Consider the following 138,547-nt stretch of genomic DNA (forward strand, 5'->3'; position numbering starts at 1 on the left):
GCATGTTTGGAATCATAACAGCTGAAATCAATAATATATCAGTATTCTGATATTAACCTGTGGGCCGCATTAAGTGCAAGTTGGGGGCCGCATGTGGCCCCCGGGCCGCCAGTTGCTCATGTACGATGTATGGGCCGTCAAGGCCAGAAAGTAGTTTTTTGCCACTCAGTAAGCTTCCAAAAAATGTGTTTGTTGACCACAAAGCAACACATAGGCCCATACTAGGACAGTTTTTTCCTGTACCCAGTTCTTTGTGATGGCTCTTTTTACTTGCTGCCAATCTTATCTTATCTTAACCCATTTAGACCTGGAAAGAATCTGTGTCATTTTTAGATTTCTTTGGCTATTCAAAAATAGCAGATATACAAGCTCATGAGCTTGTATATCTGCTATTTTTGAAAAATCATGAAAATGTGTGCAAATCTTTGAATCTATATATATATTTTTTTTTTAAAGCAAACATTTGTAACTTAAATCTTTGCTTCTGGGAAATTTTACAAATGTTTTCTAAATCCTAACAGTATTCTGAAAAACATATGTTTCTATGTCAGTGGTTCTCAAACTCTTCCAGGTCAAGGACCAACCAAAATGTATTTTTGGGTGTAAATGTATTTTGCCGCGGACCCCCATCTCAACAATATGTTGTTCCAGGGACCCCACCGAGGCACAGATCGGGAGTTAAAAATGTTCGTCTTAACTCATTGAGTGCTATTCACGTGTTTTACCGCTATGGTGCAACGTGCCAATCACGTGTTTCACGTGTTTTAGAAAAAATAGTAAAAAACTAAACAACTTTTTTTTTGGGGGGATTTTTTTTTTCAGAACCCAAGATATCATTATCTGAAAGTTTCCACGATAAAAATAGATAAATAGCAGATCTACAAGCTCATAGCGCGGCACTCGGTGCCGCGCTATGAGCTTGTAGATCTGCTATTTTTGAATAGCCCAAAGAAATCGAAAAAATGACACATCAGATGCAGTTCCTTCTTAAATGTTAAAATGACAGAGATGTGTTCCGGGTGTTAATGGGTTATAATAAGGAAGAAGAACGTGAAAGCCAGAGGAGAGCAGAAGGTGTTCGGCACGCCGGACCTGGACGAGCCGGCCAGCTCTACGTGCTGCTCGGGCTGCGGCGCCGTGCTGCACTGCAGCGACCAGCACACGGCCGGGTACATGCCCTCAGAGAAGTTCAAGCCCCTGGCGCAGGAGGAGGGCGGCCTGAGGAACGCCGTGTGCCAACGCTGCTACCTCCTCACCCACCACCAGAAGGCGCTGGAGGTCAAGATGTCTAAAGAGGACTACAGGTTAGAGCTGTTTTTTTTCGATGCCCGTATCGGACAGTGGTGTAAAATAACTTAAGTACATTTACTCAAGTACTGCACTTTTTTTAGTATAATTTTGAAGTATTTTTTCTTTACTGGAGTATTTCCAGTTTTCAGTACTTTTACTTCTACTCCACTACATCTCAGAGGCAAATATTGTACTTTTACTCCACTACAATTATTTGAAAACTTTAGTAACTTTTTAGACACTAACCACTTCAGCCCTATACAGGCTATTTGAAAATAGCCGATCTACAAGCTCACAATCGCGACGCATTGTGAGCTTGAAGATCGGCCATTTTCAAATGATTGTTTTATACATCTAGACCCCCCCCCCCCCCCTCAAGAACCAATGTCACAGATTTGTTTAACCCATTCAATCCAGGAAACACATACTGTGTCATTTTAGATTTTTAGCTATAGCCCTACAACCATTATTTTATACTTTGGCTATTAAAAAATAGCAGATATACAAGCTCATAGTTGTAAAATGTGTGCAAATCTTTGAATATACCTATACTTTTTTAAACTACATTTTTAACTCAAATCTTTTCTTCTGGGGTTAGGGTACAGAGACACCTGGAACAAAACTCTTTCTTGTCAGTACACAAAGATTTTCACAGATTTAATTTCTTTTTGAAAATGGCAGATCTACAAGCTCACCGCGCTATGAGCTTGTATATCTGCTATTTTTGAACAGCCAAAGTATAAAAATAATGGGTTAAATTACACACTGGTATGGGTTCGTTACACGGTAGTTATGGGTATCGTCAGAATCGGTATCGCAGGAAGGCAAAAATGTTAGAGGTGGTGCCATGGTTTTGCACTTTTTCTGTTTTTCATGTGTCTATGAGGTTGATAGAACTTCATTAAGCCCCCTGGTGGTGTTTTTATGGTGTTTTATGTCTTCTCTGACTATTTTGAGTTTCTACCTGGAGGCTGAAACCTTGAGGGTCAAACGTGCCAATAGAGAAACAGCCCTTTAGTGACATAGTAAAAACATACCCTCCTCCTCATTATCATAACACAACAGGTGTGGGCATGAGGAGGAGGAGGGACTAGGACAGGTGGGTGGTGCTAAGGTGGTGGAGGAGGTGCTAAGGTGAGAACCAGGTATACTTAATGAACTGGAGGCGTGTCCACATAAAAACATAATTTTAACACTTTCTGTACACTTTTTTGAAAAGAATCTTCTTCCTAGTATAACCATAATACCTGATGATTATGATTTAGGGGGGGGGGGAATCACTGAAAATCACAGCACCCCGTCTTTAATCGGTACGTCTCTCTAACTACAGGAACGTGGTCAGTGGGATCAAGTCCCACAAAGCTCTGGTCCTGTTGATCGTGGACCTCCTGGACCTCCCGGACTCCATCGTGCCGGACCTGCTGGCTCTGGTGGGCGGGAACAAACACGTGGTGGTCCTGGGGAACAAGGTGGACCTGCTGCCCGGCGACGCCCCCAACTATCTGCAGAGGATCCGGCGCCAGCTGACCCAGTACTGCAGCCAGGCCGGGCTGGGAGACAACGTGAAAGGTATACATTCAACATGATGATATTCAGCACATTAAAGGTTTCATGACGTTCAGTTTTACCACACATTAAAAGTCTTTGTCATGGTCCTTCAAACGTGTATAAAAAGTTTAAACAAAAAATTCCACTCCAGTGATCCATGGCAGGTGTTTTTCTCTCACATTTCTAAAGCCTTTTCAACTGCAATGAAAAAATAAATCTTTGCCTGCGGGTGTCGCTGTTGAGGGATTTTGCCTGTCAATCATCGCCTCTGCTCCGCCCCCCCCCCCCCCCAAAGGAAAGGATAGGGGAGGGGAGGGGCTAGGAGGAGAGTGGGCGGGATTAATCGGCTGTGACCTCACTGCCGAAGGGCCAAGCTCAGATTACTTTTCAGCCTAATTATTCAGAAAACCCCAGACCACAGACAATCCACTGAATGTTCAAAGTTCAGATTTTTTGGGTGTAATTGAGGTCATAAAACCCCCCAAAAAACATAAAAAACTAGAAAATGTGCTCCTCGGAGCACAAGTCTCCGCCGGCAGACCCGTGCTATTTTAATCAAATGAAATCACTTACCCTATCTTTAACCATAGTTCTCTAGGAATGTTCTAATTCTTACTTAAAATAGAACATGTTACTATATCATAGCAATTATATTATCATAACAATAACTAATGAGATACAGTAGGGTAAAAGATATATCTTTTAGTTAAACAAAAAGTTCTTTGTTAAAAGGTGAATGTTAAAGTAATTTATGTACCCCTGAGATGAGGAACAATGTCAGAGACATTGATGTTGGTTGTCAACATGACTCTGGCCCCAACTGCTACAGACACGACCTCCCGTAAGCCTCCTGTATGCGATGGGTTGCTTGATAGTGTAACATTAACTAGTCCTGTCTTACAATCTTTTTGTGAATCAATTGCGGTGATGTTGGATATTTCTGTTGGCAAAATGGCAACTTTATTAGCTTTTCGCCATTGTGTGAATCTGTGGCTGCATTTGTTCTGAAGACATGCAATGCGTCACTTGGGTATGAGGGATCTGTTTTAGAGACGATTCTGGTGTGTAGCAGTGCAATGTCTTCTGCACAGCATGTGTTTGTACGAACTCTCATAAGCAGTTCTGCAAAGGGTTGGTCATCTTTCTGGCGCATTGTTTCTGTTAGTTCAAATAGTTGGAAGTTTTCTTTCCACAATGAACCATGTAGTCTGACATAGGCATCAGAAGGGGTATCGAATACTTGTTTTGCCATGACTGGTGGTAGTTGGTACAGGTCACCGACTGCGAGGATACTGACATTGCCAAAACGGGACTCTGAGCTGTGTATGCCTGTGATGTCTTGAAGGCGTTTGTGAATGTGATGTAGAAGATCTGCACCCACCATGGAAACTTCGTCAATGATTAGCAGTTTTAGCTTCCCCAGCCGTGAGCGCAATGTATTTAATGCGTCCTGTTGTTAAAGTTGCATTGTGTGATCTCAGCCTCTCCTGTCTAAGCTATTTATATATTTATATTACATATTGTGATGTCACGTGAAACTGACCAATGTTAGGTGTTCTCAGAGGGACACACACACGCACGGACGGGTGATTTGTACTGGAAGGTACTGTTCCAATCAAGACTGATTGATCCTGTCTTACCTCACTTCAAAAATCATAAATGGCTTTTTGAAGTGACACACCTATTTATAGGATTTTATTTCGTCATGCGTCCCTCTAGCCAATCAAAAGCATTGGTGTCAACATATTGTCACGTGTCACGTGGAGCTTGACCAATGTTAGCTTGGCTAGGGGCCAAGCTAACACACGGCGGGACGAAGCGAAAACATACTCTCCGCCTCCGGCGGAGACAATAAAAAAAAGTGAAAATGAATGTCATAGAACCTTTAAGACCTGAAGGCGATTCTACAAATATCTTTACTAATGTCTTCTAAATCCCAACAGTTTTCTGAAAAACGTATGTTTCTATATCAGTGGTTCTCAAACTTTTTCATGTCAAGGACCCCCAAAATGATATCTATTTGACCACGGACCCCCATCTCAAAACATTTTGTTCCAGGGACCCCCAGAAGCAAAGATTTGAGTTACAAATGTTTGCTTTAAAAGAATATGTATTCAAAGATTTGCACACATTTTCACGATTTTTTAAAAATAGCCAAAGTGTAAAATAATGCTTTTTTTTTAAGCTCAAATCAAAAAGTGACACAGATGCGTTCCAGGTCTTAATGGCTTAACACATTACCCGCCAAGATATTAAACATCCTTTTTTGGGAGGTGTAGCCGCCCCTATAAGTGGGGTTGGGACACCTCATTAGCTGTATTGTGATTGGCTCATTAGTACACCCCTAGCTGTACTGTGATTGGCTGACTCTATTGGCTGACTCTATTCAGCACTGTGATTGGCTAGCGAGACACATGATGACATTAATAACCTATAAATAGGATTATGCACTTCCAAAAATCTTTTATTTTTTCGAAGTGAGCTTCCATTACTATGATGACCACTGTGATGACCACACCGCCCACTTCACACTGGGTGTGATTTTTTTATCCCCTTGCCAGCATAATTACCTTAAATCTGTGGACTATGGCCCGTTGAAAACGGGTGGTTTTCATCACAAAAAAAAGAAACTGAGTTTTGTCTCTCACAGTGTTTTTCTAAAAATCCCATAGTTGGGGTAGACGGATGTCTGTATTTTTTTTGGATTGACGTCTACTGAGTGACGAGGGATCATTCCAAAGCTGTGTTAGGGCGCCCCTTGTGGAATACACTACTGTGCAGGCCATGTGTTAAACACTACTCCAGGGGGGGTCTTCAACAGGCGGTCCGAGACCCCTAGGGCGGGTCCTCGGAGTTACTACAGGGGAGCCAACAAATCTTTGTGTGAGAGGAACTTTTTTAATTTTTTTAACATTAAAGGAGTAGTTCACCCAAAACATTACTTATTTTCTATCAATTGCACACCCCATGAAGACTTGAATCCATGGATTTATTTGTGTTTTTGTCGCATTCCTAAGCTAATAATTTGATTCCTGTCTCCTACCTGCTAATGTATCCGGTAGGAGACACAAAGTAGATTCTTTGTGTCTCCTACCGGAAATACACCCGGGCATCAAATTATTGGCTCAGGAATGCGACAAAAAACAAAATAAATCCATGTATTCAAGGCTTCATGGGGTGTGCAATTGATAGAAAATAAATCATTTTTTGGGTGAACTCCTCCTTTAACCACCTTAGCATCCTTCCCTATTCCCTACTTCCCTAAATCTACAAGCTTGCGATTGTGAACTTGTAGATCGGCTATTTTCGGCACAGAGGTTTGGGGTAGAGCAGGGTTAGTATGAGGTGTTAAGGTCCTTACACACCGGGGCGATTTTTTTCATGCGAATAATACGTTTTTTTTAAAAACCTTATAAAGTCAATGCAAGCTTCCACACCAGTTTCGCGGAGCGAAAAAAGCGTCTTTTAATTATTCGGAACGAGTCCGAATTTTGCGTATATTCGCATATTCGCCGGTGTGTAACCGCCTTTAGTATGAGGGATTTTTTTTGGCGTTTGTAGATCCGGTCTGGTCGAGTGGATATGGAATTATTTACTTTCATGCATGCTGGAATTGATGAAATACAGCCCGGAATTGACATGGATTCATTCATCCAATCCAAAACAACATCATTCTGAAATAATTCTGGCAATTCTGGCACTCAATGAGTTAACTCATTGAGTGCCAGAATTGCCAGAATTATTTCAGAATGATGTTGTCCCAGTGCCAGAGTTTTTTGCCAAGTAAAAAAAAAGTGCTTAGGAAGCGAGATACAGCCTTTTTCAGTTCTAAGTTAAACAAGGAGTGGATGGAGCTGCAAATCTTCAGATGATGATACTCATGAAGTTCTGAACATGTTTTTCAAAAAAAATTAAAAAGAAAAAAAGAAAATTACTATTTTTTCAAAAACACGTGAAACACGTGATTGGCACGTTGCGCCATAGCGGTAAAAACACGTGAAACACGTTAATGGCACTCAATGAGTTAAGGTCGTGACAGATGATAAGTGGTCCACGCGCATGTTACCGCTCGGATCAGCGGGGATCGCGCCGCGATCATTGTTGTTCTGTCCTCCTGCGCTGTGCGGGAAAAAAAAAAAACCCCACCACAATCCAGCTCTTGCCGCCTGCGCGCGTGTGAACAAACGAGCACGCGCGCGAAAGTTTCGCGGGACCGTGCCCCGCTCGCCTCACCGCCCCTCAACCTCTCCGCGCGTCCCAAATAATCGCCCGCCTCTCATTGAAAATGAATTACATAGGCGCGTTGGCCGCTTGCCGTCTGAAAGGACCCTTAAAGGCATATTTCACTTTCAAAAAAACTTTTGGTGATTTTATCATCTACTCAAGCTTTTGTGAGCCCCCCAGACAGTTTTTAAGTTGCTTGATTCATTATTTAGATATTTGATATTCATTTTATCAGACACGCCCCCTTCCTATACAAACCCATTGTAACTTCAAACTCCATTTTAACCATGTTAGATTCATCAAAAACACCTGTCCTTGGTTCTGGTGACTCACCCTGCCCTCCTAATGCGTGAGGGGGCCGTGTTTTTCCGAGAATTGTTATCATTTATTTTATTTAATTTTTTTATTGTATTTAATTTTTTTCATTTTCCAAAAAAATATATAAAAAATAAATGAAAAAAGTAATTGAAAAAACACGGCCCCCTCGCGTATTAGGAGGGCAGGGTGAGTCACCAGAACCAAGGACAGGTGTTTTTGATGAATCTAACATGTTAAAAATGGAGTTTGAAGTTACAATGGGTTTGTATAGGAAGGGGGCGTGTCTGATAAAATGAATATCTAATATCTAAATATTGAATCAAACAACTTAAAAACTGTCTGTGGTGTTCACAAAAGCCTGAGTAGACGATAAAATCACCAAAAGTTTTTTTGAAAGTGAAATATCCCTTTAAGGTCTCTCTCCAGTGTGCACACGCTGATGTCTCCTTAGATTACCCGACTCATTGAAACTCTTGTGACACCGTTTACAATGGTAAGGTTTCTCCCCAGTGTGGAGACGCTGGTGTTTGCTCAGATTACCTGACTGACTGAAGCTCTTGTCACACTGTTGACAGTGGAAAGGCTTTTCTCCAGTATGGACACGCAAGTGTTTCTTCAGATAAGCGACGTCACTGAAACTCATGTGACACCGTTTACAGTAGAAAGGTCTTTCTCCAGTGTGGAGACGCTGGTGTTTGCTCAGGTTACCTGACTCACTGAAACTCATGTGACACTGTTTACAGTAGAAAGGTTTTTCTACAGTATGGACACGCTGGTGTCTCTCCAGACAACCGATGCCACTGAAAGTCTTGCCACACTGTTCACAGTGGAAAGGTTTTTCTCCAGTGTGGACACGCTGATGTCTCCTTAGACTACCCGACTCATTGAAACTATTGTTACACTGTTTACAACGGTACGGTTTCTCTCCAGTATGGATACGCAGGTGTTTATTCAGATTACTGATGTCATTGAACCTCTTGTCGCACACTTTACAGACGAAAGGTTTTTCTCCTGTATGGATACGCTGGTGTTGTTTCAATTCACCTGACTGACTGAAACCCTTGCTACACCGTTCACAGCGGTAAGGTCTTTCTTCTGCATGGATACCCTGGTGTCTCTTCAAGCCACCTGACCGACTGAAACTCTTGTCACACAGTTCACAGTGGAAAGACTTCTCTCCGTCGTGGACACGCTGGTGTTGGTTCAGGTGACCCGGCTCATTGAAACTCTTGCCACACTCTTTGCAGCGATACGGTCTCTCCCCCGTGTGGAGACGCTGGTGTGACTTCAGCTGATCTAAACGTCGGAAGCTCTTGTCACACGGTTTACAGATGTGGATTTTCTTTCCCGCGTAGGTCGGTCGATGTGTCTTTACTTCCCCTGCGTGACTCAAAGTCCCGGTGAGCCCTCGATGAGATCTTTGTTGTTCGTTTGTGTCTTCTTGTCCCTGGCTGGTCACAGAGCTAGGCGGGACTTGTCCGTTCATCGTTTGACAGTAGAGGTCACAGTGGCTGCTCTTCATGTCTTGACTGTGGAACACCTGAGACACGAAGGCTTATGATGACCACTAAAGAACAGAAGACAGGAGCTGAAAGAGTTGGCCTTATAATTCTCAATCCTCTCTGCCACCATCTCTGTTCTGTTCTCTCTATTGCCGCTCACTCTTTGACCTCTATGTTCTTCTATATCTCTTTAGATCTGTCGCTCCTGGTCACAGGTAAAAAAGTAGATCCCTAAAAGCATCGTTACTCTTTATATAGGCTGAGCATAGGTCTGGTCTAATGTCATACACAAGACAAACCGTTGCCATTCATGCACGCATAGCAACCACAGTTTGTGCAGGTGCCACTGCATCCATGGTTGCCAGATCTGCTTATAATTTCCCCGCAAGATTTTATTTGAAAATAGACGATCTACAAGCTCACAACGCGTCGCATCGCGACGCGTTGTGAGCTTGTAGATCTGCTATTTTCAAATAGCTGATGTATATGTTAAAGTGCTCATGTGGCCCATAGTCACTTCTTTTGGGCTGTTTTTCCTAGACCTGGTTGCTTGTTTCTCTCACAGAATCTGGCAACACTGACTGCATCTCACCTGAAGGGCCGAAGAGAAAGATTCGTAATATGTGGTTCTCAAAGAGGGTTTCGGGGACCCCCAAGGGTCATCGAGGGGGTTCCAGTGGGTCCCAGCAAAATGAGGAACAGTTTACACACTTAAAACCTTATTTTATACTTATGGCGGGCACCGGGTCATATTGACATGCCTATATATGGGCATATATGGGGCTTGTTTATGGTTATGTCTGAGTCAGAGTGACGTGGCCGTGTTCCTCCATAATATAGGATGAGGACCAATGTGTCTCTGCCAGGCCGTGTGGAACGCTGTAATCTATGGCGTCTCTATGATGTATGACGTTTCATCTGACCACCATTTATTTCCATCCATTACATAATTCAAGTTAAAGTAATACAATGCAGGTCCACAAATAACGATTTTTAGCAGCCTCTGCTGGTCATTACCGTCACTGCAGGTCGTTCGTTTATTCCTGCGTTACCCAGAATTCCATTTGCTGTGTTTTCTTTTGCTGTTGTTTTTCGATCTTCAAATCCTACAATCTCTTAAAAACAGCGTGAGATTCCTTTTTGTTATTAGCGCGGTAGTTCCTGGCCAAACAGGAAACCGGTGCGGTAGTTCCTGGCCAAACAGGAAACCGGTGTGGTAGTTCCTGGCCAAAGTCATTTTCGCAGGAATGACTACCCTAGCCACCGTTTCAATCAGCCTGATCGCCAGAGAATTAGTATACATTGCACGGATCCAGTGCACGTCATTCCGTGCATAGTCGCCTAGAAACCCCGAAATTCCGTGCATATGTACGGCGAGTCCCACGGTGGGCGTAACCAGTCGCAACCCGGAAAAACCCGGAAGCAGAGCAGTCCCCACAACAAAATTTACGATTCTGTGCGATTCTTCAGTGAGAATAAAGTGGATGGCATGTGATCAGAAGTCTCTTGTTTCACAAAATGATATTGAAAAAACAGCCTCATTGTATATATACATACAATAAGTTTCAATTTGTCTGTGTATTTGGCATGGTTCAGATCAGATGATCCATTTACTGAATCCCAGTCTGCACAAACTCACAAAGGCTACTTTGTTGACTTTTATACAAACGTTGAGTTAAGATTTGTGAGTGGAGTCTCTCTGCAACCGAAGGTCACATTGTTTGTTGTTGCTTTCTCGGAAATGTACACTTGCAGCCTGCTGTGACGAACTCACCTGGAAAGGGTAAACGCCATCGTTGCGGCTCATACTGTCCTCCATCCAAGCTTTGTGGTTGAAACCGGAGTTGTTTCTGGGGTATTTCTGAGAGGGGACCTGAGGAACAGTTTCACACATGAGTTTCTGCATATTAACTAGCTGTATTGAGTCAATGCTAATACTATGGCCTACTGGGATTATTTGTCCAGTCTAAATGAGAAATGACAATCTCGTTTACCTGGTTGTTCGGGAAGGACTTCTTCAGTGGGGAAATGGAATTCAGTGCGGCCACGCCTCCATTGAGCCCCCTGCGGAACTCCCGAACACCTTGTGTGCCTCCCCAGCCACCGTAGCCCCCGCCAGGGCTCCAGGAAGTGGATGTCGGGGTGGAGGGGCTCTGGTAACTTCCCCAGGGCGACGGGGGCTTGCTCTGGGCAGGAGCCAGGTGGGGCAGCTGGGTGAAGGCTCCAGAGCGATGGGGGTGTTGGGGGAACGAAGGCTGGGGAGGGTGAGGGCTGGCGGGGGAGCGTCGGTGTTGCGGCGGGATCCCTTGGTTGTGTGGGTGGTAGTGTTGCGGGTGAGGAGGAGGAGGGTGGTGCTGGGAGACCGGTCCTATCTGTGGGGAGAAACTGCCTGCCCCTGCCCCAAAACCAGGCCCGGCGTGGTGGGAGAAGTTCTGGAACAGCAGAGGGGGCCCGTTGGTGTTGGAGCCGGCGGGGCCGAAGAAGCCTCCGACGTCCTCCCCCACCACTGGGGACGGGTTAGACGGCACCGCTGGGGACCAGTTGTTGAAGCTGGTCAAGGAGGAGGAGGAAGAAGTGGACTGAGCACAGCTGGTACCCATGCCCAGGCTGTCCTGGTAGTCAAAGCCGCCCAACACTGGAGATTCCATCCTCAGCTTCTCCTTCCCACTACTGCTCTCCAGGGAGCCCTTCTCCAGGGAGCCGTCGTCGGGCAGTGACCCCTCGAGCTCCCCGAGGCCTCCGGCGGCCTCCTGCTGACCCTGGGAGAGGGCCTGAGGCTGGGCCTGGGCCGGGGACTTCTCCTGCATGTCCTGGAGGTCCAAGGCCTTGGACTTGTCTGAATCCAGGATCTCATCTTGCATGTTAGTGTGTTGGGCTACGGCGGGGAACAGCCACGCACTGCCGCCATTGGTGGAGCAGGTGTTGTTTATGAAGGATGGGGGGCTGGGGGGGTTGGGGGGCTGGGGTTGGAGGTGAGGAGGGATCCGTACGGGGAAAGCAGACTTGTTGCCACTGCTGTTCTTCACCAGGACTCCAAACCCGTAGTCCCCCATTTATGAAACCCAGTAAATCCTCACGTGACTTGTCTTTTACTGTCTTCTTTTATTCTGAAAAGTAGGTAAAGAGGACAGCAAGGAGGGGTAGGGGAGGGAGGGAGGGTAGGAGAAAATATAAAAAGGGCTGTTACAGCATAATATGATTTGGCCTAAAAAAAAACAAAGCTTTACCAATTTGCAATGACTTTGCAAAGGCTGCACCCATACAGCCTGGTTGGGTCTTGTGATGGAATCAATTAGATTAAATCATTGATTCGCTTTTAGCCGTATACGTGGGAGGCCTAGTAACGTTAAGATACGTTTTTTACACAACGGTAAAGGGGGAAAAAAACACCACCCAACCCAACCTTAGCCAGCAAGGCAGCAGCTAGCTAACAACCTGGGCTAGTCAGTAAAGCCGACGTCTCTCCAAAGGTCGTTCTGCTGCGACTAGCACTAAAGCTAACAGCTGCTCCGCCAACCTTCTCCTTTCCATGTGTCCTATTAAATCACACGACACACATTGCAATGGTCATTTTTAAAGCCCCCCCCCGCGTGCACGTACGTGTGCGCGGACACCTACCGTGTGGAAATCTAGGCTTTTTTTCCTGCAATGACCTCCTCGTACTGCTGCCGACCATTTAAATAGTAGGAAAATGCTGATGACGTCTGTTCAGAATCTAGGGTAGTTCCCTCACTAGAGAGAGGACTAGGCCGGTGGATCGGATCACCACCACCAACCAGACTGCAGCAGATCAGATAGATCTACCACCACTACACCACCCCGGAATGGATCTGCAAACCATCTGCTATGGGGGGGGGGGGGGGAGCGATCAAACGTTAATGTTACTCAAAAATTATAACGGGGATGACGCGAACATTATTATTAACGATCGGCGTACGACGACAGAGGGGGGGGGGGGGGTGACTGACTGACGGAGGAATTCTTTACTACAAACCCCGGTGTGGATGAGATCTATAAGTTGATCTAATATATGACGTATCTATGGTAGATCCGGGTGGATCTGGAGTTGTGAAATGGTGCATGGGGCTCTTTAAACGACCTCGTCAGTTCGGTGTCCTGTGCTGTATGTTCAATGTCACACAGCACTGACGATCCTTGTCATCATCATTGATAACTCACATAACTCAAACGGCGCTGAGTAGGCACAAGGGAATGTCGCAACGTTCGGGACGGCAACTCGCTCGCTTTAGCTCGCTCGGTGGCCCCTTACGTGGCGACAATTCCTTTGAGACTGCGCGCCTCCGAAATGGTTTTGTCACAAAGGGAGAGATGTACATATGCACGGAATTTCTGGGTTTCTAGGCGACTATGCACGGAATGACGTGCACTGGATCCGTGCAATGTATACTAGTTCTCTGGCGATCGGGTCGGTTTCAATAGAAAAGGCTTTCGGGGGTGAAATTCATGGAGTGGGTGTTGTGAAACATTTGCCACTCACAAAAGATATACAATTTAACTTTAGTTTAGTTGAAAAAGTTACCTAGTATTACTTTAAAGTCTTCAAAAATATGAAACATGAAGAAAAAAACACTTCTGAGTGCCTTCCAGATCCTTAACTCATCCAGTGCCATTGACATGTTTCTTCCCCAAAGGCCCTCTCGGTGCCAATGAATTGTTTGACGTGTTTTTTTGTTTTATAGTGGTTTTATAAAAGATGGCGCTGTTCTCTGTCACCCCTAGAGATCACTTTCACTTTCTACTCAGAAGGATCGGGAAACAACGTCATCCCAAGATTTCCGCCTCCGTCCGCCTCCGCTTTTACATGGGAACGGCTCTAGCTTGAGTTGCCTTTTTTTTTTGCCCCTGGTTTTGGCGAGACATGTTATTTTCAACGTGCTGGCTGCTGGAAGAGAAGGGAACGTCGTGGTTGTAATGTTTGTTCTGTGGGCGAGGCACACGGACACAGGGTGTGTTTACCAACGGCCCGGATGAGCCATAATAACGGATCAAAATATTCTGTGGCCGTGCATTTTTATTATAATCAGTCATGAGACTTCCTTTGTGCTTTATCCCATTAACTCATTCAGTGCCCGGCTTATTTATGGCAGTTTGGCTCTGAGTGCCACAGCCAAAATTCATTGTAAAAAAAAAAGTGCTTAGGAGCCGAGATACAGCCTTTTTCAGTAAGAAGTTAAACAAAGAGTGAATGGAGCAGAACATTTTCAAATCATGATATCTTGGGTTCTGAACATTTTTTTCCATTTTTTTTGACGTCTTAGACGTCCAGTGGCACTCAGGGCTTATGTTAAAACGGACGTCTTAGACGTCCAGTGGCACTGAATGAGTTAAGACCTGGAACGCATCTGTGTCACTTTAGATTTCCTGGCTATTTTTGAAAAATCTTGAAAACCTTTTTTTTTTTTTTTTAACTGTTAGGATTTAGAAATGTTTTAAGAATAGCCTCAGGTCTTAATGGGTTATTCCATGTGCCCCGCCCCCGCCTTCCCTTTTTTTAAAAAAAAGACGTCCACCTGATCAGCGCCAAGACGGGCTACGGCGTGGAGAACCTGATCTCCAGCCTGCAGAGGTCCTGGAAGTACCAGGGAGACGTGTTCCTGGTGGGCACGGCCAACGCAGGGAAGTCCACCCTGTTCAACACCCTGCTGGACTCTGACTACTGTAAAACTAAAGGCTCTGAGGTCATCCACAAGGCCACCATCTCACCCTGGCCTGGTGAGAGAGAGAGAGAGACACACACACACACACACACACACACACACACACACACACACACACACACACACACACACACACACACACACACACACACACACACACACACACAGAGACACACACACACACACACACACACACACACACACACACACACACACACACAGAGACAGACACACACACACACACACACACACACACACACACACACACACACAGCACACGCACACACTGACACACACAGAGACACACACACACGCACACGCACACACGCACACACCCTGGCCTGGTGAGAGAGAGAGACACACACACACACACACACACACACACGCACACACTGACACACACAGAGACACACACACACACACGCACGCGCACACACCCTGGCCTGGTGAGAGAGAGAGGCGCACGCACACACACACACACACACACACACACACACACACACACACACACACACACACACACACACACACACACACACACACACACACACACGCTGACTGCAACTAGAGATGGCCGATAATATCGTCCCCTCCATATATTGGCCGATATTAACATGAAAACTTTAGATTCGAGAATATCGGTATAGAGCACCGAAGTCTGACGTAATTTACACATCCTACCTGGTTCGCGGTTTTCCACCCCCGTTCTGAATTCCCATAGACGTGTTTAATATCGCGTCAAATAAGAACTGTGTTCCAAAAATAAACAAATGACCCCGGAGGTTTGACTCTTATGGATATGAAGCATGAAGGATATGAACTGACGGTGAGAAAACGCTAATGTTACTTCCGCCGAATTAGTAACATTTTCGCCAGAAACAGACTGTATCAAATATAAGTGACTGACTATCATAAACGATACAGAACCTCCTCCCTGACAATATCGCAGAGACAGTTTGTTTATTTTTGGACCACAATTCTTATATGAGACGATTCTAAGATGACCCAATGTTATTCTCCATAGAGAAATGACTTTACGACCCAGGGGATGAACGAGTGACTTCAGGACTTCTGTACTCTATTGATTTGTATTGATTATTTCAACTGCTGCAGGCTTCAGCATTTCAGAATGTTAATATTTGGAGAGCCTTGTAGGAGATACTGTACGTGATGTTGTTACCTGACATTTAGTTTTGGTGAAAAAAAGCCTGCATATGTTGTTTCGGTTGATATTGGAATCGGAGTTGGACAATATCGGAAAAAATTATGCAATTGTTATTTTTTACTTCTTTTGTTTTATTGTATCCTAATGTCCTTTTATAGTGCGTTTCCTTTGCTTGATATTTTGTGTAAAGCACATTGAATTGCCTTGTTGTAGTAATACATTGCCTTGCCTTGCCTAAAACATCAAGCAAAGGAAACGCATTCTATTCACCTGTTTCCTAGGCTGTGTGTTTTCCACTTCCTGTCGATTTCATTGGATATCATTGGTCATCTGACCAGTTTCATCGGACTTCATTGGATCAAATCGACAGGAAGTGGAAAACACACAGCCTAGGAAACAGGTGAATACAAGGTTTCTGCCGGAGAGCAACGGTTCCACCCAGCAGTCTAGTGTGAACTTGTCTCTCCCAGAGCTGCTGTTGGTTCTGATCCTCTTATTGTGAGCTGCAGCAATGGACCATTGTTTACCTCTGAATAACAGCTCCTCTCTGTGTTGACCCAGGAACCACCCTGAACCTGCTGAAGTTCCCCATCATAAACCCCACTCCATACAGGATGTTCAGGAGACAGGAGAGGCTGCAGACTGCCTCCTCACAGACAGAGGGCGACCTCTCCCATGAAGAGCTGAAGAGGCTGCAGCACTTCAGCAAACAGGGATACTTAGTGGGTGAGAGAGAGAGAGAGAGAGAGAGAGAGAGAATGCGTCTCCATCTTTATGTTCTCATCAGAAAAGTCAAATAATGCCCTAACTAATGTCCTCTCTGTCCAAAACTGTTACTTCAAATTTAAAAAGTAGCAGATTTACAAGCTCAAAACGCGTCGCGGCACATTTCGAGCTTGCAGATCTGCTACTTTTTATGCGTTTGTGTGACGCCCTACTATGATCAAGTAGGGCGTTACATTTTACGAAAAAACACAAAAAAAAATCGAATATGGAGATAAGAGGTTTCTGCCCGACAGCGACGATATATCGGTGGCGCTCTACCGATAATGATAACAGTGAGAGAGGGAGACAGTGTGCTCAGTAGGGGTGTAACGGTACATAAAACGTTTGGTTCGGTACGTATCCCGGTTTTGAAGCCATGGTTTGTTTCTTTTTTTTTTATTATGGTACGGTGAAAAATAATATATATACCGGTACTGTATACTATGTATACCGGTACCGCTGCAAACCCAAGTTCCTCAATAAATATGATAATAGAAACATGAACAACATTTTTAAAGAGCTGAACCTTTCCATTGCACAATCCTTTCAAAGTGGGTGAAAAAAAGGACTGTAGAAGCCTTTTCAGTTTTCACTGTTCACTATTAAGGACGTTGATGTAAGAACACTTGGTGTTGGGACTGGGTATGGTGCACCAGCTTCATGTGTCGCTATGGAAACTCTGTATTTTAGTTCATTCGGTTCGGTTCGGTACGGGCCATTTGGTTCGGTATTGTTACCAGGGCTCCAGACTTTTTCCACCACCGTCCCAAAATAACCGTCCTAAAATAACCGTCCCAAAATAACCGTCCTAAAATAACCGTCCCAAAATAACCGTCCCAAAATAACCGTCCTAAAATAACCGTCCTAAAATAACCGTCCTAAAATAACCGTCCCAAAATAACCGTCCTAAAGTGAAACGATCCCAGTTTTTTTTATTTTTTCTGTCCTCTTAGGGCATGTTTGCAACTAAAGTTCTGCCTGAGGAGGATAATCAGTACTGCCTGTGGTAACTTTGATTAATCATTATATAAACATGCTATATGTCTCGTGCAGCGGTCTGGTCTCGTGCCATGAGTTTGTGCACCGTTTGAGCAGTGGCTCAAAAAAATCTTACCCCAGTCTGCGTCCCAGCAGACATACATTTTCGTCCCAAATACATATTTTTACCTCCCCAGGACATCGGAATTCCCTTAGTCTCAAACCCTGATTGTTACACCCCTGCTATTAAAAACACGTGTAAAGCACATGCCAGTATTGTGTTGTTGAGTGTGTGTGTGTGTGTGTGTGTGTGTGTGTGTGTGTGTGTGTGTGTGTGTGTGTGTGTGTGTGTGTGTGTGTGTGTGTGTGTGTGTGTGTGTGTGTGTGTGTGTGTGTGTGTGTGTGTGTGTGTGTGTGTGTAGGTCGTGTAGGCAGGACGTTTCGGGTGCAGGCTGACCGGAGTAGACAGCTCATAGAGTTTGATCCAGACAGTCTGGCCTACAGTGAGGAGGACAGTGGAGAGGACAGCAGACCAGGTCAGTCACCTATAACACCCTGTTCAATACTTTATGAATTATAACAACATAACACGCCTGGTTGGTCACATGCAGCGCTATATGTGTGTGTGTGTGTGTGTGTGTGTGTGTGTACTCTGTACTGTACTATAGCCCTCATTAAGCGCTGTCTGCTGAAACATTTGTGTCATTGTCAGGTTCCAGTGGTTTATTGTAGTTTGTATTGTCAGGTTCCAGTGCTCCAGTGGTGGAGTTCACTCACAACGAGCTGAAAGACGCTCACTGGCTGTACGACACACCTGGAATCATGAAGGAACAGGATGTGAGTTCATCTTTCATCTCTATAATCCATCAGATTCAATGAATATGAAGAGATGATGTCGGTGTGTGTGTGTGTGTGTGTGTGTGTGTGTGTGTGTGTGTGTGTGTGTGTGTGTGTGTGTGTGTGTGTGTGTGTGTGTGTGTGTGTGTGTGTGTGTGTGTGTGTGTGTGTGTGTGTGTGTGTGTGTGTGTGTGTGTGTGTGTGTGTGTGTGTGTGCGCACAACTGAATAAGATCCGAGACAAAGCAAACTAAAGATAACAATAGAGTGAAACGGAGTCTGTGCACATGTAGTCTTGTTGACTACATGTGTCATTTCATATTAGACAGAAATAACATGAATCTATGTCTGTCTGTCTGTCTGTCTGTCTGTCTGTCTGTCTGTCTGTCTGTCTGTCTGTCTGTCTGTCTGTCTGTCTGTCTGTGTGTCTCAGCTGCTCAGCCTGTTGACAGAGGAGGAGGTGAAGATGGTCGTCTCCACTAAGGCCATCGTTCCCAGGACTTTTGTCTTGAAGCCTGGGATGACTCTGTTCCTGGGAGCTGTGGGGAGGATCGACTACTTAAAGGTCTGTCTGTCTGTCTGTCTGTCTGTCTGTCTCTTTGCCTCCAGGGCTTTTAACCATGAATTGAACAAGGGAAGGTTTACTGACTAAATAAGACTGTAGTAATACTCTCCTCTTAACTCTTTGACTGCGTTTTTTTTTCCACAGTCATTTTCGGCCAGAATAGGGAAACACACGGTTTTTCACACGGTATAAAAAACTAACTGAGAGGTCCACTTCTATAATCTATAGTCTGGGTGACGAACAGTCATCGCCGTCGTGTATCACATCGTACATTTTTGCAATCGGAGAATCTGAGAACACGTCACATCCGGTTTGACGTATTTCACTGTTTGGCTCTGTTGGGGGGGGGGGGGGGGGGCAGCGAGTCAGCGAGCTGATGAAAGTGTCTATTTGCTGCTCTCTACTGGTGGAACCATCGTATGTGTTAAAAACCGCAGCTAGACTTACTATATGAAAATTAAATAACAAAATAACAAAACAAAAAAACTGGCACTGGGGGAGTACTTTATGAAAATACTCTGGCAGTCAAAGAGTTAATATAAAACTACTCGGTACGGGTAGACAATTATAGGTAACTGTGGGAGTACTTATAGGACTACTCACTAGAAGCAAAGGAACCCAAAATGCTGCTTGTGGTGAGGCAGACCAGGGAACCCTGTTGAAGACCTAAGTGTGGAAACGCGTGGGTCAGCTGTTGCCTTGCTCATCTGCTCAAATACATCCATTGTTTTTCACCTGAAGACGGAGTGCCTCAGTAATGTTTCCCTACTCTGCCTCGCCACAAGCAGCACTTTGGTTTCCTTTGCTTCTATTACTATACCTGTTCCACTGAAGAGCACCTGTTTTGAGCCACTGTGATTGAACCCAGGCAGCGCTTCCTTTTCTGTTGTTTTAGGACTACTCAATACTCAGTACTCCTTGTGAACTACTTGTGTTGCAGCCTGCTAGTCTGTACTTGTGTTTTATATCTACTCGGGTAGTACTACTCTGCAGTTGTTAAGCTCAGCCCACTCAGTACTTGTAGACCTTTATGGACTAGTTGGACTACTAATTACTTCAGTTTACTGTTTAAGGGACATCAGCTGAATCCCAGTGATGATAAAGGACTAGCCTCGATCTCCAGGCTTTTATTGTTTAGTTTTGCTAAAAAATAAAAGCCTGGCCCAGCGCGTCGGTGTACTCGGTATGAGGAAGTGTTTCATTTCCCCAACCAACCAGAGTGCAGTGGGCGTCGCTCGTAATGTTGTGTTAACGGGGCGGGGGTTGACGGACAGATCGGTGAACCAATGGGATCAGGCGCAATCTCTCGCCGGCTCTATACACCCGCCCCTCTATACACGAAATCAGGAGCGTTGGGGCAGCCTAATAAAGGACTGACTGACTGACTGACTGACTGACTGACTGACTGACTGACTGGGACAGAGTCAGAGTCCAGCAGAGTGTTGATTTTACGTGTCTCCTGTTTCTCTACAGGGTGAGAAGTCGTGTTGGTTGAGTGTTGTTGCCTCCAGCATGCTTCCTGTTCACATCACCAGCCTGGAGAGAGCTGACGATGTTTACCTCAAACACAGCGGACACAGTCTGCTGGGGGTGAGAACACTACTTAAGTAAACTCTTATCTCCATGTTTTAACTGTTTGTGTTTTTTCCCCCCGTAAATTAACGCCCTACTTCAGGAGATTTCAACGTTTTTCAGGCCAAGGACCCTCTAGCTGAGAGAGAGATGAAGCAGGGACCACTCTGCTTCATCTATGTTGTTATCAGGGCGTCCTTGAAAAAGAGAGCTTGCTCTCAATGGGCTTCCCTGAATAAATAATGGAAAAAGAAAGAAAACTAGAAAATGTGCTCCTCGGAGCACAAGTCTCCGCCAGCAGACCCGTGCTATTTTAATAGCACGGGTCGTCTTGGTAGAACGGGTCGTCTTGGTAGAATGCGCGTGGTTTTTGGTGTTCTGCAGGGGCGACTGAATATGGAGTGTCTGCATCTAAAAAAAAAAATTCTTGAAGCAATGTGTCATATGGGAGTCGTCGTAATTGACTGGTTTGTTCAAATGCTTGTCTGTCTTCTTCATCTTCATTGTCTTGAACAGTTTCAGCAGTTGATTGGTGTGTTTGATCTATGTCAGTTTTCTCTAGTGCTACATAATGTATTTGATCAAGGTGGCCAATTGTTACAGTATTAAGACTTCGGCCTTGTTGTGGGATCAATTCAACTCTATAGTCCTCTTCTGTGTTACTGTTGTAGATGAGTATGCTTTCTTAGCTTTGGCCTTCTGCGCCTTTGCTTGACCAATGTTAGGTGTTCTCAGAGGGACACACACACGCACGGACGGGTGATTTGTACTGGAAGGTACTGTTCCAATCAAGACTGATTGATCCTGTCTAACATAAATGTTTTTTTGAAGTGACACACCTATTTATAGGATTTTATTTCGTCATGCGTCTCGCTAGCCAATCAAAAGCATTGGTGACAACATATTGACACGTGTCACGTGAAGTTTGACCAATGTTAGCTTGGCTAGGGGGGAGGTGAACACACAGCGGGACGAAGCGAAAACATACTCTCCGCCTCCGGCGGAGAAAATAAATGATATATTGTATAAAATTGTGTTTCAGATTAAACTTCTCCCTCTACACCTCTTTGCCAAAAATAGCCGATCTACAAGGGCGTTGTGAGCTTGTAGATCGGTATTTTTTGGCTAAAGTTCTCCTCAGAATAGGGATGCTAGGGTTCAAGTGGTTAATGTAAATCATATCACACAAAGATTTGGCGGCACCCCTATAGTAACTCTGAGGACCCCCTAGGGGTCCCGGACCCCCTGTTGAAGACCCCTGCCCTACTTGATCACACTACAGCGTCACACAAAAGCATCAACAGTAGCAGATCTGCAAACTCGAAACATTGACGCCAAGTGACGTGTTTTGAGCTTGTAGATCTGCTGCTTTTAAAGCTTTTGTATTTGAATCCTGAAAAGTACAACTTTTTGGACATTTTATGGTTCAAGTGTTTTTTCACATCTAGCATGTATTAGCAGCACTTATCAAATTAAATCGTTCTGTTTAATAATCTCTGACCTGTTGTTAGAAACTGTCCCTGAGCAAGGCACTGACTCCCTACACATGTTCTAATAAAAGTCACGTGTCTTGAATAGAAACAACATCTCTGACATTGTGGATCCCTGATAACTTTGTTTCACTTAAAGTCTGAATTAAGGGTGTTTGTTTTGTGTTGGTGGGGGTTTTTAAGGCTTGTTTTTCTTGACCACAATGTTTCTTTTAGATGGCATGTTATTGAAACAGATGCTAAGTTAATAGTTTACCTGGTATCCTATAGTTTGTACAGATTATTTTGATAGTATATTGTTTAGACCAGGGCTACTCAACTTAAGATGGCTCAGGGGCCACTCAGCAAAATACCAAAAGTCCAAGGGGCCGCCAGCTAAAAATGACGGTCCTATTTTGGATTTTGTAACACACACTACACATTGTTATTGTTATAAGAAAATTTACTTTTTGACATCATATTGAAAGTGTACCTGTTTACTTTGTGTGTATGTCCAGTGGCATCAGTTCAGCAAAAGCTAAGGTATGGCAAGGTTAGGGTTGCCAACTCCCAGAGATTGAATTAACGGACACCTATCCTGGGCGCGCGGCGAAGCCGTGCGGCCGGAAAAAAATGGGGGTCAAACCCCCCCCAAAAAACGAAATGCATAGAAAACTATGCATTATACCTGTAACAATTGACGCACCTGTATGTATGTCTGTCTGTTTGTTTTTGAAAAAAAAAATTGCAACACATATATTTGAACGGAAATGTATATTTTAATCCTGTGCTTAAAAAAAAAAAATGAGGGGCCGCCAAGACGCTGCTTTGGGGCCGCATGCGGCCCGCCGGCCGCGGGTTGAGCAGCGCTGGTTTAGACTGATGATAGGTTCTTGGTTTACCTGTGATCCTATAGTATAGACGAATCCACAGACGCGCTCCCTGTAGCTGCCTGTAGGCGGCCATTGCTGCGGTGTCGCGGAGCGTTGACACCGCAGCTATGGCTGCGCCCAGGGCAGCGCTCCGTGGATTCGTGTATAGTTTACTGAGACAATACACTGCCTAAATGCCTAAATCGTTAAATTATTGTGTGTGTGTGTGTGTGTGTGTGTGTGTGTGTGTGTGTGTGTGTGTAGGTGCCGATAGGAGGCGAGGAGCGAATGAAGGACTTTCCTCCTCTGGTGTGGGAGGAGTTCACACTGGAGGGACAGGGTCACCTGACTGCCAGCGCTGACCTCACACTGTCCTCCGCAGGTCACACACATCTTAAATACTGTTTATACATGAGCTGTTACACTGATGACACCATTCAGATGATAGAAACACCTGAACCAGTGTCTTAATGGCCTTATGAATTCAGAGGAAACTTTATACATGTCAACAGGTTTTTAAAGTTTCAAAAGGCCACCAGATGGTGACTAAGTTGGAAAAACAATATTCAGATTCAGTTTTATTGTGTCAGGTACAGACAGACAGGTGACAATCTTCAGCTGGGAAGCTCCACTACATAAAAATAACATAACAGCTAAAAGAAGGGGAAAAAGGAGAAAATATAAAAGCACACAATTGTAGACTATGTGGTTCTGACACTGCGCTGACACTCTTTGCACCTTAACTCATTAACCGCCCTTGCCAGCGATTCCGAGCGTTTTCACTAACCTTTGAAAAGGTGAAAAAACTACAGAAAGCACAGAAAATGTTATTTTTATAAATCCTATACACGGTAACTAAACCATCTTGATTTTGTTGTGATCACGTGATCTTTGGCTGTAGTCTTCATCATCATCATCATGATTCACAGGCTGCGGAAGAGCGCCCTCTATCGTAAAACCACTGAAAACACCACATGACGAGTGACTCGTCAATGGTGGTCAATGAGTTAATCTCGTGGACAATGCGCTGATCTTCTCTTTGATACACCTTTTGTCTAATATCATGTACACTGTACATGATATTTAAGCAATATTACACGAGAGGGTGTGCTTTACCGTCATTATTGGCACGCCAGTGATGCGGTCAGGAACGAGGCGGAGCCGAGTTCTGCAAGCATCACTGAAGTGCCAATAATGTAGGTAAAGCACACCTTCGAGTGTAATATTGCGATTATACAACAGTTACCAACAAAACACATCCAAATGTATTCATATTTTGGGGTAATTCATAATAAAAATGTTTCGCTATTATCCGTTTCCCTGTAAAGAGAAGAGTTTATTTGACTGAGACATTAAATAGTCCCTGTAGCAGCGCTCTGAGGCACCGTCTCATCAACACAGCTGATTCCAGTAGGCTATATGCTCCGTCGTACGACCGTGTCACGTGGCCAAAATAACTGATCTACAAGCCGACAACGCATCGCGATGGCGACGCGTTGTGAACTTGTAGATCGGCTATTTTCGCCGTGCGATACCTTCGTACGATAAAGTATAAACGTAAGTCCACCAAATAAGTCAAAATTAACAACATAGTCCATTTTGCATAGCTGTTTGTTCTCCGGTGGCGGCGGTGGGTCAGGCTACTGTCTGTTTGTTTTCCTACCGTGGGACAGCGTGACTTCACAGCACAGCTGTGCCATATATGGTCTAATCAAGTGCGGACTGCAGTGCGGAGTGATTTATTAATGTGATTAGGCCCGTGCTATGATGCTGGTTTGAAGCACGGCTAGATAGCTATTTCAACCAATCAGATTGCTTGGTCGGAACTGTATATTAGCCTATACCTGCTGCTATGTTCATGCACCTTGTCTGTCTAACCTCATGTACTGTACCGGACGGATATACTATGATGTATATACTGTATACATATACGTATGACCTATATACCGTATGTAGATATATTTTGTTGATTTGTCTTTTATTCCCCCCCTGCTCCCCCTCCTCTTCTCTTTATCCTTTCTGGAAACAACAAAAACGATGGCGCTTTTGCACAAAAATGAATTTCACCCACTGTTTTACACCTGTCAACCTGTGATGTGTAAATGAAGGTGATTTCTGATGTCGTCCCTGCAGGCTGGGTGGCAGTGACCGGGGTGGAAGGGGACCAGATGCTGCTCAGGGCCCACCGTCCCCAGGGGACCAGCCTGGGCCTGAGGACCCCTCCTCTGCTCCCCCACGTCGTCAACGTGAAGGGGGAGCGCGTCAGGAAGTCTGCGGCCTACAAGACCACCAAGCCCCCCGCGCTGGTGGACTCCACCATGTCCCACAAGGGGGCGCAAAGACTGACCGTCCAGAAGAAGAAGAAGAAGAAGAAAAGTCAGAAGGACGGGTTGTGAGTAGAGTTGGGATCCGGAAACCTGAAGGAACCAAAGGATCCAACATTTGAGGAACCAGAATCGGTTCCGTCACATTTTGGTTTCCGGGAACCGTTTTTTTTATCTACACTGTCGGAGCTGGTTATGTGGACTTCACCTCAGCTACACAATTACAAGACCTGTGTTTCTCAAACTTTTTAATTTCAACGACCAGCATAACTCTGAGAGTGTGCAAATGGAACCAAATGGACCCGTGAGGGTCCATTTGGTTCCATTTGCACATTTGCTTTCAACTACGCGACCCTGTCGGTAGGTACTGCACTCAGAGTTATAATATATCAGAGTGCAGTACCTACCGACAGGGTCGCGTAGTTGAAAGCAAATGGAGCCATGGAGTTATAATATATCAATGAGCAAATGGCCACCGATCGGATCAAAATGACACTATATTTCCACACTGCATATACTGTCGGGCAGACACCTCTTATCTCCGTATTTTAACTTGTATTTAATGCCGTACTTCGCCATTCTTTGTCACACAAAAGTAGCAAAGATTGCCGATCTACAAGCTCAAAAGCGATGCGTTTTGAGCTTGTAGATCTGCTAATCTTTGCTATTTTTTAATTGGAATCAAACTTCAATTTCCAGCTTGAAGCGCCCCTAGGCGCTTCAAGCTGGAAACAGTTCAACTTTTGAAGAGGAGCGCTTCTCTTTTGATCCTCCAGGCTGTGTCTGACAACCCGGTAATTTACGACCTGGCTTTAATAGTAACTACATGAGAAGTCCATATTTACGTTGTTTCAGATAAGATATTTGTGCTAATAACACAGATGACAGTGAGCACTTCAATGGCTGATAGGCTGGAACAGTGTGGGCATCACGCTCTGTGTGAGCGCTATGGAGATGATGATATCGTCGCTGTCGGGCGCAAACCTCCTATCTCCGTATTTCAACCTTTTTCTATTGTCTTTAATAAATCTGCTATTGAACACCCTTTACGTCTGTGTGTGGGTTTGACAAATATTACACCAATCAATGAAAAGTATTTAAAAGCGCTTCTGACTAAACCTCCTAACTCCATTGGATCCTCAAACTGTCAGTCAAACCACCTATAATAATGGTTTATTTTTCCGTCTGACTTGGTGATTCTAATCAATGATGGACAAAACAACCATCTCCACATTAACCCCATTAAGACCTGAGGTTCTGATTCTACAAAATGTCTTCTAAATCTTAACAGTTTTCATGTCAAGGATTTATTTGGCCGCCGACCCCATCTCAAAATATGTTGTTCCAGGGACCCCCAGAAGCAAAGAAAAAAATGGTAGCTTTAAACAAGATATATTCAAAGATTTGCACACATTTTCTCAATTTTTAAAAAAATAGCCAAAGTGTAAAATAATGCTTTTTTAGCTCAAATCAAAAAGGGACACAGATGCGTTCCAGGTCCTAATGGGTTCATGGTCAAAAACCTCCACTTGAGCTGTATGTGGGTAAAGTGATGATAATGATGATAATAGACACATGCAAGTATCTGACCATGTATAAAGTCACAGTACCGTCTTTGATGAGGCTGTTTTGTGTTCTAAAATCATTTCTCATTTCCTAGAAAGTAAATATTTTGGACGTATTGGTGTCTGTCCCGACAGCAGAGCTATCCAAAGTGCTCCACGGCTCAAAGGGGGTTCTCTGTGGATACATGCCCCTTAGAATAGTCAAAAGAAAAACAGAAAAAACAAGTGTTGTAAAATAATTTAATCTCTGATTAAAGGGCTATTGGATTATCCGGACTGCGTGAATTCACGTGAGAAGTTGAGAGGCGGCCTCGTGTCAACAAGACCACACAGAGTCGAACTTTTTCGTGCCAAGGACCCCCAAATTGATTTGTATGTAGCTGCGGACCCCCACCTGAAAACTATGTTGTGCCAGGAACCCCCTAGAATTGCTTCTGGGGGTCCCTGGCAGATCTTTGTTATAAATGTTTGCCTTTAAAAAAAAAGATTTAAAGATTCGCACATGTTTTCAAGATTTTTCAAAAATAGCAGATCTACAAGCTCGTAGCGCAGCGCTATCAGCTTTGTAGATCTGCTTTTTCTTGAATAGCCAAAGTATAAAATCTGGATTAAGGGGTTAAAATGATCGTGACGCTTTTTTAGCTAATTTTGCTGGGGACCCCCTGACATCCCCCCCAAGGACCCCTGGGGGTCCCCGGACCCCACTTTGAGAACCAATGGCATATAGTACTTCAGTGTCTGGAAATGCAAACATGACACCATGGTCTCCTCTGTCAACACTGGCCATAGAAGTAGTGATGGATATATTACTGCCTCACCGCTGCCACCTACTGGCCACATCCCATATCAGAAACGTCTTATTTCCATATTCTAACTTTTTGTGTATTTTTCCCCATAAATGAACACATTGAATGCCAGAGTTATTTCAGATTTTTCATTGAGAAAAAAAAAGTACTCAGGAGCCGAGATACAGAATTTTTAAGTTTTAAGTTAACAAGGAAGTGGATGGGAGTCTAAATCTTCAAAAAATCATATCTCCTTGGTCTTTGGGTCAAATAAAAATAGATAAATGTAAAAAACAAAAACATATCTAGAGTACAGCTTTCAATGCCACTGTGACATCAGAATGGTGTTCTATTGGGATGAAATGATTCGGTCTTTCTGCGTTTTATAAGTACTTTTTCAAAAGGTTCAAATCATATTGAACTATCCCTTTTAAGGCCAGATACTACATTTAATGTGAGCTGAAAGAAAAACAAAAAAACACCAGGGTTCTGGAGTTTGCCAAGCTTTATTTAAAAATGTACAGTGGACAGTATGATACAAAGTGTTTTGTGTTGTGAAACAAATATGTTTATCGGTTAAAGTACATCAGTAAAAACAACCTACATTAGTCAGTGGTTCTTTAAATCTATCTTTTTTTTACTACTTTACAAACAATGGCAGGTACAAGCTGTTAATCAAGCTAAATATGTAACAATGGTTAACTTACAAACAACTCATTTTGAAAAGTGACATTGATTTTAAATGACGGTGCCCATTGTCTTCCTTTAGATTCAATCAAGACTCAAGATCAAAGCTGAAGAGATGACATTAAAATAACTGAGTGGACATGGTTACTATGGAAACGCAGTATATTCACACAGCAGTCACCATAATGTCAGTATTATCCCATTAAGACCGGGAACGCATCTGACATTTTAAGATTTCTAGAAAAATCTTGGAAAATGCGTGCAAACTTTGAATATATACATATGTTTTAAAGCAAACATTTTTATCTCCGATCTGTGCTTCTGGGGGTCCCTGGAACAACATAATTTGAGATGTTGGAGCACCACTGATATAGCAACATACTGTTAGGATTTAGAAAACATTTTTAGATATGTATTTGGCCGCGGACCCCCATCTCCAAAAAAAAAAAAAAAAGAAGCAAAGATTTAAGGTTAAAAATGTTCGCTTTAAAAATGTAAAAGATTTGCACAAACTTTAACAATTTTCAAAAATAGCAGATCTACAAGCTCATAGCGTGGCACTCGGTGCCGCGCTATGAGCTTGTAGATCTGCTATTTTTGAATAGCCAAAGAAATAAAAAAATTACACTGATTGAATGGGTTAACATGAACCAAGCACAACCCAGCATGACTGGTTCTGGTGTCACCAACAACAGTCTCTACAGGCTGGACTGGTTGGTCTGGTTACTCTTCAAACATTGACCCCAGTGCCAAACAGCAGCAGTTCTTTGCCAGTAAAACAGGCCCCAGGAGAGAAAACAGCTTACTGGCAAGTTTGGGGAAAGAAAGGAACCACTTGCCCCGCAGAGTTGACATTTTAACAGATTAAACGTATCGGGTTACTTTGTCGTTTAAAAGTGGGCACTGTCATTTAAACTTTAAACACGTCCCATAAACCATAAACCACTATACTAACAAAAACACAAGTAAAACAGAAAATACATGACAGTCCTGGCTGTTTGCACTCTGAACACCTAGATGTAGTTCTAGAGCCTCTTTGCTCAACTTTAACTTTGGCATCGCAACTTTAAAAAAGAAAAAAGGTAAAATATTGCACAGATTGTTTCTACCAGGGAAGCAGACATATTTACAACTGATCTCCAACCTCCATGGGACAGGGCAGCTCATGTAGATCTGCTATTTGCCACTACTTTCACGGAGGCCTTGTGGAGTCACCGGCCTTACAGTAGAGAAGCTTTGTCATTTGAGCTCGGCTGTCGCAAGGTTTTACAAACAACTTCTCAACAAGTTCTGACTTTTTCTCTCACTAATTCTAGGCCTTTAAGTCAAATTCAGACACTTAGTCCTAAACATAAGGGGACCTAACAGCTAGAAAACATTTGAACACGCACAAATGAATTTTACATAACCGCAACAACAACAAAAAAACTGAATAAGTACAAAATGATTGTCAAAGGCACAGAAAATATAAAACATGCTAAGTTGCTTATTGTAGAAAGATATCTTTGGATGTGATATATAACCGTCTCAAGTCGACATTTGTGACAATCTAACCGACCTCAAACCACTACTGAGCGAGTCAGTCAGTCTGTCCTGTAAGCGCTTTCACTCAATGTTAACATGTTTGTTTGTTATGGAGGCTAAACAGATTAGCTTACTGTACATAGCATGTTACTGTTTAATAGTCTATTATACCTCCCACAAACCTTTTAATGATGAAAAATGTAATGTAACAAAACAATATCCCAAATGGTCCAGGAAGAAGTCCTAGGTCTGTGAAAGAGTTAGTTTGTTGTTAGTTTATTGTATTTCATAATTCAACACAATGAAAACAAATCACTTTACCAAGTTCAATTGATGACTTACAGTAGTTAAAAGAAAATAATCCCAAAGGGGAGGAAATGGTGAAAAACACCTCTATAGATGGATGCCCCGACATCATTGAATAGGTTTTCTTTGCTAAGGTAAATAAAAAGTCAATATATTTTATACAAAATCATTACATTGTGGAGTATGTTGATGTATTTCCATCTATTAAAAAAAGAAGGAAAACCATGTCGTAGACGATCACGAGGAGGGGAACTTGATAGAAAGGAGAAATTATAAAAGGGCTAAGAGGCTTTAAATGGCCACAATGATCATTCAATGAATTAACCCACTCAAACTAAAGAGCAAAATATTCTTTAAGTGTTTTTCTTTAGATGATCCAGGAGCTGAGTGTGTGGACACACTGTGGATATGAGGTCTCAGCTGACTGGAAGCTGATTGGACAGACGTCACCAAACCAACGTCTTCAGGACGGTGACTCAGACCCACTGGACTAGACTGACCCTGCTAGGGATGGGACCATAGACTAGACTGACCCTGCCAGGGATGGGATGATATTAAACGATTATCATGATAATCAAAATATGCTTTAAACTCTTAAAACGCCACTTTTTGTGAACCACTTGCACCCTAGTAAGCATCCATGTTCTGGCGGGAACGTCATCCAAAAAATAGCTCTGTGAGCTTGTAGATCTGCTATTTTTGGTGAAGAGATATGGTGTAGCCTAGATAACAAAAAAAGCTGTCCAATTGCAGAGATGACTCGGGTCCAGTGTATGACAAAGGACAATTTCCCGAAAATTGATATGATTGTGAGCATTTTCATTTTATCACGATTCAAAACTATGATGGTCCCATCCCTAGAGGCTGCCCTAGTGCCATAGTACCATCCTAGTGTGGACTCTATCAGTCTGTCTGTGGCCTGTTAGTCCACCTGATTCGGATGCCATCGACGCATTGAATGGGACATTATCACGTTGAATCAGACCATTGAATGGGCAAAGTAGGCGACATACCGACCTACCCGCCATTTATCAGACCATTCATTGGGTGTAATCAGTACGACGGAAATGAACTTTATAAAGTTAAGTTTCGGTTTAGAGGAGCGCAGTCTCAAGTGAACTGGAGCCACGTGAGGGACCACTGAGCAAGCTGAAGCGAGCAGGTTGCCGTGCCGAACCGTGCGACGTTCGCTTGAGCCTACTCAGCGCCGTCCCAGTTATGTACCGATAGGCACAGAGTCGTAAATCATGTTGTGGGGACTGCTCCGCCTCAGAGTAGGTCAGTATCTCCTGATTACGCCCAATGAATGGTCTGATAAATGGCGGGTAGGTCAGTATGTCGCCTACTTGGCCCATTCAATGGTCTGATAAAACGTGATCATGTCCCATTCAGTGCATTCGAGGCCGGTCATTAGTCAGTCTTGGCCGCCGGGTGGTCTGTGGACTCTTATCAGTCAGCCTATGGGCCTGGTGGTAGGAGGTCTGTGGACTCTTATCAGTCAGCCTATGGGCCTGGTGGTAGGAGGTCTGTGGACTCTTATCAGTCAGCCTTAGTCGCCGGGTTGTCCATGTAGTAGACGTTGACCAGGTGGCGGTTCAGGTGTCTCCGGTACTCCACCTCCAGGGGGAAGGTGCGGTCGCAGAAGATGCAGGTGTGGCACTTCATCTCGGTGGGCGTGGGGATCTCCTCCGTCGGGCTCTCCGGGTCGTTGGCCGCCTTTCCCGAGGAGCCGCCGCCAGCGCCACCGGCTTTGCCGCTATTGGCTCCGTTCAGCCCGGAGTCGTCGCTGCCCTCCGAGGCGCTGTCGCTGATGTCGCTGCCCGCCTCGTGGCTGCTGTGGATGCCCTCGTCTTCCTCCGTGTCGGCCGCGGTGGGCCGGGCGGCGGAGGAGGAGGAAGAAGAAGAAGAAGAAGAAGGTCGGCCGGGGAGCTTCAGGGAGGGAGATGGAGATTTGAAGGTGGCCGCGGGAGGAGGAGCCTTCGTAGTGCTGGTCTTGTCCTGGCGTGGGGTCGGTGTAGAAGATGCCGGCTCTACGGGGGTCTTCTTCTGGGCCGGGGTCTTCTTCTGGACCGGGGGGGTCTTCTGCCGGGGTTTGGTGGCTGCTGTCGGGGTGGTCTGCCGGGCCTCTGGGAGGAGGAGTTCTGTGACGGAGGAGGAGGAGGAGGAGGAGGAGCTCTTCTTGCTGATCTCAGGAGGAGGACCGTCTGATTCTAGAGCTGTCACCATCACACATTGAAGATGATTAATTATCACTCAAATAATTGCGATAAACGATTTAATTGTGTGTTTGACCATTGATCATATGAAGCCTTCGTAATCACAAATTGCACATATTTTCATAATTATATATGAGAAAGAACTGAAATATTCAAAGAAATTATTGACATTAAATAATTTTATACATAGCAGAAATAGCTGATCTACAAGCTTACAACGCGTCACAAAGTGACGCGTTGTAAGCTTGTAGATCAGCTATTTCTGCTTTTTTAATATTTGAAAATGTGTGAACATTTTTCAACATGGCAACGATTAAGACCATTATGCAAAACAATTATTGAGATTATCTCAAATAATTAGACGATGATGTCATAATTGTGTGACAGGCTTACCTGGAGCCTCCTTGTTGTTGGGAGGAGCTGCTGCTGGCGCCTCCTGGAGGAGGAGAACGCCTGGGCTTTTCTTGTTGGTCTTCCTGGTCTTCTTCAGTTTGACCGGAGGAGGAGACGACGACGTCGTCGTCTCCGTGGCGCCGGAAGGCGTAGCGGCATCGGGCGGACACGGAGACGACGTGGGCTTCTCAGAGCCAGTGGCTGTGTTGTTGTCGGACACACAGACCTCCTCAGACGGTTTGGTGGACAGGGACAGGTCCAGAGCCTCTGCAGCTTTCCTCTTCACCGCCTTGGTCTTCCTCACAGCCTTGGTCTTAGCCACGGGGCTCTTAGCAGGAGGACCGGCGTCCTCCTCAACGGTTTCTAGAACTTTCTCCGGTTTCTTCCTGGCCTTTCTGGGGCCTTTGTTGTTCTTTGTTGCACCGTTTTCGTTCTTCGGACATTCTCTCTCCTTCTCCGCTTTCTCCTTCTCTCCGTCCTTCTCTGGTCCCTCCTTCTTCTCCTCTGCTGATTTCTTCTGCGCTCCTCTCTCCTCCTGGGCTCTCTCCCTCTCCGCTGCTCCTCGTCTGGCCGGTGGAGTGGTGTTTGTTTTGGTGGGTTCCGTCACGTCGGTCTTGTCCGGCGTGCTTCTCTTGGCCGCGGCGGCTGGCTTCCTGGAAGTCCTCTTCGTCGTCTTCTTGTCCGTCGTGTTTTCCACCGTCTCGGCGTCCTTGTCTTTCGCCGTGACTTCAGCGACCGCCGTCTTCTCCACCGCCTTCTCGACCGTCTTCTCGACCGTCTTCTTCTGTCTCACCTTCAATGGTAGAAAAAGTACTCATTTTTAATTTCAGTAAAAGTATCAATACTGCAATATAGAAATACTCTTGTTACAATAAAAAGTCTGGAATTCAAAATGTACTTTAAAAAAAAGTAGTAAGTACTCATTATGCAGAATGTCCCATTTCAGGTTTTCCAATGTATAACAATCTTTTGAAAATAGCAGATCTACAATCTCACAATGCGTCACATCGAGACGCATTGTGAGATTGTAGATCTGCTATTTTCAAATGGCCTAAATATATACATAGGACTGAAGTGGTTAATGTATGTTTTGTAATAATAATCAAAATCTACAAAGTAACTAGTAACTAAAGTTTTCAAATAATTGTAGTGGAGTAAAAGTACAATATTTGCCTCTAAGATGTAGTGGAGTAGATGTAAAAGTACTGGAAATACTCCAGTAAAGTAAAAAAATCCTCAAAATTGTACTTAAGTACAGTACTTGAGTAAATGTACTTAAGTTACTTTACACCACTGTCTCACCTTTTTCTCCACGGTCTTGTCTTTGGCCTGTTTGGCAGCTTTCTCCTTCTCAGGAGTGAACGCCGTCTGTGTGGTCTGTGAGCTCTGTTCGTCCTTTATGGACAGATCCATGGGCTGTTTCTCAGGAGTCTCCGGTCCATCGTCCTCCTCCTCTTCCTCGTCCACCTCCATCAGGTCGTCCATCATGTCCTCCTCCTCCTCGAAGTTGGAGGACGACTCGTCGGACTTGTTGGACTCTTCGTCCTCGGCCCCGTTGGCCTCCTCGCTGCCGCTCCCGCTGCCAGACTCTTCCTCGTCAGACTTCTTGATCAGCTTCTTCTTCAGCTTGACCTTTGACACGGTAGAAAAAAGTACTCACATATTTTACTTAAAGGGGAATACCACTCATTTTCAACATTGAACTATGTCTTTAATACACCTTAGAGCTTTTGTGTGGAAATAAGAAAAAAGTCCCCCCCCCCCTCTATGTTGCCTAGAACTGGAGAATTGATTGTTGGGGTCATGTGATCAGTGACATACGGAAGGTGTACTTTTGGCTCCGCCCTCTAGGCTGCTGCATTCACTAGAATGGGGAATCTCACTTCCAGCTGAAACAGTGTGACTTGTAGTAGTTTATAATGTCATTATGGTTATATATCACAAGACATTGTACTTGTAGAAAATAGAAAATGCTCTAATAAGTCTTAACTTTATATTCAAGACACACTGTTTCAGCTGGAAGCCAGATTCCCCATTCTAGTGATCAATTCTGCAATGTAGAAATACTAATGTTACAAGTTAAAGTCCGGAATTCAAAATGACAAAGGTATTGGTATCAAAATATACAAGTACCAAGAGTAGAAAGTACTCATTATGCAGAATGTCCCGTTTCACAAGTTTTCAAATGTATACAAATCTTTTGAAAATAGCAGATCTACAAGCTCACTAAATCGGCTATTTTCAAACGGCCGAAATGTATATAGGGCTGAAAAATATACAAAGTAACTAGTAACTAAAGTTTTCAAATTATTGTAGTGGAGTAAAAGTGCAATATTTGCTTCTGAGATGTAGTGGAGTAGAAGTAAAAAAGTACTGAAAACTGGAAATACTCCAGCAAAGTAAAAGCACCTAAAAATGTTACAGTACTTGAGTAAATGTACTCAGTTACTTTAACACCACTGACCTTGGACACGTCGATGGCGGCGTTGCATCCGGAGTGGCGTGACTTGATGTGGTACTGCAGGTTGCACTTCTTGGAGGCGGCGTACTTGCAGAGCGGGCAGAGGAACTGGCGCGGGTTGAGGTGCAGCTCCACGTGCTTCTTGAAGTTGGAGCGGTCGGCCGTCTTGTAGCTGCAGTAGGGGCAGCCCAGGGGCTTGGGCCCGTTGTGGACCTGACGGGCGTGGCGGGTCACCTCGTGCTGGTTGGCCGCCAGGTAGTTACAGCTCTCACACTTGAACGGTCGCTCGCCTGAAACGGGCGGAGGAGGAAACAGGGGGAACGGTTAACGGAGACGATTCATTGTGATTAACGATGCCAGTGTGTTTTTGGGGGGTTTTGAACATTGGAACATGTTTGGATTTTAGGGATCGTAAATAAAAATTGCACAGTATTACATAAAGACAAATAACCTACATTTACGTACGAATAATCAAAATATACAATATTGAATACATTTAAAATAGGCCATATTTAATACATTTATACTTTCAAAATGTATTAAAAATAGCGGAAATAGCTGATCTAACAGCTCACAAGGCGTCACCTCGTGATCCGCTTCTGAGCTTGTAGATCTGCTATTTTTGGAGATGTTTTAAAATGTATGAACATTTTTCGACATGGAAACAAGCACAAATAATAATCACAACAGAAACACTGAGCCACACATCTGGCTGATCATCACAGCAACACATTATAGACCTACAGCAGACCACTTTACCACACATAGACCTAACAGACCACTTTACCAGACTGATCCAACAGCAGCTGCTCCCGAGTGCAACAGAGGACACAAGAATTACATGTTTAAGTGAGACGGAAGATTAAGACACACACACAGACACACACACACAATATGATCTAACTATCACAAGGTATTATTAATCTTGTTAGCCTAATAGCTAATACTGCTGGTGCTATCACACAGCTACATCTAGTGTTAATTTGGCTCTGAAAGTGTAAACATGAACCCATACGGAGTCCATGTGTACACTTATGAACATTTTACTGTGAACTAGTACTAGTCTAACTACCACCACTACATTGTAGTAAGTCTGTTTGAAAGAATCTCTTGCTCCAAACTTTAACAGCAGCAAAAACAACTAAGTTTTTCTTCTTCCTCAGGTTAGTTCAAGTTCAGGTTATTTTCCTATTCTTGAACTAACCTGAAGAAAACCACACGGTCGAAATGTTAAGTTTGGAGCATCTACCGCAGGGGTCTGCAAGAATGTTTGGCCTCGGGCCAAACTTTTTCAAAGACATTAGATGGTGGGCCAGAACACAATCAATGGCTAATTTAGGACCTGGAACTTGCAACAAACAACCATATATAATAACTGTATTGTTATAAAAGTTACTACATAAAGATGTGGTATAACAATTGCATGTGGAATGAAATGTTACAGGTGCAGACAGAAATGCTTATGTAATCCTTTTTGTGCAGGCGTCATCCTTGAATGTTTCACTTAGAGGATATCTAGTGAACATTTTATCTGGAGACAGAGAGTAACTCCTTTTCCAACAAGAGCTCTTTCATGGTTCAAGGTCTCTTAGAATGGAGAGAAACAATGTATCTTTTAAAGGCATGTGAAACACAGCTTTAGTGTGTTTTTTAAACGTGAGAAGAGTTTTTCATCCAAAAGTCTCAAGAGGAAAGTTGACAGTGAAAACATAACATTCAAAGAATGGAAATAGAACTATTTGTTCATCATACCTGATTTAATCAATTCAAAGCTATTGCTGTCCATATCCTACCTGAACTGTCAGTCAGCTATTGTACATTATTTACAAAATTATTTGTCGGGCCAGATATTATCGCTGGCGGGCCAGTTCTGGCCCACGGGCCACTTGTTGAGAGCCCTGCTTCCTTTCTTTCGCTTCATGATGTGCGTTATTTGAAACCAATCAACAACAACTACACACAGTTTGTTCCATTGATTCTCCTCCTCATACTGACCAGAGTGAGTTCTCATGTGTCGGGTCAGATGTGTCTTCTGGGAACTGGAGTAGTCACAGTAGCCACACTGGAACGGACGCACACCTGCACAACAACAACAACAACAACAACACATATTTACAATGCTGAACACCTGCACTACAACACAACACATTTGCAATGCTGTACAGCAGCTGTATACAACAAAACGTAGATACATTTAACACATGTACATTTTTATATCACAAACAAATTACAAAGGTGTGGTCAGGAAAGAAAGGTTGGAGTGTTTTGGTCACCCCATTCGGACGCTATCGATGCATTGAATGGGACATGATCACGTTTTATCAGACCATTGAATGGGCGAAGTAGGCGACATACTGACCTACCCGCCATTTATCAGACCATTCATTGCGTGTTATCAAGACCTACCGACGGAGATGACTTAAGAAGTTCAGTTTCGGTTTCGGACCATGACGGAGGCGCGCAGTCTCGAGCGAACGGGAGCCACGTGAGGGACCACCGAGGGAGCTTAAGCGAGCGAGTTGCCGTCACGAACGTTGTGACGTTCGCTTGAGCCGACTCAGCGCCGTTGGAGTTATGTACCGATAGGCACAGAATGGTAAATCATGTTGTGGGGACTGCTCTGCCTCCAAGTAGGTCAGTATCTCCTGATTACGCCCAATGAATGGTCTGATAAATGGCGGGTAGGTCAGTATGTCGCCTACTTCGCCCATTCAATGGTCTGATAAAACGTGATAATGTCCCCTTCAATGCATTGATAGCATTCGAAGCCGGTGATTTGGTAAACCAGCTGGTTATTTCGTGTGTGTGTGTGTGTGTGTGTGTACATACCAGTGTGTGTGCGTATGTGTTGGATGTAGTTGCTCTTGCGGTCGGTGAAGTAGCTGCACTGGTCACAGGTGTGCAGCTTGGAGGGGAAGTGGTTCCTCAGGTGTTTCCTCCAGTGGTACTGGCTGACCGTGGTGTACGGACACAACGTGCACTTAAACACCCTGCAGAGATAAGATAAGATAAGGGAGGTTAGCCACTTTATCAAAAAGATAAGCTCTGCTGTATTTTTTATTGCCGTCAATGTTTCGATCACCAGTCCTGATGAAGATGACGGAGTGATCAAAACGTTAAATAAAAAAATGCAGCGTAGCTTTTGCAGCATAACCAGTGTGCAGACTTTATTTCTTCTTGTGATACTGCCGTTAAAAACCCGGGAACGCATCTGTGTAACCACTTTAACCATTATTTTATACTTTGGCTATTTTTGAAAAATCATGAAAATGTGGGCAAATCTTTGAATATATACATTTTTTTAAAGCGAACATTTGTAACTCAAATCTTTGCTTATGGGGGGGGGGGGGTCCCTGGAACAAGATATTTTGAGATGGGGGGGTCCTCGGCCAAATACATATTTTGGGGGTCCTTGACATGAAAAGGTTTCAGAAACACTGATTATAGCAACAACATTTTTTCTTTTTAAAGAAGTGTTAGCTATGAGCTTGTATATCTGCTATCTTTGAAAAGCCAAAAGGTCAAAGTGGTTACACTTATTGTGATGCTAACTAGGGGTGTGCCGATATATCGTCCCGCGATATATCGCGATACGTTTTCGTGACGATATGTATCGTTTTGGAAAAATAAAATATGGTTTTGGATTATTTTTATTTTTTTTACAATAATAATAATCAGGCATGCAAACAGCCCCGAGGTGAAAAGGGTGACAACCTGTTGTTTCTTTTTCGGGTCAGGTGTCACACTATTGCCTTATTTGGATTAAAAACGGCTATTTTAGCTGAAAAGCTACAAGTTTGCATGTCTGAATAATGTAAAACAGAATTATTTGTTTGCATTTGCTTTTTTTCCTCCCCCATATATTTTCATAATAAAAAAGTGCGTATCGTATCGAAATCGTATCGAAATCGTATCGAAGTTGTGAGCCCAATATCGTATCGTTTCGTGAAATTAGTGTATCGGCACACCCCTAATGCTAACACATTTTGCTGGTTCCTACTTTGAGAACCAATGCTATAATAAGACCCGTTACCTGTGGTCCTCCCCCTCCTTGCTGTGGTGCTTGAGGTGGGCGATGTAATGGTCGTAGCGGTTGGTGTTGTAGCCACACCTCTGACAGCGGATCATGCCTTTATTCTCCAGGTGGTCCCCTCCTCCTCCTCCCTCTCCTCCTCCTCCTCCTCCCCCCGCCCCCTCCATCTTGGCCTTGTTCCTCATCTCCACGCGGCTGAAGAGCATGAGCTTGTTGGAGCTGTGGGTTCCCAGGTGCTCCACGAAGGTCTGCTCGCTGTGGGCCTGGAAGCCACAGGGCTTGCAGTAGAAGGGCTTCTTCTTCTTGGCGGCGTCCGCCAGCGGGGGTCCGTGGTGGACGGTGCGGACCACCGTCAGTCTCTGCTGCTGCTCCTGTTTTGGTACCGATGCTGTTGTTGTTGTTGTTGTTGATGCTGTTGTTGTTGATGCTGTTACTGCTGCTGCTGAGGAGGCAAATAACTATTATAGTTACAAACTAAAACTAAACCAAATAACAGTGTGCTTGTAGATCTGCTATTTTCACTATTTCTGAGCTTTTAGAATCCCGCCCCCTTCTACCTAACCCTAACCCTAACCCATAAAAAAACACTAAAACTAATAAAGAAACTAAAGTAAAACAAAAAATTCAACTAAACAAGCAAACCCTCTTTAAACCCAGTCAATCCGGGATGGCATCTGTCAGTTTAGATGTCTTTGGCTATTCAAAAATAGCACTATGAGCTTGTAGATCTGCTATTTTTGGGAAAATCGTGAAAATTTGTGTACATCTTTGAATATATATATTTTTTTAAAGCAAAAGATGTTCACACTTTGCTTCTGGGGGAATTCTACAAATGTCCTAACAGTTTTTTAGAAAATAAAATGTATGTTGCTATAATATCAGTGGTTCTCAAACTTATTTTATGTCAAGGACTACCTAAAATGATATGCACCTAGTGCCGTGCTATGAGCTTGTATATCTGCTATTTTTTTAATAGCCAAAGAAATCTTAAAATGACACAGAGATGCGTTCCCGGTCTTAATGGGTTAAAAACTAGATTAAATGCAGAACTGTATCTACTGACCTTGTTGCCGGGGGACATAGCGTGAGGGTCTGGACAGGTCTTGAGCCCTCAGCTGCTCTTCGTCGTCGTCGTCGTCCTCATCCTCATCCTCCTCGTCTCTTGGGTGGGCGTGGTTCTCTGCGGCCGCGAAGCCGCCGGCCCTCTCGTTAGGAGCCGGGGATTCTGGGTACTCCACGATGCACACCTCACGCTGGTTGTGGTCGTCATAGCTGTACCTTTTTACAAAATTATTAAAAAAAAGTTATTATTTATGGAGCTGCTTCTATCTGGAAGAGTAGTAGAATCTACTTTGTTGTACAATGGTGGTGTACAAAAATAGCTTAAATCATTAACACCGGGAAAGCATCTGTCATTTTAGATTTGAACCACTTTAACCATTATCTTAAACTTTGGCTATTCAAAAATAGCAGATCTACAAGCTCATAACGCAGCACTGAGTGCCGCGCTATGCGCTTGTAGATCTGCTATTTTTTTTTAAATCATGAAAATGTGTGCAAATCTTTGAATATATATTTATTAAAGTGAACATTTGTAACTCAAATCTTTGCTTCTGGGGGATTCTACAAATGTCTTCTAAATCCTAACAGTTTTTTTTTTAAAAACGTGTTGCTATAATATCAGTGGTTCTCAAACTTTTTCATGTCAAGGACCCCCAAAATTATATGTATTTGGCCGTGGACCCCCATCTCAAAATGTTTAGTTCCAGGGACCCCCAGAAGTAAATATTTGAGTTAAAAAATCTTTGCTTGAAAAAATAAATATATGTATATTCAAAGATTTGCACAAATTCAAGAGTTTTCAAAAATAGCAGATCTACAAGCTCATAGCGTAGCACTCGGTGAAAGATTGTTAATTGTTAATTGTTTGATTTTAAGTCACATCGCCCCCCGGCCCTAATTATAACCATCTAACTAATTAACTTCATTTACCTGATGATGCCTTCATCCTCGTCTTCATCAGAGTAGTCGCAGCCCACCGTCTTCAGCTCCATCATCTCCTTGTCAGCGGACACGCCCCCGCCGTCGCAGGCCCCGCCCTCCGAGCCCGTCACCACGGCGACGTTGGCCAGCATCACCAGCTGAGGGGCGGGCATGTTGTTCTGGGGGTCCTCCATGACGGGCAGCCCCACGGGGAACATGCCCACCGACAGGACGGTCTGAGTGGACATGAGGATGTCCTGAACACACACCACACACTGCAACACAACAACACACTTTATTATAACACACCACACTGCAACACAACAACACACTTTATTATAACACACCACACTGCAACACAACAACACACTTTATTATAACACACCACACTGCAACACAACAACACACTTTATTATTATTCATGTTGTACTTGCTTATCGTCAGTGGTGTAAAGTAACTAAGTACATTTACTCAAGTACTGTACACATTTGGGGAATTGTACCTTTACTTCTACTCCACTACATCTCAGAGGCAAATATTATACTTTTACTCCACTACAATTGTTTGAAAACTTTAGTTACTAGTTACTTTGAAGATTTGGATTACTATTACAAAACATACATTAACCACTTCAGCATATATATATATATATATATATATATATATATATATACACACACACACTCAGCATATATATTTATATATAGGCCATTTGAAAATAGCAGATCTACGCATTGTGAGCTTGTAGATCTGCTATTTTCAAAAGATTTGTATACAATTAATACATTTGAAAATTTGTGAAATGGGACATTCTGCACAATGAGTACTTTTACTTTTGTAATTTACTGTATAAGTACATTTTGATACCAATACTTTTGTACTGTTACTCAAGTAACTTTTGAATTCCGGACTTTTACTTGTAACAAGAGTATTTTTACATTGCAGTATTGATACTTTTACTTAAGCAAATTTAGTTTCTACTTTTTCCACCAATGGTCGTACTTATTACGATTTTTTTTTAGGAAAATGATATTTTTTGCCTAAATCAGCCCTTCATGACACTGGCCACACCCATATCCTTATTGAAAAGGCCATGCTGTTCCCACCCCAGTAGTGTGATGGCGTACTGTACTGTATGTCAAGAGTGAAGCTGAATTCCGATACTTTCACACTCGCTCACTCTCCTTGCGTCCTCCACTCGCACTTTCAGGTTTCAGGTTTACAAACAAATGCCTAAGTCAAAACACAAGTCATTTAATCCTCTTGTGTTACATAACTGACAGACGGCGTTATTTGTATGTCAACAGTCATATATTGTTAGAAACATTTTGGGTGAAATTATGAAAGACATATCATATAGTTTGTTTTGGTACAATTCTTTTCTGACCCCCCCCCCCCCCAGGCCATTTCATTTGCCACCTAAATGATGTAACACTTAAGTGGTAGGAGCCAGGTGTGGTGAATTAGTGACAGCTGATTGTCAGAAGATTTGTTTGTGTTTTTTTGTCCCTGGACTATTTGTCACGCTTGCAACTAAATGTAAGTACCTCTGTTTGTGATGCAATATCACAATTATTTGTGCTGTTAAAGCCATCAAGACCGGGAAAGCATCGGTGTCATTATTTGATTTCTTTGGCTGTTCAAAAATAGCAGATATACAAGCTCATAGCGCAGCACCGAGTGCCGCACTACAAGCTTGTAGATCTGCTAATTTTTTTTTTATCGTGAAAATGTTGTGCAAATCTTTGATATATATATATATATATATATGTATTTTTTAAAGTGGACATTTTTAACTCAAATCTTTGCTTCGGTTTGTTTGAAAGTAAATTTTGAATCACTGACTTTTACTTGTAATAGAGCATTTCCACACTGCAGTATTGATACTTTTACTTAAGTAAAACATTTGAGTACTTTTTCCTCCACTGGACAGCAGTGGGAGACTCTCTGTTCGGCCATTTTGAAAACAGCACCACAACTCTGTCGACAGCGACCCAACACACACACACAATAACATTCCACTCAAACAATGACTGTTGTGTTCACCACATTGTACACACTCATAACAGCACACATCACATTAGAATGAAGATGAACAAACAATGGAGACATTCCTCAGAATAGAGACATTCCTCAGTCTGAATACTAAAGGAATTCCTATGTTTAACTTCCTGAAAGTAAATTAATACATTAATAAACACGCAATAAACCACATGAAGTCACATAGTTAGCTTTAGTAAATCATAGTAATTCAAGCTGAAACGCAGCATAATGTGGACTCATTCTAAATGTCTCAGGCTGTTATATTATAAATACAAATGTAAAACTGATTTATAAAAAGCTGACTTTGTGTTTGTTGTAATGTAATAAACCGTCCCTTCATTATCAGTTCAGTTTCATTATGAAGTAATGAGATTATAAAGATCATTAGATTAAAAAGGTCAAAGTTAAACATCCACATAAAGCCGACATAAAGCAAAGATCGGACATCAGTCGCTGTCCAGCACGAGGAGGCCTGGTGTTACACCCACACCGGTGACCCTGGAGAATTCAGCCCTCCGTCCCATACAGTTCAGTGTCGGGTTACAACGAGGCTTAAAAAAAGGCTTTTTTCACTTACTTTTACTTTCAATACCTCTGATATCATTATAATGTGGCGTTTATCATGAGAAATGATCTGATTCAACGAGCATAACCGGTCTCTACTTCAGAAAGCCTCGACATGTTGATAAAGTCATGTTTGTTCCAGTGATGGAAGTAGCCTACTCAGCTATTTTACTTAAGTAAACGTAGCAATAAAACAATATAAACATAATATAAGTAAAAGGCCTGTGTTCAAAATGTTACTTGAGTAAAAGTCCAAAAGTATTGGCATAAAAAAATACTAAGTACCTAAAGTAAAAAGTACTAAAATGTTTGAAAATAGCCTATGTATAAAATGGGACTGAAGTGGTTAATGTATGTTTTATAACGTGTAATAATCTCCAAAGTAACTAAAGTTTTCAAATAGTGGAGTAAAAAGTACTTAAGTACAATATTTGCCTCTGAGATGTAGTGGAGTAGAAGAAAACTACTGAATATAGGAAATAAATAAAGTAAAAAATACCTAATATTTTATCATTGTTTTCCTCAGGCTCAGAAAATGCCACAAAATGCATCAACATCATAAGAGTCAGAGGTAAGAACTTGATTCTTGATTCTTGATAAACTCGCCAAAAAAAAACGCGACGTGTGCAGTCGCAGGTTTCGACGGGACACCGAAGTCGGCGTGACGGCCAAACTTGAGGGAGAGAAAACTTTATTTTCCGGAAGCGCAAAAAAAGGCCGAATCTAAACTTCTGACTCGAACTAAAAAAGGCTAAAAAAAACACGACGAAACCTCCTCTCTTCTGTCCTCACGTCGTTTAAGCGTCAGATTCACATCATAATGCGTTACATATCGTGTCCCAAAGAACGTATTAAATCCACAGTTTGTCGGTCCGTGGCATGGTCCGTGGTGCTGAAACATGAAACATCAGGCTGGACAGCGCCTTAACCAACCCCCTCCTCCACCACCAAGACTCCATTTTAATAACTTATCACCATAAAGATCACTTTGTTCCTCTAATCTAACAACTTTAACAGCTTTATAAAACGGTACATTATGATGTATATAAAGTATATAAAGTATAAAGCCAGTCCTCCATTGACGCAGTGCTGTGGACAGCGCCTTAGCTTCATCACAACCCACCAGCCAGCCTCCATTTTACAAACTATAAAACTACCAAAAGTTCACTTTGTTCCTCAAATCAAACTACTTTAACAACTTTACAAAACGATACATTTGTTATGTGGACATGAAGTTGGTCTTACCGGCCCGATCCGACTGTTTTAAACCCTCGTCTTCTGGCTGTTTTTTAAAGGACTACTCCAGTAGTTTTTCCACAGAGAGACACAATGTGAAAGAATGTTTAGACACAAGTTTCTTCACATTCCAACACACTGCTGTCAACACACACTCTGTGTGTAGGAACCTAAGCTTCCTCTGGGGGACTTCACAATAAGAGCTCAGGTGGTACACGCCCATTCCTCAACACACAGCTGTGCTCTGGGATGGAGCAGCACTTTCGCTGGAGGACTTCACAATAAAACCTTAGCTGTAGTATACGACCCTCGTAGACGTATTTATGATTCTGACGTTTTCAATCTACGAGAGTTGTAGGGTGCACTTCCCATAGTGACCTGGACTTTCTGCACTATGCCCCGTAGACACTCCAAACATTGTACAAAATTAAAATAAAGGTGCTTACCGCCGAGCCCCAAATGTTAACTGGGTAAGTAGTGTAATGTAATAATCCATATCTTTCAATAAAGAAGTGTTTTAATGCCGTCTGTGGCCGATTCTGTCGGAAGTTCCCAATGGGCGGTAGTGACGGGTAGTGACGGGGCGCATCCGGTGGAACCCGGAATTACACTAAATGTAAACAGGAAGTAAACGAGGGTGAAAAAATGGCGTTCGGCCACAGACGGCATTAAAACACTTCTTCATTGAAAGATATTGATTATTACATTACACTACTACCCCGTAGACCCAGTTAACATTTGGGGCTCGGCGGTAAGCACCTTTATTTTCATTTTGTACAATGTTTGGAGTGTCTACGGGGCATAGTGCAGAAAGTCCAGGTCACTATGGGAAGTGCACCCTACAACTCTCGTAGATTGAAAACGTCAGAATTATAAATACGTCTACGAGGGTTGTATACTACAGCTAATAAAACCTAAGGTACACACCCATTTGCGATGGAGAATTTGATTGATTGGATACTTTATTAACAGTTTGCCCAAAAAAAAGCACAGAGGTCTGCTAAAAGGATTAAAGGGATAATTTTTTTCTATCGATTAGTGCCCCATGGAGACTTGAATTCATGGATATCTTTTTAGTTTTTGTCGCATTCCCAAGCCATTAATTTGAGGTAGTTTGGGTATAGGCTTTGAACTTTTTTACAAGGGCCAGATTTCTGGGCCAGTTCTGGTGTTGTGATTGTGGACATCTTTGACATTTGTGAAGTAGTTTTACACAGGTACATGGGTGTCTTTGTGGTGTAGTGCAGTGGTTTTCAACCTTTTTCATGCCAAGGACCCCTAAATTGATATGTATTTGGCCGCGGACCCCAATCTGAAAATGTTTTGTGCCAGGGACCCTCAGGAGAGAAGATTTGAGTTAAAAATGTTGGCTTTAAAAATATATATATTATTATTATATATAAGATTTGCACACATTTTCAAGATTTATCAAAAATAGCAGATCTACAAGCTCATAGCGCGGCACTCGGTGCCGCGCTATGAGCTTGTATATCTGCTATTTTTGAATAGCCAAAGTTAAGTGGTTAAAATGTCTATGACGCTATGTTAACTAATTTAGCTGGGGACCCCCTGGTACCCCCTCAAGGACCACTGGTGGTCCCCGGACCACCGGTTGAAAACCACTGGTGTAGTGTATATTGTGAGGCCCATTGCAAGTTGCTGTACTCTGTCCTCTACCCTGAGCCATCCCACCCTATATAATGAGCCAGGGGTTAGATGAGTTGTAGATGTGAGGCAAAGGCGTAGCCAGACATCCCAAAACAGGTTGTTTTGGGATGTCTGGAGCCTTGTTTTTAAGGCCTTTGTGGTGCTATGGTATCATGAGGTGCATGCATAGTCATAGTGACATTGGATGAGTGCTCCAGCTAGAGTCCTCAATGTATTCCTACTGACCAGTGAGGAGATCCTGTACAAAAATCTTGGCCTTTGGTTGACTCTTTTTTTGATTAGGCCTACTTTAGAATAATATATGAGAATTAAAAACAGATCCAAGAGTAATAGCGATGTAAGAACAAAATAACTTTTGGTGACCCCTGAATACATTTTATGTGGTCTAATTCTAGAAATCATTAATATTTAGTCATCAAGATAACGATTGTGCACTATTCATTTGAATACTGAACTTTTACTTCATTTGTTTGCAGTTTATTTTAACAGGGCGGGCCATTTTGTCAGAAAGAGATGATTTAACTCTAGCTTATGCCAATAAATTCAACAATTTGGCCACTGACTTTAGTGACTTATGAGCATTATTTTCGAATGCTTGTACCCATAATTACACAGTGTTATAAGCAAATCCTAATGCATTTATACTTGATCTTATGAGTAAATATATAATGTTTTATTATGTGTTATGATTATTGTTATAACATTATGAGCATTTATATATAGTGCTCAAATCTGAATTAATACAGTGGTTTAAGTAGATTGTTATGCATTATACAAGTATGTTTATAACGCATTATAAACATGGGATGCACAGCAGCCTGTTACCAACATAAGATCAAGGTGAATGAAGACAGATATCTACCACTAGCAGGAATACTAGAAGACTCCATTCATAAATCATTTATTTAACCAACGTTTCAGCTACAAAGTCTTCAAGACACTTACCGTATACTCTCATATTACACATGAACACTTTAAGTTAAGTAAAAGTAAAAGTATACAATGTAGTAAAAAGTCCTGAATTCAAAATTGACTTGAGTAAAAGTACAAAAGTATTAGTACCAAAATATACTTAAAGTACAAAAGTTAAAGTAGTCATTATGCAGAATGTCCCATTTCACAAGTTTTCAAATGTATAAAAATCTTTTGAAAATAGCAGATCTACAAGATCACAATGCGACTCATCGCGACGCATTGTGAGCTTGTAGATCGGCTATTTTCAAATGGCCGAAATGTATATAGGACTGAATTGGTTAATATATGTTTTGTAATAATAATCTACAAAGTAACTAACTAAAGTTATCGTTTTCAAATTAATTGTATTTGGTTAAAATAATAAGTGTTAAACAGCTTTACATTCTGATGGTAATCATTGCTATAGATAGTTTTCAACCCTTTTCATGCCAAGGACCCCCAAATTGATATGTATTTGGCCACGGACCCCCATCAGAAAAGGTTTTGTGCCAGGGACCCCAGAAGAGAATATAAATCTAAATGATATATATTTTTTAATTAAATAGTAGATCTACAAGCTCACAGTGCAGCACAAAGTGACGCACTGTGAGCTTGTAGATCTGCTATTTTTGAATGGCCAACAAATAAATGGATAAAGTGGTTTAAATGATTGTGATGGTGTATTAACTACTTTCACTGGGGACCCCCTGGAACCCCCTCAAGAACCACTGGTGGTCCCCGGACCACTGGTTGAGAGCCACTGCTATAGAGCAGTGTTTCCCAAACACATTTTTATGGGTCACGAGTAGATAGGCCTATCCCTTTTCTTCTTTCACTTACTACAATTTGTTTTATTATTTCAAAAATATTTTCAGAAAGGAAAAATAGATTATTTTTTTTCATTTTCAGAAAATAAAAGGACATTTCAAACATTTTTCAAGAGAATTCCCTACATTTTCAAAAAAATCTAAGAAATTCCATGGGAAAAAAAGGAACTACTAAGAAGAAGTGAAAATAGCAGATCTTCAAGCTCTCAATGCGTCGCAAAAGAGATTCTCTTTTGGGTCTCGCGCTAAAAGTTTGGGAACCATGGCGACAGAGTGTGTGTTCAGTAACAGGAGACTCCTCCATGTGTCTCCAGCTCTTTATTAAACAGAAAAGGCATTTTCAGGTCAGGATACCAATTTTATCCAATCAGGATAGAGTAGAGAACTCAGGCAGGATACAGGATAAACAAGTGGAACTAGAAGTGACACATGACACAAAGAAATGAGCAGCGAACTGGAACACTATAACAATTAAGCTGATAAATGGGTACTCTGTCCTGATTGGCTGAAATTTTACAACCCACCTGAAAATGTATTTTCTGTTTATTAAAGATCTGGAGAGATGGGGGGGCTGGTACGGAACAAACACTCTAAGGCAATCAGAATATAGTGCTTTAACCTTTTAACCAAAAACCTTTTGTTTTAATGAAACCCCCTCTGTGATGACATCAGCAGCTCTTTCTTATCTTCTTCCCAATCAATTGTCTAACTCAGTGGTTCTCAAAGTGTGGTCCGGGGACCCCCATCATTTCTGGGGTCCTGTACACCGGTGCTTCTCAAACTTTTTCATGTCAAGGACCCCCAAAATGATATGTATTTAGCCGCGGACCCCCATCTCAAAATATTTAGTTCCAGGGACCCCACCCAGAAGCAAAGATTTGAGTTACAAATATTCGCTTTAAAAATATATATATTTAAAGGTTTGCAAAAAAAAATCACGATTAAAAAAAAATAGCAGATCTACAAGCTCATAGCACGGCACTCGGTGCCGCGCTATGAGCTTGTAGATCTGCTATTTTTGAATAGCCAAAGTATAAAAGGTTAAAGTGGTTAAAAGTATTATGCTATATTATAACACATTTTGCTGGGGACCCCCTGGAACCCCCCTAAGGACCCCTGGGGGTCCGAGGACCCCATTTTGAGAACCAATGCTCTACACCAGTCATCAGCCACTGGAGTAGTGCGGTGGTGTTTACCTGCAGAGAAACACACTGCCCTCTCGCTTTATTTGGGTGTTTTCACTCTTTGCAAAGTTGCGTGCTATGCCTTTAAATGCAAAGCATGGGTTACGACGAGTGCAAGTTTTATTAACAATCATGAAAAGCTGAGAATCGGTTGTTTTGATAGACATTTTAAAGGGATAGTTCAACCCCAAAATGACTTTTTTTTCTATGGATTAGTCACCCCATGGAGACTTGAATTCATGGATATGTTTTGTTTTTGTTACATTCCTAACCCAGTGAGCCATAGTTGTCTATTAGACCTCCATCTAAAACCGGGTTATAATTGGTCTAAAAGTGAAAGTTTTTTCAACGTCTATTCTTAGCCTAGACGTTGATTAGCTGTTTTTTAAGTGTCTATATATAGACGTAATTTCAACGGCTATGATATAGACGTTTTGCTCTTTGTCTGCTCTTTTTTCCTTCTACACCTATACCTCTCTGCCAAAAATAGCCGATCTACAAGCTCACAACGCCTTGCGCTGCGAGGCGTTGTGAGCTTGTAGATCTGCTATTTTTGGCTAAAGTTCTCCTCAGAAAAGGGATTCTAGGGTTCAAGTGGTTAAGGTAAAAACAAAAAATCCTATCACACAAAAAATTGGCGGACCCCCTGTAGTAACTCTGAGGACCCCCTGTTGAAGACCCCTGCATTACAGACTATATAAAGAACTTGGCAGTGTTGGAGCACAACAAACAGGAAGTGGTCTGTGTGTCTCTTTTCACAAAAACATAATTACACACTTATGTTCACACTTATCCTCCAGAACACACACCATGATCAAACTGATCTGTATCAGATTAACCCAGTTAGATCGGGAACGCATCTGTGTCATTTTTAGATTTTTTAGCTATAACCATTATTTTCTATACTATTCAAAAATAGCAGATCTACAAGCTCATCACGAGCTTGTAGATCTGCTATTTTTGAAAAATCGTCAATTTTTTTTGCAAATCTTTATGAATACATATATTTTTTTGAAACATTTTTTTTTTAATATGATTTTTCTAAGCAGATACAAAAGACAGCATATATAAAGACCAATGAAACAAAGAGGTCTGCAATTTTCTGACACAAACACAATTGACAGCAGTAAAAAGTAAATAAAGACAAATATACAAACAACAAAACAAATTGAAACAACATTTTTGACTAAAATCTTTGCTTCTGGGGGGGGGGGGGGGGGGGGAGAGTCCCTGGAACAACATATTTTAATTGGGATCGGCGACCAAAAACATAATTTCGAGTGGTCCTTGACATGATAAGTTTGAGCACCACAAATATAGCAACAATTGTTTTTCAGAAAAAATAAGACATTTGTCGAGACATTTGTCAGTTACAAATGTTGGCTTTAAAAATATATTATATTAAAATATTTGGTTTTAAAAAAATGACACAGATGCATTCCCGCCCTTAATGGATTAAACACAGGGGAAAGCGTTTTGGTAACTAGCCGCGAGACAGGGTATAATAATACGCTTCACAGACAGAACTTCTTTTTAAGATAATGAAGGCTGAAAAGGCCCTTATAAACATATTATGCTATAATAGGTTCATTGTGCGTTTTAGCTCCAAGCCCTGGAAAGCGGAACAGTTGAGCCCCAGCTCCTGTTACAGCCGCTCCAGTGTCTTCATGCTGGATGGGGGGAGTAACTAACCTGGTGTCAGTGTTGTTGTGGTCTTAGTCGTGTTTTATGTAAAGACTGGCTGTGGGTGCGGCCGCAGTTCATTGTTACCTGAAGTACCTGTACACACTATATCAGGGGTCTTCAACGTTTTCAGGCCAAGGACCCCCTAGCTGAGAGAGAGATGAAGCAGGGACCCCCTCTATTTCGTTAAAAAAATTGTTTCAGATTCAACATTTTTTGTTTTCGTGGTCTGCTCTTTTTTCCCTCTATACACCTATGCCTCTTTGCCAAAAATAGCCGATCTACAAGCTCACAACGCGTTGTGAGCTTGTAGATCTGCTATTTTTGGCTAAAGTTCTCCTCGGAAAATGGATGCCAGGGGTTCAGGTGGTTGAGGTAAAATAAGAAAATCATATCACACAAAGATTTGGCGGACCCCCTGTAGTAACTCTGAGGACCCCCTAGGGGTCCCGGACCCCCTGTTGAAGACCCCTGCACTATATATATATATATATATAACCCCCTGGCAGACCAGCGGCCTTAGCCATTATCACTACATTTTTTGTCAGATTTTTTATATTTTTAAAAACATTTTCACAAATAGCCGATCTACAAGCTCACAACGTGTCGAAGTAGATCGGCTAGTTGAACTATTTGTAAATGTTTTTAAAATTAGTAAAACATGGCATGCTTTTTTCTTTTTTTTGTACATAGTGTTATTCTTCCCTGTATTTTTATGTTGATATTTGAACTGTTTGGTTGCTACTATATATGTCTATGAAATGAATACCAAGGACCCCAACGGAAACTGACTTTTTTGGTCGGACCTTTTAGTCAAAAGTATTATTAATGTAATTGTGATGTTTTACATTCTTTTTGCCAAATAAAATTTTCAATCAATCAAAGAAGTTTAGGGATAATGGGTAAGGCACCGGCGAAAATATGTGAAACAAAATCACTTGAAAGTCGCTGTACAAAACTAGTACAGTGTGTTAGTACCCTTAGCACATTTTGAAGTGGTTATACACAAAGGGATTATATAGACCTTCATCAGGACAAACATGATGAAGGCCTTTTTTTTGCAAGTTCCATACAGTGTGCAGGACCTCGTTCTTTGATCATCTACCATTGATATCAAAGATCCCTTTGTGGACACTTGGACCTTCCTTTTTGAGGTGTGCAGTAGCCTTCTCTTCAAGAAGTGCTTATACAAAACATCTGGATGCTTACTTACTTACTTACTTACTTATTTAAACACAGTGTATGCCTGTGTATCACGTATAGATTAGAATAGAATAGAACTTTATTGTCACATCACATGAAATACAAGTAAAACAGTGGGTGAAAAACATTATAGTGCAGCTTAAAACAACAACAGCAGTTGGGAGTGCAAAAAAGTGCAAAAAACTTTTAGATCGTTTTAATTGAAAAACCTGACGACACTCATATTAATAAATAGATAGAATAAACAACAATAATTAAGTCCAGTGTGTCCAGAGTATACAGCCAATCCTACACTACTGCTTATTTAGCAGTCTCACCGCCGTGGGGAAAAAGCTGTTAAGTGTCCTATTTGTGGTACATGGGAGGCTAAGAAACCGTTTGCCAGGGCGAGGGTTTCTGTAGGCCTTAAAGAGTTTATGGCTGGGGTGGTAAGTGTCTTTGATGATCCGATTTGCTTTGGCAATGCATCTTTTTTCAAAGAGTTCTTGGAGGGATGGAAGTTCACCTCCGATGATGCGCTGGGCCGCTTTCACCACCCTCTGCAAGGCCCCCCTGTCGAGTGCAGTGAAACTGCCATACCAAGCCATACCAAGCAGTACAACAGATTAGGACAGGGGTCCTCAACAGGGGGTCCGGGACCCCTAGGGGGTCCTCAGAGCTACCATAGGGGGTCCGCCAAATCTCTGTGTGATATGATTTAGTTTTTTTACATTAACCACTTGAACCATAGAATTCCTTTTCTGAGGGGAACAATAGCCGAAAATAGCAGATCTACAAGCTCTCAACGCCTCGCGCTGCGAGGCGTTGAGAGCTTGTAGATCTGCTATTTTCGGCAAAGAGGTAGTTAGATAGTTGTAGAGGGAAAAAATAGCAGACTAAGTAAAAAAAAACTTTAATCTGAAACACAATTTTATACAATATAGAGTAGGGGGTCCCTGCTTCATCTCTCTCTCAGCTAGGGGGTCCTTGGCCTGAAAACGTTGAAGACCTGGATTAGGAGATTAGACCATTAGGTGTCCATCCACCAGGATGATCACCTGTCCTCTACATTAGAAGACCCCCATGCGCTCCTTCGTCTTCCAAACCATTGCTCTGATCTGCTCCCATTCATCACCATCCAGAACATCAGCCAGAGTTACTCCTCAAGAAACCAACCGTTGAAACCCTCAGGCCTCAATAACTACAGACACTGGTATCACTCCTTTCCTTTGTTTCCAAAACTCTTGAACGACTTGTTTTCTAAACCAGCTTTCTCTCCATCTTATCTCACAGAATAACCTGTTAGATCATCCAACCAGTTAGGATTCAAGCCGGCCCACTCCATTTAATAAAACAAACTACTCCATGCTGCCCAGACTGCCTCCCCACTTCCTCATCCAAAATCTAGGGTCATCAACAGGGGGTCTGGGACCCCTAGGGGGGGTCCTCAGAGTTACTATAGGGGGTCTGCCAAATCTTTCTGTGATAGGATATTTCTTTTCTTTTACATTAACCACTTGAACCCTAGCATCTCTATTCTCTATTCTGAGGAACATTAGCCGAAAATAGCAGATTTGTGAGCTTGTAGATCGGCTATTTTCGGCAAAGAAATAAAATTGAAGAATTTGGGGCAGAGGTTCGCAATTGGCATCCAGGGAGTGTGTGTGCAAAGTTTCGCTGCGATCAGGCCAACGGTGCCGGAGATTAGCTGTTCACAGACAGAAGGACGGACAGACAGGGTGCAAAACATGGTGACACTTTTATGATTGTTGTGAGAGCAGTGGGCAGGATCCCAAAAGGTCAAACCTGGCAACCTGGGAATCTTATAGGAGGTATATGTATATATACATATACTTAGGAGATAAATGTATTTTTATAAATCTGATAACATTGTAGCGGACGGGGTGAAAATGTTTTAGATGACGTCATTTCCGGGTGGATCTTCTCTGGAATTCAAGGCATCATTCATAGGTCGTCGAAGAGCGCCCTCTAGAGTAATCACTAAAAACACCATGATGACGTAATGTTACGTCCATGACAGTCAATGTGTTAAAAGCATGCTTAAGACCCACCTTTACACTGTAGAGCAGGGGTTCTCAACCAGTGGTCCGGGGACCACCGGTGGTCCTTGAGGGGGTTCCCGGGGGTCGCCAGCTAAATGATAGATATTTAGGAACCAAATGGACCCTTATCATAAGGGTCTTACGTGCCTGTTACTCAGAGAGTGTACAAATGGAACCAAATGGACCCTAATGGGTCCATTTGGTATTAGGGTCCATTTGGTTCCATTTGTACACTCTCTGAGTTAAATTAACATTGATTTATCAATATAAATTAGGGTCCCAGAGAAATGCCATTAAATGGGGGTCCGTAGCCCTAAGACATGTCAAACTGGGGGTCCTTGAAATGAACATGGTTGAGAATCACTGCTAGAGCCGTAAAAACCTTCTCTTATGGGGGTCCCTGGTATATCGTTTCAAATGGGTGGTCCGCGGCTAATAAGTGTGTGTGCGTGTCTGAACCTATGAACATATGAGCTGTACACACATGCTGTGCCCCCTACATCAACCACTTTAACTCTGTTTTATGCTTGCAACATTTTCCAAAACATAGCCGATCTACAAGCTCACAAAACATTTTGACCTTGTCCACTTGTTTTGAACTTGTTCAAAAATGGACAATCTTAAACATTTGAACCCATTCTAACCCTAACCCTATAATGAAATGTCCAAAATTGCTACGGTTAATAGTTTTTCTCAGCTTTGGCTTCCTTAATTGGCCGACACAACTGATCGGCTGTGTGGATTGGCTAAGCTTTGCGTGACACGTGTGTCTCTAAACCAATATAAGTGATAACACGCTCATTAGGACTCTGTTGTTTCTCAGAGCAAGGCTTTATAAATCAAACCTAATTTACGGTGTGAGAAATGTTTTGCTGGACGGTACATCTGAATGGAGGACCAAAAGAAGGCTGTTATGCTGCTGTTGCCGTGCAGCACAAGGTGTACGTTGTACGATTTGGAGAGATCTGTTACACGGTTCAGATTGATGTTTCCGTTTTCAACACAGTGTCTTTACGCTGGAGTAAGTTGCCCCTGGTGACAACAGGAAGAAAATGTCGCAAGGGCCACATGGCTGTGCTGATAGAAGATATCATCTACATCTGGGGAGGGTATCACTGCGGTGAAAGTGAGTACCACAACGTCCTTTATGCATTTGATGTAGACACCCATAGATGGTTCAAACCCAAGGTTACAGGGACTGTTCCAGAGGGGAGAGAGAACCACTCAGCCTGTGTGTTGGGGAAGGTCATGTTTATCCATGGAGGATGGACTAATAATGGATACACTAATGACATGTACAAGTTGGACACCAGCACAATGGTCTGGTCTTTAATTAACACCAGAGGAACTCAGCCACCTGTTTCGTGGCGTCACTCTGCCACCATCATCGGGACGAAGATGTTTGTATTTGGGGGCTTCGGGCAGGGGGACCACCACCACTACAACACCATCAGAGTGTTTGACACAGAGACTGACAGCTGGCTGAAACCATCTTCTGCACAGCTTCTTCCAGAAGGACGTAATGATCATTCAGCCTTTGCCTACAATGGAGAGCTGTACATATGTGGTGGTCGCGACTGGAACCAGACCTTCAGTGATCTGTGGAAATTCAGTCCAGAGACCTTGACCTGGAAGAAGGTTGAGCCCAAGGGGAAAGGACTGTCTGAGATGTATAGGATGTGCTGTTGCATGGTGGGAGATCGTATCATTCTCTTAAAAGGATTATCAACACCCAATGACCTTTACATTCTAGATTTAAGTCCTTCTTTGAAGACTTTATGTAAGCTAGCGGTCATTCAGTACGGTGTGGAGCAATCTGAACTCCCACACAACATCAGGTGGGAACTGGTAGCCATGACTACCAACAGCAACTAAAAAAAAAAACATCCGTCCACTAAAAAAATATAAAACTAGAAAAAGTGCTCCTCGGAGCACAGGTCTCCGCCAGGTCAGGTACGTTATTGTGGCCTCCTGGTGGCGCTATAATAGGCCAATGTGAAAAGGGTACCATTTGTTCAAGGGCTTTTCACTGCAATCGGACACTGCATTCATGATTTGAGGCATTTTGTTCCAAAAATGTGTTTTGCTAAATTAGACCTGCTGGTGGCGCTATAACAGGCCAATGTGAAAAGGGTGGCATTTCTTCCTCGGCCTAATAGAAATGTGCGTGTGAAATTTCACGGAAATCGCAAGCTGCGTTCATGATTTGAGTCATTTTGTTCAAAACGGACCAATCCTGCAAACTTTGTAAGCCAATATTAGGCAATCAGGATGGAATATGGGAAATCGGATAAATCCGCGTTGATCACATGACTATAGAGATACTGTGTACCGATTTGTGTGATGTTTGGACAAGATCTGTAGGAGTAGTATCAATAAATGTGTTTTGCACATATCGGCCTCCTGGTGGCGGTATAACAGGCCAATCTGAAAAAGGGCCAGAGGTTCTGAATTGGCATCCAGGGAGTGTGCGTGCACAGTTTCGCAGCGGCCGGGCCAACGGTGCCGGAGATTAGCTGCTAACGGACGGACCGGACGGACACACGGACGGACGGACAGAGGGTAAAACATACTCTCTCGCCATGCCTTTCGGCCTGGCGGAGACAATAAAATGACTCTCAGGCGCACAGATGAATAAATGCAACACAGGTTGTATGTTATGTCTTATCATACATGCATCATGCTGTTTTTTACTGTGTAGTTCTCTGAAACAGTAATGATAATAATCCCCAGTCCTGGTCGACTACAAAAGTTATTTCTACCTTTTTTTTTTTACCCCCTTTTCTCCTCTATTTAGTCGTTATGCTAATTGATTCGTCCCCACACACACACATGATTGATTGATTATTTCTGGATAGTACAGTGAAGAGCAGTGGTGGAAGAACTCACATACTTTACTTAAGTAAAAGTAGCGATTGATTGATTGATTGATGTACTTTATTTAGTAAGACATGAGAACAACAGTACATAGAAGTACAAATTAACAATACAAGGTCTACTAAACTGGAAGACTCATTAAGCACTGAGCTTGTTTAAGATGAGATCCCCATGCACACAAATCATGATACATATAAGAGACAGACAGATATACACACTACTATACAGAATGTCATACAATCAGCTTACAGGTTACTGGTAAGAAGAGTGAGAAATATGTACAAGAGAGGGGGAAAAGGGGAGGGGGGGGGGGGGGGTAGGTTAAGACTTAGACAGTATACCACAATATACAAATACTTTGTTACAAGTAAAAGGCCTGTGTTCAAAATGTTACTTGAGTAAAAGTACAAAAGTATTGGCATCAAAATATACTTAAAGTATCAAAGGTAAAAGTACTTTCAAAATGGCAGATCTACACGCTCACAACGCAAACACAAAATAGCTGATGTGTTGTGGGCTTGTAGATCTGCTATTTTCAAATAGCCTAGATATAAAATAAGGCTGAAGTGGTTAATGTACGTTTGATAATATAATAACTTATATTTGCAAAGTAACTAGTAACTAAAGTTTTCAAATCATTGTATTGGAGTAAAAGTACAATATTTGCCTCTGAGATGTAGTGGAGTAGAAGTAAAAGTACAGAAAATTTAAAATACTCGACTAAAGTAAAAAATACCTGAACATTTTACTTAAGTACAGTACTTGAGAGTTGAGTAAATGTACTTAGTTACTGTACACCACTGGTGAAGAGTGAGACAGGGAGTGACGCCCAGCAAAGTCCGTCAGGCTCGGGAATCGAACCCACGGCTCGCTGTCAGGCCACATTAGAGCTGCCTATATGTGGTATGCGCCTTAACCACTATCCATCAGCGCCCCCTGCACTATGTATAATATGAGACATTGAAAAAAAGGAAGAAAGATGAAAAACTGTCCAAGATATCATTATGCCTGTGGCTTGATCAGTGGTTGCACTTACAATGACCTGCCACATCATGGCACTGTTTCATCATTTTTGTTTATGTTCATTCATTGTAGCCAAAGAAGTTGGAAAAAAATGTAAGCTGAAGATACCAATTAATGAAAGGCTGTATAACAGGGTCATCAATATGCCCGTACACGCTGTACACGGACAAACATGTCCGTGGCAAGACATGTCTGTTTTTTAGATTTTTTTTTACTAGGATAAGGATAATTCATTTAACAGGTCCGTTCATGAAAGTCCTTACGGTCTTGTTTCCAATGAGGGCCTGTGAGCAATTAGGGGTTAAGAGTCTTGCTCAGGGACAAATTTCATTTCATCGACACATTTGAATCGTGCCTGGGGCAACCAGGGCCTCTGGCTCCCTAGGCGGGCTCACTAACCACTCAGCTATGGCCGCCCCCTTACTGTATCTGAGACTGTATGTATTTTCTTCATTATAATGTAGAAACACATAAAAATGTGTTTGAATAACTTTGGTGACTCGTAAAGTAACATGCTCATTACTAGCTCCATAAAGAACCTCTCACTCCGCTATACAGCTCCGAGATGAGGTTCTATGTCGTTCTCATCCAGAATCGGGTGAACGTCCGCCAAGGCTCCGCTGTTTACCCTTTTTTATCCCAAAACTAATGGTAGATTCCAAACCACACGGATGTTTAAGGTTTGGTTCGGAGCATAATATTTTAGGTCCGGAGCGAAACTACCCGTTTAAATCGCTTATTTAGTCAGCCTGTGGCCATGTTTTCCATTCAACCCGGAAAACCCCCCTACGTCCGCTGCCAGTACTGCTCCCGGTTTGGCTACAATGGGAAACATGGCCACAGGCTGACTAAATAAGCAATTTAAACGGGTAGTTTCGCTCCGGACCTAAAATATTATGCTCCGAACCAAACCTTAAACATCCGTGTGGTTTGGAATCTACCATTAGTTTTGGGATACAATGTATACAAAAGGGTAAACAGCGGAGCCTTGGCAGACGTTCACCCGATTCTGTATGAGAACGACATAGAACCTCATCTCGGAGCTGTATAGCGGAGTGAGAGGTTCTTTATGGAGCTAGCTCATTACATGTGTTGCAGGAGATGTTAGTAGGCCTATTGCTACCCATTTCAGATGCTGTCAATGCACTGAATGGGACTTTTTTTAGACAACAGATTCATGGAGTGTACGTGGTGGTGTGGTCAGACAATGAAATAATAAAGTCAACGGCATGCAGAGGAACCACAGTGAAACAATGGTGCAGGAAAAGAGCAAAAACAGAAGGCATGTCATCTTCACTCACACGTTCATCCACGTTATCAGTCGGGCCACTTCTGTCAGGCTAGGCAAAACAAAACATGCAAGGATTACTTTTTTGGCACAAGCAAAAAAAAGGTTAAGACTTTGACAGGGCAGGGGCCAGTTTGGAATTGCAGCCTCCTGAAGGTGTTTTTTTAAAGGGCAGTTTTGAAAGTGAGTTGTGGTTTTACACTCCTTTACTCCTTTAGGTAGGGCATTCCACATTTTTGCTGCAAAGCATGAGAAAGAGTTCATTCCCTTGTCTGTGTCAAATCTCTGTTGGACATGATCAGTGGAGCTGTCAAAGCCCATGATGGTTTCTGCCGTTTATTTTGAAGTGCGTGACCAGAAGTGTCGTGTCTCACGGTGTCTATGATGACTCATGCCTCTGGTCTACAGCCAGAGGCAGGGTTGCCATGTCCGCTTATTATAAGCAACTTTGGGCCTGTTTATTTTTGTAGTTGTAGCCTGGTTCCAAACCATAGACCCCGCCCACTCTCTGAGTGGACTGCTCCAGGCTGATAATCAGGCTAGTGAAGTTGCTTATTTGGGCTTGTTGTTTCCCATTCTTATTGTTTAAACCAGTGGTTCTCAAAGGACATGTCAAGGACCCCCAAATTGATATGTTTTTTGTCCTGCGGACCCCCATCTGAAAATATGTTTTGTGCCAGGGACCCCTGTACCAACTTTGTCTTGTTATAATAATGTTTAAATTTTCACATTTACTTCAAGATTCTTTGTCGTTGTTGAAAATAGCCGATCTACAAGCTCATAACGCGTCGCGATGCCGACGCATATAGGTTTAACTTGTGCTCATGATGTGGCCTATTATTGGTCTCTTCCAGTGGTGGAAAGTAAGTACAATTTTGAGGTATTTGTACTTTACTTGAGTATTTCCAATTTCCAATACTTTTACTTCTACTCCACTACATCTCAGAGGCAAATATTGTACTTTTACTCCACTACAATTATTTGAAAACTTTAGTTACTAGTTACTTTGCAGATATACATTATTATATTATAAAACATACATTAACCACTTTAATCCTATTTTATACCTAGGCTATTTGAAAATAGCCGATCTACAAGCTCACAACGCGTCGCATCGCTATTTTCAAATATTTAGTACTTTTACTTTTCGTACTTTAAGTACATTTTGATGCCAATACTTTTGTACTTTCACTCAAGTAATTTTTTTATTCTGGACTTTTACTTGTAACGGAGTATTTCTATATTGCAGTATTGGTACTTTTACTTAAGTAAAGAATTTGAGTACTTTTTCCACCACTGCGGTCTCTTCTTTTGGGATTTGTTTCCATTGACCTGGTTGCTTGTTTCTCTCACACAACCTGGCATCACTTGCCAGGCAGCCTAGAGAGAGAGGACGAACAGAACAGAAGAAACAGGAGTCAGAACGAAGAACATGAAAACTTTTTTAAAAAACCTCTATTTTTCCACCTCAAGTTGAAATGTCAACAGCTTTGGACAATTTTATAAATGTTTTGGTTTTTTTACATGTAGTTTACAAACGTGTAACGGCGAGTTTTGAGCCTTTTGGATCCGTTAACTTGGTGATTTAGTAGTTTTTTTCTCCTTTTTTTTAAAGTGAAGCCGTTATTCAGCCGCTCGAGCGGGTCGGGTCTCGCTGGTCGAGTTCCGTAGCAACAGTTAGCTTCAACATTAGCTTTAAAAAAAAACTGTGGAAAAAAACTACAACAAACTACAAAGAAGAGCAACTTAAGCAACGGAAACAGAGATAATAATAATAATAAATAATTGTAAATAATAATCGCCGTTGACTGATGTGGGCATTATGGACTCTACTGTCGTCGTTGGGCATTTGTTGAATATTATCTGTTGGGAAACGAAGCAAACCAGCAAGTTGAAAAACTAACTGTCTGTTCAAGAAGAAGAAGAAAGTAACGGTCGTTTATCAGATCTATAAACCTATACAGTTGGGTTGGAACTTTTGTGGCTTTATTTCACCGTTTAAAGCCACGTTTTGTCGTATATGTATACGTATACGACACTTACATATATATTATTATAATATATATATACACACATGTAAACGTTACATTGGTGTCAGAAGTAGGATATATTATATATAAGGTTTTATTGACTGAAAACGTTATAAGAAGCATCAGTTATTTGTGGGTCAACAGCATTTGAAGAAAAGCAGTTATTTGGGGGTCAGCAGCATTAGAAGATCAGTTATTTGGGGGTCTACAGTATTAGATGATCAGTTATTTGGGGGTCAACAGTATTAGAAGATCAGTTATTTGGGGGTCAACAACAGTATTAGAAGATCAGTTATTTGGGGGTCAACAACAGTATTAGAAGATCAGTTATTTGGGAGTCAACAGCATTAGAAGAAAAGCAGTTATTTGGGGGTCAGCAGCATTAGAAGCAGCAGTTATTTGGGGGTCAACCCAACAACATGGGGGACTCTACTGCGGTGAACTTCAGTGTTCTCCACAGAACCTGTAAGCTGGTGGTTCTGCTGTGTTTCCTCCACATCTCCGTCACCCTGATCTTCTACGTCAAATCCCTGGACATCAGGTTCGCCTTCGTGCAGAACCAGCAGTCTCACACCAACCCTCCTGGCCCCCCTAACCCTAACCCTAACCCTGGGCCAGGAGGTCAGCAGGGAGCTCAGAACGTCACCACCAAAGACAATCTAAACCAACACCAAAGTGTTATTTCAAGCCAAGAAGGAGATACCAAAAAGGAGAACACCTCTGGAGAAGATCTGACCAGAGCATCCAAACCTCTGGAGAGATGCCCTGACACGTCTCCTCTGCTGGGTGAGTTTACTACTGTACTCTTTACTGTACACTGTGTTCTATCCTGAGACTGTCTGTCTGTCTGTCTGTCTGACTGACTGACTGTCTGACTGCTGGAAATGCTGCCTGTTCTTTATTTAATGTGTGTTTCTGTTTGGGTGAGGGTTTAGACTAAGTATTGATTATGAAGGGTTTAGGTTTTATTTGTCATGTTTATGGTTCAGAGGGTATGTTCAGAATCAGCTTTGTTGTCACATCACACAGGTTTACAGAAGTACAAAAGTGGGTGAAAATTCGTTTTCGTACATAGTTCCCCATCTCATCTTTATTTCCATAGAAAAAGGGAAAGGGAAGAAGAAGGGATTCTGTGAAACGCACACACACACACGCGCACACACACACACACACACACACACACACACACACACACACACACACACACACACACACACACACACACACACACACACACACACACACACACACACACACACACACACACACACACACAGCAGTTGAAATTGAACTTTAATTGGTTAAACAACAATTTCAAAATCAACCACAGAACTCATTTAATTTATATAGATATTAGCTAAAAAGGCTGATCAGATTAATTTTTTTAAGTAACATTTAGCAAGGGTCCTTTTTTATGGTTCAAACTTTCTCATTCAGCAATGTACTTTCTGTGGGGAAAGTGCAAAGTAAAATCACAGAAAGTTAACTCGACAAATGTAACAATGTTACTTACGGGTCCATTTGGTTACATTTGTAGCTACAGAGTTTGTTGGTTACATTTGAACACTTGTTGGTTTCATTTGAAATGAATGTTTGTTTGAAGTTTTTCTTGGGAGAGTATTGATTATGAAGTCAAAGTACGCACTAGTAAAAATCATTAACTCAGAGAGTGTAAATGTAACCAAATGGACCAGTGAGGGAATTAACTGAGTAAATGCATGAGGTAAATACATAGTTTGTTTGTTTGTTTCTTGCTTTCTTTCTTTCTTTCTTTCTTTCTTTCTTTCTTGCTTACTTTCTTTCTTTCTTTCCTGGAGTTTCCCTCTGAAAGGGTCATGTGATTAAAATAATGTTAACCTGGTTTGAGGAAATAGTACAGACTAAATGTGGTTAACATATTTTAATCACACTATATATGGTGTATTTACTAATTAGTAAATAAGTTACTAAGTTCCCCACTGGCAGTATGTTATTCATTAGCCCTGAAACATGACTGTCATACCATGACAGTCATGGTGCCGAGTCCCCCAGGTCTAAAGTTGTGTTCGATTTTTTCACATTGCCATCTCTCACATAAACATAAACGTTCAGATTTCAAATATAAAGTGCTTACCACCGAGCCACGGATGTTACAAGGCGATGCGGACCGCGATGAGTACCCGTATCTCCCGTATTGTTCAATAAAAAGCATTTTAATCCCATCGCCGGCCTTTTTTTTTTTTGGTTTTGTAATGTATCAGAGTGCAATACACCTCCCAACCATTAGTGTCGCATGGTTGAAAGTATCGGAGACAATTTGGAGAAAATGGCCGGCGATGGGATTTAAATGCTTTTTATTGAACAATACGGGAGATACGAGTACTCATCGCGGTCCGCATCGCCTTGTAACATCCGTGGCTTGGTGGTAAGGACTTTATATTTGAAATCTGAACGTTTATGTTTATGTGAGAGATGGCAATGTGAAAAAATCGAACACAACTTTAGACCTGGGGGACTCGGCACCATGACGCTTGTATACAAGCGTCATGTGAAGTGAACCATGGCTAGTTATTCATCTGAATGATGAAATAACCGTTAGTGTAAAATCTCAGTCTTCCCAGCAGCCTGGCAGTGAGTCAGACGTGTAATGGAAATGACTGTAACTACGGCTGTGGGCACCGTGGCAGGGTGGCATGTTCTGATGTCATGCCAGCTGTCTAGGCCGCTGGCTCTCAACCTGAGGGCCAGGGCCCGTTGGTGGTCCGTGATGATATCGCAAGTGGGCCGCCCCAAATAATTGGCAAAAAAAAGCTCATAGCGCTGTTTTAAAGCAAACATTTTAAACTCAGATCTGTGCTTCTGGGGGGTCCCTGGAACAACACATGTTGAGATGGGGGTCCGCAGCCAAATACATATCATTTGGGCATGGAAAAGTTTGAGAACCACTGACACAGCAACATACGTTTAAAAAAAAACCACAGTTTTCAAAAATAGCAGATCTACAAGCTCATAGCGCAGCACTCGGTGTGCGATATATGAGCTTGTAGATCTGCTATTTTTGAATAGCCAAAGAAATCTTAAAATGACTATCTTAAAGGGTTAATATAACAAAATAATACGTTCTCTTTTATTTTTTACCATAAGTTCCCTCTATAGCATCAGTTGTCAGCCATTACAGGAGTAGTGTGGTGGTGTTTACCTATAAAAACTCTCTCTCTGTATTTTGGTTTTTTTTTTTCACTGCTTGTTTTGGGAGACCACACCAAAACAAACCGTGTGTTTTGGTGTTTTCACTGATTTTGGAACAAAAACATCCCCGTCTACCAAAACAAACGGTGAAAACACCAGAATTATTTTCCTATACAAAATTATACTTAATGATATATGTTGTGATGTTGTTGTTTCCATTTCTCATTCAGATGAGATCCATCTGAACCTTTCTCTGTCTCTGCATGTCTTCTTCATTAGAGCTGGTTCTCCTAATTATTTTTTACATATATAATCCATGTTGGTGGTTCTCAAACGTTTTCATGTCAAGGACCCCCAAATTAATATGTATTTGGCTGTGGACCCCCCATCTGAAAAGAGTTTGTGCCAGGGACCCCCATATATACAAGATTTGTGTCGTTTAAAAAATGATTCAAAATGTGTAACATTTTATCAAGATTCTTTGAAAATAGAACATCTGAATGTATACCTTGTGTACCATGTGGTTAAAATGATTTTGATGTGGATGTATACCGGTATTAACACATTTAGCTGGGGACCCCCTCAAGGACCGCTGTGGGTCCCCGAACCCCACTTTGATCCACTGATCCAGGTTCAGGTTGTCAGTCACAGAGCCTTAGTTCATGTTCTACTAACAGGTCACAGTTTGAGGTGTCAGTTCGTTTTTTAGATGGAATTCCAACTTAAATGGCTGTTAATTCCATTCCATTATGTTCTTGTAGGAAGTTGTAAATTCCAACTTTACAACGACACCAAGGATGGGACGGTGACATCATCATCACAAACATGTAGCCTGTAGCCGTGTGTGTGTGTGTGTGTGTGTGTGTGTGTGTGTGTGTGTGTGTGTGTGTGTGTAAAGCCTGAGGGATCCAAGAAGTGAAAGACTTGGATCCCATTCAAAGTTGTAACAAAACCAAACAAAAAGTATACTTGAATCGTAACTCTAGCTGTTTATGTTACTACTGGGTCTGTAGCAGTGATAGTGTAGCTATTGTAAACACTCACATAGTCGGGCTGGTTACTGGCAAATAAAGAAGAATACCACATTCACTTTGAGATTATTTTAACCCATTAAGACCGGGAACGCATCTGTGTCATTTTTAGATTTCTTTGGCTATTCAAAAATAGCAGATATACAAGCTCATAGCACATAAGCGCAAGCTATCTGCTATTTTAGAAAAACATTTATTTATATACTTTTTTTTTAAAGCGAACATTTGCAACTCATATCTTCGCTTCTGGGGATTCTACAAATGTCTTTTTTTTTTTAAACGTATGTTGCTATAATATCAGTGGTTCTCAAACTTTTTCATGTCAAGGACCCCCAAAATGATATGTATTTTATTTGGCCGCGGACCCCAATCTGAAAACATTTTTTATGAGCTTGTATATCTGCTATTTTTTTAATAGCCCAAAGAAATGTAATGATTGTTAAAGTGGTTGCTTTCTAAGTCCTTTAATGTTTTGACACGTTGTATGAGGCTATGTGCTTTAAAGCAAACATTTGCACAGATTTTATCTTTTTTCTTTTTTTTCTCCTTTATAGCATTGGTCCACACATGGGTGTGGCATCATGTCAGGTGGTATGTTCAGAATTCAGATCATGTGTGCACCATGCCATGAGTAAATAAGACATTCTCAGTTGCAGCTGATAATCAGCACAAGCTCTCTGGACAGAATAGCCAATGATATAATACAAGACAAAGGAAGAAAAGAAATGCAAACATGGAAAAATGATACGGTCCACGCACGCACGCACGCACGCACGCACGCACGCACGCACGCACGCACGCACGCACGCACGCACGCACGCACGCACGCACGCACGCACGCACGCACGCACGCACGCACGCACGCACGCACGCACGCACACACACACACACACACACACACACACACACACACACACACACACACACACACACACACACACACACACACACACACACACACACACACACACACACACACACACACACACACACACACACACACACACACACACACACACAATTATTGTGCTCAACTGTGTGTGTGCTACCTTAACCACTTAAACCATTATTTTATACTTATAGGCTATTAAAAAAATAGCAGATATACAAGCTCATGTGTAGATTAATGCTATAAAAAAAGAAAAAAAAAGAATGAATCCGTGCAAATGTTTGCTTATCACATAGCCTCATACAACTTGTCAAAACATTGGTAAATAACCCATTAAGGCCAGGAAAGCAACCACTTTAACCATTATTTTTTACTTAGGGCTATTTTATTTTTTGTGCAAATCTTTGAATATATTTTTTAACTTTTAAAGCAAACAGGGGTCGGCGGCCAAATACATATAATTATGGGGGTCCCTTGACATGAAAAAGTTTGAGAACCACTGATTATAGAAACGTAAGTTTTTCCGAAAACTGTTAGGATTTAGAAGACATTTTGTAGAATGGGAACCTCAGGCCTTAATGGGTTAAGAGAGAGAAATCTGTACTGCATGAGGTCTGATAGACCAGGGGGTCTTCAACCTTTTTCAGGCCAAGGACCCCTTAGCTGAGAGAGAGATGAAGCTGGGAAAAAATGACTTATTTTCTATCAATTACACACGCCATGAAGCCTTGAATTCAAGGAGATTTTTTTTGTTTTTGTCGCATCATTCCCAAGGCAATAATTTGATGACCGTTAGACCGTTAGATCTACAAATTTAAGTTGACGATCCATTTTCACACTAATAATTGTGATTAACGATTTAATCGTGTTTTTTTGGCATTGAACATTGGAACATATGAATAAAACATACATCTCTGTTTGCCTTTTAGGCTTCGTAATAAAAAAAAGTGACGAAAAAAGTGACGCGTTGCAAGCCTGTAGATCAGCTATTTCTGCTTTATTTATGTATGAACATTTTTCAAACTATTATGACAATTATTTCAAATATTTTCGATTGGACTATTATGTAATAATGGTGACGGGCCTAATGCTAGCTACAAAAAAGGGTTCAGCACATGGTGACCAATGGCAAACAGGACTGAAGAGGAAGCCTGTCCCAGGCTTTAATGCTGGCTGGTTGAGGAATGAGGCCCAGGTTGTGTCTCCAGACACTACGCCACTCCTCCAGTCTGCACTCACCCCTCCATTCACCAATGAGAGGGTTAAAGCAGGAGTTCACCCAAAAAATTACTTATTTTCTATCAATTGCACACCCTATGAAGCCTTGAATCCATGGATTATTTTTTGTTTTTGTCGCATTCCTAAGCTAATAATTTGATTCCCGTCTCCTACCGGCTAATGTATCCGGTAGGAGACACAAAGTAGATTGTTTGTGTCTCCTATCGGAAATACACACGGTCATCAAATTATTGTCTTAGGAATGCCACAAAAACAAAAATAAATCCATGAAATCAAGGCTTCATGGGGTGTGTAATTGATAGAAAATAAGTAATTTTTTGGGTGAGCACTTTGAGCTGCATTTCATGTCATGAAAGGTGCTATACAAATAAAGTTTATTATTTTTATTATTATAACATCAAGGTAAGAAAACCGTGGTCCAAAAATCCCCTTTAAGTGACACAATTGAATGGGTTAACTAAGACTAGAGGGGGTTTGTAAGTGGTTAATCTTCTTCTCCGATCAAGGAACAGAAATAGCAACATTTAGAAGAAAAAAACGATCTAATTTAAGTTAGAGGATATCCTGTTTACCTCCTCTTAGTAATTAGATGCCTGTTTCACTACCTGTAAACTTTAATGAGGGTGGTGGTACTTTTCCATAAAGTGGGCAGAAACGCAAGGGGAGAATTCTTCTTACCACAACGGCTAGTACTAACTAAGGCAGGGGTCTTCAACAGGGGGTCCGGGACCCCTAGGGGGTCCTCAGAGTTACTACAGGGGTTCCGCCAAATCTTTGTGTGAAAGGATTTTTTTTTTTACCTTAACCACTTGAACCTTAGCATCCCTTTTCTGAGGAGAACTTTAGCCAAAAATAGCAGATCTACAAGCTCACAACGCCTCGCAGTGCGAGGCGTTGTAGATCTGCTATTTTTTTAGCAAAGAGGTGAAAGGGTTTAGAGGGGGAAAAAGAGCAGACCAAGTTTAATCTGAAACACAATTTTATGCAATATAGAGGGGGTCCCTGCTTCCATCTCTTTCTCAGCTAGGGGGTCCTTGGCCTGAAAACGTTGAAGACCCCTGAACTAAGGTGTTCAGAAATGTGTTACGAGCTCTTGCAACCCTGCCATACAATGAAATATAAAATAGGGCATTAATTCATTGGGGGAGGTTCGGGGGTTATGCATTTATATGGACATCCAAGGTTTTTCTGCCTGACAACAACGACATGAAGACGAGAGGGAGACGGAAAAGACTGGTGGGATCTGATCCCAGAACAGTACACTGTCCACAGCAGGGTTGATTTTTACAGCAATTTTTTATTTCTTTTTAGTCATAGTCTTTTGAATAAAATTCCATTTAGTTTTAGTCATATTTTAGTCACCTGAATTTTTTTAGTTTTTGTCTAGTTTTAGTCGACTAAATATCATAAGATTATAGTCGACTAAATCTACAGTTGATTTAGTCGACTAAAATGTATCTTGGCGGTGCCTTGATGGCGTCGTAATGGCTGATTTTACACTTGGTTGCATGCTGAAAATAGCCGATCTACAAGCTCACAACGCGTCGCACTGCGATGCGTTGTGAGCTTGTAGATCTGCTATTTTCAGAGCGCAACCAAATATAAAATGACTCGTCTTTACTGGATCTCTTCTCCACTCAACCCTCACTAACATTTTAGTCTAGTTTTTTATTTGTTGACGAAATTGTCAATATACTTGGTCTTAGTTTTAGTCGTCATAGCTTCGTTTTTATTTCGTCTTTGTTTGGTTTTCGTCAGTGAAAAAAGGTAGTCGACCAACATTTTTATGTCATAGTTTAGTAGAGAAAATCAACACTGACCTACCTGCTCTCTAGGTGTTGGTGGACTTTACATTGTGGCTGGTGGTCTGCTTCTATCTTCTCAGTCCAACTGGTTGATATACCCAGAATGACAGGTGATAATTAGTCTATGACAGACCCTCATATTTATTCTGATTTATTCTCAAAGACCACACACACACACACACACACACACACACACACATACACTGCCAGTGTGTAAAGTAACACTGATGATGATGAACACAGGCTGAAATGCAGTGGTGTAAAGTAACTAAGTACATGTCATGTACTCAAGTACTGTACCTAAGTACAATCTTGAGGTATTATTTTTACTTTACTGGAGTATTTCCAATTTTCAGTACTTTTACTTCTACTCCACTACATCTCAGAGGCAAATATTGTACGTTTACTCCACTACAATTATTTGAAAACTTTAGTTTCTAGTTACGATTATCAATTATTACATTATAAAACATACATTAACCACTTTAGCCCTATTTTATACCTAGGCTATTTGAAAATAGCCGATCTACAAGCTCACAACGCGTCGCGACGCGTTGTGAGCTTGTAGATCTGCTATTTTCAAACATTTTAGTACTTTTACTTTTGGTACTTTAAGTACATTTTGATACCAATGCTTTTGGCACTTTTACTCAAGTAAAATTTTAATTCCGGACTATTACTTGTAACAGAGTATTTCTATATTGTAGTATTGATACTTTTACTCAAGTAAAACATCTGAGTGCTTTTTACACCACTGCTGAAATCTGTGCCGACATTTTATACGCAAGTAAGAACCATTCTCACAGGCCGGGCGCTCAGGCCTCCGCGGCCTCCATTCATCTCAGCCTTATCTCTGTTATCTCTCTCTGGTTATTGTATGATGGACAATAAAGTATTTTTATTGTGCGATTGCCTCTGGCTGTGAGTCATTAGGGCTTCTATAAGATAAGATGGTGGTAACTTCATTGTCCGTTCATACCAGCACGTGATTCAGTAATAACAATTACAAACAATATGAGGTCCGATAAAGAAGCGTAAGAACCATTACTAGAATAAACAGTGTACCGCCTGGTAGATTCCACCAATCTCTACCGTCTCTCTACCCTCCATCTCCAGGCTTTTATTTTCCTTTGCGTTTTGCTCAATAAAAAATAAAGCCTGGACCAAGCTGTTGAAATTTCTGGCATAGGAAGTGTGGGAGTCAACCTTTCATTCCCCCAACCAACCAGAGTGCAGTGGGCGTCGCTCCAAATGTCGTGACGTCGGGGCTCTCGATGCTGCACGTTGGGGGAGGAGGAGGGGCGCGGGGCAGGGCGGGGGCGCACAGATCAGTGAACCAATTGTTTTCACCGGTTGTTTTCCACCGGAGATTTTGAATCTACTACGTTGTCTCTGGCTGTCCTTCACATTATTTATCTCCAGATTAAGCCTCCGTCCGTCCGTATCTGGTGAATCCTTCATCAGATCCACTTCACACACTTGGCGGCTGTGTTGCTGGTCATCCTAGGAGGTGTCAGTTTGAGTGGCCAGAACCGGTTCTGAATGCCGGCCACGCCCTGAACGGGGGGGGGGCCTTTGCACTAAATGTATAATTAAATGATAAAATATACGTACGTTTAATATACAGTATAATATACGTATAATGAAAACGGCAACCCAGTAAAATCAATGTACTGTTATTGCGCCACCAGTTCAGGGGACCATATGCTGGCGCTTTGATAGGGGGGGGGGGGGTGTGTGTGTGTGTGTGTGTGTGTGTGTGTGTGTGTGTGTGTGTGTGTGTGTGTGTGTGTGTGTGTGTGTGTGTGTGTGTGTGTGTGTGTGTGTGTGTGTGTGTGTGTGTGTGTGTGTGTGTGTGTGTGTGTGCGAGAGAGACATAAATGTATGACAGTGTATGTACAGTATGTGTAGAGGGGGGGGGGCCTCCTTCGCTGAGTGAGAACAGTTATTTGTTCCTGCACCACCTGGCCCCCATGACTCGCTGCCCTGAGGGCCGTAGTTTGAGTCTGATACCCCTTCCTTTAGATGGTTCTCTATGTGAGGGCTCAGCCTCAGAGCAAGGCTGAGGGTGGTCTTAACCCTTTAAAGACCGCGAACGCATCTCTGGCATTTTAGATTTTAGTCATATTTTATTACTTTGGCTATTCAAAAATAGCAGATATTCAGTACAAGCTCAGAGCATCGAGTGTCGCACTACGAGCTTGTAGATCTGCTATTTTTTGAAAATAATCGTGAAAATGTTCGAAGTGTCTTTAAATATAGGCAATTTCTATGACGGAAATGGGTTCTGACAGCCCTAATACTAATGAAGGCTCTGTTCCATTCTGGTCAAACAGAGTCAGGGTGATGACCTGCTCCCTGGAAACACTCACACATGGCCCCTTACGGGTGTGTAACTCTGTGAGTGTATAAATGAGTGTGAGAACCAGTGTTGATTTTGTCGACTAAAACTATGATGAAAAATGTTCGTCGACTACCTTTTTTCACTGACGAAAACTAAATGAAAACTAATCTATGATGACTAAAACTAAGACTAAATATGTTGACAATTAAGTCAACAAATAAAAACTAGACTAAGATGTTAGTGAGGGATCTAGTGGAGAAGAGATCCAGTAGAACTAAAAGACGAGTCATTTTATGTTTGGTTGCGCTCGGGTGTTGCACTTTGAAAATAGCAGATCTACAAGCTCACAAGCTTGTAGATCTGCTATTTTCAGCATGCAACCAAGTGTAGAATCAGCCATTACGACGCCATCAAGGCACCGCCAAGATACATTGTAGTCGACTAAATTAACTGTAGTCGACTATAATCTTATGATATTTAGTCGACTAAAACTAGACAAAAACTAAAACATTTCAGATGACTAAAATATGACTAAAACTAAATGGAATTTTATCCAGAAGACTATGACTAAAACTAAATCAAAATGTGTTGTCAAAATCAACACTGGTGCACAGAGCCTGTTGGAAGAGAGATCCACAATGGTCTGTATATCCCTAATGCATGTGCTTACCGATGCACAGAGAGAGAGAGAGAGAGAGTCCTATAACATATGTATGTTATAATAGACCATGGGGGGGGGGGGGGGTCTTTAAAATGTAGGAAAGCTGTGAGGCCCACCCCAACGTGCTGAGTGAGAGACGGGAGGCTGAAAGGAACAACCGGTCAAACTGGAACTTAACTGTAGTTCTGCCTGGAACAAACAAACGGTTATGTTTGGTTTAATCATACAGGGGTCTTCAACAGGTGGTCTGGGACCCGCCTAGGGGGGTCCTCAGAGTTACTATATGGTGGGGGGGGGGGGGGGCAGGCAAATCCTTGTGTGATAGGAACTTTTTTGTTTTGTACATTAACCACTTGTATACTACATACTGTATATTATCTGTAGAGAAAATGGCAAATCTAGTATACAAACAATATATAACCGATGAGGAGCTCTTCCTTTTTGTTACTTATAGAGAACTTTACCATGTAACAGAGTATTTCTACATTGCAGTATTAATACTTTTACTTAAGAGAAAACATTTGAGTACTTTTTCCATCACTGCCTTTCAGTTTTGTTTTTTATCACCCCTGTGCTCTCTCTTGTTGCTCATTCATCTGGAATGTGTGTGTGTGTGTGTGTGTGTGTGTGTGTGTGTGTGTGTGTGTGTGAACTTACAGTTGGCAGTGATACAGCTCCTAGTGGCTCTAGTAAACGTGTTCTTGAAAGCAGTGACACGTAGTCTGTTCAATGCGTTCAGGACAAACACACATTCATCATCTATCTCTACAGTGTGTGATTGATGTGATAATCATTAGCAGTTGCTGACGGATGTCATAACTATCTTCCTGTGTTTGATTGAGTGTTTACATTAATCTCACGTTGTCATGTAACAGTTATTTGGCCTGAAGCCCATTTAGACACAGTTACTCCTTACTCACATGTTGTGAAATAGAGGCTGTTGTTTCTAGCCAAGATGGTAGCGTAGCAGTAATGTCATTAGTAATGGGTTCTCACACTACTGTACACAAACACCTGTTTTAGGACACAAGCCTGGAAACCACCTGCACACTACGCTAGTTTCGGGGGGGGGGGGGGGATTTCAAGTTCCATGTTTGTCTGTGTCTCTGTCTCTTTTCATTTCTCCGTCTCATTTCATTTTCATTTCTCTTTCTCTTTTCAAACATTTTCATTGAACGTGCACCTTCTTGGTTAACTATAATTGATGATTTATGATATATATATATATATATATATATATATATATATATATATATATATATATATATATATATATATATATATATATATATATATATATTTAAATACTCTAAGCTGTAGTAGCAGTGAGTCCAGGCCACATGGTCACAGAGCATGTGAGCAGATCTAAATCTCTCTCTGACCTCAAGGACTTTCACCCTGATCCTGTTCTACATGCTTTCTGCTCACTACAGATCTGATTGATTGATTGATTGATTGATTGATTGATTGATTTATTGCCGTGTTTGAAGTTTTTAAACAGAACTGCATTTTATTTAAGAGGAATTGTAATAAAACATAACATAACATAAATAATGTCTGCAATGCCATTAAACATTTATAACCATCTATAATATGATAGGCCTCAGTCAGTCAGTGTTCTAAATGAGACGCTAATAGTAACATGTAAATGTTGGAGTCAATGCAATGCATGCTGGGTCGGCCAGAGCCTACCATTGGCTCGTGATTTAAGCAGTGGTTCTCAAAGTGGGGTCTGAGGACCCCCAGGGGGTCCTTGGGGGGGATCCAGGGAGTCAGTCCCTTTCCTACTGTCTGTCTCTCAGCTGTCCTACTGTCTGTCTCTCCTATACACTGTCTGTCTCTCAGCTGTCCTACTGTCTGTCTCTTCTACACTGTCTCTCTCTCAGCTGTCCTACTGTCTGTCTCTTCTACACTGTCTCTCTCTCAGCTTTCCTACTGTCTGTCTCTTCTACACTGTCTCTCTCTCAGCTTTCCTACTGTCTGTCTCTTCTACACTGTCTCTCTCTCAGCTTCCCTACTGTCTGTCTCTTCTACACTGTCTGTCTCTCAGCTTCCCTACTGTCTGTCTCTTCTACACTGTCTGTCTCTCAGCTTCCCTACTGTCTGTCTCTTCTACACTGTCTGTCTCTCAGCTTTACTGTCTGTCTCTCCTACACTGTCTCTCTCTCTCAGCTTTCCTACTGTCTGTCTCTCAGCTTCCCTACTGTCTGTCTCTTCTACACTGTCTGTCTCTCAGCTTTCCTACTGTCTGTCTCTCCTACACTGTCTGTCTCTCTCAGCTTCCCTACTGTCTGTCTCTCCTACACTGTGTCTGTCTCTAATCTTTCTGTCTGTGTGTTTGCGTGTTAGTTATCAGCAGAGGTTTAAGACCTCAGGGCTGAAAGTCTGTTGTTTTTATAATTATTGTTGTTGTTGTAGCTTATGTTTTGCACATGTCAGTGAGATAGTTGTCTAAATGTCAGAGACTACAGACATGACATGGTCATCAGTGATTGGACATTGTGTGAATTACACATATGACCCCTCCCCCTAGCAGCTTGACGGGGTCACTATGATTAAAGGTCAAAAGAACTTTGTAAAGTAAATAACTCCACATTGTGAGTTCATTTGACTGTAAGCTTCCTCCAGACATGTGTCTGTCCTCACTCACACACAAATGTTCCTCCAGAACCAGTACTGTCCAGTGGTGGAAAAAGTACTCAAATGTTTTACCTAAGTAAAAGTATCGATACTGCAATGTAGAAATACTATTATGTTACAAGTAAAAGTCCGGAATTCCAAATTTACTTGAGTAAAAGACAAGTATAAAAGTATTGGCATCAAAATGTACTTAAAGGACCAAAAGTAAAAGCACTCATTATGCAGAATGTCCCATTTCAAGTTTTCAAATCTTTTGAAAATAGCAGATCTACAAGCTCACAATGCGTCGCATCGCAAGGCATTGTGAGCTTGTAAATCGGCTATTTTCAAATGGCCGAAACGTATAGGGCTGAAGTGGTTAATGTATGTTTGAGATGTAGTCGAGTAAAAGTATTGGAAATTGGAAATACTCAAGTAAAGTACAAATACCTCAAAATGTTACTTAATTACGGTACTTGAGTACATGTACTTAGTTACTTTCCACCACTGGTACTGTCCATAGAACTCTTTCTAAACCGCAGGTCAGATTTCTTCCAATTGTCTTGTTTGTTTGTTTAGAAGATGTTGTTGACCAATGAAGTCAAAAGGGCGTGGCTTAGCGCAAATAGACCGAAACCAGCCGTTGTGGCGGATATGGGAACCTTGAAACAGCTGCTCAGTCAAATGCTGGTATCACACAGTGTTATGGCTCTATGGTCATGATGCTGGTATCACACAGTGTTATGGCTCTATGGTCATGTTGATATTTATACTGAGAGAGAGAGTCATAACAAACATGAATATGTTTCACGCTGATCCTTGAGAGCATCCAGAGCTAAAAAAAATAAAAAATCCAGAGCCCTGTATTACTTTAGATAGATATACTCCTAGGGTGAATAACATGCCTTTGTTAGGTTCATATAAAAGCACACAAACTGTCAATAAAGATGAGTAACATCAAGTTAACCCTTGAAGACCTGAAGGCAATTCTACAAATGTCTTCTAAATCCCAACAGTTCTCTGAAAAAAAAATATGTTTCTATATCGGTGGTTCTCAAACTTTTTTCATAATTGTCAAGGACCCCCAAAATGATATGTATTTGGCCGCGGACCCCCCATCTCAAAATATTTTGAGATGGGGCAAAATATTTGCAAAGATTTGAGTTAAAAATGTTCGATTTAAAATAATATATATGTATTCACAGATTTGCACACAATGTTGTCTTGAACAAATATATATTCAAAGATTGTCACACATTTTCAAGTTTTTACAAAAATAGCAGATCTACAAGCTCGGAGCGCGAGCTTGTAGATCTGCTATTTTTGAATAGCCAATGTGTAAAATATTGCTTTTTTTGGCTCAAATCTAAAAATTACACAGAGGCGTCCCCGGTTTCATGACGTTCAGTTTTAGCACACATTAAAAGTCTTTGTCATGGTCCTTCAAACGTGTATAGAAAGTTTTAACAAAAAATTCCACTCCATAGATCCATGGCAGGTGTTTTTCTCTCACATTTCTAAAGCCTTTTCAACCGCAATGAAAAAATAAATCTTTGCCTGCGGGTGTCGCTGGTGAGGGATTTTGCCTGTCAATCATCGCCTCTGCTCCGCCCCCTCCAAAGGAAAGGATAGGGGAGGGGAGGGGCGAGGAGGAGAGTGGGCGGGATTAATCGACTGTGACCTCACTGTCGAAGGGCCAAGCTCAGATGTCTTTTCAGCCTAATTATTCAGAAAACCCCAGACCACAGAAAACCCACTGAATGTTCAGATTTTTTAGGTGTATTTGAGGTCATAAAACCCCCCAAAAAACAAAAAATATAAAAAGTGAAAATGAATGTCATAGAACCTTTAATGGGTTAAAATTAGTTGTCTCCTTGTCGGGAGTATTTTGAAAATGAATTCTGAAATAAATAATACCAAGAACATATATTAAACTGTTACTGTCCTTACACACCGGGGCGATTTTTTTCATGCGAATAATACGTTTTTTTTTAAAACCTTATAAAGTCAATGCAAGCTTCCACATCAGTTTCGCGGAGCGAAAAAAGCGTCTTTTAATTATAGGATTTAGAAGACATTTGTAGAATCCCTAGAAGTAAAGATTTTAGTTAAAAAATGTATATTTATGTTCAAAGATTTGCACAGATTTTCACGATTTTTTTGAAAAAAAATGCAGATCTACAAGCTTGTATATATCTTGTATATCTGCTATTTTTTGAATAGCCAAAGTATAAAATAATGGATGAAGTTGTTACACAGATGCGTTCCCTGGTTTTAATGGGGGTTAAAGGACAACTTAGTTTTTTTACAACCAAGGTTTATTTAGCTTGTAATTAAAGTAAATAAAAGATGAGTGTTATTTTTTTTTCATTTACCGCTCTCTATAGTTTTAGCAATTTCCGCGATCTTTTTTACAGTGGGCGGAGGCATTCGGGCAGGTGGCTAAATATGTCTTTTTTTACACCCGTGGTCTTTGATGACCAGATGTGAGTTATTGGGGGCTAGAAGAGCTACTGTAAATAATAATAAAGAAAACGCCAGGTTATTGTGTAAAAAAAAGACATATTTAGCCACCAGACAGAATGCCCCCGCCCACTGTAAAATTTTTAACACTCATCTTTTATTTACATTAATTACAATCTAAAACATAAATCTTGGTTGTAAAAAAACAAAGTTGTCCTTTTAACTTCACATTCTAATTGAATACGTTTCCCTCTCTCTCTCTCTCTCTCTCTCTCTCTCTCTCTCTCTCTCTCTCTCTCTCTCTCTCTCTCTTCTTCTTGTGTCTGATGATGGGCTTCCAGTCGGTCCTCTGAGGGTGGAGTTCAGCTTCCCGGTGACGCTGGACCAGACGTCCAAGGAGAACCCCAGCGTGGGGCCGGGCGGCCGGTATCGACCCGGCGACTGCGTGTCCGCCCAGAGGGTGGCGCTCATCATTCCCTTCAGGAACCGAGACGAACACCTGAAGTACTGGCTCTACTACCTCCACCCCATCCTGCAGAGGCAGCAGCTGGACTATGGAGTCTACGTCATCAACCAGGTATTATCCTGTTTACTTCATACGCAGTGGTGCCAAGTAACTAAGTACATTTACTCAAGTGCTGTACTTAAGTACAATTTTGGAGGTATTTTTTTTACTTTACTGCAGTATTTCCAATTTTCAGTACTTTTACTTCTACTCCACTACATCTCAGAGGCAAATATTGTACTTTTACTCCACTACAATTGTTTGAAAACTTTAGTTACTAGTTACGTTGCAGATATAAATTACTATATATAATAAAACATACATTAACCACTTCAGCCCTATTTTATACAAAGGCTATTTCAAAATAGCAGATCTACAAGCTCACAACGCGTCGCGAGCTTGTAGATGCTATTCTCAAACATTTTAGTACTTTTACTTTTGGTACTTTAAGTATATTTTGATGCCAATACTTTTGCACTTTTACTCAAGTAACATTTTGAACACACTCGTAACAGAGTATTTTTATATTGTGGTATTGCTACTTTTACTTAAGTAAAATATCTGAGTACTTTTTCCACCACTGATCATATGTTATCCATAATAACATTTGACTTGGGTGTGTAACCCTTTTTAAGACGTGGTTAAAAAAAAAATATATATATTCAAAGATTTGCAAAAATGTTCAAAAATAGCAGATCTACAAGCTATTTTTGAATAGCCAAAAGAAAAAAAAAATTACAGATGCGTTCCCGGTCTTAACTCTTTCACTGCCAATAAAATAAATAAAAAATTGCGAACTTTGCCAGATTTTATTTTTTTCAAAGAAAAAAAAAAGTGCTTAGGAAGCGAGATACAGCCTTTTTCAGTTATAGGTTAAACAAAGAAAGGATGGAGCTGCAAATCTTCAGATAATGATATCTTGGGTTCTGAACACAAGGACCCCCTAGCTGAGAGAGAGATGAAGCAGGGACCCCCTACTCTATATTGTATAAAATTGCGTTTCAGATTCAACATTTTTTGTTTACTTAGTCTGCTCTTTTTTCCCTCTACACCTAAACCTCTTTGCCAACAATAGCAGATCTACAAGCTCGCAACGCCTCGCAGCGCGAGGCGTTGCGAGCTTGTAGATCTGCTATTTTTGGCTAAAGTTCACCTCAGAAAAGGGTTGCTAGGGTTCAAGTGGTTAATGTAAAATAAAAAATCATATCACACAAAGATTTGGCGGAGCCCCTGTAGTAACTCTGAGGACCCCCTAGGGGTCCCGGACCCCCTGTTGAAGACCCCTGGATTAAGGGATGGTGTCACACTTTGGTGGCAGAGTAGTAGAAAGAGAATGTTCCCAACACCTCCCTTATGTCTCTCCTATTCTCAACACCTCCCTTATGTCTCTCCTATTCTCAACACCTCCCTTATGTCTCTCCTATTCTCAACACCTCCCTTATGTCTCTCCTATTCTCAACACCTCCCTTATGTCTCTCCTATTCTCAACACCTCCCTTATGTCTCTCCTATTCTCATAACACCTCCCTTATGTCTCTCCTATTCTCATAACACCTCCCTTATGTCTCTCCTATTCTCATAACACCTCCCTTATGTCTCTCCTATTCTCATAACACCTCCCTTATGTCTCTCCTATTCTCAACACCTCCCTTATGTCTCTCCTATTCTCAACACCTCCCTTATGTCTCTCCTATTCTCATAACACCTCCCTTATGTCTCTCCTATTCTCAACACCTCCCTTATGTCTCTCCTATTCTCAACACCTCCCTTATGTCTCTCCTATTCTCAACACCTCCCTTATGTCTCTCCTATTCTCAACACCTCCCTTATGTCTCTCCTATTCTCAACACCTCCCTTATGTCTCTCCTATTCTCAACACCTCCCTTATGTCTCTCCTATTCTCATAACACCTCCCTTATGTCTCTCCTATTCTCATAACACCTCCCTTATGTCTCTCCTATTCTCATAACACCTCCCTTATGTCTCTCCTATTCTCAACACCTCCCTTATGTCTCTCCTATTCTCAACACCTCCCTTATGTCTCTCCTATTCTCATAACACCTCCCTTATGTCTCTCCTATTCTCAACACCTCCCTTATGTCTCTCCTATTCTCAACACCTCCCTTATGTCTCTCCTATTCTCAACACCTCCCTTATGTCTCTCCTATTCTCAAAACCTCCCTTATGTCTCTCCTATTCTCATAACACCTCCCTTATGTCTCTCCTATTCTCAACACCTCCCTTATGTCTCTCCTATTCTCATAACACCTCCCTTATGTCTCTCCTATTCTCATAACACCTCCCTTATGTCTCTCCTATTCTCATAACACCTCCCTTATGTCTCTCCTATTCTCAACACCTCCCTTATGTCTCTCCTATTCTCATAACACCTCCCTTATGTCTCTGCTATTCTCATAACACCTCCCTTATGTCTCTCCTATTCTCATAACACCTCCCTTATGTCTCTCCTATTCTCAACACCTCCCTTATGTCTCTCCTATTCTCAACACCTCCCTTATGTCTCTCCTATTCTCATAACACCTCCCTTATGTCTCTCCTATTCTCAACACCTCCCTTATGTCTCTCCTATTCTCAACACCTCCCTTATGTCTCTCCTATTCTCAACACCTCCCTTATGTCTCTCCTATTCTCAAAACCTCCCTTATGTCTCTCCTATTCTCATAACACCTCCCTTATGTCTCTCCTATTCTCAACACCTCCCTTATGTCTCTCCTATTCTCATAACACCTCCCTTATGTCTCTCCTATTCTCATAACACCTCCCTTATGTCTCTCCTATTCTCATAACACCTCCCTTATGTCTCTCCTATTCTCAACACCTCCCTTATGTCTCTCCTATTCTCATAACACCTCCCTTATGTCTCTGCTATTCTCATAACACCTCCCTTATGTCTCTCCTATTCTCATAACACCTCCCTTATGTCTCTCCTGTTCTCATGTCAGGAAAACACTGAACGACTAAATGATGTTGATAATTAGCTGATAATTAGCCGCCGGTCAAGGCTAGGGGTCGGTGCCTTGCTCAAGGACACGCTGTGTGTTACCTGTGCATACAGTAGTATGACCTCTATTACCATTAAACCAACACACTATCAACACAGCAGGAACACACATTTGTGATGACACATTGACTAATGACCACACCATTTTAATAACAGATTAGGGGGGGGGGGAACACACCAGGGTGCAGATGATAACATTGTGGGGAGGGTGAAGACATTCTGGATCATTTAGGAGGTGTCCTACCTTTCTGACATGGACACTGGAAAATGTCCGGGGAATCAGGACACATTAGCTACTCCCAGTGGTGTAAATGTTTAAATCTCTGTGTTGTTATCCATGTCCTCACTGTATTGCCTGATTCACTGCCTTTTTGCAATTATTAATGTTGTTTTATGCTTTTGCTTTTCTTTTTTGCTTTATTATTAAATTAGTTGTAACTGTAATTGTATTCTTGCTCTGTAAAGCACTTTGAGCTGCATTTCATGAAAGATGCTGTACAAATAAATTATTATTATTATTATTAAAGTAACTAAGTACATTTACTCAAGTACTGCTGTACTTAAGTACAATTTTGAGGTATTTTTACTTTATTGGAATATTTCACATTTTCAGTACTTTAACTTCTACTCCACTAAATCTCAGAGGCAAACATTGTACTTTTTACTACACTACAATTATTTGAAAACTTTAGTTACTAGTTACTTTGTTGATTTTGATTATTATTACAAAACATACATTAATCGCTTCAGCCCTATATACATTTCGGCCACTTGAAAATAGCCGATCTACAAGCTCACAATGCGTCGCATCGCGACACATTGTGAGCTTGTACAGTAGATCGGCTATTTTCAAAAGATGTTTATACATTTGAAAACTTGTAAAATGGGACATTCTGTATAATTAGTACTTTCTACTTTTGGTACTTTAAGTACCTTTTGACACCCATAGTGGTGTATTTTTACTCAAGTAAATTTTGAATTCCGAACTTTAACTTGTAACAGAGTATGTCGTCTACATTGCGGTATTGATACTTTTACTTGAGTGACAAATGTGAGTACTTTTTCCACCACTGTGCGTTCATACTTACAGCCTCCTCCGTTTGAACTTTCAAAAACTTCCATAATTCAGTGCATGTCTGAGAGTGAGGAGGGAGGGAGGGAGGTAAAGATGAGACACTGAGGCCTGGATAAGCAGCTGTGTGTGGACTCCCTGCTGAGGAAGACTCTGGTCCTCCTCATACACACAGAAACATGATGGTTCTTCAAAAGGCTAAATGGTTCCATAATAAAGAACCATCAACTACTAAAGAACCAGTTGATCTAGTGAATGGTTCCTCATCTAGTTCTAGAGAACCTTTTTTTCTGTCAAAGTTCTCTGAGGAACCTTTGAACTCTTAAACCGTGTCTTGATAGGCAGACATTCATCGAAAATAGCAGATCCACAAGCTCAGCGACGCGTTGTGAGCTCCAAACAGAAAAGTCCTATCTGATTGTACTAAACGACTTTAATCACGCCAACATGGCAGCTGTACGGAAAGCTTGAATTATCCTCTTTCTATCCAAACAAGTTTTTGTTTCATAAAAATCCACAGTAGAGACATGTTATGAGACACTTTGTGTCAATAGATTCTGTGCAGGTGATTATTTATAGATTCCGTGCAGGTGATTATTTATAGTGTTGGAGTTTGGAAGCGCTCGTTTTCAATAACTCAAAGTGGGCGGCCATAGCTGAGTGGTTAGTGAGCCCGCCTAGGGAGCCAGAGGCCCTGGTTGCCCCAGGTACGATTCCAGGCCACGCCAGCATATGTGTCGATGAAATGAAATTTGTCCCTGAGCAAGACTCTTAACCCCTAATTGCTCACAGGCCCTCATTGGAAACAAGCCCGTAAGGACTTTCATGAACGTCCTGTTAAAAGGAATTATCCTTATCCAAAGTCCTTTTAAAAAAAAATACTTTTATTGCAAGATATTCATGTTTACATTTTATATTTGCATTCCATGTCATGTCTTATTGCAATTGTTTTCTTGTTTTTCTCTTTTTATATATACACACCCAGTGTTAAAATAAAATACAGTAACCAAAAAGTAATAGTAATAGAAAATAATAATAATTACACATCAATGCAAAATATCCCAATACTAATACCTGTTAAATTATAATAATGATAATACTAGTGATATTTAATAAAACTTAACAAATTAGGGTGTCCTAATAACTCAAAGTCCTGCTGCTTCCTGCATTATGTGACATTTAGAAACAGGTGGTACGCAGGACTGTTGAGTGATTTTGGAAAAGTGACTCATGTGCAAACTCTGTATTATTTGTTTGACGATCAATCGTCAAGTAAAATGTCACCAGGATGTTTCCAGCCCTACTAGGATCCTCTAGTGGTTTTAAACAATACATCCTAATCTGTCACAATCCTAAGCTTTTTCCAGTCCAAAGGTGCGTATCTATGAGGAGGAGGACACACATCTTCAGTTACCAGAAGACCAACCGTTTAAGTGTTTCTCTATGTTTGTCTACGTATATACATAACGGCTAATATGAGCGAACACACAATGACACACTGCTGAATACACACCAGTGACACAATGGTCAAACATCAGTCCTTCTATGAGCAGGGCTGGGACCGCTCGTATTCTACTCAATAATGTATTCACGCACTAGTCATCCTCCTTCACGTTCCCAAGACAAACAAAGACACAAACCTGGAGGTGACGACAGGGTTTCTCATTGGCTGCCCACTCCTTATGACACGGGTTCCCAAACTTTTCAGCCTGCGACCCCAAAATAATGCGGCCATTGACTCGCGACCCTACCTAACCCTGGGGGTAATTTATGCACATAAACTTGCACATTAGGTGCGCATTTGTAATGTATTAAGTCAAGGGCTATTCAACACATAGACATAATGACACATAACAACTGAAATATTTACAGTATATAAGTAATGTATTTACTATATTAATCATAAGTGCAACGGACCACAATGGAAACAAAATGTTTACGTGTACATTGTGTTATACTTTTAGTATGACTTTTTACTGTAGGGCTACTACTTGTAGGCCTACAGTTAATAATCTTGTTAATATAGAACATTTACAGTACCTAATGAGATGGGTAAAATGCACTATTTTTAATAATTTTTAGACTGTATTTCATTGATTCTGTAGATTTTGTTTTATTTAAAATATATATTTTTAATGACCCAAAATAATTGTCCCACTAATAAGTGTCCTGCGACCCCAACTTTGCTGCCCCCCACCCCACCCTCGCCACGTTTTAAACCACACTCAAACCCCACCTGTTCAGCAGTGGTGGAAAAAGTACTCACATTTCAATGCAAGTATCAATACTGCATTGTAGAAATACTCTGTTACAAGTAAACGTCTGGAATTAAAAATGTACTTGAGTAAAAGTACAGAAGTACTGGTATCAAAATGTACTTAAAGTACCAAAAGTAAAAGTACTAAAAAAGGGCTGAAGTGGTTAATGTATGTTTTATAATATAATAATTTATATCTGCAAAGTAACTAGTAACTAAAGTTTTCAAATAATTGCAGTGGAGTAAAAAGTACAATATTTTCCTCTGAGATGTAGTGGAGTAGAAGTAAAAGTATTGAAAATTGGAAATACTCCAGTAAAGTAAAAGTGACATACTGGTGTAAAGGCGGTTACACACCGGCGAATATGCGAATATACGCAAAATTCGGACTCATTCCGAATAATTAAAAGATGCTTTTTTCGCTCCGCGAAACTGGTGTGGAAGCTTGCATTGACTTTATAAGGTTTAAAAAAAAAACATATTATTCGCATGAAAAAAATTGCCCGGTGTGTAAGGAGCTTAAGAGCCTCAATATCCGGAAAGGGGGTAAAAAAACAACAACTTTGGAAAAGCTATAGAAAAGTTAAAATGTGTGGGAACCCTGTAGAGTGGATCGTACGCACAGCCAGCAAGGTTCTGCTCTCTCCTGCTCTATCTGACAACAAGATCCTCAGCCAGCTTTGCCTGCCAGCTGTTTAACTAGAAGAGATGTTTCCCAAGTCATTGAAAAGCAGTGGTGTAAAGTAACTAAGTACATTTACTCAAAAGTACTGTACTTAAGTACAATTTTGAGGTACTTTCAACTTTAATGGAGTATTTCCAATTGTCTATACTTTTACTTCTACTGCACTACACCTCAAAGGCAAATATTGTACTTTTACTCCATTACAATTATTTGAAAACTTTAGTTACTTTGCAGATATAAAATATATTATAAAACATACATTAACCACTTTAGCCCTATTTTATACATAGGCTATTTGAAAATAGCCGATCTACAAGCTCACAACGTGTCGCAGCGCGACGCGTTGTGAGCTTGTAGATCTGCTATTTTCAAACATTTTAGTACTTTTTGAATTTTTGATACCAATACTTCTGTACTTTTACTCAAGTAAATGTTTAATTACGGACTTTTACTTGTAACAGAGTACTTCTACATTGCAGTATTGATACTTTTACTTAAGTAAAACATTTGAGTACTTTTTTCACCACAAGTATGAGAATAATAAGAGACTGTTCATGTGAGTCATGCAAATACACTTTCATGTTTCACCCAAATCTTGTTCTTATAAGAATAATGATATCATGCTTTTTATTTGCAGAGTAAATTCTCTTGCTCTTATCTAGCATTTCTTTTGTAAACACTACAGATTACTATGCATTCCTGTCTTAGTGCATTTCACAAGTAGAGTACCAGGAATCATGAGACACAGTTTATTATTGTTCTTGGCCTCCGCCCAGTGGGAGAGAGGAGGATGTCACTGACACACAGCCTGGCTGTTGTGAAACACCTTCATCTTTCATTTGCTTATTTATTTCTTATCTTAACCCAGTGGTGTCCAAACTTTTTTCAAAGGGGGCCAAATTAGAAAATATGAAAACACCCAAGGGCCAGCTTGGGCGCGCACGCTAATTTTCGGTTATAGGCGGATTTTGGGCGAAAATGTGCGTTTTTTGGGCGTTTTATTGTTACTTTATTTCGGTTTTAGGGTTAAGCAAGAGCTAGAGAAGGTGCTGCCATTCTGAGGTGAAGAAGGAAAATGCAATTATTTTTTGAAGGTGCAGGCGGGCCGTTCATAATACAATTTAGGAATGAAGCCAAGGGCCGTATAATGGCCCGCGGGCCGCACTTTGGACACCACTTTTTTTATCCAGCTTTATTTTAATCATTTTGATCATTGATGATTACTGAACCATCAGGCCAGGTGTGTTAACCAGTGGCGTAAAGTAACTAAGTACATTTACTCAAGTGCAGTACAATTTTGAGGTACTTTTAATTAACTCATTCAGTGCCCAGCTTATTTATGGAATTTTGAGTGCCACAGCTAAAATTCATTGTAAAAAAAAGTGCTTAGGAGCCGAGATACAGCCTTTTTAAGTTAGAAGTTAAACAAAGAGTGAATGGAGAAGCAAATCTTCAAATCATCATATATTGGGTTCTGAACATGTTTTTCCCCCCCAAAAAAAAGAAAGAAAAAAAAATATGTGGCGCACGGGGCGTCAGGCCACGTGACGTCTTTGACGTCATGTGGCACTGGATGAGTTAACTGGAGTATTTGAAAATGTCAGTTCTTTTACTTCTACTCCACTACATCTCAGAGGCAAATATAGTACTTTTACTCCACTACAACAATTAGACGACTTTAGTTACTTTGTATATTTTAAATATTATTACAAAACATACATTAACCACTTCAGCCCTATATAGACTTCGGCTATTTGAAAATAGCAGATCTACAAGCTCGCAATGCGACACATTGTGAGCTTGTAGATCTGTTATTTTCAAAAGATTTGTATACATTTGAAAACTTGTGAAATGGGACATTCTGCATAACGAGTACTTTTACTTTTGGTCAAATCGGGGTCCTTGGCACGAAAAAGTTTGAGAAGTGATTTTAGAAGGCATTGGTAGACACAGAATGGGCCTCAGGCCTTAATGGGTTAATATTACCCAGTCATGTCAACCTGACTGACCCGACCGCTGGAAGCTTGTCTGCTCTGTGTCAACTCTGTGCAGTGTGCACGTGTGTCAACTGTGTGTGCACGTGTGTCAACACTAGACGGCACAGTCGGTTCTCTCCTCAGTCAAAAGCATTTGTGGTTATTTAGTGTTTTTAAATTCCATGGATTAGCTTGCAGCTGTTGAATTTAAAGGGATTTTGTTTACTTTCAAACATGTTTGGGGTCATTTTATCATCTAGTCTGGCCTTGGTGAGCTCAGATAGATTCATTGAAAACACCCGTCCTTGGTTCTGGTGACTGATATCGGCCTTCTAATGCGTGAGGGGGCCGAGTTTTTTCAATTACGTTTTACATTTATTTTTAATATTTTTGGAAAATGAAACAAAATTCAATATTAAAAAAAAAATAGAATCGATGAAAAACATAATTGCAAAAACAAGGCCCCTCATGTATTAGAAGGACAATACCAGTCACCAGAATCAAGGACGTGTTTTTTTCCCCCCGATGAATCTATCCTGGTTAAAATGGAGTTTGAAGTTACAATGGGTTTGTATAGGAATCTGATTAAAATGAATATCAAATATCTAAATACTGAATCAAGCAACTTAAAAAGCTGTCTGGGAGGTGCTCTCAAAAGCCTGAGTTAGATGTTAAAATGACCCCAAACATGTTTGAAAGTGAAATATCTCTTTTTTTATTGATTATTATTTTGTTCTTAACCCTCAAGATCTTGAAAATGTGTGCAAATCTTTGAACATATTTTATATATATATATATATATATATATATATATATATCTCAAATCTTTCCGTCTGGGGGGGGGGGGGGTCCTTGGAACAAGACATTTTGAGATGGGGGTCCGCGGCCAAATACATATATATGTCACAGGGTGAATGGAGATCCAGGGTGATTGAAGACAGAGCGCTCGTTTTTAGGCACGGGGCTCCTTCGGGGCGAGGCGGGGCTTTTCGAGACAGGGTTTATTAGCGAGGCTCGCGAGGAGGAGGAGGAGGACGGCGCTGCGAGGCGGGGGGTTATTACGCGAGGCTCGCGAGGAAGAGGAGCCTCCTCCTCCTCCTCCTCCTCGCGTTTTAAACCGTCCCGTCCTCTCCTTCTCTCCTTCTCCTCCGAGGAGGAGAAGGAGAGCGCGGAGAGGCGGGGCTTTGATGCGCCGACGGAGACCTGTCTTTTGTTGTTCCCCCCCACATAGCAACCAGGAAGCTAAGCTAGGGGAACCATAATATCTATCAGGGGAACGCTGAACACGCGTTCACACGCACGGCGCGCCGACTTAGTGGAGCTTGAGGCCGAGGAAGCGCGCCCTCGCGCCTCCAGGCGCGAGTGCCCGCGGTGACCGGCCGACGCTCCACTAGTCGACTCAGCGCCGTTTGATTTGTAAACCGATAGGGACAGAATAGTTCTTTTCATGGATCACTGTGTGTGTGTGTGTGTGTGTGTGTGTGTGTGTGTGTGTGTGTGTGTGTGTGTGTGTGTGTGTGTGTGTGTGTGTGTGTGTGTGTGTGTGTGTGTGTGTGTGTGTGTGTGTGTGTGTGTGTGTGTGTCAGGGAGAAACTAAAACAAAAGCCAGCAGAACACAATAAAAGTATCTTAACAGTCCATTGAAAGCATGAGCGCGTGTGCGTGCGCGCGCATGTGTGTGTGTGTGTGTGTGTGTGACTGTGTGTGTGTGGGTGGTCACGGCCATATGTGCTTGTGCACAAGCCTGGCTTGTGGCTCCCTCTAGTGTTTCTTCTACAGAATTGCTGGGTGGGTAAAAACGAGCGAGCCTTCTTCAATCACCCTGGTTCTCCATTCACCCTGTAACATATATATACAGTATATATATATATTTTTTCTAAATCCTAACAGCATGTTGCTATATCAGTGGTGCTCCAACTTTTCCATGTCAAGGACAGACCCCAAGATCAAAATATGTTGTTCCAGGGACCCCCCCAGAAGCACGGATCAGAGTTAAAAACTCTAAAACATATATATTCAAAGATTTAAACACATTTTCCACGATTTTTCAAAAAATAGCAGATCTACAAGCTCATAGCGTGGCGCCGAGACACGGATGCGTTCCCGGTCTTGATGGATTAACATATCTCTGACACTTTCTGATCTGTTAACACATTGGGTGCCAGAATGTTATAATAACAGAATACGTTCGGTGCCGGGAATCTCGCCGTTAAGCTCCATTGTGCTGTTTAAAGCTGTAGACTCCATGACGAGCGATCCATGAAAAAAAAAGCATGCCTCCATTTCACCCGATGGTCCTGGCTAACGGCTGGAACGATAACATCTCTCACGCGAGTAACAATGGCGCAGCGATGCAAAATGAGTTGTTTTCCCCAGCGTAAAAAGTTTCGGAGTTATAGGCGTTTTAGAGAAGGAAATAGACCGGAAGCGGATGGGGAGCCATGTTTTTGACACGACGATCCATCTGGCCCTTCCTTCTCAGAATCGCCTAGGGTGATCCCAGAGCTGCTCTAGCCCCTCCCGCATGGAAATATAATAAACGGAGAAAAAAAAGAAGATAAAAATCACGTATATAAACGTTTTTTTAGGAAAGTTGGCCGTATTAATACGGTTTTGGCACTCAATGTGTTAACATTATCTCTGACACATACTGTGATCTGGTAATCTGGTGAACCACAAAGTATCATTCTGGCTTATGGGAACATGGGAGGATTATTTTAACTACAGCTATGTGCATAATAATAGCATGTACAGTATTTAAAACAAGACGGAGTCTGATGACAGAGTGGATTCCCTCCCTGTCCAGTCTGGTACTGTCTACTGCAGTGGAAAAAGTACTCAAATTCTTTACTTAAGTAAAAGTACCAATACTGCAATATAAAAATACTCTGTTACAAGTAAAAGTCCAGAATTCAAAATTTACTTGAGTAAAAGTACAAAAGTATTGGCATCAATATGTACTTAAAGTATCAAAAGTAAAAGTACTAAATCTTTGAAAATAGCAGATCTACAAGCTCACAACGATGCGACGCGTTGTGAGCTTGTAGATCGGCTATTTTCAAATAGCCTATGTATATAATAGGGCTAAAGTGGTTAATGTATGTTTTATAATATAATACATATCTGTAAAGTAACTAGTAACTAAAGTTTTCAAATAAATGTAGTGGAGTAAAAGTACAATATTTGCCTCTGAGATGTAGTGGAGTTGAAGTAAAAGTATTGGAAATTGGAAATACTCAAGTAAAGTACAAATACCTCAACATTTTACTTAAGTACAGTACTTATGTAAATGTACTTAGTTACTTTCCACCACTGCCAAGGACCCCTTAGCTGAGAGAGAGATGAGCAGGGACCCCCATACATTGCATACAATTGTGTTACTGATCACACTTTTTCAGAGATTTCATAGATGGCTTCATTGACTATCATCAGTGCTGTGTAAATTCATATTTTTGGTTCATTTCAGACGTGTTAAATGTCATTTAACCACTTAAACCTTCAGTACTTGGTACTTGATTTTCTTCTTTTTCCCTCTACACCAAAACTCTTTGCCGAAAATAGCCGATCTACAAGCTCACAACGCCTCGCGCTGCGAGGCGTTGTGAGCTTGTAGATCTGCTATTTTCGGGTAATGTTCATCAGAATAGAGATGCTAGGGTTCAAATGTAAAAAAAAAAATCCTATCACAAAGATTTGGCGGACCCCCTGGAGTAACTCTGAGGAGGACCCCCTAGGGGTCCCGGACCCCCTGTTGAAGACCCCTGGTCTACTGTGTTGTTCAGTTTGTAAATTAAGCCAATCACAATACGCTGTTCAGTGGCGAGGGCACAGCATTCTCTACTTCTCTTTTTGTTCTGGTTTTACTTTGATATGGTGAGTCTATAGCCCAGCCCTATAGCTGTGTCTAGGCCTGTCACAATTATGACAGAATCGTCTAATCGCAGTTATTTGCTAATGGCAAATCATGACTCTGAGGAAACGTCAGTCATTTATTTTTGCGCACCTGAAGAAAAGGCTTAACACATTGGGTGCCAGAGGTTTATTAAAATATTATACGTTCAGTGCCTGCATTTCTTCCATCCACTTGCGTTATACGTTTCGTGCTGTAGAAGCCCCGACGCGGAAGTGCATGTAAACAAAGCGTGCGTGCGAGACGGCGGAGGGTCCCGACTAACGCCTGGAACAATAATATTTCCAACGCGATCCTCCATTGCAGCGTGATCGCCGATCGAAAACGGCTCGTTTCCACCACGTTAAAAAGAAATGGAGATATTAAGCTTTTAGTCAAGGAGATAACATTGAAAACGCCGACCGGGAGGATTTTTGACATGGAGCCACATCCAGCCTCTTCTTCTCAGAAACTCCTTGGGTGATGTCAAAGTTTCGTTTTAGCGCCCCACGTGGGCCACTCGTATAAAAATTGAATTGGGTCAAAAACGGTCCGGACCGTTTTCGGCACTTCTCGTTTGGATCCTCAAAAACGGTCCGGACCGTTTATGGCACTCGATGTGTTAAACGGTCCGAGCTGCTCCAGTGCCGATCCCTTCGGCAAATGATTTGCTAATCGCAAATAATCAAACAAGTTGTAAGCTTTGTAGATCAGCGGTTTCCGCTATTATTTATGTATAAGTATAACATTATTTCTTTGTATATTTAAATGTATATACATATCACCAAAAATGATGTAAATGATGTCATTTCCGGGTCTATTCCTCTCTGGAATTCATCATAGGTTGGCGAAGAGCAATTATTTGTTTGACAATTAATCATCAACTACATGTTGATATATATAATGTACTAAAAGTAAAAGTACTCATTTTTGCACAGTGTCCCGTTTCACAAGTTTTCAGATATATAAAAAAATCTTTTGGGCCCGGGCGGCTGGCGTAGCCGTCTGGGCACCTAGGTTGATAATCCAGCCTGACAGCCTGTCGCGGGTTCGAGTCCCGATCCCGACGACCTTTGCTGCGTGTCGCCTCCCCCATCTATCTCCCCGTTTACTGTCAATCTACTGTTCATCTATCAAGCCCCCCCCCCCCCCAAAATATACATTTTGAAAATAGCCAATCTACAAGCTCACAACGTGATGCGTTGTGAGCTTGTAGATCTTCTATTTTCAAGCAGCCAAACTATATATAGGGCTGAAGTGGTTATGTTTTACAAAGTAACTAGTAACTAAAGTTTTCAAATAATTGTAATGGAGTAAAAGTATAATATTTGCCCCTGAGATGTAGTGGAGTAGAAGTAAAAGTGTTGAAAACTGGAAATACTCCAGTAAAGTAAAACAACCCAACAGTTGCTATTTACACTTGAGATTGAATGGTTTACCTTTAGTTTGAAACAGTCTTAGAAGCTCAAACAGACAGACAGGCGTCAGTGTGTTTCGTATGCAAACAAACACTGATCCGCTTGTGTTTTCTGTACGTACAGAAGTATTCATGGTTCACATGACGCTCGTCATGGCAGAACTTAAACCTGGTTTTGGCACTTTCTCCATATACAGCCCGTACATCTACATAAACGTTCACATTTAAAATATAAAGTGCTGACCCCATGGCCACCGGATGTTACTACTTGAATCGGGTGGGTCTAAGTACCCGTATCTTCCGTATTGTTCAATAAAAAGCATTTTAATCCGATCGGCAGCCATTTTCTCATAGAGTTATAATGTATCAGAGTGCAATACCTCCCAACCGATAGGGTCGCGTAGTTGAAAGTATATGGAGAACATTCTGAGAAAATGGCCACCGATCGGATTTAAATGCTTTTTATTGAATACTGAAGATACGGGTACTTAGACCCACCCGGTTCAAATTATAACCTCCGTGGCCATGGGGTAAGCACTTTATATTTGAATGCTTACCAAAGTGCCAAAACCAGGTTGAAGCTCCGCCATGACTGTCATGATATGGCTGTCATGTTTCAGGGTTAGTACAGAAGGTTCTGAGATAAGCTGGTGTTCTAATGATAAAACGCATCATTAAAAATACAAAACCGTGACGCTAGTGGTGAAGTGCCTGAGGTTGTGGGTTCAAATCCACCACGGTGCATCCGGCTTTGTCGAGCGTCTATACGAACACAATACTGGCCCCGTGTTCAAAGGAGGAGGGGGATACTTGTCACTAATTTGGGGAGAAAAACGAAAAAATAGAATAAAAAGAAAAGTGTGTATGTAAGGTGCATGTTTTATTGACATGTTTTAATTCAAGGAATGTATGTCATATTTGATCACTATAATGACTAACCAGGTCTATTCTGCATGTACGGACATGGACTGTCTGACTGTCCAACATGAACTGTCCAACATTAACTGTCTGTCTTCATGTCCAAAACTGCATGGATTGGAGACACTTGTGTTTTTGTTCACTTTTCCAGCTCAAGCTCACTTCTTGTTTTCTTGTCTGTCCTTCCTTCCTCCTCCTCCTTCTCCTCCTCCTCCGCCTCCGCCTCCTCTCCCCTTTCACTTCCTGCTTCCCTCGCTCAAACCGCATGTCTGTCTGTCAGGCCTTTCTCTGACCAATGGCTTTGGTCACCGGAGGAGGTGAGGCCCGCCCTCTTTGCTTGCTCTTGACCAATAGCGGGGACTCGTTGGCTGAGAGGGTCCTACTGGTAATGTGAGCTTCTGTCTGTCTGTCTGTCTGTCTGTCTGTCTGTCTGTCTGTCTGTCTGTCTGTCTGTCTGTCTGTCTGTCTGTCTTTCTTTCTACGCTCATGTCTCCTCTGTCTGTCTGTCTGTTATCTGTCTGTCTCCTTTCCTGTTGTGTTGTTCTCTATAATTCATGTTGTTTTTTTGCTCCATGGTCAAGAAATGAGTGAGACGTTGAATTAGTGTTTTAAAATGTAGTGTGAGCCTGTTTATCTTAACCAGTCTGACCTGTCTGTCTGTGTGTGTGTGTGTGTGTTGTGTTATGTTGTGTGTCTGTCTTCTCAAACTGCTAACATGCATGAAATATGATTCCTGTGATGGAACATAGTTGAAATGATGCATCCTAATACTAGTTTGTTTCTGCAAGAGTTACTAACCGTGTTGTTACAGTACTATATATATACATACACACACACACACACACACACACACACACACACACACACACACACACACACACACACACACACACACACACACACACACACACACACACACACACACACACACACACACATACAGTGTGTGTGTGTGTGTGTGTGTGTGTGTGTGTGTGTGTATGACAATTCCCCATCAGCCATAGTTCTAAAGCCTGCCTTGCTTGGCAGTAGTAAGTATAAGCTCTATCATATTAACTACATAAATGTATTAGAAGGAATATAGGAAACGTCACTCACTGTATAGTACATATGAGCACAGTGGCAGACTGTGTCACTTCTAGATTGTTTGAATATTATTTCTGCACAATGTTTACTTGTACGTGACGACAGTTCATTTTATATGGAAACAACCATATACTTTCATCTGTCTCTTCTTGTCTTTGATATAATATTCAAAAGATGTTGCCATAATTTGAACGCCAAGCACATCTGGACCAGTGCTTGTGATTAATATATCGTAGCGCAGAGCATATGTCCAAAACTCGTACTTTTCATCATACATGGGCAACTGGCGGCTTGGGGGCCACATGCGGCCAGCACCGTCACTTAATGCGCCCTGCAGGTTAATATTCGGAATACTGATATATTATTGATTTCAGATGACCCGCTTTAATTACTTCAGTCTATATAGTAGTCTATATTAGTAGCTTAATGACTAGTATTACAATTCTATTGTCTTTTTAATGTCCAATGTATTTGTATTTAAGTTCATAAAGTTAACATAAGTATGACTAAATACATTTGAAATTAAATAAAAAAATTACTTTTCAGAATTCCATTTGAAAAATAGCTCAAAGAAATCTGGATTTCAATTCAAAAGTAGCAAAAATAGCCGATCTACAAGCTCAAAACGTGTTGAGCTTGTAGATCGGCTATTTTTGCTACTTTTGTGTGACATAGAATGTAAATGTTCTTAAATTCCTTTACGAAAAATAAAGTATAAGAGGTTTCTGTACAGTATGTGCGATGTGGCCCTCTGGAGTGAGTGTGGAAATAATGTGGCCCTCTGCATCATCAAAGTTGCATCACCTCTGCTTTTCAGGATTCAAATTCAAGCGTTTGGAGCTTGTAGATCGGTTATTTTTGCTACTGTTGAGTGCGGTTAAGTAGGGAATTAATTTACGGGAAAAACTAAACAAATGAGTGTGTGTGTCACAAAAAAAAACAGATTGTAGATCTGCTATTTTTGAAAAATCATGAAGATTTGTGCAAATCTTTGAATATATATATATATTTAAAGCAAACATTTTTAACTCAAATACCACTGATATAGAAACATACTTTTCTATAGGATTTAGAAGACATTTGTACAATCGGCCTCAGATCTTAACCCATTCAAACCGAGAACGCACTTTAACCATTATTTCATACTTTGGCTATCTTTAAATATATATATATATATATATATATATATATATATATTTTTTTTTTTAAGAGAACATTTTTAACTCATATTGTTTGAAGACATTTGTAGAATCCCCCAGAAGCAAAGATTTGAGTAAAAAAAATCGCTTAAAAAAAAAATATATATATATATATATATTCAAAGATTTGCAAAAAAATCACTTGTATATTTGAGCTTGTAGATTTTCCAATAAGTATTAAGAAATCATTTAAAACAGGACAGTGACTTAACATGCATCTCCTCAGGCAGGTTCCTGCTCTTTATACTAAAACCTCTCATTAAGTCATTAACGTCAAACTGTATTTATTATAATTCATTATGAGAGCTTAGACATTGGCACCTTTTTTGTTGTTGTTAAGCTTTGGGGCAAAGTCTAACCTTTTCATTGATTGGTATGTTTGTCGGAATGTGTTAACAAGACCTGAAGCCGATTCTACAAATGTCTCCTAAGTCCCAACAGTTTTCTGAAAAACCTATGTTTCTATATCAGTGGTGCTCAATCTTTTTCATGTCAAGGACCCCCAAAATTATATGTATTTGGCCGCGGACCCCCATCTCAAAATATTTTGTTCCAGGGGGTTCCAGAAGCAAAGATTTGAGTAAAAAATGTTTGCTTTAAAAATATTAAAATAAAAAATAGCAGATCTACAAGCTCGTAGCGTGGCACTCGGTGCCGCGCTATGAGCTTGTATATCTGCTATTTTTGAATAGCCAAAGTGTAAAATAACGCTTTTTCCAGCTGAAATCAAAAAGTGACACAGATGTGTTCCAGGTCTTAAGGTGTGTGTGTGTGTGTGTGTGTGTGTGTGTGTGTGTGTGTGTGTGTGTGTGTGTGTGTGTGTGTGTGTGTGTGTGTGTGTGTGTGTGTGTGTGTGTGTGTGTGTGTGTGTGTGTGTGTGTGTGTGTGTGTGTGTGTGTGTGTGTGTGTGTGACGGTACACAGTTAGTTACACACCCTCTGCCAGGGAAATGTGAGAAAAATAATAATGGAAGGAGGAAATAAAAAAATTAAGGAATTCATAGCGTATGTCGGCCATCTTCCATCTGATAAGGTTGTGGTTTCACGTTACATTTACTGGCAGTGCCATTGTGTGTGTCACTGTCCGGTCAACACACTGAAATGTGCCCACTTCCTAGTTTTGCACTCCAGCGTTGCCAGATCTTGTGAGAGAAATAAGCAACCAGATCCTATGAAAACAAGCCTAAAAGAAGCGACTTAACACACGAGCACTCCAAACCAAAATGTACGTCGGCTATTTGAGAATAGCAGATCTACAAGCTCGCACAACGCGTCGCGATGCGACACGTTGTGAGCTTGTAGATCTGCTATTTTCAAAAGAAAATCTTGGGGGGAAAAAAAGTGAAAAACTGGAAAGATTTTTTGAAACATTTTAACGACACAAATCTGGCACAAAATGTCTTTTGTTGGCAACAAAGACCAATAGCGGTAACTCTCTCGTCCATCTGTCTCTCTCCCTGTGTGTGTGTGTGTGTGTGTGTGTGTGTGTGTGCAGGACGGAGACGAGATCTTCAACAGAGCCAAGCTCCTGAACGTGGGCTACCAGGAGGCCCTGAAGGACTACGACTACAACTGCTTCGTGTTCAGCGACGTGGACCTGATCCCCATGGACGACCGCAACGTCTACGGCTGCTTCAGCCAGCCCAGACACCTGTCTGTGTCCATGGACAAGTTTGGCTTCAGGTCAGTCTCTCTCTCTCTCTCTCTCTTCTCTCCATCTATACCAGTGGTTTTCAACCCTTTTCATGCCAAGGACCCCTACATTGATATACATTTGGCCGCGGAGGACCCCCATTTGAAAATGTTTTGTGCCAGGGACCCCCCGGAAGCAAAGATATCAGTTAATTTCCGCTTTAAAAAAATAGAAATATTCAAAGATATGCACACTTTTTCAAGGTTTTTTCAAAAATATCAGATCTACAAGCTCATAGCGCGGCACTCGTGCCGCGCTATGAGCTTGTAGATCTGCTATTTTTGAATAGCCAAAGCTTAAGAGGTTAAAAATGATAGTGACGCTATGTTAACTCATTTTGCTGGGGACCCCCTGGTACTCCCTCAAGGACCAATGGTGGTCCCCGGACCACTGGTTGAGAACCACTGGTCTGCACCTCTCAAACAGCTGATGGACGTTAGCATGGTTTTGCATGATCGTTGCTGTCGGTCGGGGCAAAAAAAAACTATTTTCTCTGTGTTATAAAGGTTTGTAGCTTAAGTGGTACTTAAGTACTACTTAAGTACATAAGTACTACTTAAGTACCTTTTTCCACCAGGTGGAAAAAGTACTCCCATGTGTGATGAAGAACGGTCACTATTGTAACCGGTGGGATTAAACGGGTTTTAAAAAGTATCAATACTGCAGTGCAGAAATACTCTGTTACAGGTAAAAAAGTCCGCTAATCAATTTAACTTGAGTCAAAATATACTTAAAGTACCAAAAGTGAAAGTACTCATTGTGCAGAATGTCCCATTTGTCCCAAGTTCAAAATGTATAAAAATCTTTCGAAAATAGCAGATCTACAAGCTCACAATGCGTTGCGATGCGACACATTGTGAGCTTGAAATGTAAATGGCCGAAATGTATACAGGGCTAAAGTGGTTAATGTATGTTTTGTGATAGTAATCTAAATCTGCGAAGTAACTAGTAACTAAAGCTGTCAAATAATTGTACTGGAGTAAAGGTACGATATTTGCCTCTGAGATGTAGTGGAGTAGAAGTAAAAGTATTGAAAATGGGAAATACTCCAGTAAAGTACAATATTTCAGGGTATTTCATGGGGGAAAAAAATGGAAATGGAAATAGTTTTAAATGCGATTCAATAAAGATTTGAGAAACTTATAATTTAGTAAAAGCTTCAGAAAGGTCATGGGAATCTGGCTAAAGTCGAATCAACTCTGCATTAAAGATTCTTTCCTTTTTTTCCTTCCTTTTTTTTTCTTTCTTTTAGTTGTTACGCCAATTAATTCCTCCCCAAAAACACACGCATATATACAGTATGTGTTGTTACCGCTGTTCTGCTATCCTACTGGCTCTACCTGCCAGTGAGGAGCCCCTACCGAGAGGACGAGGACGTAAAGCCTACCGTCCTGACAGGTTCCCCCTCCAGCCTGTAGGAGTACGTACGTGTGGTGAACCCCCCCCCCCCCCCTACCACCCCCCCTCCCCCCCACGAACAACACGGGCCATTCGTGTTTCGCATAGAGACGCTCGACGAACCCGGACGCACCGCCGTGGATTCAGGCACCCGGACATTAAAGATACTTATTACACGGCTTGGTTGAATGCTTGATTCTGATTGGTCAATCGCTGAATTCAGCTGTGTGTTTATTGTTGAATAGGCCTGACCTCGACTAAGTCGACTAGTCGACTGGTTAGTCGCGGGGGGTCCGAGTCGACTGCGTGTCTCTTAGTCGAATCTAGTCGAGAAAGTTTATTTTTTTATTTTTTTATTTTTTAATGGCCAAAAATGTTTTTAATTGTTTTTTGGCCAAGTCTACACCTGCAACCATACGTAACTTCCACTTTTTCTTCTTATTCCTCGTCTTTGTATTGGTATTGTTTGTGTTGGAGCGCCTCAGTGCGGCTGCAGAGTTCATGTGCAACCTCTTACAGAGAGAGATAGAGACACTAGAAACTCTGCTGGAGACACAAAACAAACTGTGTAGACTTGGCCCTTTGAAATAAAATGTATTTTGGCCCCAAAAAATAAATAAATACGTTTTTTTTTTTTTTTTTTAATTAGTCGACTTCCAGTCAACTATTGGCAATTAGTCGCCAATTAGATTCGACTAAACAAATCCTTAGTCGGGGACAGGCCTATTGTTGAATAATGCCCGATGAGCTCTATAACAGAGCCCCTGTCTGATCAAAGACTCGGAACACCTGCTGCGCTGCATCCAACATAGAGTTCTCAAATTCTGCCCGAACCCGACCCTACCCGACCCGGCCCAAAAATACATTTCAACTGCCCCTAGCGGCTGAAGGGTAAGGCCGACAGAAATAGCCCGTGTTATTAAAAACAAAACTCCCGAAAATATCTCTGGAACGGAAGGTCCAATCTGCTCAGTTCAAAGCTTGTTGGATGCGTGACTTTGAGTGAATTAAGCACATAATGACACATTTTGGGGGTTTTCGGGCCTAAAAGTATGGTAATTGTTCGGGCCGGGGCCTGTTCCGGCCGGGCCCTGTTCGGGCTGGCCCAGTCAGTCATTTTCGGGCCCGTTGAAAACTCTTAATCCAACATGACAGCCATGTAAACGCACCATGTTATTTACAGCTAAACGTTGCTCTCAAGAATGTTTTTGAAAACATTAGAAACGAGACATAGACAATGCAGTGACCGAACACTGATTCTATTTTATCAACACTCCCCGTTGTTTTCCGAGGCGACATGTTGCTCTAGACGCACCTGGCATAATTATTATTATTAATTTAATTAATTAATTTTTGTAACCCATTTTTTCACCCAGTGCCAATTGCCTATGTAATCCTGGGCGTTACTCTCCCTCTGCCAACCCAAGGGGAACCCCGAGCTCATGCTTCCTTCAATGCATGAGGAGTGAGCAGGCCGCTTCTTGTCACCTGACAGGGGGGAGTTTCCCCGGTAGGACGCAGCGCGTGGAAGGAACACGTTATTCCAACCAGTTCCTTTCCCCTCCATCAGGCGCCCCGGCTGACCAGGGGGAGGGTTTTATTTCTCAACAATGGCCGGCTCGCCCGTCAATTATCCCTTTTGTTTAATTAAACCCATAACACTTTGTGTGTAAGTTGACTGAAACACAGCCATTATGGGGAGTGCAGGATGTCAGATGCCTGTGTCACATTACACAGGGTTATTGTGTTACAACAACATGTTGTTAATTAGTGGATCACCTCTGAGCTGACTGGCTCTGCTCATGTGGAGAGGGACTACATTAACCCCTTAAGACCAGGAACGCACCATTTCTTTGGCTATTCAAAAAATAGCAGATCTACAAGCTCATAGCTCGGCACTTGGTGCCACACTATGAGCTTGTGGATCTGCTATTTTTTGAAAAATCGTGGAAATGTGTCTTTGAATATATACATATATATATATACATTTCTAACTCAAATCTGTGCGTCCACGGTCAAATACTTATCATTTTGGGTGTTTTTCAACTGTTAGGATCTAGAAGACAATCGTAGAATCCTCTTAAGCAAATATTTGAGTTAAAACTGTTTGCATTAAAAAATATATTTATTCAAAGATTTGCACACATTTTCATGATTTTTCGTGAAATAATGGACAGTTCCCGGATTGAAGGGGATTAAAGTGAGGGAGAGTAGTGTCATTGAATATCACAGTACTTTTTTTTCTTCACACACCTTTTCATCTATTTACTGTGGTTCAAGTGTTGAAGCTTGACCCTACAAGGTGTTTGTTTGTCTGCCTTAACTCTGTGTAGTTTCACTTACATAATTATGTACAAACACACTGTGTGGTTTTAAGTTACACATACAGTAAGTACACACAGGATCTGTGTGTCCTTCTGTCTGTCTGTCTGTCTGTCTCTCTCAGCTGTCCTACTGTCTGTCTGTCTGTCTGTCTGTCTGTCTGTCTGTCTGTCTGTCTGTCTGTCTGTCTGTCTGTCTGTCGCTCTCAGCTGTCTGTCTGTCTGTCTGTCTGTCTGTCTCTCTCAGCTGTCTGTGTGTCTGTCTGTCTGTCTGTCTGTCTGTCTGTCTCTCTCTCAGCTGTCCTTCTGTCTGTCTGTTTGTCTGTCTGTCTGTCTGTCTCTCTCTCTCAGCTGTCTGTCTGTCTGTCTCTCTCTCAGCTTTCCTACTGTCCGTCTGTCTCTCTCAGCTGTCTTACTGTCAGCTATACCTAAGTTGACATTTTTATAAATAAAAACAAACAGTAGTGGGTTTGGTGATGTTATATATATTGTCTGAATCAACTTTGTTTGCGTTTGTTTACATGCTAAAAGAGTGACTTTGAGAGCTGTTTGTTGTAGGTCAATGAGGAGCACATCAATTTCTAATCAATGGAGCAATTATATTTGATTTATTGTCCACCGTTGGAGTTACATCGTGGCAAAGTAACTACACAACCCAAACCTCTACCAAAGTGGTCTAGCTGTTTAAGTGTGAGCTCACTCTAGTCAGTCTGACTGGACTGTTCAGATAATGAAGGGGTGTGGTCAGGATGATGAAGGGGTGTGGTCAGGTGGTTGCTGACCAGACAGTGAAGCGTCCACCACATAATCACAAGGTTCTGACCCCATGTCCTTCCTCTTCTCTGGCCTTACGTTTCCTGTCCTGTTTCTGCTGTCCTATCTAAATGGAAACAGAAAAACATCCCCCTCCCCCCAAAAACCTACTTCTCTAGAAGTTCAATCATTAACGACACAAAACGACTTTCATTGACAGATATTATTAACCCATTAAAACCTGAGGACCAGATTCTACAAATCCTAACAGTTTTCTGAGAAACTGTTGCTATATTATCAGTGATGCTAAAAACTATTTCATGTCACGGACCCTGACAATTATGTTTTTTGGCCGTGGACCCCCATCTCAAAATATCATGTTCCAGGGACCCCCCAGAAGCAATTTTTTGTTTAGAATGTTTCCTTAAATGTTTCCTTTATGTTTCTTTAAAAAATGTATATATATTCAAAGATTTGCACAAACTTTCACGATTTTTCAAAAATAGCAGATCTGCAAGCTCACAGCGCGGCACAAATTGACTTGTGTCGTGCTGTGAGCTTGTATATCTGCTATTTTTGAATAACCAACCTTTAAAATCTAAAATGACACTTTGATGCTTTCCCGTTTTTAACGGGTTAATATACCATAGGTTTAATGCCACTCCAGAAGAAGAGAGATACTGTTTGTTTTGTGTACTTGGTGAAATTGAAAATGAGGTCCACTTTTTGTTTTATTGCTCTAAATATGATGATATAAGAGGTATTTGTTATGTCTTCTATTTGTGGAAGTTTCCTTGAGTTAGATGATTATGAAAAACGTATATATATGTTTTGTTAAAGGAGCTTTTGTTGTGGCAGATTTTATCTGTCAAGCTTGGGAGAGAAGACGGAACACTCTGTAACATTCTGAGATTGAATGTATTATGTGAATATATTGTAAAACATGCTGTAAGCGTAAAACGGTGTCTTATAAACCCATGAGGGTTGAGCACTTTGTGTGCAGGACACAGACATTAGATTATCTATCTATCTACCATATCGTCACTGTGGATCTACAGCAGTGGTGTGTAGAGTAACTAAGTACATTTCCTCAAGTACTGTATTCGAGTACACTTTTGAGGAATTTTTACTTTGCTGGAGTATTTCCAATTTTCAGTACTCCTACTTCTACTCCACTACATCTCGGAGGCAAATAGCAGATCTACAAGCTCACAAGTTGTGAGCTTGTAGATCTGCTATTTTCAAACAGTTTAGTACTTTTGCTTTTGGTACTTTAAGTATATTCTGATGCCAATACTTTTGTACTTTTACTCAAGTATCATTTTGAACACAGGCCTTTTGAATTGTAACAGAGTATTTTTATATTGTGGTATTGCTACCACAACATTTTACCTGAGTAAAATAGCTGAGTACCTTCTTCCACCTGTCAATGCAAATGCCTGTAAATGTTGTAGAGATCTAGTTTACACTCCAAAGCTTCCTGTCAGTGACGGGGGGAGGAAGGGGGGATGGGGGGGGGTGGGGGGGGGTTTGACACCACAGAGGAAGTGCTGGACGATCTGCTGTGCTGCTCACTTCCTGTTTCCTCCTCCACACGCTGTCGCAACCCCGTGGCATTTTATACACAACAAACCTCTGATCTTCATGTCTTAACTTTTAGTGTTTTTCCGTAAATTAACGCCCCTTACTTGGTCGTCACACAAAAGTAGCAGATCTACAGTACAAGCTCGAAAACGTTTTAGTTTTGAGCTTGTAGATCTGCTACTTTTGTGATACTTTTGAAATTGAATCGTGAAAAGTAACAGTTTTGTAACTGTATAACATGAGGTTTGCACCCCGACATAAACATACAGTCTACAGTAGGCTTGACTAAATGTACCTTATATCCACACAGATACTGTACACCAGGGGTCTAAACGTTTTCAGCCCAAGGACCCCCTCTCTGAGAGAGAGATGAAGCAGGGACCCCCCAATATATATTGCCTAAAATAGTGTTGCAGATTAAAGCTTTTTTTTTATAGATGTTGGATTCATGATAATGTGTATTTTCAGACATTTAACCACTTAAACTTTCACTCTGTACTTAGTCTGCTCTTTTTCCCCGTCTCTTTGCCGAAAATAGCCGATCTACAAGCTCACAACGCCTCTGCTATTTTCGGCTAAAGTTGTCCTTTAGAATAGGGACGCTAGGGTTCAAGTGGTTAATGTAAAAAAAACTACGTTTCTATCACATAATGATTTTGCGGACTCCCTGTAGTACCTCTGAGGACCCCCTAGGGGTCCCGGACCCCCTGTTGAAGACCCCTGCTGTACACATACAGTAAATGTAGCTTATATCCACACACATACTGTACACATGCATACGCACATATTTAGTCAGTATATACACCCGATAATACATGGATTATTATGCCATGTGATGTGAGAGTGCGGTCTAGCCCAGTGGTTCTCAAACCTTTTCATGTCAAGGACCCCCAAAATGATTTTTTTTTTTGCTGTGGACCCCCTGTCTCAAAACATGTTTTTGTGCCAGGATTTTTCAGAAATAGCAGATCTACAAGTATAATAATAATAATACATTTTATTTGTAATGCACTTTTCATTCACAAGGAATCTCAGAGTGTCACATGGTAAAACACATCATATAAGGTAAAAAAAAAAAAAACAGGGTTTAAAAACAGATGTGACTGAACAACAATTCAACAGGAAAATGGCCTCTGAAACAAAAACGTTTTCAGGCCTATTTTAAAAGAGTCCAGGGTCTGTGGTGCTCTCAGGTTAATAGGAAGGCTGTTCCACAGGGTCTGTGGTGCTCTCAGGTCAATAGGAAGGCTGGTCCACAGGGTCTGTGGTCTCAGGTCAATAGGAAGGCTGGTCCACAGGGTCTGTGGTCTCAGGTCAATAGGAAGGCCGGTCCACAGGCGTGGCGCTGCCCAGCGGAAGGCCCGGTTCCCCATAGTACGTAGGTTTGAGGATGAATCTGCTGGTAGATCTGAGGGTGGAAGTTTGTGGAGGCTTAATTAATTTCTGTAGGTAGGGAGGGGCGTGTCCATTTATGCAGTTGTGAGTGATGAGAACGACCACTGATATTATAGCAACATACGTTTAAAAAACGTTTTACATTTTGTAGAATCCCTTAGAAGCAAAGATTTGAGTTAAAATGTTCGTTGTTATATATTCAAAGATATATATTCTGTCTGATATGGGGATCACTTTTGTTGATGTGTTGCTCTAAATCATGTTTTTGTGGCGTTGTATTGTAGTTTGTGATTGATTGTTTGAAAGAACTAATGTAGCAAACATTATTATGAATAAATGAGCTAAAAATCTAAAATATCTTTCTGTCCGTCTGTCTGTCTGTCTCTCTCTCTCTCTCTCTCCCTCTCTCTCTCTCTCTCCAGGTTACCATATAACCAGTATTTTGGAGGTGTGTCATCGATGAGTAAAGAACAGTTTTTGAAGATCAATGGATTCCCAAACAACTACTGGGGCTGGGGAGGAGAGGACGACGACATCTATAACAGGTACACACACTACTATATTTTCTATTAATATTGGGTTTGTGTTAATGTGTATTTTCAGACATTTAACCACTTAAACCCTCAGACAGTACTTAGTAAAACACCTTCGCCGAAAATAATCAATCTACAAGCTCTTCGCGTTGTGAGCTTACACACCCACACACACCCATGCACGCACACACACACACACACACACACACACACACACACACACACACACACACACACCACACACACCCACACACACCCATGCACACACACCCATGCACGCACACACACACACACCCATGCACACACACACACACGCACGCGCACGCGCGCGCACACACACATACAATAACCTGCACACAAACAAGCTTGTACTCACAGCAGGTGTGGTGTATTTGATGCGTTTCTACTCAAATATTAATGAGTCCCCAGTCAGACACCTGAAACCTACATTATTAACAAAGATGCATCTAGATGCTATCTGCATCTAGGATGCAACACCCTCCATTGACATCTCATTCATGAAACAGGAAAGTCCTGAATAATCCCATTACATTAAGGCCAGGAACACATCTGTGTCATTTTAAGATTTTCTTTGGCTATTCAAAAACAGCAGATATACAAGCTCATACAATATCATTGTTGTTGTTTGGTTGTTATATCAGTGGTGCTCCAACCTTTTCCATGTCAAGGACCCCCAAAATGATATGTATTTGGCCGTGGACCCCCATCTCAAAATGTGTTGTTCCAGGGACCCCCAGAAGCAAATACTGGAGTAAAAAAAATAATATATATATTCAAAGATTTATAGACAGCAGGTTATCATCCTTGTCTCCGTCAAAAGATTCACCGTTTGTCATCTCATGAGCATCTTTCTGTCCATAAAGTCCTGTGATGCTACTGGACCTGTTTCCACATGGCTCATTATGCAGCCAGGGCGTGATTTACCAGTGCATCCAAACTCAAACACATATAAAATAAATCATGACTGTATGAAGTTTATTAACCCATTCAATTACGGGAAACGCATCTGGCACAAAAAGTGAAAATGTGGCCATACAGTTTTGGGTGGTCCTTGACATGAAAAAGTTTGAGAACCACTGATATTATAGCGACATACTTTTTTGTTTGTTTAACTGTTAGGATTTAGAAGACATTATAGAATCCCCAGAAGCAAAGATTTGCTTTAAAAACATATATATATACAAAGATTTGCACAAATGTTCAATGTTAAAAAAATAGCAGATACAAGCTCATAGCGTGGCAGCGAGTGCCACGCTATGAGCTTGTAGATCTGCTATTTTTGAATACCCCAAAGTATAAAATAATGGTTATAGCTAAAAATCTAAAATGACACATACTGTATATGCGTTACTTGAATGGATTAAGAGAAATGTTCTCATAAGATGACAGCGGTGGATTCTTTATTTTTTATTTGTAAAGAAAGTCTTGACAGATACACAGAGGATAGGTCTTTACAGCTGCAATATTGGTTGGTTTATGGTGGTTTAATTCAATCAGATAAGACTTTTCTGTTTCATGTCAACGGAGGATGTTGCAACAAAGTTGTGTGCGGATAGATCTAAGGTACTGAGAACCTCCTACCGGTTAGGTTTATTAGCTACAGATAGACTTTGTTGTTACCACCGCGCTCTGACTCCTCTGCTGCGACATCCTCTTAGTCCAGAGTGCTTTTCAACCTTTTTCATATCAAGGTCCATTATTTATTTGGCATTTTGAGCCACAGAACCGCCGTTTGATGAGATTTAGACTCACAGACCCCAAGACGATTTTGTCCACAATTCCATCCGAGAGACAATAACAGGCAAACGTTGATCAAAAAAAAAATATGCAGATGTTTAACAATAATTGAACTCTTGAGAGTCTAATATGAAACCAAATGGACCCGTAAGGGTGAACTGGTTGGAATAACATGTTCCTTCCACGCACAAGTTCATCCTACCGGGGTAAACCCCCCCCCCCCCCCCCCCCCCCGTCAGGTGATAAGAAGTGGCCCTGCTCACTCCTCATGCATTGAAAGGAGGCATGAGCTCGAGTTCGAGGCTCTCCCCAGGCTGGCAGAGGGAGAGTTGGGCCCAGGATCACAGCTTAGGCAATTGGCACTGGGTTTATTATGCCATGTGATGTGAGAGTGCGGTCTAGCCCAGTGGTTCTCAAACCTTTTCATGTCAAGGACCCCCAAAATGAAGTTTTTTTTTGCTGTGGACCCCCTGTCTCAAAACATGTTTTTGTGCCAGGATTTTTCAGAAATAGCAGATCTACAAGTATAATAATAATAATACATTTTATTTGTAATGCACTTTTCATTCACAAGGAATCTCAGAGTGTCACATGGTAAAACACATCATATAAGGTAAAAAAAAAAAAAACAGGGTTTAAAAACAGATGTGACTGAACAACAATTCAACAGGAAAATGGCCTCTGAAACAAAAACGTTTTCAGGCCTATTTTAAAAGAGTCCAGGGTCTGTGGTGCTCTCAGGTTAATAGGAAGGCTGTTCCACAGGGTCTGTGGTGCTCTCAGGTCAATAGGAAGGCTGGTCCACAGGGTCTGTGGTCTCAGGTCAATAGGAAGGCTGGTCCACAGGGTCTGTGGTCTCAGGTCAATAGGAAGGCCGGTCCACAGGCGTGGCGCTGCCCAGCGGAAGGCCCGGTTCCCCATAGTACGTAGGTTTGAGGATGAATCTGCTGATGTTTAACAATAATTGAACTCTTGAGAGTCTAATATGAAACCAAATGGACCCGTAAGGGTGAACTGGTTGGAATAACATGTTCCTTCCACGCACAAGTTCATCCTACCGGGGTAAACCCCCCCCCCCCCCCCCCCCGTCAGGTGATAAGAAGTGGCCCTGCTCACTCCTCATGCATTGAAAGGAGGCATGAGCTCGAGTTCGAGGCTCTCCCCAGGCTGGCAGAGGGAGAGTTGGGCCCAGGATCACAGCTTAGGCAATTGGCACTGGGTGGAAAAAAAATGGGGTTACAAAAATCGTGGCATTAAAAATGTTGCCTAACAAAAAGTGATGTGTGTCAGAGATGTGGGAGGGGAGGCACGGTGTCAGGCCTGTTGTGTTGTAACTGTTGGCATGGTGACAGACATGGTTGTGTGTTGGAGCAGAGCTTTGTGGCCTCATGTTACCCATCCATCCACCCATCCATACATCCATACATCCATCTACCCATCCAACGTGTCACATAACACATCCTGACAGTAATGCTGGTTAAACTGTCCACAACCCGCTACAGACACTTTGACCAGATTGTTTTAAATCCATTCAATCCGGGAACACATTTCTTTGGCTATTCAAAAATAGCAGATCTACAAGCTCATAGTGCGGCACTTGGTGCCCCTGGAGTTGGTTGACCGGCGGAGTCCCTGTTCTGTTTTCGCTATACGTTTATAATATTGTCGCTGAAAATAGCTGATCTGCAAGCTCGGGATAGAAAAAATAGCCTACGAAATAATCTATGAAATCTATAATCTATGAAATGCAATACACCGTTGTTTACAATATGTAACGGGGGGGGGGGGGGTGGTCCCTGCTTCATCTCTCTCTCAGCTAAGGGGTCCTGGAAAGAAAACATTTGAAACTCACAAACGTTGACTAATCTTCTTTTATGGGGGTCCCTGGCACAACATCTTTTCAAATGGGGGTCTGCCACCAAAATACAGCATCAATGTGTGGCTCCTTGACATGAAAACGTGTTGATACAACAGAGAACTAAACATAATGCAGAGCAGATTATTGCTTCAGCCAAATGTACAGCATGTATTTAAATATCACTCAGCACCGTAGCACTTGTCCTGTGGCCTTGACGACCTTACAGGATTATACAAAGGCTAAAATGTAACTTAGATATCATGTTATGTAGACAGACCTGGCATCCTATAGTGTGTATAGTTTATATAGTTATAGTTATAGTTATATAGTTATAGATAACATGTTATGTAGACAGACCTGGCATCCTATAGTTTGTATAGTTTCAATGTACAGGCTGATGATTGGTTCTTGGTTTACGTATTTATTAGATTATTTGTTTACTTATGTATTACTTTATTATTAGATTACAATTTTTATGCATTTGAATGTGTATTATGATGTATTATCTTGTGTCCTTGCTTACTGTAACTCGCTCTGGATTAAGAGCGTCTGCTAAATGCCTAAACTGTATCAGTTAAGATTGTGTTTCCATCCTGTGTGTGTGTGTGTGTGTGTGTGTGTGCTCGTAGGGTGGTGTCCAGGGGGATGTCTATATCGCGGCCTAGTGGTGTGGTCGGGAAGTGCAGGATGATCCGTCACGACAGAGACAAACAGAATGAACCAAACCCCCAGAGGTATGACATGCAGCTGTGTAAAGTAACTAAGTACATTTACTCAAGTACTGTACTCAAGTGCAATTTTGAGGTGTTTTTTTAATTTACTGGAGTATTTCACATTTTCAGTACTTTTACTTCTACTCCACTACATCTCAGAGGAAAATATTGTACTTTCACTCCACTACAATTATTTGAAAACTTTAGTTACTAGTTACTTTGCAGAAATAAATGATTATATTATAAAACATACATTAACCACTTCAGCCCTATTTTATACATAGTCTACTTGAAAATAGCAGATCTACAAGCTCACAACGCGTCGCTTCGCGACGCGTTGTGAGCTTGTAGATCGTCTATTTTCAAACATTTTAGTACTTTTACTTTTGATACTTTAAGTATATTTTGCCAATACTTTTGTACTTTTACTCAAGTAACATTTTGAACACAGGCCATTTACTTGTAACAGAGTCTTTTTTACATTGTGGTATTGCTACGTTTACCTAAGTAATATATCTTGAGTACTTTCTCCCGCCGCTGCGCGCAGGTTTGACCGCATCTCTCACACCAGAGAGACCATGAACAGGGACGGCCTCAGGTCTCTGTCCTACCGGGTGGTGAGGACGGACAGAGAGGCTCTCTACACCATGGTGACGGCGGACATCGGCAAGCCCTGAGGGACGCCGCCAACACACACCAAAGACATGGACAGAAACACCAGAAGAAGAAACTCTGTGTTTTCATTGGCTAATGTTTTCACAAAATGTAGAAAAGAATGGTCTCCAGTAATATGTAAAGTATACATGATTAGAACATGCTTAATTGATTCATTGTCACTCAGATAATCGCAATTAATGATTTAATTGTGTGTTTGGCGTTGAACACATGAATACAAATTTCATTTTCTGTTTGCCTTATAGGCTTCATAATCCAAAATTGCCCAGGGCAGGTATGACTAAACTTGAATATACAAAGAAATTATTGACATATTTATATTATATTTAATAATTGTATACATGTAAAAATAGCAGAAATAGCTGATCTACAAGCTTACAACGTGTCACGAAGTGACGTTGTAAGCTTGTAGATCTGCTTTTTTTTTAATATTTGAAATGATTGGATTTCTTTTTCTTTTTACATTTTGGAAGAACTAGCCAATGTAACAATGATCTCTCTTCCTGTCTCCAAATGGACGAGTGGAGGAGCAGAGCGCCTCCTAGTGGAGGAGCTGGAGATGGAGTGTGAACTGAAAACAAAAACAAAAATGTGCCTTTTAAGACATTCACACATCAGAGACTTGTGTGACTGTCTGTGTGTATGTGTGTGCATGTATGTTTGTGTGTGCGGGCGTATGTGTGTGTGTGTGTGTGCGTGCATGTGTGTGTATGTGTGTGTGTTCTTTTTCCTTGCTGGACCATCAGAAAGGGGGGGGGTTCTGTGGAAGGGGTCGTGACCTTTGACCCTAGCTGTGACCTTTCTGTTTTGTTGTTGTGTATTTGCACCCGCAACCCCATTGGTCAGCCCAGTGAACCCATGAGCCTTATTCTTCTTCCTCCTGACAGGAAGTCAGATCAGAACCATCAACCCAACGCTGTTCCATTTCTCACTCATTATCTTTCTCTTCCTACTGACAATGGTGTGTGTGTGTGTGTGTGTGTGTGTGTGTGTGTGTGTGTGTGTGTGTGTCAGTCAGCAGACTTGGGTCAAAATGTTACTGCATATCGTTGCTGTCGGGCAGAAGCCTTGTATCTCCATATCTCGACTTTTTAATGATTGGTTCATAGATTCATGCCGTACTTCCTCATAGGAGAGTTTCGGTTCACACAAAAGTAGTGGAAACTAACCGATCAAGCTTGTAGATCGGCTGGTTTCACTATTTTAACACATCAAGTGCCAGAGGTTTTTAAAAACAGGGTACGTCCAGTGCCAGTGTTTCTTACCGATCTGTTTAGAGCTGTAGACACGCCTCCACGAGGACCCGGAGGTAAACAAAGGGTGTCTCGTGGGTCCCGTCTAACGACTAGAACAATAAAATTCCAACGCGATCCGACCATTGCTGAGTGATCGCCCGTCGAAAAGGGCTTGTTTTGACCACTGTAAAAAAAGACCTATCACTGTTAAAAAAAAGACTTATCATTGTACCAAGTCCTATCATTGGAGCGGGACGGAAGAGACGCTTTTTGGGGCTGACGTCACATCCATCCATTCCATTTCACAGGGTCCTAGGATCATTCCTAAGTTGCGTTAAAGCGCCCCTTGTGAAAAATAAATAAATAAGGAAATTGGAAAAAAAGCTAAAATTCTGGTTTATGGCACTCAACTCAATACTCACTCAACTCAATACTCACTCAACTCAATACTCACTCAACGGGAGTATTTGCAAACACGAAGATTCTCGTGTTTTTTGGCACTCAATGTGTTAAAATGTTTTTCAAATAACTGGGTTTTGGACATGCTAGGTTTCCACCCCGACGGTAATTAAATCGTTGTTTGTATGTTTTTTGTCTTTGCTTTGATGTCCACAAGGTGGCTGATGATGATGCTTTGTTCCAGACAGAGTTGTTTTATCCTGTGATTGTATTAATGCTTTAGTCCAAAGCCCACCAGCAAGGCACACGAGGAGGAGAAAAACCAACTAGTAACAGTATTCTCTGGGTTTTTTCTCTGAACGGTCCAGACCGGTTCCTTTTGTCGCCCGGTTTAAGAGAGCAAAGAGTTTTTAGAAAACATCTGAAATGCCAAGATAAGCCGCTTGGATTATCGTCGGATCGTTTGTGGATCCCTCAGCCTTGAATCAACAGTGTGACTGTGCAATTTTTTTTAATACTTTGGCTGTTCACAAAAATAGCAGATCTACAAGCTCATAGCGCGCGCTACGAACTTGTAGATCTGCTATTTTTGAAAGATCTTGAACATTTGTGCAAATCTTTGAATAATCTTTTAAGGCAAATCTTTGCTTCTAGGGGGGGGTCCCTGGAACAACATATTTTGATGGGGATCGACGGCCAAAAAGGTTTGGGTGAAAAAGTTTGATAGAAACAATACTTTTATAGAAACAATATTCAAACATTTCTGAAAAAAATTAAGACATTTGTTGAGACAATAAGATATTTAATATAATAGTATAATATAATATTTATATATATATATATATATTTGCACACATTTTCAAGATTCTTTAAAAAAAATAGCAGATCTATAAGCTCATAGCGCGGCACTCGGTGCCGCGCTATGAGCTTGTAGATCTGCTATTTTCGAATAGCCAAAGAAATCTAAAATGACAGAGATGCGTTCCCGGGTTCTATGGGTTAAGGGGCCATGTCCACAGAGAACGCCTTTTGAGCTGAGGAGCGCTGTAGACATCATGTCCATAGTGTAGACATCATGTCCATAGTGTAGACATCATGTCCATAGTGTAGACATCGTGTCCATAGTGGACATAGTGGACAAGATGTCCATAGCGTTCATTCTACATTATTAGCACAAATATCTTATCTGAAACGATGTGAACTTGGGACTTCTCATGGTTGTGGTAATGATTCAACATCAGGCTGTAAATTACCGGGTCGTCAGACACAATCAGGAGGATCGGAAGAGAGCAGCGCTTCTTTCCAGCTTGAAGCGCCCAGGAGGCTGCACCCCATAAAAATGGCAGCGCGATGCTCTGCGCTTTACCATAGAAACGCATGGAGGACTGGAGCTGCCAACTCTAAATGCATTCTATGTTGACATGTGCTCCTTAAAGATCCTAGAATGTCCCCACAATGTCCTAAAATGTCCCCAAAGTGTCCCAATGTCCCCTTGTCCTAAAATGTCCCCAAAGTGTCCCAATGTCCCCTTGTCCTAAAATGTCCCCAAAGTGTCCCAATGTCCCCTTGTCGTAAAATGTCCCCAAAGTGCCCTTAATGTCTCCAAAGTGTCCTTATAATAAGTGCGTTGAGGCAACTAGTTGAGAAGGACTGTGGAAAAAAAATATTCCCTGGGTCCAAAATATATTATTTTAAAATGTATATTTTGTGTTTAAGAGATTGTAGTGTCATAATGATACACAATGTTATGCCAGCAGTCAAAATGTCATTGATTGGATGGACTTGTAATATTTATATTATTGTAAAAAAAAAAAAGAAGCATATGATTGGCCATGTCTTAATATAAATTGAATTATTTTTGGGTTATCAGTAGGGCTGTACAATGTGGACAAAATCAATCAATATTTTTGACCAAATACCTTGATAGAGATATTTTGACGGTGATGGTAATTTTTTCAAATAATTATTCAAATTTATTATTTATTATAAACAGATCTTTTCGCTATTTTTGAAGACTTCTGGCAAGGTTAAGGTTTAATACATTTTAAAAAAAAATGAAATTTCATATCACAACATTACGATATCCCAAATCCCAGACGATTTCTACGATATATTTCCAAGTTCTAGTTATGCCGTCTACTTTTCTCAGACCAGATTGTTGTTGCAGTTTGTCCAACAAACCAAAACAAACGGACTTCATATGTGTACAAAAAAAGAATCAGTCCTTGACATGAAACATTTTGAGAACCACGTCTAGACATTTCATAACCCTTTAAGACCCGAAACGCATCTGTGTCATTCTTTGATTTATTTGGCTATTCAAAAATAGCAGATCTACAAGCTCATAGCACGGCACCAAGTGCTGCGCTACGAGCTTGTAGATATGCTATTTTTTTTTTTTTGTGAAAATTCGTGCAAATCTTTGAATAAATATATATATTTTTAAGCGTTTTATTTTTACTCTAATCACTTCTGGGGGGTCCCTGGAACAACATATTCTGGCGGCCAAATACATATCATTTTGGGTGGTCCTTAACATGAAAGAAGTTTGAGAACCACTGATATAGCAACGTAAATAAAATAAAATAAAAACTGTTAGGATTCAGAAGACATTTGTAGAATCCCCCCAGAAGCAAAGATTTGAGTGACAAATGTTCGCTTTAAAAATATACATATATTCAAAGATTTGCACAAATTTTCATGATTTTTCAAAAATAGCTGATCTACAAGCTCGTGGCGCGGCACTCGGTGCCGCGCCACGAGCTTGTAGATCTGCTATTTTTTTAATAGGCAAATAAATCTTAAAGTGACACAGATGTGTTCCCGGTCTTAATGGGTCAAAGTTGCTACATTACCACTAGTTTAGCCTCGATCTCCAGGCTTTTATTGCTTAGTTTACCACTAGTTGGACTGTTGTGTCTGCTCACCTGAATGTATTCACCATGCTGTTCAACCATGCTGTTAATTAGGGCTGTGTGTGTGTGTGTGTGTGTGTGTGTGTGTGTGTGTGTGTGTGTGTTCAAGTTGTGTTTAATTTGTGTAGTTGTTTTGTGAAAAAGAATTCAATCAAACCCATGGCCTTAAAAAAAATATATGTTATTGTCCATTTTGTACCGTTTTTATTCTATTCTGTTCTATCCCGCACAGTGAAATCCTCAGCGTTCAATTTAACTCTGAGTTAAACTCATGCTGAGAATTATTTTGCCGTGTCATCCTGTTATGTTTTCTGAAAGCGACAGACAATTCATGGAAATGTGTTTTTCTATTATAAATATGTTGAATCAAATTAACTAAAATATATTCAACTCAACAAGCTGTGATTGGTTGCTTCTCTTTCTTTAATTCCCTGGTCGTTTTACATTTCATTATTCCATTTTCAGTTATCATATTCTATCATATTAAAATATTGAGTTAAAAGATTTTTCAAATATCCTATTTTATATATCTGAGTTGCGATACCAACCCTTGACAGCCCATACATCCAAACGGAAAAGTCTGATCTGATTGTATCGATTGTCCTCTTTGTATCTGACAAGTGTTTGTTTCCACCATAGACATGATGTTATGAGCTACTTTCTGTCAATACCCCTACTCTACACACCCTCTAGCTCTCTCTCTCTTAGTAACTGAGATCAAATCGGCCAGATTTGGTCTCAGTTACTAAGGTGGTGACTCGATTTGAACCAGTACACTCCTACAAGTTATTCTACGGATATCAACCAATTTATCCGCTGTCTCAACTTACCGGGACACTTCACGTGAGTGGGAATCGAACCCAGGACCGCTTGGTTATTGGACAGATACTCAATCAGTGAGCTATCTGTTGGCTGCCAAATACAGCTTTCTTTGTGGTTTTAAGTTGATGTTCTGGAAGCCAGCCTGCAAAGTAAAGCATCACAGTAAAGATTCCAGTTGGATTCGAACTTATGGCCTCTGGATCATGTATACAGCGTCTTATCCATTCACCTACAGCTGTGTCTATAGATTCTGTGGTTCTAAAACATTTTGTGAAATGTGAAAAGATGTAGTGTCCCCCATGAAAAAGATTTATATTTACAAAAAAAAAGAAAAAAAAGACTAAATAACTAAAAGTATATATATTTATTCCAAATGTGTTGATATTTTCACACAATGTCAGGGTTAAGAATCAAACTCACAACCTTCTGTTTCTCAGGCAGGCTCTTAATCCAGCAGGCCACTGTGCCATGTCAAAGATTGAAGGCCAAATAGATAAAGACAGAAAAGCCAGAGGCTTGTTTCCATTGTGGTTCATAAACATTCAAACATATAGACAAGCAACAACAAACCAGAGACAAAATAATATGTTGTTAAAAGCTTTTTCTTTTTTGTATTGTTGTGTGTTGTTCGTCAAAGAGGAATGAAGACCAGACCACAGACAGGTAGTCAATAGCTCAGTGTGTAAAACACTGCCTACATGATCCAGAGACTGTGGGTTCAAACCCTGCTCACTTCTTACCCTGAACCTCTCCTTTACTGAAGAGGTTCAGGGTAAGGAGTGAGTGAGGTTTGAACACACACACCCAGAAACCCTTAAAAGCAACACAGAAAGCAGTGACTCTCAGGGCTACTGATGGCGTAGTGGACTAAGTCATGGGCACAAGGACAAGCATGGCTAGGACTAGTTGACCGGCCCCTTGTAGGGTTACTGACGAAGGTCCCTATGTCGGTTAGTAGGTTACTCACCCAAGTGGGCGTGGGGGGTGGGCGCGGGGGCTTCTCTCCCCCCGTGGTTTCCAGACAATAAAGCGGAGGGGTTATAGAAAAAATATAAATGGGCAGCTGAACTATTACAGAAAGAGGAAGGAAGGGGTGGAGCTAGAGAGAGGAAGTGGCGGAGCTAGAGGGGCGGTGCTAGATAGAGGAAGGGGTGGAGCTAGAGGGGCGGAGCTAGAGAGAGGAAGGGGTGGAGCTAGAGGGGCAGAGCTAGAGAGAGGAAGGGGTGGAGCTAGAGGGGGGAGCCAGAGAGGAAGGGGCGGAGCTAGAGATAGGAAGGGGTGGAGCTACAGGGGCGGATCTAGAGAGAGGAAGGGGTGGAGCTAACAGGGCGGAGCTAGAGAGAGGAAGGGGTGGAGCTACAGGGGCGGAGCTAGAGACGAGGTGGGGCTAGAGAGAGGAAGGGGTGGGGCTAGAGAGAGGAAGGGGCGGAGCTAGAGAGAGGAAGGGGCGGAGCTAGAAACAGGAAGGGGCGGAGCTAGTGACAGGGAGAGAGAGAATACAGAGATAATATAGAGACACTAACACTATAATATGGACACTAACACTATAATACAGCTAAAGATAATATAGACACTATAATATGGAGACACTAACACTATAATATAGACACGATAATATAGATAATATAGACACGATAATATAGACACTATAATATAGATAATATAGACACTATAATATAGACACTAATATAGAGACGGGGGGAGCCAGAGAGGAAGGGGCGGAGCTAGAGATAGGAAGGGGTGGAGCTAACAGGGCGGAGCTAGAGAGAGGAAGGGGTGGAGCTACAGGGGCGGAGCTAGAGACGAGGTGGGGCTAGAGAGAGGAAGGGGCGGAGCTAGAAACAGGAAGGGGCGGAGCTAGTGACAGGGAGAGAGAGAATACAGAGATAATATAGAGACACTAACACTATAATATGGACACTAACACTATAATACAGCTAAAGATAATATAGACACTATAATATGGAGACACTAACACTATAATATAGACACGATAATATAGATAATATAGACACGATAATATAGACACTATAATATAGATAATATAGACACGATAATATAGATAATATAGACACTAATATAGAGACGATAATATAGATAATATAGACACTATAATATAGATAATATAGACACTATAATATAGAGACACGATAATATAGAGACTATAATATAGATAATATAGACACTATAATAGAGATAATATAGACACTATAATATAGACACTATAATAGACACTAATATAGAGATAATATAGACACTATAATATAGAGACACGATAATATAGACACTATCACTATAATATAGAGACACTAACACTATAATATAGAGACGATAATATAGATAATATAGACACTATAATATAGAGACACGATAATATAGAGACTATAATATAGACACTATAATAGACACTAATATAGAGATAATATAGACACTATAATATAGAGACACGATAATATAGACACTATCACTATAATATAGAGACACTAACACTATAATATAGAGACGATAATATAGATAATATAGACACTATAATATAGATAATATAGACACTATAATATAGAGACACTATAATACAGAGAGACACTATAATACAGAGAGAGACACTATAATACAGAGAGACACTATAATACGACACTATATTCAGAAAACTTGGGTTTTCAGAACCGGCCTCAGGTCTAAATGGGTTAAACAGAATTATCAGGCCATCTATTTGTCCTGAAAGTCAGGGCACACATAAACCTGGTAATACGAACAGGGTTGTCATAAAGTACAGTTAATAAAAAGAAATTAAACAAAAATAAAACGATTCACAGGAGGCAGGCAGTGAGTGAACGATATATTAGGACCCCAGTTCAACATGAACGAAACAGCTTTCCAATGATCCAACTCCCATGAAACCCACTGGCCTCCAACTCCAAACCACGTGTCCTTTGAACTCTTTGGCCTTTCTTTTCTTGGTACCCCTCCATTCCTCTCAGGTGCATAACGCAGCCGCTGGGAAAAAAAGAAAAACAAACTTGTTATAAAGATAAATAAGAAAGTTGCAGTGGGCACGTTCCATTCCAAAGTGACATAAATGTCCAATGTCCTTTTTAGTGTACTAGATTTTCAGGTGGCCTTAGGAGCACTTCACCCATTTTCAACCCCATAGTCATATACAGATCCACTCTAATTCTCGTAAATAATGCCACCATTTATAATTTTCCACGATTTTACGTTGGCCTCTTCCTGCTCCGAGTAGTTTAACACCTTCTCGTCCAATTAAATTAATCTACTTCATGTCTTTGTTGTTAATCCTGTTGGCTCCATTTTATGGTTGAACTGTTAGAGCTTCTGTGTTTTAAATCTCTCAAGAGGATCATTGTCAAAAGAAGAGGTCCATTAAAATACTACTTTTCTTCTAGTCATAGTCAACAACAAGCATCTTTGACAGGTTCACCAATAACATACTGTGTTTCATTAGCAGAATACAGTGGATAAACATCATGGTGTATTGGGTGTTTCTATACTATAAATATCATGGTGTATTGGATGTTTATGGATTTTATGTTAAGTGAATGGCAGACATAATAATAATATATTGTATTTGTAACGCAGCCATTACTTTTCAATGGTGTGACATCACGTTCTCTTTACATCTGATGCCATGAATGTGACTGAATGTTGTTCTATTGTTTGACAATTGTCTGATTCTTCTAATTCATGTACTAGTGTTAGTGAGACATGAGCTACATTCACAATCAGCATTCAAACGTCCACAGTCTGCATCCAGAATACGGATGATTACAAATATAAGTTGACTGACCTTAGTGTTAGGATCTAGAGGTTAGGTGTAGGATGTGCTGCGTGACTCAGACCATGTGCTGCGTGACTCAGACCATATAAAGGCTTCAATTAATGCAGACAATCGATGTGCGGCGTTATGAATCATATGAGTGAGACTATGAAAGATCATGTGACACCGTGTGTCTGGAGACATAATATATCCACACAGACGATTACAAATATAAGTTGACTGACCTTAGTGTTAGGATCTAGAGGTTAGGTGTAGGATGTGCTGCGTGACTCAGACCATGTGCTGCGTGACTCAGACCATATAAAGGCTTCAATTAATGCAGACAATCGATGTGCGGCGTTATGAATCATATGAGTGAGACTATGAAAGATCATGTGACACCGTGTGTCTGGAGACATAATATATCCACACAGACAGTGTAGGATGGTGAACTACAACTAAAATAGTCAGGGTTTAGTTTAATTACACTTTAATTACAGATGTGACTACATATTTTATTGTATTGCAGGGAGGAAAACATAACTTCCATTGTTTTTACGGCACGCTGTTTCCATGGCAACTGTTCTTGGGACTTAATTGCAATGCTCGTCTCGTACATTGTTTTTGTAGCATCAATGGTTCCTAAAATAGAAATTCCCTGCCATCGACTCAGACGTTAAAGAAAAAGAACAAAAAAAAAGAACAAACGATCAACAAAAGACAATAATGGAACACGGGCACGCTCAGGTCCAAGTCTGTTTAGTTTCCATGGCAGCGCTTCCCCTGCAGGGGGGGGGGCAGGCTGGGGGAGAGAGGGGAGGAGAAGGGTCTGGGGGAGGGTGGTGGCGAGGCCTGTACTGATACCTGTACTGGTACCATAGCTGGGCGGGAAGGGGAACTCCTGGTGCATGGACTTGATCATCTGCTGCATCATAAGTCCCACTAGGACATTTCTTTGCTATAATATTAGATTTGTTATTAAATGTAGTTTGAATTAGACACCAGCTTGATCACAGTGAAAAGTAAGTTCTTACACTTCAGAGTGTAAGAAGGCCCCGCCCTCTGTGTTATGGATGCAGATCGGGGCTGCATGGCAGCAGGAGCCTGGATGAGCTTCAGCTGTCCATTCCCACTGACAGGTGTATTCAACTTCCCCAGTAATCAACTGGGGAAGTTTCATTATGATAACTATTTTTTTTAATTTTGCTCCTGTGGAAAGGTTATCATATATTTATTTACTTATATTGACCCTATAAACAATTTAATATAGGTATGTTTTTGCCCACGTAAACTATAGGATCATAGAATGTAGAGAGTATTGTCTCAGTAAACTATAGGATCATAGTATACAGAGACAGTGTAGTGTCTCAGTAAACTATAGGATCATAGAATACAAAGAGTATTGTCTCAGTAAACTATAGGATCATAGTATACAGAGACAGTGTAGTGTCTCAGTAAACTATAGGATCATAGTATACAGAGACAGTGTAGTGTCTCAGTAAACTATAGGATCATAGAAAACAGATTTTTGAATATTCCCCTATAATGGTATAATTATAATCAAGTTTGGGGTCCCCACATTGTTGAGAACCACTGCAGTAAAGTATACTTAATGGATCATTTCAGCATTTTTCAACCTTTCTCTGTATGTTTTTAATGTCACATTTAAGCCTAAAAGAATCACCATGCTGCTGCCTCACTAACCAAGGCTAGCAGATAACTTCTTCATAAACAGGACTACAACGATACAGTGTAGCACTAAAGTACCTTTAAAACATTAACACAACATTCTCACAACCCCTGGTTGGTTTTGATCAAGTATCTGGTCTCAAACAAGTAAACAAAGTACATGGTTAGCATCAGGCTATGGGCCAAATGGACAACACTAAACTGACTGAATTCTCTTTGCTTCAGGATCACAGTAGGACTCCAATAATTAATGGCTCATTAGCTCTGATGTGTTATGGAAATAATCTACAATAAATGACAATTATGTGTGTTTTGCATACCAGTAGTTGTTCTTCACAGCTTGTTCTCATCAACCAAAACGACCTGGAAGGGAAGTTTACAGCACAGGATGCAGTTTCTGAATAGATAGAGAAAGTGTATTGCGCCCTCCAGTGGGAACAACATGCTACGATAACATTTCCAGTAGCCCCATGACTCACATGGGTATAGATGACCATAACAATGATAAGATCAGAAATTCACAATATAGAGTTTTAACTTAAGGGGGGGTAGGTAGGTGACAACATTTAAGCCAATCAGGAGAGAGCACTGAAAATGCATTTTCTGTTTAAGACCTGGAGACTCCTTTTACTGAAAAAAACTATATAGCAATGAATACTATCAGAATAAGAGCTATTTAACACTTATATTAACAACTCATTCACTGCCACAATTATTGCTGGCCGCGTTTGCCCACTGCCAGAGATTTTTCATTTAAAAAAAAAAGTACTCAGGAGCCGAGATACAGAATTTTTAAGTTAACAAGGAAGTGGATGGCAAGGAAGTGGATGGGAGTGTAGATCTTTAAACAATCATATCTCCTTGGTCTTTGGGTCAAATTTGAAAAAAAAAATAAAAAACTAAAAAAATAAATAAAAAAAAATTCAAAAAAAATAAATTACGTTTTTTACGTCAGTGGCAGGATTGGTAAACGGGACAAATTACGTTTTTTACGTCAGTGGCAGTGAATGAGTTAACCAACGTAAATCACTTACCCTACCTTTAACCAATTATTATAACTTAACACCTTTCAAATAACCAATTATGCACAGAGCTGATAAGTATATATCTGGATACAGTGTCTTCATACACATTCATATTAAAGTAATCTTTAAAGATTACTAAGTTAAAGCTCTACATTGTGATCCATACTAAGGCTGATTCCTGTATAATACATGAAACTATTCAATGTGAGAGTTCAAATATAAATGCCAACACAATGAGTAGGGCACAGCAGGGAATTGAACCCTGTCCCAGTAAACCTGGAGCTCCATGCCTGCGCCTTTGTTTTGTGTTTTATTTTGTTTTTGGCAAACGACGGATCGCAACGCGAATGACGCAAAACCCCTAGCAGCAGCAAAATGAATAAAAACATGGTTCCTACCTTGAACACCAGTTCAAGAGGCACTGGGCCAGGTGCTCTCCAATGAGCCATTAGCAGATTGGTAGACTGCCCCACCCTGTTCACCTAGAAGGAACAGCATGAGCAGAGCAGACACTCCCTATAAGGTAGTGCATCACAGGTCTAACTCAGAGAGTGTACATATGGTAACCAAATGGACCCTTGCATTGGTACACTGTACTAAAAGGAACCAAATGGACCCGACCCCAACTGGTCCATTTGGTTCCAGTTGTACGGTCAGAGTTGATGCTAAAGTTTAAGAACCATTGGTTTCGATGACACTATGAGCCATTGAAACAGAGTGTAGTTTGAAAGCGTTTCCTTCACTCTGTTATGAAATATAATGCCTCATTTTGTCCATTTCAAAATCATTAATTCACAGACTAGTTCCCCAAACTGAATTCTTTTAAACAAAGCTGTTAAATGCTGGTGGTTAATAATAATGTTTAGTTACCTGTTTGCAAGTGTGGAGAGCTGCTGGAGTTCCATCTGAACTGAACCAAACCAACACCTGGACTCTGTCTCACACCTGAGCTCTATTTATACCTAATCACTGCTCGCCTACAGTCCACACACACACACACACACACGACTATACTTGTGAGGACATCAGCATGGGGGAAAATGACACTTTTAATATGTTTTGCCATTTTTAACTGTGAGCTTAAAGCCGAAAAATAGCAGATCCACAAGCTCACAACAAGCTTACAGATCAGCTATTTTTCGGCGCATGTGTTAGGGTTAGTGCGCTGGCAGGCAACTAAGTGTAAATCATGCTGTTTAACTCTAATTCCAACCCCTTCACCTCCACCTCTAAACGTCTGATCCTAATCCTAACCCCAGGCTGAATCTTTTTCTTGTAAACATATCTCTAAAAAACTTTTTACAACTCTGAACCATTTTTCTGGTGAGGACCAGGTAAAAGGTTCCTCACAACGTCTATTTATTTATTAATTATTTTGAGGTAATTTTGAGGTATTTTTTACTTTTACACTATAATATAGACACTATAATATAGATAATAGAGACACTATAATATATAGATAATATAGACACTATAATATAGATAATATAGACACTATAATATAGACACTATAATATAGATAATATAGACACTATAATATAGACGCTATAATATAGACGCTATAATATAGACACTATAATATAGACACTATAATATAGACACTATAATATAGATAATATAGATAATAGAGACACTATAATATATAGATAATATAGACACTATAATATAGACACTATAATATAGATAATATAGACACGATAATATAGACACGATAATATAGACACCAACACTATAATATAGACACGATAATATAGACACTATAATATAGATAATATAGACACTATAATATAGACACTATAATATAGATAATATAGACACTATAATATAGACGCTATAATATAGACGCTATAATATAGACACTATAATATAGACACTATAATATAGATAATATAGATAATAGAGACACTATAATATATAGATAATATAGACACTATAATATAGACACTATAATATAGATAATATAGACACGATAATATAGACACGATAATATAGACACCAACACTATAATATAGACACTATAATATAGACACGATAATATAGACACTATAATATAGATAATATAGACACTATAATATAGACACTATAATATAGATAATATAGACACTATAATATAGACGCTATAATATAGACGCTATAATATAGACACTATAATATAGACACTATAATATAGACACGATAATATAGACACTATAATATAGATAATATAGACACTATAATATAGACACGATAATATAGACACTATAATATAGACACCAACACTATAATATAGACACTATAATATAGACACTATAATATAGACACTATAATATAGACACTTATAAGGAAGGCAGCAGGCGCGCAAATTACCCACTCCGGGCACGGTGAGGTAGTGACGAATAATAGCAATCCAGGACTCTTTGGAGGCCCTGTAATTGGAATGACTGTATAAAAGGTCTAGAGTAGACTGATCGGACCTGGCAACCCTCACGTAGTGCCGACGTTTCTTGAGACATGGAGCCCCAACCAAAAAGAAGACGTAAATAATGTCGTAAAAAGAAAAACCAGTGAATATAGACACTATAATATAGACACTATAATATAGATAATATAGACACTATAATATAGACACTATAATATAGACACTATAATATAGACACTATAATATAGATAATATAGACACTATAATATAGACGCTATAATATAGAGACACTATAATATAGATATTATAGTGCATTTGTCCTGAAAGTCAGGGGACACATAAACCTGGCAAATACGAACAGGGTTGTCATAAAGTAATCATTCAGAACCATATATTCAACATGAACGAAACAGCTTTCCAATGATCCAACTCCCATGAAACCCACTGGCCTCCAACTCCAAACCATGTGTCCTTTGAACTCTTTGGCCTCCAACTCCAAACCATGTGTCCTTTGAACTCTTTGGCCTTTCTTTTCTTGGTACCCCTCCATTCCTCTCAGGTGCATAACGCAGCCGCTGGGAAAAAAAGAAAAACAAACTTGTTATAAAGATAAATAAGAAAGTTGCAGTGGGCACGTTCCATTCCAAAGTGACAGAAATGTCCAGTGTCCTTTTTAGTGTACTAGATTTTCAGGTGGCCTTAGGAGCACTTCACCCATTTTCAACCCCATAGTCATATACAGATCCACTCTAATGCACGTAAAAAATGTCATCATTTTCAATGTCCATTAGCTACAGAAATAAGACCATTACTGTGTCAAAACTAAACAAACAATGCCATTAAACAAATGAATTGTCAAATATTGACTAAGAAATAAATATCATACCGCAGATCATTGCAAGATGTTCTGAACTTGTAGATCGGCTATTTTCACATTATTTCTATTTATATTATTATAAGCTCATAGCGCGGCACTCGGTGCCTCCCTAGAGCTTGTAGATCTGATATTTTCAAGTAAAAGTACAAAAATCTAAATATACTTAAAGTACCCAAAGCAAAAGTACTAAAATGTTTGAAAATAGCAGATCTACTAGCTCTAGCGAGGCACCGAGTGCCGCACTATGAGCTTGTAGATCTGCTATTTTTGAAAAATCGTGAACATTAAGGCAAATCTTTCAATATATGTTTTAAAGTGAACAATTTTAACTCCGTTACAACTTCTGGGGGGTCCCTGGAACAAAATATTATGATCTGGGGGTCCACGGCCAAATACATATCATTTTTGAGAACCACTGATATTATAGCAACATAAGTTTTTGCAAAAAACTGTTAGGATTTAGAAGACATTTGTAGAATCCCCCAGAAGAAAAGATTTCAGTTACAAATGTTCGCTTTAAAAATATATATATTCAAAGGCCCACAATTTTCCATGATTTTACGTTGGCCTCTTCCAGCTCGGAGTTTAACACCTTCTAGTCCAAAAGTTTGTCGAGGATAATTTTGAGGCTGCCTTGTGAAATACCTTTAATGAAGCTGCTCCGCACAGAAAACAGTCTCTCTTCTGTACGACTCTGTGTGATGAAAATAGAAAACAGAACTCTGTAAGAATCATCATCAGGTTTTGATTAATCTACTTCATGTCTTTGTTGTTAATCCTGTTGGCTCCATTTTATGGTTGAACTGTTAGAGGTTCTGTGTTTTAAATCTCTCAAGAGGATCACTGTCAAAAGTCTTTGACAGGTTCACCAATAACATGCTGTGTTTCATTAGCAGAATACAGTGGGTAGTATACTATAAATATCATGGTGTATTGGGTGTTTCCATACTATAAACATCAGGGTGTATTGGGTGTTTCTATACTATACATTATGATTGGATTTCAGGGGTGATTACAAATATAAGTTGACTGACTGTAGTGTTATGATCTAGAGGTTAGGTGTAGGATGTGCTACGTGACTCAGACCACATAAAGGCTTCAATTAATGCAGACAATCGATATGCGGCATTATGAATCATATGAGTGAGACTATGAAAAATCATGTGACACTGTGTCTGGAGACATAATATATCCACACAGACAGTGTAGGATGGTGAACTACAGCTAAACCCTGATTATTAACTTACAGCTAAACCCTGATTATTAACTTAAGATGGGGGGGGGGGGGGGGGGAGGCTGGAGGAGAAGGGTCTGGGGGAAGGTGGTGGCGAGGCCTGTACTGGTACCATAGCTGGGCGGGAAGGGGAACTCCTGGTACATGGACTTGATCATCTGCTGCTGCGCCTGCTGACTCACTGCTGGAAACCTGTAAACCTGTGATGTGACAATAAAACATACAGATTCAGATTCTATTCCCCCGCTCAGGAGCAACTCGGCACGGTGCCTGTCTTTCTTGTTTGACATTTGGCTCATGAATTATTCATAAGTCCTTCCCTCACATAGTTTTGTCATAGGCTACTCCCATGGCCTGATCATTTGCATCTTTTGATTTCCAACCAAGTACTCTACTCTCCTGGAAGAAATACATATCATTGTGGGGGTCCTTGACATGAACAAGTTTGACTGATTATAGCAATGTATGTTTTTTCAAAAAGCAACCAGAAGCAAAGATTTGAGTACAAATGTTCGCTTTTATAAATTTGATAAATATCAAAAAGTTTGAGAACCACTGTGCTACACTAAATGGAACAGAGTTTCCGTGGAAGTGTGTTGCTTTTTATTAGGAACCCAGGTACATCTTACTTGACCTCCAGAGTGTAACCTCACCACCTAGCAGATCTACAAGCTCACAATGCCTTGCGCTTGTAGATCTGCTATTTTCACATGGTTACTGTAATGTTTTATAATAATAATCGAAATCTACAAAGTAACTAGTAACTAAAGTTTTCAAATAATTGTAGTAGAGTAAAAAGTACAATATTTGCCTCTGAGATATAGTGGAGTTACTGGAGTAAAAGTATTAGAAATTGGAAATACTCGAGTCAAGTGCAAATACCTCAAAAAAGTTCTTGAGTACATGTACTTAAAGACGTATGCCAAAATCCATTTGAAAAGATTGCTTTTCACTGTTCTCAGGTCAAATATTGATATGCGATTAAAATGTGATTAATTGCGATTCATTAATTACAAAGCCTCTAATTAATTAGATTAATTTTTTCCGCCTGTCACCTCGCCGCCTGCTCCTCTCTGTAGTCTTCATGCATACGGACCTCCTCATCCATCTGAGCCTGCAGGTCCTGTGGACAGAGAGGGGAGTGTGTCGGTTGACCATGTTCACATGTCATCATCATTCATGACAGTGTAGTGTCTCAGTAAACTATAGGATCATAGAATACAGAGACAGTGTAGTGTCTCAGTAAACTATAGGATCATACAATACAGAGAGACAGTGTAGTGTCTCAGTAAACTATAGGATCATACAATACAGAGACAGTGTAGTGTCTCAGTAAACTATAGGATCATACAATACAGAGACAGTGTAGTGTCTCAGTAAACTATAGGATCATACAATACAAAGACAGTATAGTGTCTCAGTAAACTATAGGATCATACAATACAGAGACAGCTAGTGTCTCAGTAAACTATAGGATCATAGAATACAGAGACAGCTAGTGTCTCAGTAAACTATAGGATCATACAATACAAAGACAGTGTAGTGTCTCAGTAAACTATAGGATCATACAATACAAAGACAGTGTAGTGTCTCAGTAAACTATAGGATCATACAATACAAAGACAGCTAGTGTCTCAGTAAACTATAGGATCATACAATACAAAGACAGTGTAGTGTCTCAGTAAACTATAGGATCATAGAATACAGAGACAGTGTAGTGTCTCAGTAAACTATAGGATCATACAATACAGAGACAGCTAGTGTCTCAGTAAACTATAGGATCATACAATACAAAGACAGTGTAGTGTCTCAGTAAACTATAGGATCATAGAATACAGAGACAGTGTAGTGTCTCAGTAAACTATAGGATCATACAATACAGAGACAGTGTAGTGTCTCAGTAAACTATAGGATCATACAATACAAAGACAGTATAGTGTCTCAGTAAACTATAGGATCATAGAATACAGAGACAGTGTAGTGTCTCAGTAAACTATAGGATCATACAATACAAAGACAGTGTAGTGTCTCAGTAAACTATAGGATCATACAATACAAAGACAGTGTAGTGTCTCAGTAAACTATAGGATCATAGAATGTAGAGAGACAGTGTATTGTCTCAGTAAACTGAGACAATACACTGTCACTACACTGCAGACACAGCTTTAGGCACACTTAAAATATCTTGTTCAAATGTTGTTCCTAGTTTATTTTAATCTTTAATGAATAAGTAAATGCCCATCTTGGTTTCTTTAGAAAAAATGTTTTGTAACTAGCAGATCTACAAGCTCCCAACATATTTTCAAATATTCACCTATAATGGTATATAATTATAATCAAGTTTGGGGTCCCCACATTGTTTTCCTAGTGGGGTCTTTGTATAAAAAGGTTGAGAACCACTGCAGTAAAGTATACTTAATGGATAATTTCAGCATTTTTCAACCTTCCTCTGTATGTTTTTAATGTCACATTTAAGCCTAAAAGAATCACCATGCTGCTGCCTCACTAACCAAGGCTAGCAGATAACTTCTTCATAAACAGGACTACAACGATACAGTGTAGCACTAAAGTACCTTTAAAACATTAACACAACATTCTCACAACCCCTGGTTGGTTTTGATCAAGTATCTGGTCTCAAACAAGTAAACAAAGTACATGGTTAGCATCAGGCTATGGGCCAAATGGACAACACTAAACTGACTGAATTCTCTTTGCTTCAGGATCACAGTAGGACTCCAATAATTAATGGCTCATTAGCTCTGATGTGTTATGGAAATAATCTACAATAAATGACAATTATGTGTGTTTTGCATACCAGTAGTTGTTCTTCACAGCATGTTCTCATCAACCAAAACGACCTGGAAGTGCATAGGATGCAGTTTGTGAATATATAGAGAAAGTGTATTGCGCCCTCCAGTGGGAACAACATGCTACGATAACATTTCCAGTAGCCCCATGACTCCTGGAGGCACTGGGCCCAGGTGCTCTCCAATGAGCCATTAGCAGATTGGTAGACTGCCCCACCCTGTTCACCTAGAAGGAACAGCATGAGCAGAGCAGACACTCCCTATAAAAGGTAGTGCATCACAGGTCTAACTCAGAGAGTGTACATATGGTAACCAAATGGACCCTTGCATTGGTACACTGTACTAAAAGGAACCAAATGGACCCGACCCCAACTGGTCCATTTGGTTCCAGTTGTACGGTCAGAGTTGATGTTAACGTTTAAGAACCATTGGTTTAGATGACACTATGAGCCATTGAAACAGAGTGTAGTTTGAAAGCGTTTCCTTCACTCCGTCATAAAATATAATGCCTCATTTTGTCCATTTCAAAATCATTAATTCACAGACTAGTTCCCCAAACTGAATTCTTTTAAACAAAGCTGTTAAATGCTGGTGGTTAATAATAATGTTCAGTTACCTGCTTGCAAGTGTGGAGAGCTGCTGGAGTTCCATCTGAACTGAACCAAACCAACACCTGGACTCTGTCTCACACCTGAGCTCTATTTATACCTAATCACTGCTCGCCTACAGTCCACACACACACACACACACACGTCTCACACACACCACACACACACACACACACGACTATACTTGTGAGGACATCAGCATGGGGGAAAATGACACTCTTAATATGTTTTGCCATTTTTAACTGTGAGCTTAAAGCCGAAAAATAGCAGATCCACAAGCTCACAACAAGCTTACAGATCAGCTATTTTTCGGCGCATGGGTTAGGGTTAGTGCGCTGGCAGGCAACTAAGTGTAAATCATGCTGTTTAACTCTAATTCCAACCCCTTCACCTCCACCTCTAAACGTCTGATCCTAATCCTAACCCCAGACTGAATCTTTTTCTTGTAAACATATCTCTAAAAAACTTTTTTCAACTCTGAACCATTTTTCTGGTGAGGACCAGGAAAAAGGTTCCTCACAACGTCTATTTATTTATTAATTATTTTGAGGTAATTTTGAGGTATTTTTTACTTTTTACGACCACCACTCATACCACCCCATAGTTATTAGATCTGCAGGCTGACCCATCAATGCATAAACAGTGAGCGCGGGGTGGTCCACCCTTGTTACCTTGGTTACATAAAAGGTCAGGTGGGTGTTATTTTTGTTGCCATGACCCCCCAACGTTAGTGTGGATAGAAGATATATGATTGATAGTTATGATAACTATTACAATATGATGATAGTTATAATAACTATAGAATAACTAATAGAATATATATTAGAAGAACTGATACAATATATATGATTGATAGTTATGATAACTATTACAATATGATAGAAATGATAACTAGTAAACCAGGAGTTCCATACCAGTGTCTTTACTTTCTATTGGAGGATAACATTATACCAATCTTTCTATTGGAGGATACTACAGTCATACAAACCTTTCTATTGGAGGATACTACAGTCATACAAACCTTTCTATTGGAGGATACTACAGTCATACAGACCTTTCTATTGGAGGATACTACAGTCATACAAACCTTTCTATTGGAGGATACTGCAGTCATACAAACCTTTCTATTGGATAGATTTAAAACGATTTAAGCTCGTAGCCCGGCACTTGCTGCCGCGCTACGAGCTTGTAGATATGCAATTTTTGAATAGCCCAAAGTGTAAATTAATGCTTTTTAGCTCAAATCTAAAAATGCCACAGTTCCAGGTCTTAACTCATTCACTGCCTCTGACGTAATTGACGTAATTATTCCCGTTTACCAATACTGCCACTTTTTTTTTTTTTTTTTACCCAAAGACCAAGGAGATATGATTTTTCGAAGATCTAGACTCCCATGCACTTCCTTGTTAACTTAAAACTTAAAAATTCTGTATCTCGGCTCCTGAGTACTTTTTTTTTTCAATGAAAAATCTCTGGCAGTGGGCAAACGTGGCCAGCAATAAGTGTGGCAGTGAATGGAGTGGGTTAATAATAATAATAATAAAAACTTTCCTCTAACAGCGGTAGAACCAAACACAAAGGTTTGCCTTCCATACATGAAATGAATTCTTGCATAAACATATTTTACTGCCAAAATACAAAAGATAAAGCTAAAAAATAAAAAGGCATAAAAATCACGTAATCTTGTACGGGGGTCCCTGGCACCAAATATTTTCAGAAGGGGGTCCGCAGACAAACACATTCATTTGGGTGTCCTTGGCATACACATTTTTGAGAACCACTGGTTTAAACAACATTAGGAAACAGGCCCAAATAAACAACTACACTTTAGAAACAAGCCCCCCAAAAACCTGCAACCTATCAATATTTTACAAAAAAACAAGCCCAAAGTCACTTACAATAAGCAGACATGGCAACACTCACTGACTGAAAACGGTTTGTGTCAGTGTGTCAGTTTTGTATTATTGGTGTGTGTGTGTGTGTGTGTGTGTGTGTGTGTGTGTGTGTGTGTGTGTGTGTGTGTGTGTGTAACTGACATTTCAACACTGACAAGTGGAAACATGTCCCTCTCTCTCTCTCTCTCTCTCTCTCCTCCTCTCCCTCAGGACAAATATTTAGATCAATGTTTTACTTAAGTTAAAGTATCAATACTGCAATGTAGAAATAAATACTCTGTTACAAGTCAAAGTTCCGAAATTCTAAATTTACTTGAGTAAAAGGACAAAAGTATGTGTATCAAAAATGTACTTAAAGTACCAAAAGTAGAAAGTACTCATTGTGCAGAATGTCTCATTTCAAATGAATAAAATATATACAAATCTTTTGAAAATTGCAGATCTACAAGCTCACAATGCATCGCTCACATTTGTGAGCTTGTAGATCGGCTATTTTCAAAAGATTTACAGCATGCAGATAGGCTATTATTCTATGGAGAAAGTGGTTAAAATGATTGTGATGCATCAACACATTTCACTGGGGACCCCTTACCCCCATCTCAAAATATTTTGTTCCAGGACTGGGACCTAGCCTGGTAAAGCCCCTCCCTCCGGAAAATCTCATTTCCATTTGATTTCAGGAAGGACGAAGGAGTCTGGCCTGAAGGCTTGTCTGGGCGTTTCTAGCCCGTTCTCCAAATGGACGAGCCTATCAGCGTCGTCGCTCATCGTTCTGTGATTGACAGCGAAAGTTGGCCAATCAGGTGGCGAGTTCGAGTGAGCCCGAATGGAACCGAGTGCAGCCTGAATGCAGCCGACCAAAAACGAACGGCAGCCATCTTGTCTGTGCGCTATTTTCTCCGCTGTTTTTTTACATCAAAAAGCTCTCAAACTTCTATTTTGAGGCACGGAATTTACTTATAAGATATCGTTTGGATAGAATTTAGTTGTTTAACTTCATATATGTGGTCATTTAATCATGACAGAGCCTATTTAAAAATACGAATTTAGAGAACCGGTAGGGGCGGGCAGTGACACGCATGTATCCGAATAAGGCAACCTATTTTGGGCATGGCCGTCTCAAAAGTCCTGTTGCGTCACATTAGTCTGGTGTACTGCTGATTGGCTGAAGGGGAAAAACGATCATTGGCTGAAGGGGTTGTCAGTCAACGGTATTACTCCCGGCCAACTCCAGCCCACAGCCAATATTGCAGAATGGGCGATCAGGCCAGACTCACTCCTGAAATCAAATGGAAATGAGATTTTCCGGAGGGAGGGGCTTTACCAGGCTAACTGGGACCCCCATGAAGCAAAGATTTGGCGATTCTTAAAAGAAATCTAAATCCTAACAGTTTAAAAAAAACAATCAAAAACTTTTTTTTTTCAAGATTTTTCAAAAATAGCAGATCTACAAGTTCATAGCGCGGCACTCGGTGCCGTGCTATGAGCTTGTATATCTGCTATTTTTGAATAGCCAAATAAAGTGACACAGATGTGTTCCAGGTCTTAATGGGTTAAAAGTGTATATAAATACATAATTCAAATATTTGCACACATTTTCACGATTTTCCCCCCTAAACCTTAGAATGTTCAACACGGTGTAATATGACCACTTTCCCTTAAACAGGAACAATTTACCAGAGGCAGTTTGTGTAAAAATAGAACATTTATTAAATTATTTATTAAACAACTATGCAATACATGGATTATTAAAATATCAGGCAATAAGGCAAAGATGTTATCAAATAAAGTGTCAAGTTACAGTTACTCTCCTAATAAGGAAGGGTGGGTCGGCCCGTACACGCGGGTCAACCCGCGGCGCGGGTGGTCGAGTCAGGATTTCAGAGGCAATTATGCAGGCTGCGGGTCAGCGGGTCAGCCGCTCTCACACGCAATTATTTTTTTTTTAAATCACATGCTCTTGTTTTGTCTTAATTCCTAATAAGAATAAGAATAATAACAATAAAACAGTTTGAATACACTTGGGGTGTATACTTGAAGATTATTTTCTAACCTTGATTTTACAGAATTATAGGTACGACCCGCAGGTTGAGCCATAGATTTATATATGGGTTCGCGGGGCGGTTTGAGGCGGGTTGGGTTCCGTGGCGGGGCGGGGCGCGTCATGAAAAAACCCGACCCGCACATCACTACAGGGTACTAATGGGGAAAGAGGGGGACAGGCCTGGCACCAAACTCATGCAATAATAAAATATAATAGTCAATACAAAAACATGCAGTGTCAGGATCATACACACCAATAAAAACCAAAGGTCCCACAGTCCAGTCCCAAGAGAGGAATGGAAGGCGTGTGTAACAGGGCGGACCCGGCCTTGAACTCGGTTACAATGTAACGTAAGGAGAAGAGAGAACCAATTAAAACACGTCACTATGAATGCAAATCTAAAATCACTGCCTAACTACTGTACCTCAAATGCATGAACTCAAATAAACAAATCAAAATCTAATCAAAATAACAGTGGAAAGCAGTGGCTGGACTGGTCCTTTGCTTTGCAGTGAATGCACACAATGCAGTACAATGCAGGGACAATGGCGGGGGACAATTCCAGCACCACAGCCGTTATCTCCCGGTGTCTAGACACAGCACAGCGGTTCAACTGGAGGCAACATCATTTGTAGACATGTGTTCTCCTTCACCCTTCATGAGGGGAACCACCTTCCGCTGCAGCAGAGTCAAATGGCTCTCTACTGCGAACAGGCTTTTTGCATGTAGTTTAAGCGCAAGGGGGCGGGGCCGCGGGTGGCGGGTGGGGAGAGAGCCTGGCGACGATGTTAGTTAGTGCACTGAGTGGCAGTTGGGGCAAACGCAGTCCCCACAACATCATTTACGATTTTTAAAACAACCGCAGACTACTTTTTTCGCCGATAAAGTATAGTTTTGGACCATGATGGAGGCGCGCCGACTCAGCAGACCTTGAGGCCGAGGAGTCGCGCCCGAGCGCCTCCAGGCGCGAGTGCCCGCGACGACCGGCCGATGGTCTGCTAGTCGACTAAGCGCCGTCCGAGCTATGTACCGATAGGCACAGAATCGTAAATGATGTTGTGGGGACTGCGTTTGCCCCAACTGCCACTCACTGCACTAACATAGCTCGCGTCGCCAGGCTCTCTCCCCACCCGCCACCCGCGGCCCCGCCCCCTTGCGCTTAAACTACATGCAAAAAGCCTGTTCGCCTCTCTACTAGGAGGAACTATACTTTTATACTTCCTGGTCATGTGACTAGGGGTCAGGTGCAGTGGGTGCAACATTCACCTATATTCCCACATTTAGTTACTAGTTACTTTGCAGATATAAATTACTATATTATAAAACATACATTAACCACTTTAGCCCTGTTTTATACACAGGCCTTTTGAAAATAGCCGATCTACAATCTCACAACGCGTACCTTTATTTTTGTACCTTTTATATTTATACCTTTTTACTTAAGGGATAGTTCACCCAAAGTTTTTTTCTATGGATTAGTCACCACATGGAGACTTGAATTCATGGATATTTTTTAGTTTTTGTCTCATTCCTAAGCCAATAATTTGATGACCGGCAGCGGTTCCAGTAGGAGACACAAAGAGTCTCCTTTGTGTCTCCTACCCGCACCGCTGGAATGAGACAAAAACTAAAAAATGTGGTTTTCCTAATCCATAGAAAAAAAGCAATTCTTTGGGTGAACTAATCCCTTTAAGTATATTTTGATACCAATACTTTTGTACTTTTACTCAAGTAACATTTTGAACACAGGCCTTTTACAGAGTAACAGAGTCATTGTCTCCGCCAGGCCGAAAGGCATGGCGAGAGAGTATGTTTTACCCCCTGTCCGTCCGTCCGTCCGTCCGTGTGTGTGTCCGTCCGTCCGTCTGTGGACAGCTAATCTCTGGCACCGTTGGCCCGGTCGCTGCGAAACTGTGCACACACACTCCCTGGATGCCAATTCAAATCTTTCACATGGGCCTGTTATAGCGCCACCAGGAGGCCGATTTGTGCTAAACCAATTTCTTTATATTACTCCCACAAATTTTATCCAAACATCATGAAAATCGGTATACAGTATCTCTATAGCCATGTGATGAACATGGATCTGTCCGATTTCCCATATTCCATCCTGATTGGCTAAGGCTGGCTTCCAAAATGTGCAGGATTGCTCCGTTTTGAACAAAATGCCTCAAATTATGCACTCAGCTTGCGATTTCCGTGAAATTTTACACGCACATTCCCACTAGGCTGAGGAAGAAATGCCACCCCTTTCACATTGGCCTATTATAGCGCCACCAGGAGGCCACAATAACCTACCTGACCTGGCGGGGACCTGTGCTCCGAGGAGCACTTTTTCTATTTTTACTTAAGTAAAAATATCTGAGTACTTCTTCCACCACTGTTGTGCAACAGGCTGGTTAAGAGCTCTGACTGGACAGTAACAAACACTACATGTGTTAGTGCTTTAAACAGAGGAGAACTGAGACAGAGAATGAAGAGACCACCTAACAGTCAGTCAGCTGTCGAAGTACATTGACAACTCAGGTCCAGTTTACCAAGTCTAGAGGGTTTAAGCGGTTAAATAAGCTTTATTAGCATGCAGTGGTGTAAAGTAACTAACTACATTTACTCAAGTACTGTACTTAATGCATGCAGAATTTGTCATGTCTACCTTAATGTCTACCTTAATGCATGCAGTTTTGATTCAGCACTATCTGTGTTTCAATCCAATAGTCCAACGTATGACCCTCAGTGGTGGAAGAAGTACTCAGATATTTTACTTAAGTAAAAGTAACAATACCACATTGTAAAAAAAACTTTACTTGAGTAAAAGTACAAAAGTATTGGCATCAAAATATACTTAGTACCAAAAGTAGAAATACTAAAATGTTTGAAAATAGCAAGACTATACTAAGCAATAGCAATAACAAGACTGTACTAATTATTATGTATAACAAGGGGTTATAAGTGGTTAACAGACAGACTGTACTAATTATTATGTATAACAAGGGGTTATAAGTGGTTAACAGACAGACTGTACTAATTATTATGTATAACAAGGGGTTATAAGTGGTTAACGGCACATATTGGCTCAGACTGTACTTATTCTAATGCTAAATGCTGCTTACTGGATTCCATGTCAGCAACACTGACCAAAAGCCAAGTGCTCTGCTGGCACTGTGCTGGTGATGTCATAACACAACCCAGCTGCACCCAGCTGAATGAGTCATACTGGACCTGAGGCCAGAGAGAGAGATATACACACACACACACACACACACACACACACACACACACACACACACACACACACACACACACACACACACACACACACACACACACACACACACACACACACACACACACACACACACACACACACACAGAGAGAGAGATATACACACACACACAGAGAGAGAGAGAGAGAGAGAGAGAGAGAGAGAGAGAGAGAGAGAGACAGACAGACAGACAGACAGACAGACAGACAGACAGACAGACACACACACACGTGTGTATACTGTATGTACAAGAAGGAATAATTTCTCCTTAGTATCTGATGATTTCTTGAAACTTTGGCAACATTGTGTGGTCATGCTAATAAAGCAACATTGTGTGGTCATGCTAATAAAGCAACATTGTGTGGTCATGCTAATAAAGCAACATTGTGTGGTCATGCTAATAAAGCATAACTTAACTGCTTAAAACCTCTAGACTTGGTAAACTGGAGCACAATATAAGATTACTCTGTTATAAGTAAAAGGCCTGTGTTCAAAATGTTACTTGAGTATTGGCATCAAAATATACTTAAAGTACCAAAAGTAAAAGTATCTGCTATTTTCAAATTGCCTAGGTATAAAATAAGGCTAAAGTGGTTAATGTATGCCTGTCCCCGACTAAGGATTTGTTTAGTCGAATCTAATTGGCGACTAATTGCCAATAGTCGACTGGCAGTCGACTAATATTATTTTATTGTTTTGGGCCAAAATAAATTTTATTTCAAAGGGCCAAGTCTACACAGTTTGTTTTGTGTCTCCAGCAGAGTTTCTAGTGTCTCTATCTCTCTCTGGAAGAGGTTGCACATGAACTCTGCAGCCGCACTGAGGCGCTCCAACACAAACAATACCAATACAAAGACGAGGAATAAGAAGAAAAAGTGGAAGTTACGTGTGGTTGCAGGTGTAGACTTGGCCAAAAAACGATTAAAAACATTTTTTTCGACTAGATTGGACTAAGA

General features: G+C 41.1%; 5 protein-coding genes and 1 long non-coding RNA gene across 9 annotated transcripts in view; 3 read left to right on the top strand and 3 right to left on the bottom strand.

Moving 5' to 3' along the window:
• The window catches only part of noa1 (nitric oxide associated 1), a 30,627-nt gene extending 5,249 nt beyond the window's left edge, over positions 1-25,378 (top strand). For both annotated transcript variants that reach the window (XM_080416810.1, XM_080416811.1), the window contains 10 exons: positions 1,041-1,304; positions 2,621-2,859; positions 14,406-14,615; positions 16,287-16,451; positions 17,891-18,004; positions 18,214-18,305; positions 18,738-18,869; positions 20,343-20,459; positions 23,047-23,164; positions 24,916-25,378. In XM_080416810.1, coding sequence (XP_080272936.1) covers positions 1,041-1,304; positions 2,621-2,859; positions 14,406-14,615; positions 16,287-16,451; positions 17,891-18,004; positions 18,214-18,305; positions 18,738-18,869; positions 20,343-20,459; positions 23,047-23,164; positions 24,916-25,178 — 1,714 coding nt within the window. In that variant the 3' untranslated portion in view covers positions 25,179-25,378. The remainder of the gene's footprint in view (positions 1-1,040; positions 1,305-2,620; positions 2,860-14,405; positions 14,616-16,286; positions 16,452-17,890; positions 18,005-18,213; positions 18,306-18,737; positions 18,870-20,342; positions 20,460-23,046; positions 23,165-24,915) is intronic.
• On the bottom strand, positions 6,855-12,512 carry LOC308076377 (cytoplasmic polyadenylation element-binding protein 4-like; the record flags this gene model as incomplete). Its single annotated transcript, XM_080416610.1, has 5 exons — positions 12,501-12,512; positions 10,877-11,989; positions 10,657-10,755; positions 8,298-8,920; positions 6,855-6,957 (listed from the first exon to the last, which is right to left on the bottom strand). The coding sequence occupies exons 2-5, from the start codon at positions 11,933-11,935 to the stop codon at positions 6,855-6,857; spliced, it is 1,884 nt and encodes a 627-aa protein (XP_080272736.1). The 5' UTR covers positions 11,936-11,989; positions 12,501-12,512.
• A 2,565-nt stretch (positions 25,379-27,943) lies between the features above and the next one.
• rest (RE1-silencing transcription factor) lies at positions 27,944-45,046 on the bottom strand. Of its 3 annotated transcripts, none has more exons than XM_080416794.1 (10): positions 44,912-45,046; positions 41,069-41,334; positions 40,140-40,354; positions 39,077-39,515; positions 37,873-38,033; positions 37,039-37,122; positions 35,047-35,333; positions 33,885-34,214; positions 32,583-33,375; positions 27,944-32,189 (listed from the first exon to the last, which is right to left on the bottom strand). In XM_080416794.1, the coding sequence occupies exons 2-10, from the start codon at positions 41,305-41,307 to the stop codon at positions 31,513-31,515; spliced, it is 3,225 nt and encodes a 1,074-aa protein (XP_080272920.1). In that variant the 5' UTR covers positions 41,308-41,334; positions 44,912-45,046; the 3' UTR covers positions 27,944-31,512. The 3 variants fall into 3 exon arrangements, with proteins under 3 accessions (XP_080272920.1, XP_080272921.1, XP_080272919.1); XM_080416795.1 differs by having other exon boundaries at positions 32,583-33,363; positions 39,077-39,518; XM_080416793.1 differs by having other exon boundaries at positions 39,077-39,518.
• Positions 45,047-55,327: 10,281 nt separating this feature from the next.
• On the top strand, positions 55,328-56,338 carry LOC308075719 (kelch domain-containing protein 3-like; the record flags this gene model as incomplete). Its single annotated transcript, XM_080415666.1, has 1 exon — positions 55,328-56,338. The coding sequence occupies one exon, from the start codon at positions 55,328-55,330 to the stop codon at positions 56,336-56,338; it is 1,011 nt and encodes a 336-aa protein (XP_080271792.1).
• A 4,703-nt stretch (positions 56,339-61,041) lies between these two features.
• On the top strand, positions 61,042-113,085 carry b4galt1l (DP-Gal:betaGlcNAc beta 1,4- galactosyltransferase, polypeptide 1, like). Its single transcript, XM_080416827.1, has 6 exons — positions 61,042-62,467; positions 78,242-78,477; positions 97,420-97,607; positions 105,491-105,613; positions 109,847-109,951; positions 110,478-113,085. The coding sequence occupies exons 1-6, from the start codon at positions 62,101-62,103 to the stop codon at positions 110,605-110,607; spliced, it is 1,149 nt and encodes a 382-aa protein (XP_080272953.1). The 5' UTR covers positions 61,042-62,100; the 3' UTR covers positions 110,608-113,085.
• An 11,848-nt stretch (positions 113,086-124,933) lies between these two features.
• On the bottom strand, positions 124,934-129,828 carry LOC308076520. Its single transcript, XR_013932291.1, has 5 exons — positions 129,790-129,828; positions 128,030-128,097; positions 127,087-127,174; positions 126,386-126,434; positions 124,934-125,438 (listed from the first exon to the last, which is right to left on the bottom strand). It is a non-coding gene; the product is annotated as an uncharacterized lncRNA (long non-coding RNA).
• Between the last annotated feature and the right edge of the window lie 8,719 nt (positions 129,829-138,547).

This window comes from Gymnoscopelus braueri, assembly GCF_963280865.1.
Source record: "Gymnoscopelus braueri genome assembly, chromosome: 20".
In the NCBI taxonomy this organism is placed as follows: Eukaryota; Metazoa; Chordata; class Actinopteri; order Myctophiformes; family Myctophidae; genus Gymnoscopelus; species Gymnoscopelus braueri.

Coding starts and splice junctions, on each gene's coding strand:
- rest (XM_080416793.1), bottom strand. CDS start 41,307: ATGTCCACTCAGACCGTCCTGTCGGTGGGCATGTTCCCCGTGGGGCTG. Junction 37,123..37,872: donor ACACATACGCACACACACTG/GTATGTACACAC, acceptor GTTGTTGTGCAG/GTGTGCGTCCGTTCCAGTGT. Junction 34,215..35,046: donor CCGCCATCGACGTGTCCAAG/GTCAGTGGTGTT, acceptor ACCGTGTCAAAG/GTCAAGCTGAAGAAGAAGCT.
- b4galt1l (XM_080416827.1), top strand. CDS start 62,101: ATGGGGGACTCTACTGCGGTGAACTTCAGTGTTCTCCACAGAACCTGT. Junction 97,608..105,490: donor ATGGACAAGTTTGGCTTCAG/GTCAGTCTCTCT, acceptor CTCTCTCTCCAG/GTTACCATATAACCAGTATT. Junction 105,614..109,846: donor GACGACGACATCTATAACAG/GTACACACACTA, acceptor GTGTGCTCGTAG/GGTGGTGTCCAGGGGGATGT.